The sequence below is a fragment of the Acomys minous genome (genome assembly GCF_964271855.1).
Source record: "Acomys minous genome assembly, chromosome: 11".
Taxonomy (NCBI): domain Eukaryota; kingdom Metazoa; phylum Chordata; class Mammalia; order Rodentia; family Muridae; genus Acomys; species Acomys minous.
This window is the reverse complement of record NC_140492.1, coordinates 70,691,490-70,834,279: the sequence shown is the minus strand read 5'-3', so window position 1 is coordinate 70,834,279 and position 142,790 is coordinate 70,691,490. Positions and strand designations below refer to the sequence as shown.

Below are 142,790 nucleotides of genomic sequence, written 5' to 3'. Positions count from 1 at the left end.
ATCCCACTCTGGGGATGGGTTTACCCACCCCTCCATCTTCTCATCTGAGGAGCTGCCAACTGACTCCAATCCAGCAAGTCCAGTTAGTGGCAAACACGATGTCTACAGCAGCCGAAGCACTGACCTCAGGTCTGACAAGGAGGAGGCAGGACAGGGTCACCTGGTGACCTCACACAGTGGCTAAGTGATAGGGACTCAAGAGGGAACCAGGGAAATTCTTCTTCCACCCCACAACTGAGATGGAGAAGAGGTGTTAAATTAAGATGAGAAAATAAAAAATATTAGGGGACAAATTCACAATAAGGAGGCCAAGCCAGGCACCGGCTTACTTCCTCCAGCAAGGCTCTCCTCCAGGTTCTACGATCTCCCTGAGCGACAGCCCTACTGCTGGCGAACACACACACACACACACACACACACACACACACACACACACACACACGCACGCGCACACACACACACGCCCACAAGTGATACTGCACACTCACACCACAACAGCTGGAAAAGCCTGCCAGGCATCCTGAAAGCCAGACAGCTTCCTGGGATTGTGTAGGGACCATCCCCTCCCCGCAAGACAGGCTGAAAACTCTGAGCAGAATGACAAAGCAGCCAAAAGGAAACAGCACCAGGGTCAAGTCTAATCGAAGAATGCTACTGTAGGCTTCTCCATTACCTCACAAACGCCAAAAAGAGTACATAAACCCTTTTTCCTGGGCTGAGGAGATGGCTCGGTCGGTAAAGTATTTGCTGGGCAAGTATAGACTTGAGTCAAATCCTTAGTAGGTATTTAAAAAAAAAAAAAAAACCACCACCAGCAGCAGCATAAAAAAATGTGGTGCACACCTGTAACCAGACATGGACAGATGGAGACTGGAGGATGCCGAGGTTTGCCAGCCAGTCAGTGAGCTCCAGTGAGAGGGACCCTCTCTTCAGGTGGAAAGCAGCTGAGGAAGAGGCTGATGTCACACACACACACACACATCTTTTTCCCCCAAGCAACTTTTAGTCTACAGGTATTTCTGATTAAGACCAACAAAACTGCTGGGTGTGGTGGCACAGGCCTTTAATCCCAGCACTCAGGAGGCAAAGGCAGTGGATTGAATCCCTGTGACTCTACAAAGGGAGTCAGGACAGCCAAGGCTACACAGAGAAACCCTGTCCTGAAAAACCAAGGGGGGCGGGGAAAACCCAGACCAGGTATGGTATTTCACACCTTAATCCAACACTTGGAAGTCAGAGGCAGGACAACCGCTCAAGTCCCAGACTGGGTTCCATCCTAAGACCCTACATAAAATAATAACAATAACAGCAACAACAACAACAATAAATTCTGAAAATAACAAAACAAAAAACTAAAAGGTGCTTTCATTTCTACCCTGCCTTTAAAAAGTGACTTTCAAGAACAGCCTGAGACAGAACAGCCCCACAGGGATACCAAGCCAAGCAGGAGCTACAAGTTCTTCCCCAACACAGACTCTGCCTTTAAAGAAGGAATGCAGTGCAGGGTGCTCATAATCTGCTCCTAGCGCTAAAAAAGCAAACTTCTCTGAGCCCAGAGAGCAAATACACTGCAGACAATCCACTGTCTAGACTTGTTTTATCTGGCATCCTGCCATGTGAGCTCAGGACATCAACAGGATCAGACATGAAGGAATCGTACACACAGAGCCTGACTTCACAGGAAGAAAACTTTAGCCTACTAGGACTTTATGCCTCTGCCCCCTATGTGTGCATAATACAAAGCAAAGGCTCAACAGCTTAGAAACCTCTAGGTCAGAATTTGTCAAAGTCTTTAAAAACACAAAAATAAAACTAAATAAACACACACACACACACACACACACACACACACCCCGCCCTCAACACCAATAATCCCTGGAAGTAAGGCTATAAGCTCTGCATTTGGCTCCTGGCACTCACACAGTGGTTCATAACCACCTGTTGCTGCCCTCTTCTGACATTCAAGAACTCATGCACACGCATGGTGCTCACACAGATAGTTTTTTAAAACAAAGTTAACTAATTAACATCCCAGATATTGTACAGCTAGAAACCCTACTAAATAAGTCTCGGGTGACAGACAGCTCAAAGACCCCTTCCTCAGTTTTCCCGAAACCTTCTGGATAATGCATTATCTGGTGACCATCCCACTGGCATTATTCAAAGCGCTTCACACTCGGGCTGTACCAGCTTTGCTATCATTGCTTTCTCTCTGGGTGTAACTTCATAACAAGCGACCTGCTTCAAGGGGTAGAGGAGACTGCCGATACTAAACTGCTTGTACAGCAGAAAACTGAGTTTAGATCACCAACATCCACATAAAACCCAGATGTGATAGCCGAGCATGGTGGCACATGCCTGTAACCACAGCACTCCAGGAGGCAGAGGCAGGTGGATTGCTGTGAGTTGTAGCCTGGTCTACAAAGCAAGTCCAGGTCAGCCAAGGCTACACAGAGAAACTCTGTCTCAAAAAACCAAAATGGGGGGTGGGGCGGGGGGGGGGGGGGTTGGGGGGTGGGGCTGGGGGGGGTGGAGGTTGGGGGGTGGGGCTGGGGGGGTGGAGGTTGGGGGGTGGGGCTGGGGGGGTGGAGGTTGGGGGGTGGGGCTGGGGGGTCGAGGTTGGGGGGTGGGGCTGGGGGGTCGAGGTTGGGGGGTGGGGGAGGAGATGTAGCAGTACGTGTCTGTAATTCCCATGCTGGGGGTAAAAACGTAAAAAGGTAGAAGGGCCCTATCGCAGAATTCAGACTTTCAATTAGCACTTATATTTACACTCAAGGCAACTGGTGTTATGAGAAAAAGGTAATGAATTCAGAAAAACAAAAGCACTTTCTAAAGAAAGCAATGCCAATGGTAGGCTTGAAGGCCACATCATGTTCCAATAAGGTGAGGAAAAAGTAAGCCTTAATATAGAAGAAATATAAATATATAAACACCTCTCCTACCAAGGAAGCTATGACAGCAAAGAACCAATAATCCCAACCATATCTGAGAGTAAGTAGTACCTGGCTATTCTAGAAATCACGATCACTATTTATTTAACTGTACAGAAGTTATACATCCATTTTTTGACTTTTTAAATCCATAAAATATTATGAAACTATTACTTTGAAAGAAATATGTGATCTGTCTTTCCATAAAAATGTAGAGGCCGGGCATGGTAGCGCACACCTTTAATCCCAGCATTCAGGAGACAGAGGCAGGCAGATGACTGTGAGTTCAAGGCCAGCCTGGTCTACAAAGTGAGTCCAGGACAGCCAAGGCTACACAGAGAGACCTGGTCTGTGTGTGTGTGGCGGGGGGTAGTGTAGAGAAGCAGCAATGGTGTAGTGGCACACACCTTTAATCTCAGCCCTCAGGAGGCAGAGGCAAGCAGATCTCTGATTTCCAGGCCAGCCTGATCTACAGATTTTGTCTCCTCGCCCCTCAAATTGGAGGAAAAAAGAAAAAGAACAAAATAAACCACCATGGTGGCATGGACTGCATGACTCACACTCACTAGGGGAAGCTTTATGGATGACGGGACGCACACTTATGCTAAGGGAGGCTTCTGAACATGGTTTACCAGGCAGGAAGATGGGCTTGGGTTAAACTCACCTCTATTTTACTAGCAGTGTGACTTCAAAAGGTTCTTTTTCACACATTATTTGTATGAATAAAATTTTCACACAATAAAAAGGGAGAAAAGTTCTTTCTCTGGATGCCAGTCTTATCTACAAACCTGCAGCCAGCCTAGAAAGCACAGAGACCCCAGTGCACTGAGGCACTGAGCAAAGTCGCCTTTGGCTTGTGTTTCATTTTCTGTATTCCAGGCCAGCTTCAAACTTGTTACGTACCCTCAAACTTCTGATGCTCCTGCCTCCATCTCCCAAGTGCTAGGATTACAGGTACGTGCCACTCTGCTGGGTCTAAGCAGTGCTGCAGCCAACCCAGGGCCTTGCTAGGCAAGCAGTCTATCAACTAAACTATATCGCAGCATCCCTTCCTGTTCTTAAGTAAAGTACTATTTGTCTGGTCAATAGCATGTTTTATCCAAACTAGAAAACTGATCCAGCACATCTTGAAAATACTCATGCCACACTGCTTTCTGTTGGTCATATCAAGACCTTCTGATAATGCTTGGCTATGGAACAGACTGGCCTTGCACTCTTTGTATCACAGGTGGGCCATGACACCCACACTATTATAGACTATTACATAGGCACGTAGGTACAGAGACTCCCTGTCCTCTAAGCCACCAGTGAGCACGGTATGAAAGCCATTGCCTGTGACATACTGTACCTTTTGGTTTGATTTCTCCTCCCTTGAATGGCTAAAACGTGTAAGCTAACACAAACCTGTCACAGTCCGCTGGCCATCACTTAGGCTATTCCACCACTTGTTAATCTAAAACAGAAGGAAAATTGCATATGACTCTATGTGAAATACTTCAGACTCAGGGGAATGATGTGCCCTTTTTTTATTTTTATTATTTTAAGGACTGAAACTATTTAGTTAAAAGAATTCTCTGTCAAACAAAAAACATTTTTCTTGTATTACATAAACTTCAGAATTCTTCACGTAATTGCACTGGGATTAAAGCCTGGTGCCATCACACCCTGCGCTTAGAATTTGAAACCCAAATTTATCAACACCATGATGCCTTTTGTCACGACTCTTGTTTCTCAATTTTTTCTTTTTTTCTTTCTTTCTTTCTTTTTTTTTTTTTCCTTTTGTTTTTTTGAGACAGGGTTTTCTAGCCTTGGCTGTCTTGGATTCGCTTTGCAGACTAGGCTGGCCTCGAACTCACAGTGATCCACCTGCCTCTGCCTCCCAAGTGCTAGGATTACAGGCGTGCGCCACCACAGCCCAACAGCTTGTTTCTCAATTTTTATCTGAAGAACTGGAAACTTCTTTAACAATATTAATTTGATGTCCCCTAAGCACCACTATCCTTTATTACTTTTAGAAAAAGATTACTGTCCTTGATAAGTAACAAATTTCATCCAATTGTCAGTATCTCCCACACAATTTTCAACTTAATAGTATTCCTACTGAAAAGCCTTTTAATAATGTCCTCGTTATAAATATGAATATAAATGAATAACTACAGGGAAAAAAACTAAGTACTGAAAAAGGCCCAAATCATGTATATAACAGAGGGAACATCCTGTTAAACACAAAACTGAGAATTGAATGATTGATTAAGAATGTGCTGACTATAAGAAATTAGCGGGCTGGAGAGATGGCTCAGAGGTTAAGGGCACTGACTGCTCCTCCAGAGGTCCTAAGTTCAATTCCCAGCAACCACATGGTGGCTCACAACCATCTATAATGAGATCTGATGCCCTCTTCTGGCCTGCAGGTGTACATGCAGGCAGAATACTGTATACATGATAATAAATAAATAATTTTAAAAATCTTAAAAAAAAAAAAAAAGAAATTAGCAACTGGAATCAAGCATATACAGTCAGCTGTGCGCCTGTAAGTCTGCAGTGGCGTCTGTCCCTGGAAAGCTGGTTTATACTTACCCTCCCCAAAGAACTGCTGCTCGGACATTTCTTTCTAAAATCAGACTCTGCGAGAATAAGATAACAAAGGCTAGCTAGCCATATTGTCATGAGACCTACCAACAGAGTGAAGCACAGAGCCAAACTACCAGGTGCAGCAGGTACCAAGTAGCATTCACTAAGGTCTTACCAAGTTTCAAATTCTAAGAGCAGGGTGTGATGGCACAAGGCTTTAATCCCAGCACTTGGAAACAGAGGCAGGCAGATCTGTGAGAGTTTCAGGTCAACTTGTCTACACAGTGAGTTCCATGACAGCCCAACTAAACAGACTCTATCTAAAATAAAACAAAATATAATTAAATAATTTAAAATTCTAACAACAGTGCTAGAGAGATGGCTCAGTGGCTAAGAGCACTTGCGTCCAATTATGAACACTGGAGTTCAGATCCCAGCACCAAGCTCCAAGGGCTCCAACATGCATTTCTGGCCTCTGCCACACAGCATACACTCACGTACTGTGTGTGCTCATACACACACACACATACACACACACACACACACACACACACACACACACACACATATCTTAACAAAAAACATAAGGAAAAAATTGCAACTAGAGTGCTAGGCGTGCTGGCATGTGCCTAAGATCCTCATTACTTAGGAGAAATGCCTGAGCCAGGAGTCGGCGGGAAGACTGAGCAGCAGGGCAAAACCATGTCGAGACAGGAAGAAAGGGCTGGAGAGCTGATGTGGCCGACAGTACCCGCTGCCCAGAGCACACACATATCACAACCATGTGTTCAGGTCCTGGGGACTCCACTGCCCTCTTCTGACTCCTGTGGGTATCGGGCATGCACATGGTACACACACACATACAGGCAGGTAAGGCATTCATACGTATAAAATAAATCTTCAAAAATGAAATTCAAACTATACTTTTCACTAAAATTGCCCCCCCCCTTTTTTTTTTTTTAAAAAAGACAGTCTCAGTGTAGAGGCATAGCTGTCCTAAAATTCAGAGATTGTCTGCCTCTGCCACCGCACCTGGAGCCATGTTTTTAGTACAAATGACATTACTCAGACCAGAAGAATATTACACTTCAGAACACACTTTGAAATATTTAGGGACTAAGCTATGGCTTGCTCTGCAATACTCTAGTACAGGAAGGGAAGGGGTATGAAAAATAAGCTGGCCGTGTGCTGGGACTGCTGGGACTGGACAGTAAGGAGTCTCATTACACTCACTGGTCTCTCTACTTCTCAATCTACAGCTTTCCCATGTTTAAAATGTTTAGAAAGTACAATAAGGCTGTTGATGTGCCTGACATGCAGTCCCAGGTTCCATCCCCAACACAAAAAAAACAGCATGGTAGTTCACAGCTGTAAGCCCAGCAGGTGGAGGCAGGAGGATTACAAGTTTAAAGTCCACACTACAAATTCATGGTCAGTCTGAGCTTATATTTGAGATCCTGCCTCAAAAACAATCCCAACTATGAAGCTGAACCAGACTTTCATATAGAAAGGAATTCAGGACTAAAAAGGAAGGACGTATTAGTATGCGTGTGAGCCCACTGTGTAAAGGTAACCGTGTAAGTCCCCAGAGCTGCAAGTACAGTGGTGAGAATAGGTTTCTAAGAATCTGCTTTCTAACTGTTGTTGAGGGTCTCCCCAAATTCCAGGCCTCCAGAACTCCAGGCTAGGACAGCCTCTTCCATACTGTACTCAAAATTCTTTCCATTTTCTTTAATGGATATCCATTTTATATACCATAACCTACCATTTGCTTAACTATTTTTTTAAAGGTTTTTTTGAGACAGGGTTTCTCTGTGTAGCCTTGGCTGTCCTGGAACTCACTTTGTAGACCAAGCTGGCCTCGAACTCACAGAGATCCACCTGCCTCTGCCTTCCATATCCTGGGATTAAAGGAGTGTGCCACCATGTCAGGTGTAGTTCACCACGACCTGCAGCTCCAGCCAGAGGATGCAACGCCCTTCACTAGCATATGAGGGCACTGCAAATATGTGGCACAAACTCAGAAATATGAATAAACTTGAGGGGTTGGAGAGATGACTCAGTAGTTAGAAGCCATCTTTCAGAGACCCTGGAGTCAATTCCAAGCACCTACATGGTAGGTCACAACCATATGCAACTCAGGTTCCAGGGGACCTTATGCCTTTTGATGGCCTCTGAAGGCACCGCATGCACACGGTGTACAGATACATGTGCAGGCAAAACAACTATACACATTTAAAAAAAATTTTTAAAGAGACCACAAAAATCAAATGCTTTGTTGAGCTTATACAAGGCCCTGAATTCAAGCCCTAGCACTAAGGTAAGTGCAGAAAAGAAATGGAATCAAGTATGTTAACCCAATGGCCTCAGTACTCAATATGTATTGACAAGGAAAACTACTGTGTGTCTAGAATGATCTTAAAAACTGCTGGGATGAAAGAAGGCCACCAGTTTCCACACAGAGCACATGCGACTCTACAAGCTCTGAACTTGTATCTCTTTTCGGCATCTCACTCCTGAACAGTGGAACATAAAGCAATGGGAATTTACAACTTCATAAAGCCCATGTCATTGAGCAGTCTTTTAAAATCCGCTAGATTAAAAAAAAAAAAAACCCACAAGCCTGCAGGCACACCCTTATGTATCTTTTATATATCCCTGTGATCCTGTTATGAACTAAGTCAGCAAGGGGGAGAAAGTGAACACTGCTCCTACAGCAGAGCTAGAAAGGGGTCCTCCATCCTTTTTTACAACTCTGTGGTGACTATGACACACTAGGGTAAAAGGACTAACTTCTAGTGGTGCCGATTACAGCACTCGCAGAAATGCATCTATTGTGCTTAAAGGACACAAAAGAAGAGTAATACATGACCAACTCACATCTAGGGGTGGAATGCTGCCACTAAGAAAGGACACTTTCAGCCAGGCGTGGTGGCACACAACTTTAAACCCAGCACCTGAGAGGCAGAGGTAGGCAGATTGCTGTGAGTTCGAGGCCAGCCTGGTCTACAAAGTGAGTCCAGGACAGCCAAGGTACACAGAGAAACCCTGTCTCAAACAAAAACAAAACAGAAGGACACTTTCTGTAGCCATGCTTCAATACGACACCTGCTGTGTGAGCCAGGCAACTCCCAGAACACACTATAAAAGTCTGTCCCCTTCAGCCAGGTATGGTGGTGCACACCTTTATTGACAGCACTTGGGAGGCAGAGGTAGGTGGATCTCTGTAGACCAGGCTGGCCAGGTCTACAGAGTGAAGGCATTCACCCCATCACCTTCTCCAACACACATAATAATAAAAGTTAAAAAATAAATAAAAAGTACTTTCTAAATGATCAGATTCTAAAGATCTGGTGACAGGAGAAAGGAAGCAGTTTATTCTCACCTCCTTTCTGAGGTTTCCTTCCTTCTGTGGCCGTATGCTGTCCAACCAGTCAGCTTTTATACCATCAAAATAACTCTGCACCCTGGATTTCAATGATTCATATTGCCAAATGGCAGCTGATCCAAACGCACAGCCTGTGAACTAGAGAAAACACTTAAATAATCTAAAAGGGAAATACATTTCTCAGAAAATATTTCACCTAGCACAGTTAAACCTACTGTGTTGCTTTATTAATGTCAAGCATTCAGAGGTCTGTCTCCAGCAACAACTCCCCAGATAAAATAAAGATACCACCCTAGAGCCACTCGAAATGCTGTATGAAATAGGAAAGCATACATAGATGTGGTCCAGGACAAATTCTGAAAGCACTGTTCAATTCTTTCTTCAGCTCACGCAGCCGGCTTCCCCAGCCCCGCCCACCCTGTCCTTATGCCACAGGAGCCCCGCTCAGGGCAGCACATGACTGCAGAGCTAGCAGCAAAGCAGGAAAAGAGCAGGGGCGCGAGCTCTTACCCCAACAGTGAAGAAGAAGGGCTTCACGAGAGTTCGAATGGGGTAGGGGGAGGGATAAAAGACGGTCTCCTCCAGAGGCGGGATCAGGGCACTCCTCTTGTACGCCTCCCCACTGGACCCTGTGTCTGATCTTCGAGGTTCAACTTTCCTCGGTGCTTTTCTAAATCCACATTTTTGCTGAAGAAGTAAGTTAAACCTGTGAAGAGTTAAGTATATGGGATCTGATTAGAAATAGCGCATCTTACGAACAACAGTTCCTTAGACCCCCCACTTGGCCGCTGCCGTCATCCTCATCTCACTTTGTGTTCATAACAATCCAACAAGAGACAAGACTCCTAATCTCAAGAAGGTGTCCTTAATCCTGCAGGGAAAATGAGACAAAGGGCAGATAGTACACCACTGGGCAATTACTTTGTATCAATCAGAAAATGCCTCTCTTCTCCACATAGGTCTGTTAGAAAAAACCTACACAAGTTATAAACCATTTTTTTTTTTTGCTTCTATTTACTTACTGTGTGTGCACTCAAGCCAACATTCCAGGCTGAGGAGGTCTCACCTTCTACCTAAGTGGAACCATGAACTGTCAGCTTCAATAAGCATAAAATAACCTTGTTTTGTTTTCATTTGGGTCAGTTTCCAAAAGAAACATTAAAATGCACTATCCTTACAACCTAACTATTTCCTTTGAATAGGATTAATCGTTATTAAGTGACAGCATCCTCCCCCACCCCCCTTATTTCACTGTTGTAGGGACACTGACCAAACATAATCAAAAGGGACTTGCTGTCTGAGTCCTTATAGTTAGTCTGACCGTCTCAAAACACCCGACCCTACTGATCACAGCCTTCCCCAGATTCTGAGAGTCCGTGCATTCCACTCTTCAACCTGCTCTCTCACTCTGATGGTTCTGCTCCTCAACTCCTGAACAGTAGACACACAGTTCCAGGCTCTACCTACATTCCTTTACCTATGCAAACTCAATCCACACAAGTTCTTTTCTTTTCTTTTAATTATTTATTTATTTATTTTTGGTTTTTTGAGACAGGGTTTCTCTGTGTAGCCTTCGCTGTCCTGGACTCACTTTGTAGACCAGGCTGGCCTTGAACTCACAACGATCCGCCTGCCTCTGTCTCCCGAGTGCTGGGATTACAGGTGTGTGCCACCACACCCAGCTCTAAACAGGAGGCAAAGGCAGAATAGTGAGTCCCTGTCTAGACCAGGCCACACAAGAATGTCCTGATTGAAAAAGGAGAAAAATAATGTGGAGGACTGAGATGCATGTCAGTAGACCACTTGACTGCCATGCATGCAGGCCTGGGCTCAACCGCAGCACAGCACAAACCAGATATAGCAGCACACAACTATAATCCCAGCACGAGAGAGAGAGAGAGAGAGAGAGAGAGAGAGAGGGGGGGGGGGGGGGGGGGGGAGAAGAGAGGGGGAGGGAGCAGGGGGAGAGAGACACACACAGAGATAGCGAGACAGAGAAAGACAGAGAGAGAGACACAGAGAGGGAGGGAGGGGCAGGGCTGCCATATTACCAAGTTTGAGGTTAGACTGGGCTATATTGAAACCCTGTCTTAAAAGAAACAATTTCCTTTCTAGTCTAGTCCCCGCCTTCATGCCTGGATTACCCACTTATTCGGTCAATGCTAAGGCTGTCCTAAATGGCTCTGAACCTCCTTCAAAGATGTCATCAGCCTAACAAGCACACGCCATTGAACAGCCAACCTCAAATGTTTCTAATCCTTTCCCTTTGCACACTTTTTCTGTAATGGCTAAGAAAGAAATACTTGCAATTTCCATCCTCCTGTATGGCAATGTCCCGTATCACTGGCCGGCCTGCCTGTCCCTCCCTCCTTCTCACATCACTGGCCCCTACACACACACACACACACACACACACACACACACACACACACACTCCCCCCTCCCTCTCTGGCTTGAATAAGGACAAACTACCTAAATCTAGAGCAGTTATCTTTAAAACCAAGAGAGAGGCAAAGAGATTTACACTTAAACCTTGACATTTTGGAACTACCAAGTCAGAGCTATTTCCTTCCCTCAAAACAGCTTAGAAAAATAATTCCCATTTATTTAAACAATCATTAGTTTCTCTGTGTAGCAGCCCTGGCTGTCCTGGACTAGCTCTGTAGACCAGGCTGGCCTGGAACTCAGTCATCTGCCTGCCTCTGCCTCTGAGTGGTGGGATTAAAGGTGTGTGCCACCACACCCAGCTAGTGGGTGTTTTATTTTGTTTTAAGGCTTTATTCTTGTTTAAAAATCAGTGAATTATGAGTGTTTTGCCTGTATGTATGTCTGTGCACCACATGTGTGCCTGGTGCCAGCAGAGACCTGAAGAGGGTGTTGCATCCGCTGGAACTGGAGTTCCAGACAGTGGTAAGCAACCATGTGGTGCTGGGAAGGAAGCCCAGGTCCTCGCAACGAGGGCTCTTCACTGCTATCCACCCAGCCCCCACGAGCTTAAAGGAGCAAAAGCAGGTCGACTAAACAAAGTGATAATAATCAAAGCAAGGAATATCACTTTGGACCAAACCAAAGGCTCATTAGCAGAAAGCATTCATTATTCGCGCCTAAAGTTGTAGCCCAGTACTACTGATATCTCTAAACAAGAATTATGAAGGATATAAATCCAAAAGCTTAAACTTATCAACCATTACTTCTCCTTGTAAGATAGGGTCTCACTGTAGCTTAGGATGGCTTGCCTTTATCTCCTGAGCCTTGAGTCTCAGACTCCTGTGTATCACCATACACAGAAAAACCACCACCATTCCTAATAAAAGATTATTTCTGCATCTCATCAATCAAGTGGTGAAGTAAGCTTGAAAATTACACTGAAAGCCTAGAGTTAAAGCAAAGGCATTTAGTTTTGCCTGACTGAATGAGTACATAAAGGTGGAAAACGATCTGCCTGAAATATGAGGGAAATTGAAAGCAAAGACATTTAAGGGAAAAGGCTTTATGTGTATGAATATTTTACCTACATGTATATCTGTGCACCATGGGCATGTCTGGTAACTGAGAAACCCAAAAAAGTGTCAGATCTCCCTGGAACTGAGTCACAGACAGCTATGAGCTGCCCTGTGGATGTTGGGAATTGAACCATGGTCCTCTAGAAGAGCTCCAGTGCTCTTAACAACTAAGCCAAACACTAACTTTACAGAGAAAACGCACATCTATATCTGTTGGCTAAATGATGAAGTTACAGGTAATTTTAACGTAAATTTAGTGTATGTTGTAAATACAACTTAAACACACATACAGGTTGGTATTGTTAACAAAGTTGAGTAGAAATAGTCTACTGCTGGACCAGGCATGGTGGCGCACGCCTTTAACCCCAGCACTCGGGAGGTAGAGGCCGGTGGATCCCTGTGAGTTTGAGGCCAGCCAGGTCTACAGAGTGAGCCCAGGGCAGCCAAGGCTACACAGAGAAACTCTGTTTGGGCAGGGGAGGGGGGAGGAAGGAAGGAAGGAAGGAAGGAAGGAAGGAAGGAAGGAAGGAAGGAAGGAAGGAAGGAAGGGAGAAAGAGCGAGCCTTGTGCTCAAATAGAGAGTTATTTCTAGGTATGAATAAGATTCATTCCACTTAAAAACAAAATATGCTTTGGGGCTGGAAGGGAATCCTACACGCCCTCCAGACTTTGCGGTTTGAGAGTCTTGCTATGTAGTCCTGGCTAACCAGGAACTTGCTATGTAGACATAGTTGGCCTTGAATCTACAGGGATCCTCTTCCCCTAAGGGCTGGGATCATTGTCATGAGCCACCAAGCCTGGCTCTACAGCAACTCTTCAAGGCCAAGATTGCATTCTTAACATACATCTTTAGTTAACAGTGAAAAGAACAGGCTCATTTACTAGCTTGTTCGGTGTCTTACCTAACACAACTAACCTCCTTAGAGGCGCCAAAATCAACTATTTGCCCCACTTGGGTTTCATTCAGCTGGAAAAGTACGCAGGTTTCTACTTTCAAACTTGTTAAGTGCCTAAATGATCTCTTGTTTACTGTCAAACACCAAATAAGTGTTTTAGTACTTGTGGACTACTGAAATCTGTCACATAGTATCATAAAATCTTACAACTCTTATAAGTGTAGAAATGATTTTTGGCAGGCAGGTGCCTTGGAACTCTGTATTTATTTAGGCCTTTATATCCCTACATAAAGAGTTTGTAAAATGCAAATGCTGGGCCCTCTTTAGAGCCACTCGGCCTGGCTCGTTCTGCATGCTAATTTTAGAACCACAGCAACTCAAAGCAGAAGGAAAGCAACTCCCAGGCCCTGTTCAGTCTGTACTGAGGGGACGAGGAGCAAAGCCAGTTCTTCAGGCTCACCCACACTCTTACCTAACGCTCACTCCATGCCACCTCAACGTCTCTTTCAAAGTGTCCATGTAAATATTTAATACCACATGCGTTTGGGGGGTACAGGGAGAGCTGAGACAGAATCTCAAGTAATCCATGTTGGCCTCACAGTCCAGATCCTACACTCCACCTCCAAGTGCTGGGATTGCAGGCCTGAGCCACCATGGTGTACTAGACTGTTTTGAGAAGCTGTGTGTGTGAGGCCTCTCTAGAGATTGTACGTGCTACCCAAGCACTCTACCGGGGAACGCTGGTCCCAGGCCTCTGCTAGAAGCTCCTCACAAATGAACTGAGCTTTCTTTTGCAGGCTTTTCCCAAAACCATTACAGCAACTTTAAATAGGATAAATGAACTCTTTAGTTCCCTCCAGTTAACCTCCTCAGCTCCACCAGTTTTAAGATTTTTTTATTTAAAAAAAACAGCACACCTTTAATCCCAGCACTTGGGAGGCAGAGGCAGGCGGACCGCTGTGACTTCGAGGCCAGCCTGGTCTACAGAGCGAGTCCAGGACAGCCAAGGCTACACAGAGAAACCCTGTCTTGAAAAACCAAAACCAAACAAACAAACAAAAAACCCACAGTCTTATGCTGCCCAGGCTAATGTTGAACTCTTTGTTGACTGCCAATACAAGCATGTCCGACCACATCGATGTCTTAAGAGCCACACGTTACCATGTGTCATATCTAGAGCTACACTGTTTGCAACCTTTCATAAATGCTTGATAAACTCCACTTGCAGAGCATACAAAAAAAAAAAATCCAGGTTCTTCCACTTTTACCATCTTCCCGATTCTGATTAACAGCTCAGGTGCTTTTTACTTACTTATTTTTAACGCAGGGTCTTCCCCAGGGATGACTCCAACGCACCATTCTCCTGCTTCAGACTCCCGAGAGCAGAGATTACAGACCTGTGCCCACCTCAGGAGACCAGCTAGTAACCTCACCTTGCTGAATCTTGTTTACCACTGGGGTTAGCCCACACGTGTATCATTACCACCAATTAGGTAAAAAAAAAAAAAATTGCAAAATCGAAATCTTTGGATGAAGTTTCAAAGTCAAAATTAATTCAACTGCTGAGAAATTTCTCTTCTACTACACTTAGTGTAAAACTGGCCGACCTGGAAGGCCATGTGCGTCCTACAGCAGCATAAAAAAAAATGACTTTCTTTCCAAAGCATCAAGCAAATAGCGGAGTCTCAACTCTTCAAAGAAACGGCCTCTAACGGGCAAGGGTTGTAGTCCCCTAACCCGGTGCTTTCTTTAGCTTTCTGGACGCTGAGAAGGCAACGCAGTGGCGGGGCACCGGCTTTGCCAACGACCAGCCACCCACGCCACCAGCTCTGCAACCGCTTCTCTAAAAACCGGCTCCGTCGTTTCCTCTCAAGAATATGAACCGGACACGCAACTGACCCTCAGAAGTTAGTTCCCCCTTTCCAACACGTCCCTCCCGGTTACTAGGAAAGGCACCGCCGCGGGCTTGGAGAACCGGGCTGGGCTCCGCCAGCCACCGCGAGCCGCCCGGGCCGGGGCGACACCATCAGAAGCGACAAGGAAAAGCGCGGCGGGGAGGAGGCAGCTTGAGGGGAGATCTCGTTGAACAATGGAGAGCGGGAGCCCCAGGAGGCAGCCGCCGCCGCCGCCTCCCGAGGATGTGCGCGACCCAAGGGAAAAGCGGGAGGCCGGAAGCGGCAGCCATTACCTGCGTCCGAGCAGCCGCCGGGCCGGGGTCGCAGGCAGCTCCCAGCAGCCGCCGCCCACGGGAGGCGCCCACGCCTGACCACAGCCCCAGCCTCGCTGTACCCAACCTCGCAACGCCATCTTCCCAACCTCTGCCCCACCATGGCCCGACCTTACCAACCCCAGCCCCGGAACCACTTCCGGGGCGAAGGAGGGTACGTAGAGCGCGCCTAGAGCGCCACCTGGAGGCGGAGCCATTCCAGCCGGCCTCTTCTCCGCCTGCGACGAGCCACCAGCCTGGAAAAGCTCCCGCGATTGAGTAAAACGCTGTGTGTGAGACAGCCTCGGTTTATCACATTTAATCACAACACACCGTTTCACTGTGCTTCATAGTCTCAGAGAAGTAAAATGGCCCTGTACACTGGCAATCCTAACAAGGTAGGCTTGGCCACCTGTCTTCAATACATCGATCAAGCAATCAAACTGATAAAGGCAGAAAAAGATTTATTCTATGGGGCCACATTGGGAAGAATAAAAAGATTCAGTGATTCTCATGTTCACTGTCCAGGTCTAAAGTGAGGATAAGGTGTAAATAGAAAGCGAGAACATGGTCGGCTCAGCCCCAGTCTCCTTGACAAGCTGCAAATCCTTCTATAGGAAACAAGTTCCTCCTCTGGCTGTCCCCAGGAGCCTCAAGACTCGTTTTCTACCAATATGAGACTTCTGGGGTGGTTCCGTTCTCTTAGGGTGCATTACTTCAATAGTCTGATAGCCAAAGAGAGGGCTACACGTGTCTCTGTCCTCGCGTCTGCTGGTTACATGAAGCCGGGATAGAAAGGAGGCAAGGGAAGGGCGTCTCCCACGTTGAGTCTGGCTGGTCTCTAGCCAACTGAGAGTCAGGCACCACAGCAGTTAAGTGTTGCTGTGGAGACAGTGTTCCCTTTCTGGAGCGATGTTTCAAACAAGGATGGTACAATAGCAAAGTATTATGTTTAATGCCTAAGCATGGCCCTTTTTCCTTTCCAAACTGTTAATCGGCAGTTTTCTAGGACTCTCACAAGAAACCTCGTTTATAGTAAAAGTCGTTTTTAGCTTCCTCTGCAGCCATATGACCCGTGGCTTCTATTGTGAGATTATAATCTATGAGAAGCACACCCAGGACTACTCTATGGTCTCATTTATTTACTCAAAGAGGCAAAAGCATGATGGAGGAGGAGCCTCTCAGAAACTCTTTTGTTACTGGTGGTGAAGGTCTGGGCTTGGTGTTCCCAGGCTTCAAGAATAAATAAAAGCCTATTCAAAACCATGGTGAAAACGACCCTGAGTCAAAGGAAACCGAGAGAACAAGTCAGGACACACTGCAGAAGAACTGCAAGTCAGGGCACGAGTGAAGATTCTCGAGAGACTTCTGTAGGTTCTGTAGCTTCTGGGATGGGACTCGAGTTTGGTTGCTAAGGGCTGGGTGTACGGTCCTCTGTTTTCTTTCTTTCTTTTGTTTGTTTGGTTTGGTTTGTGGTTTGGTTTTGTTTTTTCAAGACAGGGTTTCTCTGCGTAGCCTTGGCTGTCCTGGACTCCCTTTGTAGACCAGGCTGGCCTCGAACTCACAGAGATCCACCTGCCTCTGCCTCCCCGAGTGCTGGGATTAAAGGCGTGCGTCACCATTGCCCCACCTTGCTTACTGCTCCTTTATTTGCTGCCCAGTGTCATTTTAGCAGGCCAGCTGTGACCTGTTCTGTCTGCTCTGTTCTTGCCTCTTCTCTACCTCTTCTTTTTTTGTTTTCCCCCTCCCCATTCTTTTCCTTTTCCTTTTGTTCTCATGGGTTTTCCAGACACCACAGGCTGTCTTGATTTGCAGGATCTGTGCCTTAGTCTCCAGAGAGTCTGGCTTGTTTTAGGTTGCTTGGCTGCATTGCTTGACCTCTCTTCCCTCATTGTACCTTTAGCCAAACTGTCTCGTCACCACCCAACATGTCCCTACTGTACCCTTCTGTTTACTTTTCCCTCCTCTACTTTTTCTGTATCAACCCAAACCAGTCACTTGTTGGGGATTTGTCTGGTGTGCTTTATATTCAGATGCTGATTTCTGTGCCCCCGAGATCTGGCTGCAGTCCAAAAGTGGGCATTGTCATGATCATTGATCAATGTGTATAAACACATTGCTCCCCAATTATCTCTGATTGGTTAATAAAGAAGCTGAGCAGCAGCCGAGCAGTGGTGGCGCACGCCTTTAATCCCAGCGTTTGGAAGGCAGAGGCAGGTGAGTCTCTGTGAGTTCGAGGCCAGCCTGGGCTACAGAATGAGTTCCAGGACATCCAGAGCTGTTACACAGAGAAACCCTGTCTTTGGCAGGGTGGAGGCGGGGGAGGAAGGAGTTGAACTTCCATTTCCAGTCTTGGTGTCTCAGATAGGGATCACAAAGTAGGGAAAGAACAAAGAAGAAAAGGTGGCGCACATCTTTAATCCCAGCACTCGGGAGGCAGAGGCAGGTAGATTTCTGTGACTTTGAGGCCAGCCTGGTCTACAAAGTGAGTCTAGGACAGCCAAGGCTACACAGAGAAACCCTGCCTCAAAAAGGAAAAGAAGAAGAACAAGAAGAGGAGGAGGAGGAGGAAGAGGAGAAGGAGGGAAGGACAAGGCCATGAGGACTGACCTGATGGAACAGAAGCAAGTAATTTGGGGCATGTGGCTGGGAAGTAGCCAAACTAGCATAGGGGTTAGAACAGATCGATATCTGCCCACTTATGGAGCCTAAAGAGTATTAATACATATACTAGGTCTCTGTCACATTATTTGGGAGCTAGAGTGGGTAAACAGAAAAGTCGTCCCCCTCCCACACACACACACAAAACCTATCTTTTCAAACAGATTTACTTTGCTTATTTTCTTCTCATTCACATGGTGCTATCAGTGTTTCCTTTTTTTCTTTTAGCTTTTTTGTTGTTGTTGTTGTTGGCTCTGATATCTTAACGATTCTACTTTATTAGGGATTCATTAAAGTCATGTACCTACCTTACAACCCGACTACCCTAATTAGGAGGGAAAGGAGATTAAGGGGAACAAAAATGAAACCTCCTGGGTATCAGTTCCGTGGGGCAGTTCCCCTGGCGTATTTCTCAGGAGTCCAATAGGTGATCTCACCTATTCCACAGACGAAGCCGCACTGTCCATTGACCAAACTTGGAGGTCTCCACCAAGATCGCTGCCTCCAATCTTGAAACTCCAGGCACCGAACCTCGGATCTCCCTCTCCCATTCCTTACTTCCCACCTCCTTCCCCCTCCCTATTCCCCCCACACACACACACACACACTGCTTTTTGCAATACAATACCCTGGCAATTCGCAGGCTCCTGTCTTTTGGGCTAATACTTCCTTCCTCTCAGTCTATTCTAAGATCTTTATCAGTTTGTAGAGACGAAGTCTCAGTTTGGTCAAGCATCCCAAGACTGTTTTCACCTTGGGCCAGACTAAGGCAAGATTACATTCTCTTCACAATTTTTGGTTGGTTGGGTTTTGGTTTTGGTTGTGGTTGATGTTATGTTGTTGTTGTTGTTGTTGTTGACAAAGTTTTGTTGTATAGTCCTAGCTGTCCTGGAACTCACTTTGTAGACCATACTGGCCTCCAACTCACAAAGATCTGCCTGCCTCTGTCTCCTGAGTGCTGCGATTAAAAGTGTTTGCCACCACTGCCTGGTTTCTTTTAGCTTTTCTTATTATGTTGTTGTTGTTGTTTGTTTGTTGTTTGTTTATATGGAGGCTGGAGAAATGGCTCATGGGTTAGGAACACTAGCAGCTTTTCTAGAGGACTCCAGTTCAGTTCCCAGCACTCATTCTGGGTAACTCACAATGTAATTCCGAGATCACCCAGATCTCAAGACCCCCAAAATGACCACCAGGACTTGATACCAATGCAACATACACAGGGTCCTGTATTACGGGTTTGAGCCTTGGATCACAATCCTTCCTGACACAGCAGGATAGGAGACTGACCCCGAGCTTCAAGGGCAATGGCTTCATAAAGGGAAGTGGGGGTTGTGGGTCACAAGAAGGTCAACCTTTAGGCAGATTGAGGGGGAGGCTGGATCTTCAGGGAAGTTGTTTTATCTCAGAGGCTCATTGGGAGTTAATTGTATCTAATCGCTCTGGTGGAGTTTCTGGAGACGGCTGGCAGGTCTAGTGTATGGCAGTGCATGGTCATTTCCAGAACACAGGAAGAAGTGAAGTCACCTGGAGAACAAGTTCTCACAGAACATTCACAGATCACGGCATTAGATGCAGACTATACATTACATGTATAATATGGCATTAATTTTGCCCTTACAACAACTGCCTGAAACTCTGGCTCCATGTGATACATGCACACATACACACACATTCAGAGAGAGAGAGAGAGAGAGAGAGAGAGAGAGAGAGAGAGAGAGAGGCAGAGAGGGGGGTGTTGAGACAGGTTTTCTCTCTATAACATCCATGGCTGTCCTGGAACTCACTTTGTAGACCAGACTGGCCTCAAAATCATAGAGATCCACCTGACTCTGCCTCCCAAGTGCTGGGATTAAAGGTGTGTGTCACCCCAGCCTTTTAAAGAATATATATATTCTACCCCCAGCTCCTCCCTTAACCCCCCCCCAACATGATCTGAGAAAAGTGGGATCTTTGAGCATAAGAGGCTTCCTCCCATGCCTCAGGCGAGCACAGCGTGGGGTCTAGGGTCTTTGACAAACTAGTGGCCACAAAAGCAACCCCTGGAGAGTGGCTTACAGACTCCCAGAATGTCTCTTTCGTCTCACAGACTGACAGAATGTCTCTTTTATGGTCAACAGGAGGTGAGTTTAGAAGGTGTTTCCCTTAGGTGAGGATAAGACTGGTATGTATAGGGTCATGTGTAAGGCTAGGACAGGTGTATGTATGTATGTATAGGGTCATGTGTAAGGATAGGACAGGTGTATGTATGTATGTATAGGGTCATGTGTAAGGCTAGGACAGGTGTATATATGTATGTATAGGGTCATGTGTAAGGCTAGGACAGGTGTATGTATGTATGTATAGGGTCATGTGTAAGGCTAGGACAGGTGTATGTATGTATGTATAGGGTCATGTGTAAGGATAGGACACGTGTATGTATGTATGTATAGGGTCATGTGTAAGGATAGGACAGGTGTATGTATGTATGTATAGGGTCATGAGTAAGGCTAGGACAGGTGTATGTATGTATGTATAGGGTCATGTGTAAGGATAGGACAGGTGTATGTATGTATAGGATCATGTGTAAGGATAGGACAGGTGTATGTATGTATGTATAGGGTCATGTGTAAGGATAGGACAGGTGTATGTATGTATGTATAGGGTCATGTGTAAGGATAGGACAGGTGTATGTATGTATAGGATCATGTGTAAGGATAGGACAGGTGTATGTATGTATAGGGTCATCTGTAAGGATAGGACAGGTATATGTATGTATAGGATCATGTGTAAGGATAGGACAGGTGTATGTATGTATGTGTAGGGTCATGTGTAAGGATAGGACACGTGTATGTATGTATGTATAGGGTCATGTGTAAGGATAGGACAGGTGTATGTATGTATGTATGTATAGGGTCATGTGTAAGGATAGGACAGGTATATGTATGTATGTATAGGATCATGTGTAAGGATAGGACAGGTGTATGTATGTATGTGTAGGGTCATGTGTAAGGATAGGACACGTGTATGTATGTATGTATAGGGTCATGTGTAAGGATAGGACAGGTGTATGTATGTATGTATGTATAGGGTCATGTGTAAGGCTAGGACAGGTGTATGTATGTATGTGTAGGGTCATGTGTAAGGATAGGACAGGTGTATGTATGTATGTATAGGGTCATGTGTAAGGATAGGACAGGTGTATGTATGTATGTATAGGGTCATGTGTAAGGATAGGACAGGTGTATGTATGTATGTATAGGGTCATGTGTAAGGATAGGACAGGTGTATGTATGTATAGGGTCATCTGTAAGGATAGGACAGGTATATATATGTATAGGATCATGTGTAAGGATAGGACAGGTGTATGTATGTATGTGTAGGATCATGTGTAAGGATAGGACAGGTGTATGTATGTATGTATAGGATCATGTGTAAGGATAGAACAGGTGTATGTATGTATAGGGTCATGTGTAAGGCTAGGACAGGTGTATGTATGTATAGGGTCATGTGTAAGGCTAGGACAGGTGTATGTATGTATAGGGTCATGTGTAAGGCTAGGACAGGTGTATGTATGTATAGGGTCATGTGTAAGGCTAGGACAGGTGTATGTATGTATAGGGTCATGTGTAAGGATAGGACAGGTGTATGTATGTATAGGGTCATGTGTAAGGCTAGGACAGGTGTATGTATGTATAGGATCATGTGTAAGGATAGGATGGGTGTATGTATGTATGTGTAGGATCATGTGTAAGGATAGGACAGGTGTATGTATGTATAGGATCATGTGTAAGGATAGGACAGGTGTATGTATGTATGTGTAGGGTCATGTGTAAGGATAGGACAGGTGTATGTATGTATGTACAGGGTCATATGCAAGGATAGGACAGGTGTATGTATGTATGTATGTATAGGGTCATGTGTAATGATAGGACAGGTGTATGTATGTATGTATGTATAGGGTCATGTGTAAGGATAGGACAGGTGTATGTATGTATAGGGTCATGTGTAAGGCTAGGACAGGTGTATGTATGTATAGGATCATGTGTAAGGATAGGATGGGTGTATGTATGTATGTGTAGGATCATGTGTAAGGCTAGGACAGGTGTATGTATGTATAGGATCATGTGTAAGGGTAGGACAGGTGTATGTATGTATGTGTAGGGTCATGTGTAAGGATAGGACAGGTGTATGTATGTATGTACAGGGTCATATGCAAGGATAGGACAGGTGTATGTATGTATGTATGTATAGGGTCATGTGTAATGATAGGACAGGTGTATGTATGTATGTATGTATAGGGTCATGTGTAAGGATAGGACAGGTGTATGTTTGTATGTATAGGGTCATGTGTAAGGATAGGACAGGTGTATGTATTTATAGGATCATGTGTAAGGATAGGACAGGTGTATGTATGTATGTATAGGATCATGTGTAAAGATAGGACAGGTGTATGTATGTGTAGGATCATGTGTAAGGATAGGACAGGGGTAGTATGTATGTATAAGATTATATGTACGGATGGCTTAGGTGTGTGTATATATAGGATCATATGTACGGATGGGTTAGGTGTATGTATGTATGTATGTATGTATGTATGTATGTATAGGATCATATGTAAGAGCTTAAGAGAAAAGAAGAAGGCAGAGCAGCTGCTTGCAGGTCCCAGAAAATGACATGCTACCACACTGTAAGCGCAGAGTTGTTTCCTACGACTGTGGCAGAAGTGAGTAAGTGATGATGAGGCGCCTGAGCTTCTGGTCTGAGCAACTAGTTTGTGAATTCTGGATCCCAATTCTACCACATCTAAGTCCCATATAAAGATTGCAAATACTTCAACAGAAAGAATATAACTGATTTCACGCACGCACACGCACTTGCGCACACACACACATACATATGCACACACACACAGGTGGGGGAGGGTAGGGAGGAGCAGCACAAGCCAGGCAGAGCAGTGCATGCCTTTAATCCCAATACATGGGAAGTACAGGCAAGCGGATTTCCGAGACTTTGAGGCTGTCCTGGTCTACATAGTAAGACTCGGTCACGAAAGCAAACAGACCACCATGAACTAGCAACAACAAAACCTTATGGAAATCCACTATTTTGGAAGCTAATTTCAAAATATACTTTTAAAAAGTTTGAGCTGGGGAGGAGGGGGAGAGCTGGAGAGATGGCTCGGTGGTTAAGAGCCCTGTCTGCTCTTCTAAAGGTCCTGAGTTCAATTCCCAGCAACCACATGGTGGCTCACAACCACCTATACTGAAATTTGGTGCCCTCTTTTGACATGCAAGCTCACATGCAGGCTGAACATTGTATAAATAATAGATAATTTTTTTTTTTAAGTTTGAGCTGGGCAGTGATGGCCCACACCTTTAATCCCAGTACTCAGGAGGCAGAAGCAGGCAAATCTCTGTGAGTGTGAGGCCAGGCTGGTCTTCAGAGTAGAGTTCGAGGACAGCCATGGCTACAGAGAGAAACCCTGTCTCAAAAACAAAACAAAACAAACAAAACAAAACAAAACAAACAAACAAACAAACGAAAGAGGGAGCTTGAACACAAGTAATCCCAAAAGACATGTTATTAAATGAAAATCTCAAGGCTATGTGTGGTATACCCCTTTGAGTTATTGGTTAGGGAGCCCTGCCCCATAAAACAATATAATCTATTACCATTGTTCTTGGTCCCACCATAACTATATGGTAAGATTCTATTGTGGTAGGTCAGAGAAACCAAGCTGAAAGTGACCTGGAAACTTCCTTCCTGAAGGCTAGCTTTCATAGCAGCAGGAAATGCTATGCAGGCCACTAGGGGAGGAGAGTCGTCAGTGGTGTCACTCAGGATGAATGATGTAATGCTGACCTACCCACTGCGGTGAGCGTGAGATGAAGCTTGTGAGGGAAGCCAACGGCTTTCAGGTTGGATTTGAGGCCTGCTCCACTGGAGGAAATTCATGCTTTGTGCCGTGAACATGATCAAATGCCATGGCTGCGAGGCATAGGCCCTAACAGGCACCCACCGCTGCCATTTTACTAAATGGACATGTTGTCAGACTGCCTTCTAAATATTAAGTTGATAGCCCCAGATTGGTGCAGTTCTCAGCCTTGGCTAGAGAAGTTCTTACTGCAGTGGGCTAGTGGAGACTCAGACAGTCAAAGCCCTGAGGACAGTGACTGCTGAGCGCTCAGCCCTAAGCTGGACAGCTACCCCAGTACCCAGAGAACACTGCAGAAGATGAGAGCGGGCGAGAATATAAGAGCCAGAAGTAGGAGAAGAAAACCATGACTGCTGCCCTCTGGACATGTCGTGGCTGCGACAGCTATTCACCTCAGCTGTGATTACTGCCACCAGTCATAGCAACAAGATTGGCATCCCAGCAGTCAGCACTAATTGGACCCAGTGAGTGGGTTACAAAAAATGAAAAAGGAAAAGACAGGTAGGAAGGAAGGCTGTTTTTTAGGAGGTTTCTGGGGAGAGTGGGAGGGAGGAGTTAGGGTAGAATTAAGATACACTGTCTACATGTATGAACTTGTCAATGAATAAATAAAGGATTTTTTGGTTGAGACAGGGTTTCTCTGTGTAGCCCTGGCTGTCCTGGACTCATTCTGTACACTAGCCTGGCCTTGAACTCACAGCGATCCACCTGCCTCAGCTTCACGAGTGCTGGGATTAAAGGCGTGCACCACCACTGCTAGCAATAAAGGATTTTCTTAGAGAAGGGATACTGAAGAAAAACCAGACTGAAATATTGCAAATGAAAATTTCAATATTAGCTGGGCGTGGTGATGGATACCTGTAATCCCAACACTGGGGAGGCAGAGGCAGGTGGATCACTGTGAATTTGAGGCTACCCTGGTCTACAAAGTGAGTCCAGGGCAGCTGAGGCTACACAAAAAAACCCTGTCTCAAGCCCACCTCCCCCAAAAGAAGATATGTACCTTCTGGTCAGAAAAGAGCAGAAGAGAACAGGAAATAGTATATGAGGAGGACAGAGAGAGAGAGAGAGAGAGAGAGAGAGAGAGAGAGAGACGGATCTTTGAGGTGCAGTTGTATGAGTCTCCCTAAATACATACAGCTATGCATCCACCACCACAGAAAGTTCTCTAAAAAATTTTTTTTCTTTTTTCTTAATTTTATGTATATGTTTTGCCTGCATGTGTGTCTGTGTACCATGTTCATGCCTGATGTCTGAGGAGATCGGAGAAGGATATCGTGTTCCTTGTAACTGGAGTTACAGATGGTTATGAGCCACCATGTGGGTGCTGGGAATCAAAACCTGGGTCCTCTGGGAAGAGCAATGGTTATGGGGAGTCCACCAGAGATTACCACTCAGACATAGTTAATAGACAATTAAAAAGCTTTATTGCTGATGGCTGGGATCACACTCAGGTATTCAGGGATCCACTGTAGACCCAAGTGTTCAGAGCATGGTGTGTTTGAAGGGGAATTTGAAGAAGCAAGCAGTTTTACAGAAGCTAAAATAAGCAGTGAGCTGTAGGGGATTCTGCACGAGCAGGCAGTTTACCAGAAGGTAAGATAAGCTCTCTGAGGCATCTCTACCTCCAGGTTCCTAGAACAGAGTTTAGTAATTTTCCATGGGACTGATGCATCAGAGGTCAAATTCTAGTTAAACCAGAAATAGCCTCAGCAAGAATACATGATGGCCGGGCGGTGGTGGCGCACGCCTTTAATCCCAGCACTTGGGAGGCAGAGGCAGAGGGCAGGCAGATCGCTGTGAGTTCGAGACCAGCCTGGTCTACAGAGTGAGTCCAGGACAGCCAAGGCTACACAGAGAGACCCTGTCTCTGAAAAAAAAAACAACAACAACAACAACAACAACAAGAAAAAAAAAAAAAGAACACATGATGGAGGAACTCCTATACTTTTTTTCCTTGACACACAGTAAGTACTCTTAAACACTAATTTATCTCTCCAGCCTCCATTTATCTTTTTAAAAAGTACTCATCTGTTTTACTCCTTTAAAAAGTAGCACAGAAGTGGAATCAAACAATGAGCATTCATCCAGGCATACATTCTGCTTCTCTGGTTGAAGATGCTGAGGACCGAGACGGCTGGAGTTGTGGTGCAATGCTTAGTTTTACAAAGAGCAGCCAAATTCTTTTCCACCATGATTTTACCATTTGACAGTCACCAGTCGTGTGTGAACACTCTTGGCTCTTTGCGTTCTATTTCCTAGGAGTGTCAGAGTTCTGTTTTTAGCAGCTCTAGCAGGTTTTTATTTCCATTTCCATTTAACACAAGTTTTCTTTTAATAAGATTTGTTTGGAGAGCCAGGCATCGTGGTGCACACCTTTAATCCCAGTACTCGGGAGGCAGAGGCAGGCAGACCGCTGTGAGTTCGAGGCCAGCCTGGTCTACAAAGCAAGTCCAGGACAGCCAAGGCTACACAGAGAGACCCTGTCTCGAAAAACCAAAAGGAAAAAAAAAAGATTTGTTTGGAGATATGCTACTTCAAAGCATTGGGACTATTTTAGGGAAAGTATAGCTGCAGTCCTTGATGGAAAATTTGATGAGAACATTTATCTGGAGCACAAATGTAGGGACTTCTCCCCTCTGGTCCGAAGAGGGCAGGGAGGGGACAGAAAATGGTGTGTGTCCACTGCCACCAGCTACCAGTCCCTAGAATTTGCTTGCACTACTGGGTTTGAGTCTACTTGTCTACAACATTGTGACACTTGATTTCCCCCAGATGAACCATGTGAACGGATTAAATGTCAAGCCTTACCAAATGTTATAAAAATCCTCCTCTGCCAAAGCATAAATATCCTACTTTAAGAACGGAACCACCCAAACCCAGTTATTTACAGTTGCAGGATTTTAGCCACATCCATGTTCTGGGATTACACATCAGAGCTAGTATGAGGACCTGTGAGCAGCTGAGCTAGGAAAAGTCCACGGCTTCCTAGTTCCTGATTTTGCAGGGCTGATAGAAGTTTTGTGTGTTTGGGGGTGGGGGCTGCAGTGGCAGACAGACGCTTTGTGTGTTTGGGGGTGGGGGGCTGCTGCGGCAGACAGACAGAAGCTTTGTGTGTTGGGGCGCTGCCACGGCAGGTCTGCTTACTCCTCCTCAGGTCTGAGGCTGGCCAGCCGAGGCACTGCACAAATCTTCTGGGGTTGAGGCTGCAGTGTCCCCCCAAAGACATATTCCAGTCTGAGGTCCTGGCTCCCTTCTGGAAGTTGAAACCGAAAGGTCCTGAGGAGGGTGGCAAACATCAGGAAGAGCTCCATTCGAGCAAGCTGTTCTCCAGGGCACATCCTATGCCCTGAAAGCAGAGGGAAAGATTGGAGGGTAACAACAGGTCTGTGTCCATCCCAATTATCTCCCCACGCCAAGACCTCCCAACATTGTGCCTGGATACCTGCAGAGAAGGGCAGGAAGGCCTCGTTGGCTACAAAGTTTCCATCCTTGTCTAGGAAGTGGCCAGGGTTGAACTGATGAGGGGTCTCCCAGCACTCAGGGTCATACAGCACAGAGGCCAGATTGGGTAAGATGATGGTACCCTGCAGAGAAGGGCTGCTGTAGCTCACGCAGTCTCAGGCTTCCCAGGACCCAGCCTGCCCTGGGGCTAGAGCAACTCTACTACGTGGGCGGGAGTGACCAGGGTGCCCCAGACCCAGGGAGATTGAACCGGCAGATTTAGCTCTAGGTTCACACGCATTAAGGAGCTGAGCCTCGTACCTCTGGCTCCATAGCAGCCAGAAGAGAGAAGGAAAAAATGAAGAGAAAGAAAAGGGGGAGGAGATCAAGTTTTGGAAAGACAGAAAACGTAGGGCCAGAGATGGCAACTTGACTGGCTGACCATGAACTGTGTCCTAACATTTCCCTATCTTGTAGTTCTAACCCCAGTCAGCGCCCACTGGCTCATACATGAAGTGAATTGAGGGACCGAAAAGACAATCACACTGAGTAAGTGGGAGCAGGAAGGGCCAAAGGCTCCTTCCCATGTGGGCCCAGGGCTAAAGAGAAACACCATTAGCAGCTAGGGATACAGCTCAGAGGTTGCGCACTTGCTAGTATACAAGGGCTTGAGTTTAACCCTCAGTCTTGGCACAGGAAGGAAGGATGGTGGGAGGGTGAGAAGGGAAGCAACACAAAGGTACAAGCAGAGAAGAACGGGGCTTAGTTATGGTCCTAGGTCTTAGCGCATCCAGCCTCAGGGTTCAGGAGTCCTACCCCGTGGATATTTATCAAGTCCATAGAATCAGGCCAACTATCCCATGGGGACCAGAAGACTGACTGCAGGGTTCTTGCTTTCAACAAAGAGAGCTTTATGTTTCAAAACAAAACAAAACAAACCCTTCTGAAGAGTGCCCAGTAGGTGTATGCTAGTATTTTGGTTTGGTTTGGTTCTTTGGTTTTTTGAGACTGGGTTTCTCTGCATAGTCTTGGCTGTCCTGGACTTGCTTTGTAGATGGGCTGGCCTCGAACTCACAGCGATCTGTCTGCCTCTGCCTCCCAAGTGCTGGGATTAAAGGCGTGTGCCACCACCGCTCAGCAAGTGTGTGAAGGGACAGGCCAGGCTCTAGCCACTTGGACCAGTAAGAAACCCAGATCTGCTCACTCTGCGGCTTTCCATAGAGGTTTTGGGAGACACGTGTTTTCGACTAGTGCCCCAGTAAGCTACACGTTTTCCCATTACAGTGGGGGAATTCCCCCTGGGTATCTGCCTGAGATTAAATAGCCAGATGTACCGTGCCAGCCACACCCTCCACGTTTGTGTGGTGTTGGGCAATAAAGCCAGGGCTTCACTCACATGTACTAAGCCTGTGCTCTACCACTAAGCCACACCTCAGCCACATCATCAATTCTTGTTCTTTTGGTCGTGAGCTTTGGCCTTTAACAGCTGAGTCATCTATCTAACCAGCTCAACAATCCCTCATGATCAAATTCAGGCGAAGGGACATCAGCAAAGAGGCCAGAGTTGCTTATGTAACCCACTCCAAATGCATCTGGTGCCTTGCAAAGCATGCACTGACCTTAGTTCGTGGAGCAGACTCAGAATGCCCCACATCCACACATAAAAGGCAAACATGCCTTCCTCCCACCCCCACCCCTTCCGCCCCAGTTGCTGAGTCATCTGCCTCCTGGGCACTCTATTCTGGCCTGGGCTCTGTGATGGACCACGTATAGGAGTGCCCAGTGCAGTGCGGTGGCCGTGGTGTCGGTGCCTCCCAGAAACAGGTCAATCACCACTTGGATCATGTTCTCCTCGTTGAATGTGGAGACAGGGTCATCCATGGTCTGGTGGCGTGGGGAAGGAACAGCTGTGGGTCTAAGGGTCCCTTGCGGCACAGCCCTGGTGTCTTCCTAAAGTCAGCCTTGTCCCAAGACTTGTAGGATCAGAGCTTTCCAGAGGATGCGATGCCCTGGGAGGGCCTGAGCCCCAGGACTGGGTTGACTTCAACAGGAGTTCAACAGGGAAATGGCAGTTGGAGGTTCACTATCATGTAGAATGTCTGAGCAGAGACAGCTTGAAGAGTGTCCACTGATGTGGTCCGCTGCTGTGACTGTCCCTCGGCTGCTGAAGCCGTGTGATGAGTAATCTTAACTGTCAACTCAACAAAATCTGGAATCGCCTGAGCTCAGCTGTCGGGGGTTGTTTTGATTATGTTAAATGAGGTGGTGAGACCTACCCACGTGGGTAAGGAGAGCAGCATTTCCTGGGCAAAGGACCCTGGCCTGTGTAAGGGTAGAGAAAGCAGACCGGGCACTACCGGGCATTAGCCATTGCTCTCCATTCCTGACTGTGAATATAGCATACCAGTTCTATGAGGCTCCTGCTGCTCAGTGATGACCAGGGTCCTCTGCAAGATCAAGTGCTCTTAAGCACCGAGCCATCTCTCCAGCTCCTAGTTTTTGTTTTTTGTTTTGTTTTGTTTTTTTGACTTGGTAATTATATTTATTTACTCTATTTTATTTTTATTTCTTTTTTTAATATATTTGATTAATTTATTCATATTACATCTCAATTGTTATCCCATCCCTTGTATCCTCCCATTCCTCCCTCCCTCCCATTTTCCCCTTACTCCCCTCCCCTATGACTGTGACTGAGGGGGACCTTCTCCCCCTGTATATGCTCTTCTTGGTAGCCCTAGTTTTGGTTTTTGATACAAAATCTCATGTAATCTAGCCTGGCCTTGACTATGGAGCTGGAAATTACCTTGAACTCCTGATGTTCCTGCCTCTACTTCCTGAGTTCTGGGAATACAGGTTTGTACTACTAACCTAACTTTTTTGTTTTGTCTTGTTTTTCGAGACAGGGTTTCTCTGTGGAGCCTTGGCTGTCCTAGACTCACTTTGTAAGCCAGGCTAGCCTCGAACTCACAGCAATCTGCGGGCCTCTGCCTCCCGAGTGCTGGGATTAAAGGCGTGTGCCACCAGAACCTGGCTCTAGCCTAACTTTTATTTTGTTGGTATATTTTTGTATCATTGGGTATTAAACCTAGGACCTTGCACACAGTAGAACATATGTGTGGACAACAAACATTGGAAAAGGGGGTGTCTTAAAATACCTCTGAACCAAAGGCAGCTTTAAGGTTATCAATCAGTGACTGCCGCAAATGCCACGGGCGACTGACTGACTGAATCCTAAGTGTCAGGCTGACAGAAGCTGTAGTAAGTGGCTGCCCCAGGCAGGAGTGCTTCCTGCGAGTGCTGGGTCTGGCACGGGGCCTGTTCCAGGCTACGTACCTTAGGCACGTAGAACCCGCGTATCCAGGTGGAAGTCACGCACTGCCGCACAGCGCCCACAGCCACCACACTGCTCAGGCGCTGCACCTCATGGAGGATGGCTCGGGTGTAGGGCAGGCGCTCTCGATCCTCGTAGCAGATGGTCTGCGCGGTGCCCAGCACCTCGTCTAGCTCCTGCTGCACTCTCTCTGCAGATGGCTCAGTGAGGGTCTTGGGAAGATGCCCGTGGGCCCAGCCTCCCCTCCCCTCCCCTCCCCTCCTCTCCCCAACCTACCCCACCCCACCCCACCGCAGACCTCTACCTGGTTTTCCACCCAGAGACAGCTGCTGAAGTTCACAGCACTAGGTCATTCGTACCCACACACGCCCCGCCCCCCCGCCCCCCCGCCCCCCCCCCCCCCCCCCCCCGTCATCAACTGTTCCGTGGGAGGGAGAATGTGCTTCCTTGTGAGTTTGCTCTTGGAGGGAGAAGTTGTGAGAAGGGAAAGGACCCAGATGGGAGTCTCGTAGCCTACAGGGAAGGTCCTCCGCCCCCACAGAACAGGAACTGGTTGTAGCCAGTTTGTTCCTTGGAGAACCCCCCAGACGCCTTTGTCCCTCACAACTGTGATCTGACCATTAACCCAGAGCCTGGAACTGAGTGGGTGCTGAAGCATTACTGAATGGGCGAAGCAACGCCTCCCCAGTTACCAGTCCTAAGGGGTGCGATGACTCCCCAAGGTCCTGTAGCAAGTCACAGGCTGGGGACTGAAATGACCCCTGCCTCGCACAGATGAGAACAGGACCCTCCCCTTGCCCATAGAACAGAGCAATGGGCGCACCGTGCCTGACGCCAGAAGCCCCCTTGGAACTAACTGGAGAAGTTAGGCATGGTATAACCGAGGGTGCCCTACCCTGAATGGCTCTGTGATGGACCATGTATAGGAGTGCCCAGTGCAGTGTGGTGGCCGTGGTGTCGGTGCCTCCCAGAAACAGGTCAATCACCACTTGGATCATGTTCTCCTCGTTGAATGTGGAGACAGGGTCATCCATGGTCTGGTGGCGTGGGGAAGGAACAGCTGTGGGTCTAAGGGTCCCTTGCAGCACAGCCCTGGTGTCTTCCTAAGGTCAGACTCGTCCCAAGACTTGTAGGATCAGAGCTTTCCTGAGGATGCTCTGCCCCCTGCTGCCACGCCACGCCCCCCATCCCCCCACCCCTCCCCCCCTGCGCTTCCCAGCCCTGCCCCTGCTGCCACGCCCTCCGCTTCCCAGCCTACCATATGTAGAGAACCAGCTCGGGCCTGGAGGGACCCTTTCTTAACCCAAATTTCAAGGTGCCCAAAAGTTTGCAGAATGAGTCAAAACATGAGAAACAGGACTCATGTCTGAGAAATGGGGTACAACCCAGGAGCACAGCCCCTCGATTCCTGTGCTGCTGGCTAACCTTGGTGATTTGTGACAGGTAGCAGTTGATGAAATCCTTAGGGGTCTCAGGTGTTCTGAGCTTGTGCCTGATAATTTCATGGCGGATGAAGCTTCGCACAGCCTCGTGGTACTTAAATATCTTCTGGTGTGGTCCGGAGATGTAGCGAAGGGCCCATGGAAACATGTCGTACAGCTACGGAAAGAATAGCCCGCTGAGGGCTTATCCAGGCAACCATCCTGTGGCAGGACAGCTGAGCTCCAAAATAGGTGGGGGTCTCTGACTTAAGAAGCTCAGGTCTGGGGGCTGGAGAGATGGCTCAGTGGTTAAGAGCACTGCCTGCTCTTCCAACAGGTCCTGAGTTCAATTCCCAGCAACCACATGGTGGCTCATAACTATCTGTAATGTGATATTGCGCCCTCTTCTGGCTTGCAGGAGTACATGCAAGCAGAGTACTGTATACATAATAAATAAATAGATAAATAAATAAATAAATAAATAAATCTTTAATAAAAAAAAAAAGAAGAAGAAGCTCAGGTCTGGCTTTTGTGTGGAGAGCCCAAAATTGTGTACAAAGAAGCGAGAGCCCAAGAAAGCCAGAATCAGACCCAGTCACACCTCCTGCCCACTTTTTACCATCCCAGCCAAACCCTGGCTGAGGCTCCTGCCTAAACTGCATTCAGACCACATTCCCACAGCCTGCACACCAGCCTCCCCAAAAGCCAAGTAATTACCCGGCGCCAAGCAGTGCTGACAAAGGCTAGGCCAAGGTTGATGGCTTGAATTACTTCCAGGAAGATGGGCTCCTCGGAGAGGAAGTGATGGCCACACACCAGGGCCCCGATAACTCTTGTCATGGATCTGACTATAGGAACCTGAGGGTCGAAGGGTCTCCCTGTGAGGAGAAGGGAGGACTGAGTGTGAGGTGGCACTCAGAGCTCTGTCTCAGCACTCACCCAGCCTCAGACACTGCCAACTGTCTTCTTAACCCATCCCCCCCCCCCCCCCCCCCCGCCTCACTCAAGCCCGTGAGGTGCTCCCAACACCGGCATACTCTGAAAGACGTCGTAAGAGGCTGAACAGACACAGAACACGGGGCGGATGTGTTGCTGCTGGCAAAGACTAGCTATGCTAGGATCCGGGGCGACCTCAAGACAGGGATTTCAGGCCTTTTGAGGCCTGAAAGGGTGAGTATTAGTTTCCCATAGGGAAGGAAGGGTTGGGGCCTATAAAAGTCAGTGGGGAGGGGCTGGAGAGATGGCTCAGAGGTTAAGAGCACTGGCTGTTCTTCCAAAGGTCCTGAGTTCGATTCCCAGCAACCACATGGTGCCTCACAAGCATCTATAGTGAAATCTGATGCCCTCTTCTGGCCTGCAGGAGTTACATGCAGGTAGAACATTGTATATGTAATAAATAAATTAAATTAAAAAAAAAACAGTGGGGAAATCAAGGTGTGAACAGGCTGGAAATTTAAAAGGCCCTAAGTGTTAACTGAGACCACATCCACATCTACAGAGCAGGCTTTTGGGCTTTCTACTTATTTAGGCATTTTTAGGGCCATGCCCACTAGCCTTGGGGAAACTCCCAAGTGGAACCACTAGTAACATTCCTAGGCTTCAGGGACATCACACACACACACAGACACACACACACAGACACACAGACACACACAGACACACACACACACACGCACACACACACACACACACACACATAGATACACACACACACACAGAGACATACACACACACAGACACACACACACAGACACACACACACGCACACACATAGATACACACACACACACAGAGACATACACACACACAGACACACACACACACACGCACACACACACACACACACACACACACACACACACAGGTCGGTATACCTCTATAGGGATGATGTGCTTGAGTATGAAGGGGCACAGGGATAGGCAGGCTTGCCCTGCCCCACTTCCTCTCACCCTGCTCCTGGCGGAACACCTTAGCCAGCTCTGCTGCCTCACGCTGCAGCTGTATCTCTAGCGTCTGCTTGCCAAGGCCCAGCTCTCGAAGAGTCGTCAGGCAGAAGCGTCTCTGCTGACGCCACGTGTGTCCATTGCTGCAGATAACACCTGAATCCAAGGAGAGAGAAGATGATCCCCTGAGACAACTCCACCAGGCTGGCCTAGAGGGCAGACCCCCAAAGAACCTTCTCCACTTGCTCTGGGCTGCTGCTCTGACCAAGAAGGGCATTGTGGGGTGGTGGGCAGTGAGTGCAGATATTCCTGTCCTGGCTCTCCAGTCTGATTCCGTCCCAAGTCCCCACAGAAATGGAGCAGAAAAATAGAGGAGGAGAGAGACAAAAGGGCCCAAGAAAAGGACAGGAGGGACAAGGCAGTTTCTGAGCTGGCCCAGACGTGGCCCTCTCGGGGATTCTGGACAGCTTATTCTCCATGTGTGGGGTGGGGGTGGGAGGGTGGGGGGATGGAAGAGTGGGGGGCTGGGAGAGGCCTGGGGGCGTTGAACACAGTTTCCCATCTAAAGATGAGTACACTGAAAGTCAGAACATGAAGCTGATTCGCTCGAGACCGTGAAGCCCGGAAGGGGCTGAGCTGGGCTTTTATGCACATCTCTTTAACACCTCCCCTCATGTGGAGGGGTTTGAGAACATCTTCCTGAAACTGTTCACAGTCCCTGCTCACAGGTCTCAACAATCCTTGCCATCTTGAGTGCGGTAAAGTACAGCCAGTTTCCCTCCCTCATACGACAGGTGGGCTCACCTTTTTCTCCAAACAGGTCCCGGAAGAACGGGGTGAGGGGTCTCCCAGAGAACTGTTCTGAGTTGGAGACCAGCGCCTCCTTCACTGCCTGGAAGCCGCTCAGCACCACAATGGGGGTAGAGCCCAACCACACGGTAAACACATTGCCATGAGTCTGAGCCAGCTATGGAGAGACCAGGTATCCCACGGCTGCACTTGAAGCCCCGTGGCCCCACTGGCTGAGACCGCCCTCTTGGTGTGGACCCCTACCTTCCTGCACCCCGACACTCAACATCCAGTGCATCTCCTCAGGGCACTTACTGGCTCCTCAGGAACCTGGCCCAGGGTCACAGACTCAAGCCCCATCCATCCTGGGTGTGTCCTAATACACACTATGTAAACGGTCACAATTTCTTGGGGGGTTCTTGGGTGGGCTTCTTATGGGTAGGCCTGAACACCCACTCTTCCCCCCACTTCCTGCTCAGTCTGTACGCTCCATAGTTTATGACCCCTGTGTGCCCCTGCATATGGAAGTGAGGAAACTGAGCCTCAAAGCTTCAGAGCTGGCAGGTGACAAGACCTGGCCCTGATTCTTGCCTCTACTTCCAAAGACCCTAAGCTAAGAGGACAAAGTCCATGCCTTTAGGGCCTCACGTGTGAGGGCCCACTGCTTACCTGGATCAGCATACTTGGGTGCAGCTGAAAGTTTAGTTGCCATAAATTCCCAAGGAGGGGGAAAGGGAATGGGCCAGGAGGAAGGCGGCTCCTTGCCCAGTAGAAGGCGATGAGCCTCAGGAGCAGGAAAGAGGCAGCCAGGAAAGCCATCCCACCAAACAGGGAGAACATTTCTGTGGTCCTGTGCCGCCTCCTCTCTCCCTTTGCTCCCTACTCAAGAATCGGGCCACCTTACTGCCATCTACTCTGGCTTTTATGCTCTCAGGCTCCAAGCAGAGTAAATCCACTCAGTCACGCTCCTCACACAGGAGCCGTAGGGCTCTAGCAGAGGACGAGTTGCAACGCATCCTCCAACATGAACTCCAGCCTTGCTGCTGGCCCACGGCTCCATGCTGGGGAGGCTCTACTCAGCCTCTGCTCAAGCGGTCTGTTAACTGACTACCCTAGCAAGTCTAGGACAGCCAAGGCTGCACAGAGAGACCCTGTCTTGAAAAGGCAAAAAAGAAAGAAAAAAAAAGCTAAATGTTATGGTATGCATAGTGTTTTATGACATTTCTAGTAATATTCTTTAATTTTTCTTGAGACTGTCCTAGATGCATACTTTTAAAAGCATATCTACCCCAACTCTCAACTTCCAACTCCTTCTGGTACACCTAAGAACATCCTCCAAACAACTTCATGTCCTCTTTGTTTGTTTATTTATTTGCTTGGCTGGTTGATTTTTTGAGACAGGGTTTCTCTGTGTAGCCTTGGCTGTCCTGGACTCACTTTGTAGACCAGAATGGCCTCAAACTCACAGCAATCCTCCTGCTTTTGCCTCCTGAGTGCTGAGATTAAAGGCATGTGCCACCACACCCGGCTTCATGATTTTTTTTTAATTAACCTACTACATCCAATTAGTGTCACTCATCTGTGCATGGACGTGGGACAGTCGCTGGAGCGTAGGCAACCTGCCAGTGGTCCTACTCCCATAGGAATGACTCTCCTCCCCCAGTGGTCATCAACTGCCAACAATTCCTCGTCCAGAGGAGAGGCTCCGTGAGGCTGCACCCTCTCTGCTGCCATGGCTCTGATGTGTGCAGGTAACCACAGCTGTGGGGAGTTCGTGTGTGCAGCAGCTACGAGGTGTCTAGAGCATTTCACAGCTCTCTGGCTCTTAAACTCTTTCCGCCCTCTCTTCCACAATGCTCCCTGAGCCTTGACGGGTGAGGGACTGATGCAGGTGTCCCATTTAGGGCTGGGCACCAGCAGTCATTTGTTCTTAGCACTCTGGCCAGTGATGAGCTTTTGCATTAACTGCTGCCCACTGCGGGATGGGAGAAGCTTCTCTGACTAATGCGTTTTATTTGTTTTGAAGCAGGATCTCAGATAGCCCACCTTCTCCTCAGGTTTGCTGCATAGTGGAAGATGACTGTCCCCTACGCAAGTGCTGGAATTGCAAGTGTACACCACCCTGTTCAGTTTCTACTACTAATGTTTTTTATTTCATTTTGAGACAAAGTATGTAGCCAAGACTGGTCTCAAACTCTAAATAGTTAAAGCTGACCTTGAACTTCTTGGTCTGCTTGCCTCTACCTCCCAAGCGCTGGGATTACAGGTGATGCTACCATGATGGGCTTTGTACCACAATTTTTAAAAGGTCAGGAGGCCAAACTGAGAGGAAGCTGGAGCTCCTTAGATGAGTAGACTTGAAGACAAACTCAGGCAGGCTCCTGCCCCAGGCCCTCCCCACCGTCTCCACCTCTGGGGGTTCTGTCTCTGGGTTCTCGATTGGATGTTCAACTTGCTGGTCTCCTGGGAAGAGAGCTCAGCTGAGCCGGCGAGGTGTGGACACACTGCGTGCAAACAGTTAACACTGCGGCTTCCGTGGACTAAGCTGCCTTCCCTCCAGCAAGTTCTGCCTCTCCTCTCTAAAAACATCTCTTGATAGACTACAGGTGTTAGCCGGCCGGCCAGCCGTGGTGGCACACTTCGGAGGCTACGGCAGGAAGGTTGTGAACTGAAGGCTATCCTGGCCTATACTGAACCCCTTTCCAAAAATAAAACAAGGCAGCGACTTTGGGCCTCTGAGGCTTTCCCTACCAGACTTCACCCTTACCCAATGCTTCTACACACTGTGCGGCTCCCACAGCACCCCGATGTTGGCTCTGTTTATTAACAATTAAGCTTTATTACACAACCCAACTAACACACACAAGAAGGAAAAAAAGGTTAAAGGGACAGAAGAGTGAACCTCCGGTATCCGTTCCACAGGACGGGTCCTTAGGTGTTTCTCAGTCCAGAGTGCTGGTCCGGCCGCTCGCTCCTCTCCGCGCTCTCCTCCTCCCAACCTGTGTTTTGTCTTCTCACTACCTTCCCAGGCACATGTAAAGGGCGGTCTCTTTCTCCCTTTGAGGGTCAATTAGGAAAACAATAGCCACGGTGGGGTTCCCAGGTAGGCTTCCTGAATTCCAAGCCCAGGAAGGCTCTAAACAGTTTCTCACAAGGTATTTATGGTGTGCCCCAAGGGTAAAGCCCGCCAAGACTGCTTCCACCTGTGACAATGCTTAATCTTTCCCACACCCCCGGTCTCGTCTGGGATTGAACTCATGGCTCTGTCACCCTTACTGGTTTTTCACAACATGGCCAGCTCAATGAATGACATCAGGCCTCCCTTTCTCTGGCTTTCTGTGTCAGGTTCCTCAGCTTTGATCTGAGTGGCACACTTACTGAGGAAGGACCTGGCAGCACACTGTCCTACATGTGTCATGACAAGCCTTTTTGTATAAGAATTTCCTCCTGAGCCCAGGCACAGTGGCACTCACCTTTAATCCCAGCATGTGGGAGGCAGAGGCAGGCAGATGCTGTGAGTTCGAGGCCAGCCTGGTCTACAAAGTGAGTCAGGACAGCCAAGGCTGTGAGCACTGGACAAGGGCTAGCTTCCCTGAGCAGAAGCCCCCTCCCTGCTCTGTGCTCAATCAGCTTGAAGTCAACTTCCCTGGGAGCTAGAGGAGGGGCTCACTTCCCTGAGATCCAAACACAAGCTCGCCTTGTCAGATTAGGGCCAGCTTCCCCTTCCCCAATTGTGTGGGAGACCCCGGAAGTGTAACAGCTACAGCAGATGAAAAATTTAGATAAGAGTCTCCCTGCAGCATGACTCAAAGCTCCTCTGCCCTGTACCTTATCAATTAAGGCCAAATTCCCCTAAGCCCCTTACCCAGTTATGTGATGCCAAGGCTGGGAAAGTCCCGCTTGTGGTTTCTGCCTTTAAAAACCTTGTATTCTAAGGAATCAAGGCCACCCACCTTCCTCAGCCTCTGGGGAACAGACAGTCTTTGCTCTGGAGCAAGATCAATAAAAAAAGACCCTATGTACACTGCATCTGGCTGGTCTCTGGTGGTCTGTGGAGATTTGTGACTTGGGCATTTCAAGGCTACACAGAGAAACCCTGTCTTGAAAACCTGGAGGAAAAAAGAAAAAAGAAATAAAATGAAAAAGGTAATGCCTCTGTCATATGCCTGTGTGTTCCGCCTCGGCACCATCTATCCAGCTATATGGAGAGCCTTCTCAAATCAGATGCAACATTAAAGGCTTTTTTTTTTTCAAAGATGGGAAACCTGTCACCCTACTGGGAAACATGTCTGCTCAACCTTCCCAAGAGTGTTAACCTTTGGCAGGCTTCCTCCCTCCTTTGCCCAAGGGTTACAGCATTCTGTCTGCTGGGAAACAGGGCTGCCCAACTCTCCCAAGTGTGCTGACCTTTGACAGGCTTGCTCCCTCCTACCCCCAAGGATTACACTATTCTGCATGCTTAGGACAGCACTCAGTTTCTAAAACAGAGACACTCCCAGCACATTGGGTCACCATATTTCAAAGACCGCAAGTGACAGAAGCATGAAAACCACCACCCCACCCCACCCTCGCCCCATCCCACCCCCGGGAACAAAAGCCTTTATTTCTCACCCTCAGTGACTGAGCAATGGTCACAAGGTTCTCTCTTAAAGGACTTCCCATGCAGCACATGGCTGACCTTGGTATAGCAGGCCAGCAAGTTGTTCTAGGTCCTTGGCAGCCTTCTTAGAGAGCTACCATTGCTACCCAGGCCATGGGGCCATTTCCTTTTAGAATTCTAGAGCAAAAATGGAGAAAACGCAGACTGCGTCCCATGCCATGACTCTTAAAAACTGTAGTAAGCCAGCACGCCCTTTCTGAGGCCTCCACATGAACTTCTAAAGTACTGGGAAAGATGTTTCTCTTCTATTCACACTCTATAAAATGAAGCCAGAGGTTATAATTCAAGCCCAGGTCTCCTGTCTCCAATTCAGTGTTCTCTTTTCATGGACGCCTCCAGCTGGGGCAGGGGAGGCTCTGAACTAGTAAAGGAAACTCCTGACGGTGAGGAGAAGACATGGAGGACCCCAAGACCTTGCCGTGCTTGTGGGTTCCAAGCCAGCCACAGGAGATTAGCCTCCACTAGGCTGCTGCCTGCCTCCTTGAGTAACTACATCCATAATCTCTCTCCCAGTGCAGGGAAGGGAGAGGGCCCTGGGGGTTCTGGGAGTGGCCACTCGGTCCTCTCTGCCTCCAGACTCAGGCAACCGAGAGCCCTTCCCACGGCTCTACGCCAACAGTGATATGGAGGATTCCAGCCCCAGCCACGGCAGTAGTGCTCCACTTCTTGCTGTATTTTGTCCCTCACTGTAGAGCCTGTGCTCGCCCCCCCCCCTCCAGCCCCCAGCTTAGTGCCCCACTAAGAGGGAAGACACAGTGAAGGTCTTGGTTTCTTTAAAACCCAGTTATGTTTTTGTTTTAACGCCAATGTGTGGGATATGGGGCTGTTTTTAGTTTGTCCACAGCTGCTAATTGCCTGGTGCAGCTCAGAGAGGGGGTATGGTCTTTGCTGGCCGGAGATAGCTTAATTCTGAGGACTCGGAGAGGGTATAAATAACAGAGTACAGAGAGAGAAAAGGAACGTTCCGAGGAGACGGTCGAAGGGGGAAGAAGGCTACTGGTTCACTGGACTGAGATTGGTACTGCCCCAAAGAACCCGACCCTAAACAGGCAGAAGCAGCCGAAGAGCACTCCTCCACCATCTCTCCCCACTAACCTCCCTTTTCTTCTACCTAGTGTTGGGGTGTTGGAAGGGATTAGGAGGATTAAGAGCAGCGGAGAAGGGAGGTAAAGGCATTAGAAACCCTTAGTACAAAGTACTGGTTGCAGGACCAAAGGCAGAGACATAGGCAAAGATCCCTAAACTGACCTCCATGCACACAAAGAGGAGTTCTTTCTTGTGTTTCACTTGTCTAATGTGCCCAGTGCTGCTTCTTTTCTTTCCTTTTTTTTGTTTTTTGTTTGTTTGTTTGGTTGGTTGGTTTGGTTTGGTTTTTTCGAGACAGGATTTCTCTGTGTAGCCTTGATTGTCCTGGACTTGCTTTGTAGACTAGGCTGGCCTAGAACTCACAGCAATCCGTCTGCCTCTGCCTCCCAAGTGATGGGATTAAAGGCATGCACCAACACTATCCGACTTTTTTTTTCCTCAGTGTTTCTTATGAGTCACGAGAACAAATGGAAGCCTGGCCTGATTCCTCTGGTGACCATGTGAAGTCTCCAGAAGAGAGAAGCCAATTCTGGAGAAGGTTTGGAAACCCAAGGATTTCTGACTTAAGAAAGGGCAAACCGGTCAACTTCACAGAACCAGAAGTCACACGTAGACCTCTTTCCTTTTGCGGCCATCGCTGGATTGCAGCCGCTGAAGTGATGCTCAATCCCTTTGTGACTTCTGATTGAAGCAAGAACCGCAAACGCTATTTCAATGCACCTTCTCACATTTGGAGGAAGAGCGTGTCTTTCCCTCTTTCCCATGAGCTGAGCAGGACAATGGCCAGTCCACGCCCACTCAAAAGGACGATGGAGTGCAGGTTGTCCAAGGACACTACAAAGGCCAGCAGATTGGCAAGGAGGTCCAGGTGTACAGGAAGAAATGTGCTAGTCTACACTGAATAAGTGCAGTGAAAAAAGGCTAACGGCACAACTGTCCACGTGGGCATCCACCCCAGCAAGGTGGGTGTCACCAGGGTAAAGCTGGACAAAGACCAGAAGAAGATCCTGGAAAGGAAAGCCAAGTCCCGACAAGTAGGAAAGGAGAAGAGCAAATACAAGGAGGAAATGCTTGAGAGGATGCAGGAGTCGGGGCCTCTCATACACAGCTCTCATTTAAAGACTGTTTAAGTAAAAACAAACAAACAAACAAACAAACAAACCCAGGCCACAGCCGTTTTGTGGACTTTATTGTCAGTTCTTTTTCTCCCTCTCAAACACACTCATAAACACTATAACACTAACATCAAGTATCTAGTTGTGTAGTCTGGGGACATGCCATGAAGCCTGCCAGCCTGCCATGACTTCAGTGCTGAGAATCTACAGTGCACTGTGTAACCCAGGCGGCACAGGCTGTCGGCTAAACCAGCACTTGATATCTGACAATGAGGCAGATAGTGATGGCACTCAAGGGGCAGAGGCAGGGGGTGCTCTGTGAGTTTCCTGCCTGGTCTACAGAGCAAATTCTAGGAAGTCAGGGCTACACAGAGAAACCCTGTCTCAAAAAAACCCAAAAAATATTTATTTTTTAAAAAATCAAGTGGCAATACATATGTAGACTTATGTCTGGGACTTCAATTAGATTCTATTGTTCAACATGTGTGTGTGTGTGTGTGTGTGTGTGTGTGTGTGTGTGTGTGTTTATACCAATACTATGCTGTTTGTACTATTACAGCTCTGTAGTACAACTTGAGACTGAGGGTGGTGATACCTCTAGCAGTGATTTTATTGTTTAAGATAATTTAGTTTGTGTGTGTGTGTGTGTGTGTGTGTGTGTGTGTGTGTGTGTGTTGTGGTGGTGGTGGTGGTGGATATAAACATGTTTTTGTTTTGATCCCAAGTGTGGGATGGAGAACAGACTTGTGAGAGATCAGGTGATGTTTATCCACTAGAAGACAAACCATCTCGCGCAGGGGCTTGGCTTATCGCCAGCTGAAACACATCTTACTACTGACTCTGAGAGGACTCTGAGAGCCCAAAACAGGAGGCGGGCTTTTGGGGGTCTTGGTATTGTTTGGCTGTTCATTGCTCCACTTTGAGATGCTCCAAGAGAGAACCGTTCCAGCGAAGGCTTCCAGGCCCTGGGCTTTGGCTGCTGCTCCAGGTTCCAGCAGCAACTTTGGTGAATTGCTGGTCTGCTGAACTCCTGTCAGCTATGCCAGGGGAACTGAGTCCAAAAAGGTCTACTTCTCCTCTTCTCATTCTTTTCTCTCCTATCTAGGGTAGGTGGGTTGGAAGGGAGGTATAAGCATTAAAGAACCTCAAATAAAGTAGGTTTGGAAAAGGTTGATGTCTACTGTGTGTGTGGGGGTGTGTGTGTCTGTGTGTGTGTGTGTGTGTGTGTGTGTGTGTGTGTGTGTTTATACCAATACTATGCTGTTTGTACTATTACAGCTCTGTAGTACAACTTGAGACTGAGGGTGGTGATACCTCTAGCAGTGATTTTATTGTTCAAGATAGTTTAGTGTGTGTGTGTGTGTGTGTGTGTGTGTGTGTGTGTGTGTATCTATTTCAATATGAGGGTGAAAATGTCCTTTCAACTTCTGTAAAGAATTGTGTTGGAATTTTGAAGGGAATGACACTCAATGTGTAGATCGCTTTTGGTAGGTTGGTCATTTTAATGATCTGATTCATGAGCATGGGAGATCTTTCTATCTTCTGGTATCTTCTTCAATATCTTAAGGATTTTATTATACATTTTTCACTTGCTTGGTTAGAGTTAGACACAAACACACACTGAGGCTATTGTGAAAGGCACTATTTCTCTGATTTCATTGTCTATTTGTCATTTGTATATAGGAGGGTTACTGATTTTGTGTGTTAGTTTTGTAGCCTTCTACTTTGCTGAAAGTGTTTATCAACTGTAGAAGTTTCCTGGTGGAATGTTTAGGGTTATGTACGTGTAAAATCGTTTCAGTGCAAAGACACTTAGACTCCCTCCCTTCCTATTTGTATTTCCTTGATCTGCTTCAGTTGTCTTACTGCTCTAACTAAGACTTCAAGAATTGTACCGAATGGATGTTGGAAGAGTGGACATCCTTGTCTTGTTCCGGAGTTTAGTGAGAATTCTTTTGAGTTTCTCTTTGTTAACATTGATGTTGCCCATGAAAAGGTGTTAGATTTTTGCCAAAGGCTTTTTCTCCATCTAATAAGATGATCATGTGGTTTGTCTTTCAGGCTACTTATGTGGTAGATTACACTTATCAATTTATTATGTATGTTGAACCATCCTTGCATGTCTAGAATGAAGTGCTTTTGTTTCTATTTTGCAAATTATTTTGAGGAGTGTTGATGTTAATTATTCTTTTAATGTCTGGTAGAATTCTGTGCTCAATCAATGTGGCCCTGGGCTGCCTCTTCCCCCCCCCCCCCTGTTTAAATTGCTTGTCTGATATTGACTTAACATTGGTACGTGGGATGTATCAAAAATTTATGTTTCTTTCAGGTTTCCAATTTTGTGGAGTACAGATTTTTAAAGTATGTCCTTATGGATATCTGGATTTCCTCATTGCCTGTTGTAATGTCTCCCCTTTCATCTCTAATTCTGTCAATTTGGATCTTCTCTCCATTTTTTGTCAATGTAGGTAAGGATTTATCAACCTTATTTTCTCAAGGGACCAACTCTCCATTTCATTGATTTTTTGCAGTGTTTTTGCTTGTTTTATAGATTTCAGCCAAGTTTGATTATTTGTTGCTATCTGCTCCTTTTGGGTGTTATTTCTTTTTGTTCCAAGGCCTTCCGGTGTGCTATAGGTTGCTGATATAAAGTCTCCCCTTTTTTAAACATAGGCATTCAGTGCTATATGAACTTGCCTTTTAGAACAGGTTTGTGTATGCCGTGTTTTCATTTTCATTCAGTTCTAAACTAATTTCTTAGTGTCTGTCTGGACTAATTTTTCACTCAGTAGTGCATTGTTCAGTTCCCATGAGTGTGAGCTTTCTGTCTCCTGTTGTTGCTGGTATCCAGCTTTGATCGAGGAAGTCAGACAGGCTGCACAGTGATGTTTGAATTTTCTTACATCTGTTGAGTCTTGCTTTGTGTCTGAGTATGTGGTCAGTTTGGGAGAGAGCTCTATAAACTGCTAAGAAGAAGGTCTATTATTTTATATTTGGGTGCAGGGTCCTGTAAGTACCTGCTAGCTCCGTGTGATTTATGTCGTCATTTAACTAAAGCATTTCTGTTTAGTTTCTTTCTGGAGGACCTGCCTGGTTTGAGAGTGGGATATTGAAACTGCCCACTGTCACTGTATGATGGTCAATATGTGATTTTAGCTGTAGTCGTGTTTCTTTTTCTTTTATTTATTTATTGCATATGAGTGCTTTATCTGCAGAGGAAGGTATCAGATTACATTATAGATGGTTGTGAGCCACCATGTGGTTGCTGGGAACTGAACTCAGGACCTCTGGAAGAGCAGGCGGAGCTCTTATCCACTGAGCCATCTCTCCAGCCCCTGTAGTTGTTTAGAATTGCAATATCCTAGTGGTTGTTTTTTCCTTTGATGAGAGAGCAGTGTCCTTCCCTATCTCTTCCTAGTTTGGGTTGAAGCCTATTTTGACATTTATTAAGGCAGCCACACCTGCTTGCTTCTTAGTTCCATTTACTTTGAATATCTTTTTCCATTCTTTTTCCCTAAGGTGTTATCTAGCCTTAATGGGAAGAAACGTTTCTTGGATGCAGCAGAAAAAATGGATTCTGTTTTCGACCCTGTAACAGGTCCTGTTAGTCTGGTTTTTTTTTTAATTTGTTTGTTTGGTTGGTTGGTTGGTTTTGTTGTTGTTTTGTTTTGTAGATTTGCTTATTTATTATACAGTATTCTGCCTGCAGGCCAGAAGAGGGCGCCAGATCTCATTATAGGATGGTTGTGAACCACCACATGGTTGCTGGGTATTGACCTCAGGACCCTTGTTAGGATAGACAGTGCTCTTAAGCTCTGAGCCAGCTCTCCAGCCCCCTAATCTGTGCCTTTTTATTGGGGTTGACAACAATCACTGAGCAGTTTCCTCATTGTTGATTCCTGCTGTTTTGCTGTGGTGCTGTGTCTCCTCTTCAAGCCCTTTATTTGCTGGTCTGGGATTTATTGCTTGCGTTTCCTTAGGTGTAGTTAATTAACTTCTTCAGGTTGAAGTTTTCCTTCTAGCACCTTATATAGAGCTGGACTGGTAGATACAGTCTTACCATGGAATGTTTTTCACTATCCATCTACTGTGATTGAAAGCTTTGCTGGGGAGAGTAGCCTGGGCCAGCATCTTAGTCTCCATTTAGAGTTTGTGGAATATCTGTCCAGGTCCCTCTGGCTCTTAGCCTCCATGGAGAAGTCAGGTGTTATTCTAATAGGTGTTCTTTTCTTTTCTTTTTTCTTTTTTAACAGAATTAATTCACTTTAATTTTCTTGTAAAAAACTCTTTTATTTTTTATTTTTTGGTTTTTTGAGACAAGGTTTCTCTGTATAGCCCTGGCTGTCCTGGACTCACTTTGTAGACCAGGCTGGCCTCGAACTGACAGTGATCCGCCTGCCTCTGCCTCCCGAGTGCTGGGATTAAAGGCGTGCGCCACCACGCCCGGCTGTAAAAACTCTTATGTGGTAGCCATAGCTGGAGCTTGGGTCCTCTGAACAGACTCTCTGGTGTGGGCTTTCACAAGATGATCAGTGAATTCCTGATAAAGAGGCTTGGTGAACATAGTTTCTGTCCAGAGATCAGGTGTCAGGTAGCTGTAGGTCTTGGAAATGGCATCAAAAGTGGCCTTGGCAAAGTTGCCCAGGGTGGCAGTACAGCGTCTGGCTGATGTGTAGCAGTCATCAATACTGGCCATCATCAGTAGCTTCTTGGGCACAGGAGCAGAGACAATGCCAGTGCCTCTGGGGGCAGGGATCAGACTCACCAAAACAGAAGCACAGCGGCCTGTCACCTTAAACGAACAGTGTGTGACTTGCCAGTCTTGTTTTCCCCGTGGCCTCTCCGCACAGGGACAATGGAAAGCTTAGCCAAGATGATGACCACTCGGATAGCAGTGGCTGCCTCCGTAGAGCACTTAACACCAAGACCACCGAGACCATTGTAGTCCCCAATAGCAACAAAAGCCTTGAACCTGGTCCGCTGGCCAGCCCATGTCTGCTTCTGCACTGGCATGATCTTGAGAACCTCATCCCTTAGGGAGGCGCCCAGGAAAAAGCCAATAGTCTCGGACTCCTTAATGGGCGGGGAGAACAGATAAATCCCCTTCAAGGACTTGATCTTCATGTCCTTAACCAGGCGGCCCAGCTTGGTGACAGGGATCCACCCCTTGTCCTCGGCTTTACCTCCATGAACCCGGCAGCCTGGACCACGGCCATGGCTTCGGGCATGGTCACAATGGCGGGCCCCTAAGACTGCTGCCGGATCCTCCGCAAAAGCTGCCATGCCCTCCTAATCCAGGCACCTGCGTCAACTGCCATTTGGTGTTTTCCCGAGGAAGAAGTAGGTGTGCTTTTCTTATGTTGTTTTTTTCTCCTTTTGCAGCTTTTAATATTTTCTTTGTTCTGTGTATTCAGTGTTTGATTATTACGTGTTGTGGAGATTTTCTTGTCTTGTTCTGTTTGGTGTTCTGTATGCTTTTTGTACTGTGATAGGCACTTCTTTAGGTTAGGCAAAATTTCCCCTATGGTTTGGTTGAAAATATTTTCTATTCCTGAATTTTCCTCTATTACTATTACTCATAGATTTGGCCTTTCGCGGTGTTCCTGATTTTCTTAGGTTGAACATCTTCTCGGCTGCCACATCCACGTCTCTGCCTGTCTTTAACATCTGAGATTCTTGGTTAGCTTGTAGGGCGTTGCTGAGGCTTACCTCAGAGGTTTTTGTTTAACACTGCAAAGTTTTCATTTATAGTTTCATCTCAGTTGGTGATTATCTTAAGTTTACTCAGTTTTCCTTCATGTCTTAAGCTCTTTTCATCATTTCAATCCACTGTTCCTGTTTTCACGAACTTTGGATTTATTCATATGTTTTTTGAAGTCCTTAAAACACAATAGCTATTTTAAAGTCTTCATCTTGTGCTTTAGATATAATGCATTTCTCACAGGCTACTGTAGTAGGTTTCTAGGTTCTGGTGGATATGATCACATTTCTGCCGGTATCCAGGCATCTGGGTTTGTGAAAACTGTGATTCTAAGTGTTGACATCTTGCCTTTGTTATGTGGGTGTTCCATTCCTGCAGTTCTTGCTGCCCTCTCTGGCTCTTAGGAAAGTACGGTGGCCATGGGTTGTTTCTCAGTCCTGCAGATCTGGCTACCTGGGGTCCCGGGGAAGGGTGTGTTTCTAGGTACTGGGGGCTGACCCAAAGGAAAAAGCATGGGGAGGGGGGAACTGAGAGCATCCTCAGGGAAGAGGCAAGCTGGGTCCATTGCAAGGTTTGGTGGAATATTCAGGAAGTCAAGTCAGGGAGGGAGGACAGGCCCCTTCTCGGTGCTCTGCTAGGGACGAGAGTGGGGGATCTACAGTGGGGGGCAGGAAAGGGTATGGGTCACCGCATCAGTGTCTGCCCAGTGGGGTCTCAGACAGGCAGTGCTTCCAGCTTTGCCAGCCGACTCAAAGGCTCCCAAATAGGCCAGACGGGGGCACTGACAGGGTCCACGGAAAGAAAGAAACGTGGCCCCGCTGGGAGGTATGGTGACGTCTCCAGGGCATGGAGGCAGGGAGGGCAGATAAGACCCTGGACTTGGTCCGTCACAGGGCTGGAGCTGAGATGGGAATCTGCAGTGGAGGACAGGAAGGGGAGTGGAGATGGTCTACCTGATTTCTAGGCTGGTGCGGCCAGCCAGGTTCCCGGATAAGGTGTGTCTCTGACATGGTAGCTGGCACAAGGAAATAGATGCGGGCTATAAGGAGTGGTGCTGGTGAGAGTCCACGGGGAGGCGCAGAGCTGGGGGGGTGGGGCTGGGAGGTTCAGCAGAGTCCTCAGGGAATGTTTATTTTTTAAAGACAGGGTCTCACTATAGAGCCTTGGCTAGCCTGGACTTGAACATGTATATCATGCACTCACAGAGCTCCACCTGCCTCTGCCTCCAAGTGCTGAGATCAAAGGTGTATGCCCCTGCACCTTGCTAATAGTAACTTATTCTAAAAAGTGATGGGGCTAGGTATAAGCGATAATTTCTATTGGTTGGTGGCAGAATCAATATTAAATAACAATTTAGGCAGACTTTGCATTGCATTCAGTACACTATAAAAGCTTGAAGATGTGTATCCTTCTGAAAGAACACTAACTCTCGGTTGGTTAATCTGAATCAAGTGCACGAAAAGGCAGTTACATTGTTTCACTTGCTACAAGCTCTCAATGGTTACGTGATTTTAAACAGACACACAACTCCCATGGCTCACTCTTCATACTCTGACCTTACTGCAGCGTGGGTGCTTTATTTGGAGGAACGCAGGCTGTGGAGACTAAGGCCCATCACACACAATTGGGGTATTAGGGCCCCATGGCCCTTGCAGACATAATATCACCATCAGATATTAGGATATCTAAGTCTCCAGCACTACAAGGGGACTCCTAAACATCTCACTCCCTTCCCAGAGAACTATGTTATACAACCAGAGTTTTAAAAATCCAAAATAATTTTATTCACTTGTTCAGATTTTTTTGCTTTCATAAGGTATTTAGCAAACATGCTAAGGCGACAGGATGTCTTAGTTGGTCACGACATGCAACGCTGACCACTCGACTGATGACAGTGGCAACCACACCCACCCAAGCTATGGGCCCCGGAGCACAAAGGGGGGGGGGCTGAGGGAACACGCCAAACCACACAGCAATCAGCAACCTGAGGTAGGTCTCTTTACAGTACAAAAAACTACACCAGTGTGAGACACTGATTAGCAAGAGCTGCTGAGGGGTGCAGACTTTGCAGAGGAGGCTGAAGTGAGGAAGAACAGACCCCCAAATCCTGAGCCCTGTCACTGAACTCTGGAGGTGTGGGGTCAGGCAAATTAAAATGCCACCTACAACAGCAGCAGTGGACCCCAGGGCTGGGAACCAACTGGCCGAGGAGCTCGAGAGCCCTGTGGTGGCCAGCGTCGGGAGCCTGAAGCACGGGGCACTGGGAGCACACTGGATCTTGCTTAGAAACGACAGCAGAAGGGAAAAGGCAGAAAGAAACTCTCCCCTCCAAGGAACGCTGGGGCTCTCATTCCTGAGGGGGAAAGGGGTGGGGCTTTGCCTCACTGTGCTAACACAGACGGTAAGTGACACCAGGACAGGAAAGCAGGAGCCCCGCTACACTGGGATCCCGCTGGGGAGCCCGAGCAGCAGGCAGTGGAGGGCCCACCGCTGCCCTGCTGCGTGTGTCCCTCTGGGCACCTGGAGAGCCCAGCTCCGTGAAACGACCAGGGAAGGAAACGCTGCCTTTCCTACAGCTAAGAGTGAAATGAGATCTCTAGTGCAGTCAGCGTACAAAAACAATGTAAATGAATGTGCACTGCTATTAGCACAGTGCTCGCTTTAATAGAAAATAAACCGCTTACATTTTTACTGTAAATATAGGCTATATACAGAATTACATATAGACATAGCTACACGTATAAAGCTTCATTATAGGCCACTGATACATTTATAGTAATGGTTCCCTGAACCTCTTAAGAGTGCAATGAAGAACAAAACTAAATTTCATTTAAGTGAATAGGGAATAAATACAATAATCAAAATATGACTTTCCCTAAAAGTGAAACACACAGCTAATCCCGAACTGTTGTGTGAGAGATAAAACTGGGAAAGGCAGGGGTTCAGCAGGACACGATGAGGGGCCCAAACCAGGAAGAGAATGGCGACGCGCTGAGGGAGAGACTCCACGGATGGGAGGAGTCAGCCCTTGACAGCCACCTTGTTCTCCGCAGCAGCAAACATGGCATAGAACCTCGAACTGTCATTGGACAGAAGGACCGAGGGGGTGTCAAACTCCACCACCTGCAAAGGAGGAGACACGTCAGGGTGTGATTGCGCGGTGGTCTTATGTACTCAGAGGGTCGGCTGCTGAGCAGTAGTGCCCTGGGGACAGAACACAGGACAGCCGAACTGGCCCATGGTACCCCAGGAACAAGGGAAAGGCTGGGGAGAAGGAAAGTATGCTTCCTTCACAAACATCCTAGTTCTCTCATCTTGGGAATAAAGAAATCCAGCACTGCGGTTCTACAATGAAACTATGGCCCAGGTTGAAGGTAAGCTGATCTGAGCTCTGGTCAGAAGAGTAAGATCTCAGGATGCCTAGCTGGCAGAGAGAAACAGGAAGCAAGGCATCATCTGTCACTGCTCTGCTGGGCTTTACGCAGCCGAGTTCAACTACATGCGAGTGAATGAATCACCGCAGCAGCTGCAAACCTGTGTTAGCTTCTCCTAGAACAGTGGTTCTCAACTTTCCTAATGCCTTGGCACTTTAACACAGTTCTTCATGTTGTGGTGATCCCAACCATGAAATTATTTTATTGCTACTTCATAACTATCATTTTGATACTGTTATTTTTGTTGTTGGTTTGGTTTGGTTTTTTCGAGACAGGGTTTCTCTGTGTTAGCCTTCGCTGTCCTAGACTCGCTTTGTAGCCCAGGCTGGCCTTGAACTAACAGTCATCCGCCTGCCTCAGCCTCCCGAGTGCTGGAATTAAAGTCCTGTGCCACCACGCTAGGCTTGATACTGTTATGAATTAAAGTGTAAATATCTCATATGTCAGATATCTGATGTGGGTCATGGCCCACAGGTTGAGAACTGTTGGTCTAGAACAAATGCATGGGACACAACCACGGCTAGAGATGGCAGGGGATCCCGCTAATGGAGAGGAGCATAAGGAGAAAAGGGTGTGTGCCATAGACAAGGTGCCGGGGTGATGGTGGGTCCCAGGGAGGAAAGGCCAACACTGCCCGTGGACCCGGCCATGTGCCCACTACCCTTGAGACCGACAAAGCTCCTTCCTGGGTTTGTCTAGAGCAAAAGCACCTCACCTAAGGAAGTCTGTGTGAATGATGTGGGGAAACTGCTGGGCTAGGACAGTGTGTAACAACGCTGGTCTCATTTCAGGGGTGCTGCTGGTGATTGTGGCAACGGTGTGTTGGATGACTTCGGTTTTGCACTTATACTTGTGTGCTCTTAAAAGTAGTAATTTGGCAGAAGCCACATATGTTAGTAACGGTGACATTCAGGACCTACTTTCTCTCATGGTAACAGCAGCACACAGTACCTACTTTTGCTGAGTGTCTCTGCTGAGTGCTGTGCTTAGTGCTCACGTCTCACCACTCAGCTTGCGCTTGACCCATAAGACTAAGAGGGACAAAGAATGTCCAACTTTCAAGCAAGGAGGCCAAGGCTCAGGGACTTGACTTTCACACGATCACAGGAGTGACTTATTTATCAAGGGAAGGGGAAGGGAGAGTTTCTCTCGATTTTTTGAGACAGAGTCTCAATGCTCCAGGCTGGATTGGGCTATGACTCAATGAGCAGCCAGCCCTATGCTTCCGCCTCGTTTCTTGGGTTGCAGGCCTGTGGCAACATGCCTACTTTATGCAACAGACCCAGGGCCTTGTGCACGGAGGCAGCAGGCACCCTGCCGACCGCCCTACCTCACTGCCCTAGGGCTCCTCTTAAAACACCAATCACTCTAGGGCCAGGCCTGGTGACATTCACCTTAATCCCAGCAGGAGAATCCCTGAGTTTAAAACTAGCCTGGTCTACATAGTAAAACCCTGCTTTAAAAACAAAATAAAGCCTCTAAAATAATAAGTGTGCCCTGGAGAAAAAACGGTCTGAGTCTTTTTAAAAAAGAATATCCCACGTTTTCTTGGTTCCTTCAACCTTTCTACTCTATTTAATATCTACATACACAGTAATAGCTCTGAAAATCAATGGTATGGCAGAATCTCAGGATTGAATTATGCAAACTAGGACAGTGTCCTGGCTAGTTTTCTGTGACCTTGACACAAGCTGGTGATCTGAGAAGAACTTCCATGGAGGAAAGCCCTCCGTAAGAGGGGGCTGGAGACAGGCCTGTAGGGCATTTTCTTGATTAGAGATTGATGGGGAGTTCACTGTGGGTGATCCCCCCTGGGCTGGTGGTCCTGGGGTCCCTTAGAAAGCAGGTTGAGGAAGCCACTGGGATCAAGCCAGGAAGCAGCACCCTCCATGGCCCTGCATCAGCTCCTGCCTCCAGGTTCCTGCCCTGCTTGAGTTCCTGTGCTGACTTCATTCAGTGATGAACAGTGCTGTGGGAGTGTAAGCCAGACAAACCCTTTCTTCCTCAGCTCGCTTTTGGTCATGGGGTTTCATCACAGCAATAGTGAGTTTAAGTCACGGAATATTAATGTTAAAATTATCAATGTAAGGAAAAATAGTTTAACTTTAAACTTTCTCAACTCAGCTTTCAAGATTAGACAGGACCCACCCTCTATCAATGCTCCTCTCAATATGTCCCACAAAGCATGAGACAGGGTGGCATCAGGGGAGTCACTGGTCTGAGTTCAGGGCCAACGCTGCTACTTGTGGCCCCGAGGGAGCTCAGACTCCCGAGCCTCAGACTCCTCCCCTGTGACACACACGCACGGAATGCTCTCTGCTCCTTCTCAGTAGTGAGGAATTACTGAACACTGTGAGATACGGGCTACTGAGCACTGAACATGTACAGACCACACCTCAGCAGCAGCAGAGACTGTGGTGCCGTTAGTATTGTGTTTTATAATATATATATTGTTGTTGTTGTTATTGTTGTTGTTGTTATTATTATTATTATTATTATTGTTATTATTATTATATAAGAAGCCAAGGGGCTGGAGAGATGGCTTGGAGGCTAGGAGCACTGGCTGCTCTTCCAGAGGACTCAGGTTCAATTCCCAGCACCCACATGGCAGCTCACAGCTGTCTGTCACTCCACTTCTAGGAGATCCAATACTCTCACACAGGTATACATGCAGGCAAAACACCAATGCACATGAAGTAAAAATAAGTAAGTTTAAAAAAAAAAGCCAACTAACCCATCTTACATGGCATATTACACACACACAGAAAGAGGTACCTGTCCACATACGTACCCTTAACAACTAGCTAGTGTGCAAAGAACTGTAGTGGTGAGCACTAATAGAGACCTGGGGATGGCGGAGACGGAGAAACAGCCCAGGGTGGCCACTGTTTTGGGTGGCTTTGGGGCACTCTTATGTATGTGAGTAAGTCGCTGAAGTGCATGTGCTCTCTGCCTATGTTACTGCTTACAAGCCACAGAAGGCCCGAAAGCATCACCTGAGGTGTAGGCAGGAGCCAGAGCTAAGTCGCTATGGCTGCTCTGTGAATGCCGGGGAAGATGAAGGTGGCAGGCAGCCCCTCTTTTCTTCCCACACAAAGGCCCGTGCCAAGCGGAAGCTCCTGAAAGAGCTTAATACCTGTCCCTGGGCCAGCACCATAATCCTATCCGAGCCCAGAACTGTGTGCAGGCGATGGGCAATGGTCAGCATGGTGCAGTCCGCAAAGGCCTCCCGGATGGTCTCCTGAATCAGCAGGTCTGTCTCCGTGTCCATAGCAGCTGTGGCTTCATCCAAAATCAGAATCTGCCAGAGAAGCAGAGTGCAAACAGAGCTCCAATTACTTCCTTCGGCATGCTTGTTGACCTCAGTTTACTAAAACGCATTTCAGCCCTATCCCGTGTACTACTTTTATTAGGTTCACAAATGTATGTGAAAATGCCCTTTGCTCAGAAGTCACACAGCTCAGGCAGCAGTGATGTAATCAAACGCTGCTCTCTCTGTGACCTTCATGTGGGGACTCGCTCTTCTGGACCTCCCCTTTCCTGTAGAATGAGGGGCTCATGGGGGTTCCACCTTCAATCTCAGCTCAACAGCAACCCCTTCGCCAGAAACAAAGTCTTCCTTGAATTCCAAAGGCTTAGGGGAAGTTAAAGAATAAAACAGAGGGGGCACAGCACGATGGGGCATGCGCTCCAAATGTAACACACACACACACACACACACACACACACACACACACACACACACACACACACACGAGAAGCTTGAAGAAGGGAAAAAGTTGAGCAGAGGTGTCACTGGGCGCAGCGGCAAGAGCCCAACCTCGGAGTCGAGTCCCTTTGGGCAGGGCTGCACCTCTCCACGCCCTGCACGCACCCCCTATGCATGCATGCGTGCACCTCACCTTGCAGTGGCGCAGCAGGGCCCTTGCTATGCAGAGCAGCTGCCGTTCCCCAACTGAGAAGTTGTCCCCATTCTCCATCACCTCAGACTCAAGTTTCAGAGGTAGCTGGGCAATCTAGAAAGAGATCAGGGCTCAGAGGTACAGATAAAAAGACTTGCTCTGGAACATGCGAAGAACCCAGCTGGTCACACACGTCCTGGGACCTGTATTTTCTAAGGCAGCTCATGTTTTAATGTGTGATTCTGTTAGTTTCACACCATGAAAATATCCAAACGTAAGATCCCAATCGATAGTGGATGGGTAGGTTTGGTTCTGAAACTATAGTTTTACAGGAGATGGGGTCCCACTCCCACACTGACAGCCTTTTCTTTTTCTAAGAAGCATGGAACCTCTTCTTCATATGACACTGAGGCTACTTTATAAGATGAAAGCCAGGCTCATGTAACTGGTTGGGACAGTGGATACTGAACTTGGGCTACAGTGCTCCCTCCACGCAGGCCCAGTGGTACCCATCTGCAGACTGGCAGCTGGCAAGGGTCTGCTGGGTTCTCCATGACATCTGTGATCTATGGTATATTGCATGTTACTGAGTCAGCAGTAAATTCTAGATCTTCTGTGAATATGTGGAGTTACACTATTCTAACTGATAGAAGTTACTAAGTTCTGACTAGTTATCATTAGTATATTCTCAATCAATGCAGAGTATGGGGCCAATATGGCCCTGAGCAGTGTGAAAAGTAGGACTGAGAGACCAAATGTAAAACTGTGTTTATGACATTTATCTGTGTGTGTCTGTGTCTATATGTATGTGTCTCTGTATATGTATGCATGTGTGTATGTGATGCATGTGTATGTATGTGTTTCTGTGTCTACATGTATGTGTGTGTGAGATGTATGTATGTATGAGTCTGTGTGTGTCCGTGTGTATATGTGTATGTGTCTGTGATGTGTGTGTGATACTGTGAGAACCCTAGACACTTGTGGGAACTGGTCCTCCTTTCTCCATGTGATCCTGGACTTGACTCAGGTGGTTAGAGACTTGGTGGCAAGCACCTTTACCAGCTGAGCATCTCACTGGCTGAGGCACTGACTCTGGTATGTACGTGAAACTCCTGCATAGAAGGGTACTTCCACAGGCATCCTGGTCAGGGAGGGGAGGATGGCCGCCAGCGAGGAGGAGCCAGATCAGAACGAGCAACACGCAGGATTCCCGCACAGTCTCCCCAGGCCGACTTACACATTCCTTCATGTGTGTTCTTTCCAGAGCGTCCCAGATCTGCTCTTCTGTGTACTGGTTGAAAGGGTCCAGATTGGACCTAGAGAGAGGTAATTAAAAACTGTTCAGAAGTCAATGCTTAAGAAACCTTTTTTCTTTGAGACAAGGTTTCTCTGTGTAGCCCTGGCTGTCCTAGAACTCCTCTGTCAACCTCTGCCTGCCTGGGCATCCGCAGTGCTGGGATTAAAGGTGTGTGCGCCGCCACCACCTGGCAGCAAAGCCCCTTTCAATGGCTGTCTGTGGTTAAACACGCTCACACTGAAAGCTGGGTGTCAACAATGAAGGTCGGTCACGGGCTCCGCATGGAGTCGCAGGACAACTGAGACTGGGCTCCCTGTTCCGTAAAACATAAGGTTTATTATTTTTATTACCCAAATAACACAAGTCGGCTGTAAAAAAGAAATTATAAATACAGATATGTCGGGAGGCAGAGGCAGGTGGATTACTGTGAGTTCGAGACCAGCCTGGTCTACAAAGTGGGTCCAGGACAGCCAAGACTACACAGAGAGACCCTGTCTCAAAAAACCAAAGAAAAAAAAAAAGAAAACACAAAAGACACACGACCATATTTTAATCACCCCTTTATGTACAAATGGGAGAAAATGCCTTCTATTTTCCTCACTTGTTAGTTCTTTGAGAATATCATGTAATGTATTTTGATTATACTCGCCCTGTTTACTGATTCCTCCCAGGTCTGACCCCTTTCGCAACTCAGCTGTGTCCTTTTTTTTTTTTTTTTAAACCCATCAGGTACAATTTGGGTTGCCATATCATCTTGGATGCACAGCCTTCACTGGAGAGTGGTCTCCCAACAGCTCCTCAGCTAACAGTGGGACTCTGTGCCCACCTCCCGTCTCTGCACGGGAATTTTGTTTGTTTTGAGCTTGCTCGGGTCTTGTGCATATTCTGTTAGTTGCTGTGAATTCATGTGTGTAACTACCCTACTGTGTCCAGAAAATGTTGTTTCTTAGAGTCATCTTCTGGCTCTTAGGATCTTTCTGCCCCTCGGAGTCCCTGAGCCTTGGGAGGAGGGGCTGTGACATACATGTCTCATTTAGAGCTGAGCCTTCCATAGTCTGACTCTCTGCCCAGTTGTGGCTCTCTGTGTTAATTACCATCTACTGCAAATAGAAACTTCTCTGATGAGGGTTGAAAAATGGATCGCTCTCTGGGTATAAAAATGAGTCATTAGAAGTCAGTTTAATATGATATCCATTTAGGGCAGTAATAGTAGCAGATTCCTCTCCAGGGCCTATGACCTGTCTAGTCACAGGTTCTTGGAACCAATAAACATGCCATGTTAGGTACAATCAGAAACTAGTCAGTTACTCCGTGATATTAGCGCCACTACTGTGCCAGTGGCTATGTCTTGCCAAAGCAGTCACTGTTGTAGTTCACAGGGTTCATTCACATGAGGGTAACACTGGTGATTCCTTTTCTCCTCCAGTAGCATGTTCTATGACTCGAGTGTGCTGTGTCCTCAGCAATGGGGTCTTACAGCCAGGGAGAGGGGCTTATGGGATTGCACCTGCCAGCACCTCCGAAAGACACACTCCATTCCTGCATTGGGCTTTTTACCTGTGAGCCTCTGGTGTCCAGCATAGGCATTTTGTCGTGTTACAGGGTAATTCCACTTAGACTGTTTTATGTACATGTATGTATATATTTTAGGAAGTTTCTCTACCAGCTTCCATATATATATATATATATATATTTTTTTTTTTTTTTCTTCTGAACTCCTGGTCATCTCTCTCCTAGGTTAAGTAAGCTTCCTGGCTTCAGTATTTCCCTTTAATCCGTTATACCGCTGGTTCTTTATCTCCCCTCTCTTGACATATCCCCACTTAATTTCCCGATTTCTATGGTTATGTCTAATGGAACACACATAGCTGGAGACTCAAAGCTAGCATCTACAAGTGAGAAAAATACCTATGACATTTATCTTTCTAAGTCTAGGTTACCTCGTGAGCATATGCCAAAAGATCCTACATTCTACTACACAGACACTTGCTCAACCATGTTCACTGCTGCTCTATTCATAATAGCCAGAAATTGGAAACAGATGAATAGTGAAAATATGGTACATTTACACAATGGAATATTATTCAGCTGTTTAAAAAATGAAACTGAAATGTACTGGCTGGTAAATAGATGGAACTATTTTTTAAAAATCATCCTGAGTGAAGTAACCCAGACCCAAAAAGACAAATACAGTATGTGTTTTCTTATAATAGATGATAGCTGTTAAACTTTCAGTAAGTTTCAATAAACTTTCTACTATCTATAGAAGCACAGAGTAAGGGACTAGGGGGTAGGGATGGCTTTTCCAAGGAACAGGAAATAGAATATATAGTCAGAGAGACACAACAGGAAGGCTGGAGCCTGGAGGTTAAGTGAAGGTGGCGAGGGGAGAGGCAGGTATGGAAGGGAACATGAGGATGGCAGCGAACACTGAGCACCATTTGGGGGTTCACAGAGAAACCTACTGCCATAGACAGAAGCAATAAACAATCGGGGACACAAAGCCCCAATTCCAACGCCAAGAATGTGTTACATCTAAGTGAGTTGTCGGTCAAAGGGGCCCCGTGGAAATCCCCCAACAACTCAGGCTATTGCCAAGGATATTGGCTGTCTCACAAACTGGTGAGTCCCTGTTGCTGAAGACAACACTTATATATCTCGATGACACAGCGAAGCTGAGCTGTCGACCCAGCTATGAATCCTTTGATCTACAATGGTGACCTGACTGCACGATACGCTGGTGCATTACTGGAGCAAACACTGGGAGCAACCAACCACTATCTGATTGAGTTTATGCCCCAAGCCACAAGACAGGGTCCATGCCTGACACTGCTCAGGTGACCAAGAATTGAAAGCCCATGGACCCAAGGAGAATCCAAATACTATTTTTCTGCTAAAAGAACCCTGCAATAAAAGGACTCCTAAAGACATTCTGCTATACCCCTAGATCTGTGTCTCTCTCAGCCACCATCAGAGACGCTTTCTCCTGCAGTAGATGGGAAATAACACAGAGACCCGCAACTGAAAAATGTGCAGATTCACTTTGGAACGTTCAGCCCTAAATCTGCAAGAGGAGGCAGAGAGACACAACTGGACCGATGCACATGTGAACTCACAGGAACTGTGGGAGCAAGCATACAGCCTATGGAGGTTCAAGCCAAATTGGGGTCCCAGTGCTGAGATGGGAAACTAGACATAAGCTCCCAGCCCCAACCAAGAAACTATCTCCAATTGACACCTGCTGGAAAAGGAAAAATAGTTTCTCTAAGGGAGTCTCACTGGATATACGAACCACACTTAAAGGCAGGCCCCATGCCCAGCAGTAGATGGCCAACACAAAATGTATTCAAAGGTATTTTTGGAGAATGTTTCTTTTATCCCACATTGCTTTGTTTGTTTGTTTTAATTTTACAAGTCTTTTGCTAATTATGGGTTTTTATGCACATGTCTGGGTATGTGTATCTGTCTGCATGAGTATGCTTTTTTTTTCTCCTTTATTCTGTTTTATTCTTGTCTTTTTATTTTCCCATTTGCTTGGAAGAAAGAGAAGTTGCAGAGTTGGGAAGTTAAAAAGGTGGCGAGGATCTGGGAGATGAGGGAGGGAAGGCCATGATCAAATATATTGTATTAAAACACACACACACACACATCACAGAACACATGCTCACAGACTATTCAGAATGATACAGGCTGATTTCACAGAGCATCTTCACCTGCTGCAGGGCACCAGTACCAGCAGAGACCAGTGTCAGAGCCACACTCATTGCTGATTCTAGCATCCTTAGAACCCCACTGTGGAATATGCAGAAAGGCTAAGGACATTTGAATAGCACAGCTCTTGCTCACTCTGATCTCCAGGAGGCCTCTCAGGCCAGGAGCATCTTGTTTATGAGACGTCTCAAGTCTGCGGCCATTCCATCGGCCCTGACAGTACTGTTCAGACCCTTTCCGGTGGCAGGAGAGCCACCTCTGGATTCCCAAAAGATGCTTTCAATTCTGTGCTAGGCTCAGAGTCACCTTTCTGGCACAAAGGAAGGACACTCCACACTAGGGTCTAGGGTCAAGTTGCAATGGTCCTTTACTAACATTTTAGCTGAAAACCCACGAATCTTCAGGGAAATTTTCTTCAAGGGACATCTGCAAAGCCTATAGCTGACGGCTAAACTAAAAGTTTACGGTGACTTTAGGGTGATGAGCAGAAGGCTCAAACACTAGCTCCAAATGAAATGCCTAGTCCTGAAAGAGACTTGACCTCCAACGATGGCAGGGAAAGAAGCCAACCTTCACTATCTTTTTGTGTCACATGAACTTGTTCCCTAAGTACCCAAGGTCATGGGTTAAGTATGATCCAGAGCACCAGCACACAACACCCGAATCCAGTGCTAAGCACCCTCAGTAGTGCTGGCGATTGAGCATGGGGAGATTCTCTAGTTACTGCCATGTGCCAAGCACCTGTGCCTACAGATTTTTAATCTGCCACACCTTCAGTGAGACCTGCAGGAAGGGATTAGGACCCTCATGAAGCATGAGGCACGGTGGCACACACCTTCGATCCCAGCACTCAAGGAGAGGAGGCAGACATGTCTCTGAGTCTGAGGATAGTTTGCCTTACATGATGAGTTCCAGGCCAGCCAAGGCTACAAAGTAAGTCTTTTTTTTTTTTCTTCCCCTAGACAGGGTTTCTCTGTGTAGCCTTGGCTGTCCTGGACTCACTTTGTAGACCAGGCTGGGTTCGAATGCCTGCCTCTGCCTCCTGAGTGCTGGGATTAAAGGGGTGCGCCACCACACCTGGCAAGATGTGTCTTTTTAAATGGACAAGAAAATGAAGGAGAAGAGAAAGATTAGGTCATGAGGATGAGGCCTTCATGACAGGATTATCGTCCTTTTAAGAGGAAGAGACATGAAAACTCACACTGCTTTCCTGCATTTACATAAAGTCCAGGGGAGGCATGACAAGACAAAAAGGAAGGTGGTGACTTTAATCCCAGCACTTGGGAGGCAGAGGCAGGTGGATCACTGTCAGTTCGAGGCCAGCCTGGTCTACAAAGCAAGTCCAGGACAGCCAGGACTGTTACACAGAGAAACTCTGTCTCAAAAAACCTAAAAAACCAAAAACAACAAAAAAGGAGGAAGATGGCCCCTTATTACACATCAATCTCAGACTTCTCAGACTGTAGAACTGCGAGACATTTCTGTTATTTAAGCTTCCTAGGACATGGTATTTTATGACAGCAGCCTCATCAGGTGAAGTTATCTATAAAGCCTACCTTGAAGAAATGAGTCCAAATACTATTCTGATACCCAGGTTTAAAGGCAAGTCTGAAGTTAAAAAAAAATTTTTAACTGCTAAAAATTAAACACTAATTTTGGATGGTTGTAAAATAAGAAGCACAATCTAGTTCTATATAATTTCTACTTTCAAAGAGAGGCAACTTGACTGGAAGTAGAAATTTCTAGAAAATTTCCACAAATCATAGAAACCTCTACATTTTAGGAGGCAGTTTAAGGATAAAGACAGAGCAGATGATTTTCTTCCTAATTACTATTCAGAAGCAAATATGTATCTTTGGGTATATTAACAAATTTCAGAATTTGGGGCTAAATATCAAGGACAGAAAAATGTAAAATATATCAAACTATGCGCTTGCCAAAGAAATGACCAGAAAGAGCCGCGCTGCTCACTGGCAGAGGGGCAGCCTCACAGAATCCTGGCTTGACACAGAATAAGTCAGCAAGACCAGCTCTTCGATGCGGCTTCCCTGGTTTACTCGTTTGAAGCACTGCTTGTGCCGCCCACTGCCAAGCATGACTTCACGTGCTACCTGGAGCAGAGTGACCCGGAGAAACAGCTAAAGCAACAGGTCCCAGCCCTCAGCAACCTGACCACAAGAGCTTACGATTGTCAACTGTACGCCCTGGGAAGCCCAAAGGCCTCAAGCTAAGTGCCGTGCACGCTGCTGTTTGCTGGGCTTGCTGGCCTCACCTTGAGGTTATGGAATATAAAATAAGAACGCTAAGTGGCCTCGGACCGACACCTTCAGGAGCTGCCCTGGCCCCGCGGTGGCATCTCCTCTGTCTCACCCTCACTGGTGTCGGGGTGCTTATTCTATGGACTCCTCAAAGAGGCTCAGTGCTCCAGCAGGGAAAAGAAGGGGGTGGGGGGTGGGGAGCAGAGTTAGCAGGAAATGAGTAACGGATGGGTGATGAGTGGTGGCCATGCAGGCAGCTGGCACCGCTGGAGCGGAAGAGAACACAGAGGATGACGGGAGCAGCTGCCATTTGTGCTCTTATCACTGGCCAGGCTGGCAACTTAGTGTGGTTATGAATTTATTCAATCTACACCACAACAGGCCTTAAAAGAATTTCCATTTTAGTGGTGAGAAAACAGGCTCAAGAGTGGTAATCAGTTAAAGAGCTCATAGGAGGGGGCTGCAGAGATGGCTCAGAGGTTAAGAGCACTGTCTGCTCTTCCAGAGGTCCTGAGTTCAATTCCCAGCAACCAAATGCTGGCTCACAACCATCTGTAATGAGATCTGGTGCCCTCCTCTGTCATACATGCAAATAGAAAACTCATATAAATAAATATTTTTTAAAAGAGTTCATAGGACAGAAATAGAGCCAGTTCTCCCGGGCCTCTGGTCGCCTTGTGGCAGAGCCTTGCTGAGACACTTGGTTCATTGATCAGCATGCACAGCAGAGGCTGCCTCATCACACCAATAGGAATCACAGAAACGCCGGAAACTCTGGACCCAAGGACACGTGACTCCACCCCAGGTGATGGCTCTGGCATCATCCAGTCCTGGAGGCCAGGGTCTCACCTGACAGTGCCACTGAACAGCACTGGCTCCTGAGGGATGATGGACAGCTTGCTCCGGAGGTCAGCCAGGCCGATGTCACTGATCCTCACTCCATCAATCTTGATACAGCCTCCAGATAGCTCCACCAGGCGGAAGAGGGCCATCCCCAGCGAGGACTTCCCTGGGGAGTCAGAACGGACAGAATAGCACTCTGTGAGTAACTGCTGGAAAGGCAGAACCAGCTTATTGTGTGTCAACTAAAACCTAAGCAGCCGGGCGCCTGGGGGAGGGGTTTTCTTGACTGGGACTCCCTAAATCTGGGCCGCACACACCTTCCGCTGGCGGCCCACACGAAAGGACATAGGAGAAGGAAGCTTCTGTTTTTTGCACCATTGCCTTCCCTCTCCATGGCAAGTTCATCTGTCCTGCCACTAGGACATCCCTTTCCTGTGTTAGAGCCTGCTCCCTAGGGAAGTCCACGCTCCCCAGTTATCTCTGATTAGTTAATAAAAAAGGATGGGCAGCCGGTTACTGGGCAGAAGAGGCTTGGCCAGGCTTCGGATCCCAGACCACAAAGCTGGAGAGGAGAGGAGGAGGAAGGAGGAAGCTGGAGAGAAAGAACTTGGCCTGATGGAGCAGATCCAGCCCAGACAGGACCAACATTTGGTAAGTAACTTGGGGAGTGCAGCTGTGAGGTGGCCAGATTAGCTTAGAAATTAATTTTTTAAATTATTTATTTATTCTTATTTTATGTCCAATGGTGTTTTGCCCGCATGTGGGTGTGTCAGATCTTAGAGTTACACACAGTGGTGAGCTGCCATGTCAGTGCTAGGAATTGAACCTGGATCCTCTGGAAGAGCAGTCAGTGCTCTTAACCTCTGAGCCACCTCTCCAGCCCCCTTAGAAATTAATTTAAATCCTACCTGCCCAGTTATTGTGTTTAATGCTTGTTTAAATAAATCAACAGGTCTCTGTCTCAATTACTTGAGAGCTGGCTGGGTCATAGGAAAGCCCTCTAGAATAAGTATTCAACAACACAGTATCAACTAGAAGTGGGATATATGTGATCAGACCTGACCAGGTGGCCTGTAACCCCAGCACTCGGGAGGCAGAGGCAGGTGGATCTCCATAAGTTCAAGGCCAGCCTGCTCTACAGATTGAGTTCCAGGACAGCCAGGGCTACACAGAGACACCAGTCTCAAAAACAACAAAAACCAAAGTTGCCTAAATGCTGATGGTTTCTATTCCCATTATAATACCTTCTGCTCTCACGCAGGCACCAGGAGCCTCATGGTGTGTGCCCTATGATTGCTTGACTGAAGAGGAGAAGGCGTGGGCCTGGATTACTGATGGGTCTGCACGGATGCAGGCACCGGCAGAGGTGGGCAGCTGCCTTTCTGGGACAACGCTGAAAGGCACTATGGTATTATGGAGAATGGCCCTCCGCTAATACTTCAGCACCACGTCTGCCTGCAAGCACCGTGCTCCAGCCATCGTGATCAGGCGCTAACCCTGAAAGAGTAAGCAAGCCCCCAGTTGGCTGTTTCTTTTGTAAGTTGCCTTGGTCACTGTCTCTCCTCATGGCAAGAGAACTGTTAACTAAGACAGTTAGCAAGGAAGGGAAATCTTTACAGTGGGCGGAACTCCGGTTAGTACACGGTCGTGCCCTTTGCTTGGAAGGAGAAACGGCCAGAAGCATGATTCACAGGCTGTGGCCAAGAGACTCGACAGAGAGTCAGGCACTTAGAAAGAGTAGGGCTGGAAATCCTGGTGAGAAAGACACCTGGGGGGAAGTGTGTGGCCAGAGCTCTCCAAATGGGTGAAGGACTGAAGATACTTGTGTTCCATGTAAATGCTCATCAAGAGGTGACTTCAGCAGGGGAGTTCAATGATCAAGCAAATAGCAAGACCCATATTGCTGGACTGTCGATCACTGATTCACAGCCTTTCCATCTGTGACAGCTGCTGTTGAATTAGCCATACACTGCCTTTAAGCCACTTCAATAAATCTTTATACAGTTATACACATACACACACAGTTCCTTCAGAGAACCTTAATACATTTATCCTGGGGGGCAGGGGAAAATCTTTTTTCTTTTTGCAGTCAATCACTCTTTTAACCATTTGACTGGGACAATGAATTTTAAAAAAATCAGTCAGAAACAGAAGTAGGCTATAGTGTTGGTGGTGTGCCTGCCTAGGACATGAAACCTCGGTGTCTACCTGAGCATCACAGAAAATGAGCGTGGTGGCACACGCCTGTTCCTGCCAGCATTTCAAAGGTGGAGGCAGGGGGATCAGAAGTTCAAGGTCAGCTACACAGCGAGGTTGCGGTCAGTCTAAACTAAAGGTCTTGTCCTCAAATACAAGTGAAAGGAACAGAAGAAAGTTCTTGGCCTTCCCGACCATTCCACACAGCTGCAGCAGGGGCTGGGATCAGACCTGTTTTTAGGACTGGCCGCTACTTAAGTGTTTACCAGAAACCCTAGGAACTCTAGAAGCCGGACGCAGCAATCGTCACAGTCATCTGCCTGAAACAAGCTGGGAAGCCAACGTAGCAGGCCAGCTCTCCTAGAACTGAATGGCTGTTACAACCAGAGGACCTGTTTACCTTCTCCTTGCCTAGATAAAGGAGGCACAGGAAATGCTCCCACAACACAGAAACGCATTTCTAAGAGTAAGAGTGATGTGAAACGTTAGCAAGAATGCCAATCGTGTTTGTTTCTGTTGAGATAGAGTCTATATACCCCAAGCCTGTTTGAACTTGTAGTGATCCTCCTGCCTCAGTTCCTTAGTGCTGAGCAAAGCGTAATTCTTTACTTCTTCACAACTAATACCAGATCAATAACACAAATTCTGCCTTCAAAGGGACACAAGTTCCTTATCTACAGTTGTCTAAACTTTTGGCAAATAGGAGGCAGTGGTCACATTCTAACAAAAGGAGAGCCCAAGGATATTTTGGTTGTAGCACTAGTTAAGAAAAACTGGAAGGCCAGGCGTGGTGGTACACACCTTTCATCCCAGCACTCAGGAGGCAGGGGCAGGTGGATATCTGTGAGTTCGAAGCCAGCCTGGTCTACAAAGCGAGTCTAGGAAAGCAAGGGATATACAGAGAAACCCTATCTCAAAAGACCAAAAAAAGAAAAAGAAAAATTGGCCAGGTGGTGGTGGCGCATGCCTTTAATCCCAGCACTCTGAGTTTGAGGCCAACCTGGTCTACAAAGCGGTCCAGGACAGCCAGGGCTGTTACACAGAGAAACCCTGTCTCGGAAAAAATTTTTAAAAATTAAAAAAAAGAAAGAAGAAAAAGAAAAATTGGTAATGGTTCAATTCTCTACAGACTTGGCATGGTTAAATGTGAATTATGGTACATCCAATAAATAGAATAGTATATTACAGTTATGTAACAACTGTTAAGTTGCATTGGGAAGCCACACAACTGGTATACAAAATGACCACACTCTTAAAAATGTGTTAATAGAAAAACACTAACAAAAGATCCATCAAATGTCATCTGTGGTCACAGGTTCTGGTGCTTTCTTCTACTGGACTTTGCCATGTGCTCCAAGTATTCCGTTCTGAAAATGTGGCTGAGAAAGAACGGCCTGTCCAAGGAGCAAGGCTAAAAAGCCAGCTGAGAGCTGGGCGTGGTGGCGCACACCTTTAATCCCAGCACTTGGGAGGCAGAGGCAGGAGAATACTGTGAGTTCAGAGGCCAGCCTGGTCTACAAAGTGAGTCCAGGACAGCCAAGGCTACACAGAGAAACCCTGTCTCAAAAAAAAAACAAAAACAAAAACAAAAAATAAAACAACAACAACAAAAAAGCCAACAGGTGCTTTCCGAGGGGCCTGAGATAGTGACTCTTGTATCATGGATTCGGTTTGTAAAGGTGAAAGTGATCACTGATAAGCTGCTGTGTGCTGAGCAAAGACCCAACCCTTCTCCAGAGACCAGTGCCACCTCACCTGACCCTGTGCGCCCCACGATGCCGATCTTCTCCTTGGGTTTGATGGTGAAGGACACTTTCTTAAGGACCAGAGGGAGATTTTCCCGGTACCTCATCTCTGCATTCTCAAAGGTTACCTCTCCCTCCTGGGGCCAGTCAGGGGGAGGCGCCTTGTTCTTGATTCTGGCAGGTGCTTCCAAAGACAGAGTCTGAGGAGAGAGCGAGCGCTTCAGATTCTTGTGGCGCAGCAGGGCTTATCAGAGAGGGCAAGCACAGCAGCCAAGGCAGCTGCCTCCATGACCCCTGCATCAACCCAGACAGAGACACAGCACATGGCTACTGCCATGGTCTGCAAGCGTCTGTTCACACAACACTGCCATGGGCTGAGGGAAGTGAAGGCTAAGGGTAGAACACGAGGCCTTCCCTCCCTCAGTGAGTTTTCACTGGAATCCTTTGACAATATTCCACCTGAAAGAGAATTCAGCAAACTGAATGCCACTGGCCTGATTAAAACTGAGGTAAGGTATTCAACATTTAACAGAGCTCTGTCTGCATGTACACCTGCATGCCGGAAGAGAGCACCAAATCTAATTACAGATGGTTATGAGACACCACGTGTTTGCTGGGAATTGAACTCAGGACCTCTGGAAGAGCATCCAGTGCTCTTAACCTCTGAGCCATCTCCTGCCCCATTCAACATTTATTGAGCATCTAAATACGATGGCTAATCCAAGAAATACAGACTGCGGTTCCAGCTATGCCACCCACAGCAGTGTGACCTATCCACCCACGGCAGTGTGACCTATCCACCCACGGCAGTGTGACCTATCCACCCACGGCAGTGTGACCTATCCACCCATGGCAGTGTGACCTATCCACCCACGGCAGTGTGACCTATCCACCCATGGCAGTACTGACCTCATACCATTAACGTAAAGCACACCTAACTAGTATTTGGGGAGTGTGAGTTGTGTGTGTAAGTGTACAAGTGTGCGTGAGCAGGCATGTGTGCGCACTCATGAGTGTGTGTGTATGTGTGACTTTGACACTCAAGCCACCCTGAAAATCCTCACTCCCCCCCACCCCCCGCAACGCTTCTTTCTACACAAAATCACTTTACAGTTTCTGGAAGGACACAAGCGAGACACAACCTCAAGGCAAAACTGAGAGGCTCGTGAGGGAGGGTGGAAGAGCCAATATTCTCAGTAGTGGCCAAACCTACTTGTTTCTAAGCTATATGGGATAACAGTTGGAATTCACTGAGCAGCTTTAACACTGCAGAGCCTGGCTCCTACCCCAGACCAATGACGTCAGCCTCCAGAGAGGAGATCCATGCTCATCTCTGCCGAAGGCTCAGTAAGGGGCCCTGGTGGCCATCCTCGGCAAAGGACAACTAGGCCAGACTAAGAATAAAGTCATGTATTGTCTGTACTTCAGACACAGGGCCCAGAGGCAACCTTCCTGAGGATCCAGCTACAGATATAACTCAAGGCCATATTGGGAATATATGTATATACAAGTACTTATATGTACGCGATCACAAGTGATGAAAAAGAGACTGTGAACTTGAAGGAGATTGGGGAGAGGCATATGGGGGGCAGGGGTTGGAGGGAAAAAGGGGGGAAATGTTGCCATTAAAACACAATCACAAAAATAAACAAGTAAAAAATTAAATGTAAAAAAATGGCTCATGGTTTTAAACAGTATACGGTAAATGTGTCATTCATTATTAGCTTAACTGAAAGACACGCTTTCTGAATCTGTCACTGTTAACCCCAGAGAGCAGCAGTGAACCTGGGTTCTCCACTGGACAGAATTCATCAGACAACTCAGGAACTCTGATGGTGTTCCCACTGATCCTCTTACAGGGGATGAAGAGGCGGAGGCCGCACGGCTCCTCCTCACCCACCACCCGTGACAGAAGGAACCCAAGCACTCCAGAAAGGCCTGCCCTGCCCTGACCTTTATGTAGTGGTCGATCCTCTCCACGGAGGTGAACCGTGCTTCCGTCTCAGAGGCCAGCCGAACCGTAAACTGGAATAATCCCGTTAGCTGAAAATCAGAAGCAAAACGAGAGAGAACGGGCATCAGTGCAGGGCAGGCAGCGAGGGAGGAGCCATGGGAGCTCACGCACACAGCAGCGTGAGGTTTCAGGGCCTGGCGCTTTTCCTGCACTTACTGCCATACCCGCTGCCCTCATCAAACACAGTACTTAGCACACACGTGAGCACCTGGCTCTTGAGTCTCTGCACTCTTGGACCCCAAGGGCTTCTAGCCGGCTATTGTATTCCCAGTAACGCGCATCTGAGGCTGGGTGGCTTCTGAACCACCTACTTTACCTCCGAGTCCAACCTGTAAGCAACTTCTGAAAGCAGGAAGGTGACATGAGACAACAGGGCCCCATGCACCGCAGACTACTACATGACATACAGGCAGCTAGCAGGTCTACACAGACACCTGGACATCCATAAAGACACAGCTCTCTGGAGTTCATCTGCCTTATTTTTATCTTTGCAATATAGAAAAATCCAAAAAGCACACAATACAGTCGTATAAAAACCTCCCATATCTCAATATGGTCAGCACTGCTTCCTGTACGTTTCCTCTGCTCCACTTCCTGTGTTCTGTGGAAGCTTCATGTGTGTTTCGTCTGCTCCACTTCCTGTGTTCTGTGGAAGCAGGGCCCCAGTGCTCCAGCATGATATCATTAAGTGTTTCTGCATGTATCTGTCTAAATTATAACAACTCCAATACCACTTTTTTTGTTTTGTTTTGGTTTGGTTTTTGGTTTTCAAGATGAGGCCACCACGGCTGGCTCTCCAATACCACTTTTAAAATGTGATAGAAATTACTTTTTTGGACTGATGTCAAAACATCTTTAAGTAACCTCACAAATATGTTTGTCAGATATACTGGGCCAGAAGGCTGAAGACGATGCTACAACATTACGGAGAGTTCTGGGTGACTGTCTAGGCAGCAAACTGTCTCTGTCATTTTTCCATTTTGGAAGCTGCTAACCTGCACTTCTGGTTTACTCAAGTATTTAATTTTTATTCCTTCTCAAGTCTCTGATGGGGTTGAAGACCTGATAATTTAGTCTTACAATTGAACTTAGTTGTTTAGTGCCAAGAGCCACCCTGTTAAGGGAGCTCACTAGGCATGTGGGCTGTCTAGGAGGTGATCTGGTTTCTCCAAGGTCTTGTACCATGATGCACCCCCAAACTACTTCCAGCCTCTGACATGCTGTCAGGAGCCATTGATTTGGGGAAGTCCAGTAGACATGAGAGACCTCTGGAGGTGATCCAGTATTTGCAAGGTCTGTATCGTGATGTACCCCAGAATTGCTTCCAACCTCTGACTACCCTGTCAATTGTGCTTTGCTGCATCTCTCTAAAATTTGGCATTAGAGCCGGGCATGGTGGTGCATGCCTTTAATCCCAGCACCCAGGGAGGCAGAGGCAGGTGGATCACTTTGAGTCTAAGGCCAGCTTGCTCTACAAAGTGAGTCTAGGACAGCCAGGACTACATTCATGGCCAGCCCAGTCTACAAAGCAAGTACAGGACAGTCAAAGTTACACAGAGAAACGCTGTCTTGGAAAACCAAAAGTAAACATGTCTGGCATTGGTGTGAACTGGTATTTTCTGGGTACTGACCAGCTCTGATTGAGCAAACTTCCTACAGGATCTTGTTGAAGATGCACTGTTTGTTATTCAGATGAATTAATCCCTGATTTGATTCAAATAGTTTTAAAAGATAAAGTTAATTTATGGCTGCAATAAATACCTTTGTGGACCTCCAGATGCCTCTCAGCAAGGATAGCCTTGTAGCAGATTTGTGGCTTCAGATAAGCCTCTACTGCAGAAGGCTCCACGAATCCTGGTATTTCACCATAAATATAGGCAAGTTTGTTTAAACTTGCTATGAACCTAAGTGGAATGAAGCTACCTAGATATGTCTGAATTTACTCTGTTTCTTAGAATGAAAGACAGATAAAATTATTGTCCTGAGCTCATAATGAACTAAGAGATAGCTGGATAATGTATAGCTAGGTCTGTCTTAACTGAAACTTACTCTTGTAAGTTTCAGACCCTATTAACCTTAGGCCCTGTCAACCTTTGTCATTCTGAACTGAACTCACTATGAACTTATGTAATGGATACATAGATAAGAAATGCTTAGCTCTAAAACACGTAACCTGTTATATTTTAGAATTCATCTGTTTTGTGATTAATTGTATTCTTGACTATGAGGTAATTCCCTTTTCTCAGAAGTATAAGTATGGTCTTATACAATAATCAGGGCTGAAAATTGGGAAGCTTAACTTCAGTTAAAGTTAAGATGCCTGACTTCACCCGCCTCTTCTCTTGAATGCATGTGTGTGAGTGGTTTATTTTCTATCTCTTTCTTATTTCTTATTTCTCTGTAGATTCGCAAATAAGTTAGCAGACTCAGGGCCATCAGCCTTCTACAGCTTATAAGCCTAAGTTTACACCAACTTACTGGAGATCTCTGCAAAGAGGCCTGTCTACAGATCAAAGAGCCTCCTTTTATGACCCCCATGCAGTCTCCAGCCAGAAGCCGCTTTTACAGCCTCAGCCATAGGAAACTTGTGGACCTCTGCAGAGCCGCTGCTGGGCATTAACTGTTTAGTGGTTAAGATGTTTTTAGGTCTAGATAGATGAGCTATGATAGATATTGATTTACATTCAGAATTTTGGACTCACCAAGATAGTTGAGATGTTTTCTTCAAGGTAGCCAAATAGCCAAAACATTATGAATGTAATATTTTTATAATTCCTGATTGTTTTTGTGGTTCTTCTTGCTATATGTAGTTTATTATATTTATGTATAAAAATATAAATATATATGTAAAAAAGAGAAAAATAATAAAACACTTTTAAAATCTAATTATTTAAAAACAAAAAACATCTTGAGCGAGGCGCAGTGGCACATGCCTTTAATCCCAGCACTTGGGAGGCAGAGGCTAGCAGATCACTGTGAGTTCGAGGCCAGCCTGGTCTACAAAGTGAGTCCAGGACAAGCAAAGCTGTCTCAAAAAACCAGAAACAAAAAGAACTTATTTAAAACATTAGCAACAAAAACCAAAACTTTTAAGAAGTCAGTAGTCAGATTCTCAAATTCATTTTGAGCTATTTGAGGCCTTTAATCATCCCCAGGAAAAAAGAGAAGGCGTTGGCTTAGAAGACTGGGAAGGACAGAATTCTAAACAGGAAGTGCATGCAAGCAGTCAACGGGGTGGTGTAACACTTAGAACACTAGAACCATACCAGAGGTGAGATGGCGGCAAACATATCTATCGTTATGAGGTCACTTGTCAGTGTTTCCTTATGAAGATAACATGTATTTCTTTTTTTTTCTTTTGAGACTGGGTCCTACTTACCTGTCCCGGAACTTGCTATGTAGACAAGGCTGGCCTCAAATCACAGAGATCCAGTTGTCTCTGCCTCCAAACTGCAATTATTTCTGTGCCAGACAGGCAATGTGGCAAAGACTTTTAACACTCAGAAGGCTGAGGCAGGCAGATTTCTGAGTTCGAGGCTAGCCTGGTCTAGATAAGGAGTTCCAGGTCAGCCAGGGCTACAAAGTGAGATCCTTTGTCAGAACAAGCGCGTGAGTTTACCACACTCAGCAGACTGTTTTCATTCCGGATTCCACTCCCCAGCACTGGTTCCTAGTCAAATACCTGCGACCCCGATACTGACCTGCACAGCGTAAGAGATGGCAAGACCCGCATAGGCTGAGGGGATCTGTCCATGCATGAGAACAATCATCAGCCCAGTGGTGGTGATCAACGCAACGCTGATGAGGTCCAGCCGCACTGCCAGCCACCTCATCGCACAGGTGAACAAGAAAAAAGGAGCCTGGTTGTCATCCAATAGCTCCTGATACCTGTGAGGAAGATGGCAAAGGGACAGATAAAATACCGCATAACCCCACTCAGGGGCTGAAGCCAAACCTTCCGTGGACCACAGAGAGCACGGAAAGCACGCACTTCCTGGTCTTCAACCAAGAGAGTGATGGGGAGGCTTCAGAAGCGCAGGCCTCGCATGAGGATACAGGCTGTTCTGACACCAGTTAGCCTAGAGAAACACTAAAACCTACATAAAGATGTCAGGAAGGGTGGTGGCGCACGCCTTTAGTCCCAGCACTTAGGAAGCCGAGGCAGGTGGATCTCTGTGAGTTCGAGGCCAGCCTGGTCCACATAGGGAATTACTTTTTCTTCCAGACAGGTTTCTCTGTGTGGCCCTGGCTATTAGAACTTGCTCTGTAGACCAGGCTGGCCTCAAACTCACAAAGATCCCCGTCTCTGCCTCCAAGGTATTGGAACTAAAGGTGTGTGTCACCACCACATGGCTGAGACCATGTCATTAAAAAAATGAAAAGCCTAAGGATTAGAGAGATGGCTTAGCATACTGTCCTTGCAGGGGAACTGGGTTTGGTTCTCAGTACCCACAAGGCAGCTCACAACCATACATAGCTACATATAGTTCTAGAGGACCTAACGCCCTCTTCTGGCCTTCTAGGGTTCCTGCATACATGTAGGCTACATATATTCATTAAAGCATGCACACACACACACACAGAGGGAGGAGGAGGGGGAGGGGGTAAATAACATTTTGTAAAAGCTAAAGACATGAGGGAGAAACATCTACACATAAGAAGCAAGGAGGCCAAATCCACAGGCTGTAGTCAACTTTAGAAAAATATTTTAGGTCAGAGGTCATTTCCTCAAAACAAGAGAGTTCAAAGGCAGGCAGCAGAGGCAGCCCACGGCCAAGAATGCTAAACCCTCAGAGCAACTGTAGCTGCTGCGTGTGTGGACAAGTTACTGCAGAGCAAAACTGTTTCCCAGGGCTACAGAGCCAAGAAGCCTGTGACCAAAGCACAGCAGCGGGAGACAGGCAGCACCCTCCGCCATGGAGCAGGCATCACCAGCACCAGGAGGCTTAGCACCTCGGACAGGCGGAGCTCAAGGGAGCACTGCACCTCATCAAACAAGCAGAGCTCGAGCAAGGAAGTTTTGCTAGGCACATGTGCTTTGCTACTTTTTTAAAAAATTTACTCTTCTTTCTTACAGTAAAATATAAAATCTTTAGGAAAAAATGCAACTTAAAAAGAAGAAGAAGGGCTGGAGAGATGGCTCAGTGGTTAAGAGCGCCGCCTGCTCTTCCAAAGGTCCTGAGTTCAATTCCCAGCAACCACATGGTGGCTCACAACCATCTGTAATGTGATATGGTGCCCTCTTCTGGCTTGCAGGAGTACATGCAAGCAGAGCACTGTATAATAAATAAATAAATAAATAAATAAATAAATCTTTAAAAAAAGAAGAAGAAAATGTAAAGAGTGCCAGACAGTACCACTGCACACTCCTCCCATGAAAACACTGCACAGGTCATTATCTTACACTAAGAAGGCTTTCTCTGAGTCATTGTATTTTTCCTAACTTTTTTTCTCTACTTTTTTCATGTAAAAATGACTTAATTTTTACTTTACCAGGCAGCACACACATGGGGGTGGGGTGGAGTTAGCAGGGGGGGCATTTAGTATTTTTTTATGTGTCTATGTGCATGTGTGTACATGTGTGCCTGTGAAGGCTCGGGGAATCTTTCTTGATCATTTTCTCACCTTATTTACTGAGGAAGGGTCTTTCAATCAAACCTAGAGCTTGCCAGCTCACTCTGGGGATCTTTTGTCTTGGCGCCTTAAAGCTGAAATTATAGGCGGGCAGCCCCACCATGCCCATCTGGTGATTACGTGAGTTCTCGGCCCATCCTCTCACTTACATAGCAAGTGCTATACAAAGTTGTAAAACACACTACAAAAAGTCAGTCTTTTTCTTACCAATTTCTGGGTACCTGATTCTTTTTTCCACAGACAGCTACCATTTCTTACATATCCTTTCAGAGATAGCTAAGTGCACAGGCGTGCGCGCGTGCACTGTCAGTGTGGGCAGTGTATATCCATACTCGTCTCCTGGTCTGTGTTTCTGTCTTGTAATCCTCTCAGAAACAGTCTTAGCAAGTACCTAAGACTCATCAGAGACAGTCTGGCATATCTTTTGGGGTGAGCTTTCCAATCCCAGGCTCTGGCCTTGAACGGCCTCTTCTGGTGACTGTAGCTGTCGAGATGCCAGCTCCCGTCAAAGCCTTCGGCCCCCATCAGCACTAACCTGTGTAGAAACTCCTGCCCTCTGTTATAGGCGTGGATGGTAGCAAGGCCCTGGATGCTGGACGTGATGTGGGAGAGGAAAGGAGACTGCGTGATGTTGTCCAGACGCTTTAGCTCACGAATCAGGACCCTGCGGGAGAACGCGGTCCATGTCACAGCGGGGTACCAGCTATCATGGCCTCGTGGGGCCTGCATGCATCCTGTTTACCTGGAGACAATGTGTAGCACTGTGAAGAGGATGAGGAGGGGCCCCACGGCCACAAGGAACCACGGGAAGACTCCTGCGATCATTCCAACACAGAAAAACACCAGGATCACATTCTGGATAAACATCTCAGCCTGGAATGGCAGGCGCACGTCCACTGCAGAGACCAGGAGAGAACACGTGTCAGACCGGTGGAACACGCAAGCAAGGAAAATGGAACTAAATAGTTTTTTTTTAAGGCTCCATGAAATTTCTGGGGTCTGAGATACTAACTTTAGCAGTTTTGTCAAAGAAAAATAAACCCGCTGCTGTCACTGTCTTATCTGAGGCGGCCTTCCTCCCCCATCCTTACTCTCTTTCTTTCCTCCTCCATCTTTTCTCTTTCCTCCTCCATCCTTTCCCTCTTTCCTCCTCCATCCTTTCTCTTTCCTCCTCCATCCTTTCCCTCTTTCCCCCTCCATCCTTTCTCTTTCCTCCTCCATCCTTTCCCTCTTTCCTCCTCCATCCTTTCTCTTTCCTCCTCCATCCTTTCCCTCTTTCCTCCTCCATCCTTTCTCTTTCCTCCTCCATCCTTTCTCTTTCCTCCTCCATCCTTTCCAGCTTTCCTCCTCCATCCTTTCTCTTTCCTCCTCCATCCTTTCTCTTTCCTCCTCCATCCTTTCTCTCTTTCCTCCTCCATCCTTTCTCTTTCCTCCTCCATCTTTTCTCTTTCCTCCTCCATCCTTTCCCTCTTTCCTCCTCCATCTTTTCTCTTTCCTCCTCCATCCTTTCTCTTTCCTCCTCCATCCTTTCCCTCTTTCCTCCTCCATCCTTTCTCTCTTTCCTCCTCCATCCTTTCCCTCTTTCCTCCTCCATCTTTTCTCTTTCCTCCTCCATCCTTTCCCTCTTTCCTCCTCCATCCTTTCTCTCTTTCCTCCTCCATCCTTTCTCTTTCCTCCTCCATCCTTTCCCTCTTTCCTCCTCCATCCTTTCTCTTTCCTCCTCCATCCTTTCCCGCTTTCCTCCTCCATCCTTTCTCTCTTTCCTCCTCCATCTTTTCTCTTTCCTCCTCCATCCTTTCCCTCTTTCCTCCTCCATCCTTTCCCTCTTTCCTCCTCCATCTTTTCTCTTTCCTCCTCCATCCTTTCCCTCTTTCCTCCTCCATCCTTTCCCTCTTTCCTCCTCCATCTTTTCTCTTTCCTCCTCCATCCTTTCCCTCTTTCCTCCTCCATCCTTTCCCTCTTTCCTCCTCCATCCTTTCCCTCTTTCCTCCTCCATCTTTTCTCTTTCCTCCTCCATCCTTTCTCTTTCCTCCTCCATCTTTTCTCTTTCCTCCTCCATCCTTTCTCTTTCCTCCTCCATCCTTTCTCTCTTTCCTCCTCCATCCTTTCCCTCTTTCCTCCTCCATCTTTTCTCTTTCCTCCTCCATCCTTTCTCTTTCCTCCTCCATCTTTTCTCTTTCCTCCTCCATCCTTTCCCTCTTTCCTCCTCCATCTTTTCTCTTTCCTCCTCCATCCTTTCCCTCTTTCCTCCTCCATCCTTTCTCTTTCCTCCTCCATCCTTTCTCTTTCCTCCTCCATCCTTTCTCTTTCCTCCTCCATCCTTTCTCTCTTTCCTCCTCCATCTTTTCTCTTTCCTCCTCCATCCTTTCCCTCTTTCCTCCTCCATCCTTTCTCTCTTTCCTCCTCCATCCTTTCCCTCTTTCCTCCTCCATCCTTTCTCTTTCCTCCTCCATCTTTTCTCTTTCCTCCTCCATCTTTTCTCTTTCCTCCTCCATCCTTTCTCTTTCCTCCTCCATCCTTTCTCTTTCCTCCTCCATCCTTTCTCTTTCCTCCTCCATCCTTTCCCTCTTTCCTCCTCCATCCTTTCTCTTTCCTCCTCCATCCTTTCTCTTTCCTCCTCCATCCTTTCCCTCTTTCCTCCTCCATCTTTTCTCTTTCCTCCTCCATCCTTTCTCTCTTTCCTCCTCCATCCTTTCCCTCTTTCCTCCTCCATCTTTTCTCTTTCCTCCTCCATCCTTTCTCTTTCCTCCTCCATCTTTTCTCTTTCCTCCTCCATCCTTTCCCTCTTTCCTCCTCCATCTTTTCTCTTTCCTCCTCCATCCTTTCCCTCTTTCCTCCTCCATCCTTTCTCTTTCCTCCTCCATCCTTTCTCTTTCCTCCTCCATCCTTTCTCTTTCCTCCTCCATCCTTTCTCTCTTTCCTCCTCCATCTTTTCTCTTTCCTCCTCCATCCTTTCCCTCTTTCCTCCTCCATCCTTTCTCTCTTTCCTCCTCCATCCTTTCCCTCTTTCCTCCTCCATCCTTTCTCTTTCCTCCTCCATCTTTTCTCTTTCCTCCTCCATCCTTTCTCTTTCCTCCTCCATCCTTTCTCTTTCCTCCTCCATCCTTTCTCTTTCCTCCTCCATCCTTTCCCTCTTTCCTCCTCCATCTTTTCTCTTTCCCCTCCATCCTTTCCCTCTTTCCTCCTCCATCCTTTCCCTCTTTCCTCCTCCATCTTTTCTCTTTCCTCCTCCATCCTTTCTCTTTCCTCCTCCATCTTTTCTCTTTCCTCCTCCATCCTTTCCCTCTTTCCTCCTCCATCTTTTCTCTTTCCTCCTCCATCCTTTCTCTTTCCTCCTCCATCTTTTCTCTTTCCTCCTCCATCCTTTCTCTTTCCTCCTCCATCCTTTCCCTCTTTCCTCCTCCATCCTTTCTCTTTCCTCCTCCATCTTTTCTCTTTCCTCCTCCATCCTTTCCCTCTTTCCTCCTCCATCTTTTCTCTTTCCTCCTCCATCCTTTCTCTCTTTCCTCCTCCATCTTTTCTCTTTCCTCCTCCATCCTTTCTCTTTCCTCCTCCATCCTTTCCCTCTTTCCTCCTCCATCTTTTCTCTTTCCTCCTCCATCCTTTCCCTCTTTCCTCCTCCATCTTTTCTCTTTCCTCCTCCATCCTTTCTCTTTCCTCCTCCATCTTTTCTCTTTCCTCCTCCATCCTTCCCCACTCGTTCAGTTTTTCCTACTGCTTCTAAATACCTTATTTAATGCATACATAAAATACTTGGAAAATAAACACACAAAAAGCAAAACAAAGATCTCCTATGCTCTTACCAACACAAGAAAAATCTAAACATACGTGAACATCAAAGAAGTGTACAGAACCTTCAATGTCTCCACCTCCTTTTAGCTACTTTCCCTACCCCCTGCCTTTGGGCAGAGGCATCCTCATGAAAACCACAGCTGTGTCACAAGCGCTGCTGTTTTTCTTTCCTTCCTTGTGAGACAGAGTCTAAGTATAAAGCTCAAGATGGCCTCAAACCCACAATCCTTCCACCTCAGACTCCAGTGCAAGGACTGAACCAACAAGTCTAGATCTTGTCTTTCTGCTTGTGTGTGCGTGTGCGCGCACATGCATCTGTATGTGCATGCATGTACCTGTATGTGTTCCTGTAGGGGGAATGTATGTCTGAGTGTGCATGTGTCTGTACACCTGTGTGTGCATGCATGTACATGTGTGTGCTCCTGTGTGTGTGTATGGTGGTATGCATGTCTGAGTGTGCATGTGTCTGTGCATCTGTGTATATCTGTATATGCATGCATGTATATGTGTGTGCTCCTGTGTATATGTGGGTATGCATGTCTGAGTGTGCATGTGTCTGTACATTTGTATATACATGTGTGTGCTCCTGTGTATGTGTGGGTATGCATGTCTGAGTGTACATGTGCCTGTACGTCTGTATATACATGTGTGTGCGCACGTGTGTGTATGGGTATGCATATCTGAGTGTGCATATGTCTGTACATCTGTGTACATGTGTATTGCATGCATGTACATGTGTGTTCTATGTGTGTGTTTGTATATGCATGTCTGAGTGTGCATGTGTCTGTGTAAATGTGCACGGTGTGCCTGCATGTATGCAGGTGTAGAAACATGTTATGCACAGGTTCTGGTACTGAGTCTGTCCCGGCTCCTTTACTTCTGGCCGTCCCCTCACACTGCCTTGTGACCCATGAACCAAGCTCCTCCTATGAAGCTGACCACCACACAGCAGCTAAAAGCTAACTTTGAGGTGAAAAAATCTGAGCCCAATTCCCAACCTGGTCACCTGATAGACCTTGGGCAAGTTACTTAACCTCTCTGGACATAACCTTCGTAGGCTGAAGGAGAACTCAGACAAAATATTCCTGATGCAAACACCAGACCCTGGAGACAAAGCTGCACACTCTCTTTTTATGGGGGCAGCGGGCACCCAGGAAGGCGAGGGGCAGTGACCACTGGCTGTACTTCAGAGCATAAAAGCAAAGAGAGGTTGTACCAATGAGTGATACCTTCATCCATGTCTTTGGAAAAACGGTTGAGAATCCTCCCCGTTGGGGTAGTGTCAAAAAACTTCATAGGGCTCCGCAGGATCCTGCGGAAAAGGTCGTCATGGAGCCGGGAGGAGGCTCTCAGCGTGCCCTGGGGAGCAGACACAGGATGGTCAGGCCCAGAGACTTGGGTACCCAGGGAAGGAAGGCTCAGCTTCCTCCTCCTGCAGTGACCACTGTGCAGACAGCCATGCAGCGCCGGAGAAGGAGGCACAGTGAGTCTGCAGGGCCACCCGCGCACGCACGCACACACACACACACACACACACACACACACACACACACGTCACAGCCCATCCACTGTGCTCTACCTTGACAAAGACAACTCCTCGGATGGCTTTCAAGAGCAGCATGACCACCATGGAGAGGGCGTAGACGCTGGCGTAGTACTGCATGAACGGGTTGTCCTTCATACTGTCGCTCACGGAGCTTCTGTTCCCTTGGTACACTGTGGTGTTCTGTTTGGAGGCAAAGTCCCACAGGTGAGTTTCCTGAGAGAGCCAGGTCATGTTCAGTCACGGGGAGAGCCACACACAGAGAATGACCAGGGGCCTGGGCACGGCAAACACAAGGCAGTCTCGCTATGCACTTCTCCTTGTTCTAGTGGGTGAACACAAAGGGCCTACAACTGTCCTACTCAGTGACTAGCTCTACAGCCCCTGAGCTGGTCAGGGCCTTACTTCCTGTTCTCTGAGACTACACTGAGCATCCTTGATCTGGGAACGTTCCTGTTCACTGCTTTCTCTCTAAAATTTTCTTTCAGCTGACACATGAAACAAAGTTATGCACATTACGCACATCCCATAATGTTTCTAGTGCTTCTTCTTAATGAAAAGTACAGGAGCTTCCCTAAGAACAGTCTAGGACTGGGGAGACAGGGAAGGCCACGCTGTCACACACATGCTGCTCACCCCACTCCCTTGCTTGATCCAGTAGCTCAGCCACCAGGTGCTGAAGGCAGTGCTGCCCACATTTAGCATAAAAAGGACCATGATGACCAGGAAGGCCACGGGCCCCCCTGCGGCCTGGATGTAGACACCGTAGACGGACCAGGGCACGGAGCCTTGCCCTTTCTCCTCCACCTGCACGAGCTGCCCTGGGAAAGAGGAACATAGACACAGGACCTGAGAAGGGGGCAGTATGGAGTAAGACTCTGTCGGGATCACACTCCACCCAAAGACTGAGTTTAGTCCAGGAAAGCAGCTTTGGTGGGCAGCGGGAGACAGGGTTGGCCTGTACATAAGCTAACTAGCTAAGCTATAAGCAAACAATGAGGTCATTGGGTAGGTTGGGCTGATTACACTGTTTTCCGCTCTGAACTTCCTTCTGTAAAGGCTGGAGCACAGTGTGGGCAGGAGTTCCCAGAATGTGGGGTTTGGAACTGTCTGACTGGTGGATGCTATTTTCCCCAAATGAACCCTATTTGTGTGGGGGATTTCCCCTTCAACAGACCTGCTCCCTTCAAACTCACTCACGCTTGCGGAAGCGGAGCCACGGAACCTACAGCCTCAGGAGAGGCCAGATCAGAATCGCCTCCTTCTAGAACATTTTTACAGCACCATCTACAGGATTAGGCCACACAGTCCCCCATCCCCCACACTCCACCCCCTACCCCCACCTTTCAGAGCCTCACAAAGGACAGGGACCAGCCAGGGAAACACAGGAACATGCACTAAATGCAATAGCAGAGCCTATTTCATTCCCCTTCGAGGTTGGAGGTGCAAACATTAGACCATTTGCCTAAACCTTCATGGCATGGCTAACATGTTTTCAGTTTAAATTACTGTGCTTAAGAAGTCTATACAGCCAGGTGGTGGTGGCGCACACCTTTAATCCCAGCACTTGGGAGGCAGAGGCAGGTGGATCACTGCGAGTTCGAGGCCAGCCTGGTCTACAAAGCGAGTCCAGGACAGCCAAGGCTAACACAGAGAGACCCTGACTCGAAAAACCAAAAAAAAAAAAAAAAAAAAAAAAAAAAAAAGTCTAAACAACAACCCCAGGACAGCAGCTGAGGTGCCTAGTTAACATATCAAAGTGGCCCTGGCCTCCAGGTTCCAGCACAGAGGCTGGGCTGCTCCTCCCCAGAGGCTCTGCCCTGTCTAACCCAGACAGTTGGTTACCCACCCCTCTTCTGTACTCTGGCCTCTTAGCTGCTGCACTAGGTTTCTCTCTCCCTTTACCCTTCTTCTCCCCATAAGGTTCAAGGTCATGACCACTCTGGACTCTCCAGATGTGTCTGCCTCTGGCTATGTCTTTTATCTACAATAAGCTTCCCCCTCTCCCATGAGCAGTCACGTCCCTTCCTTTCCTTTTTATTTCTTTGTTTTCACTCACCTCTAACCTAAGCCTCACTGGGCCAAGGACAGATGGAATGTTAAGGACCATCTTGCCTTGTCCAACTTTAACAGGACTCTTTTTACACATAATGTTAGCATCTGCTTCTGCTCCTATACCCTGAGCCTGCCTGTTCAAGAAAACCCTAACAAAAAATTAAAATTAAAATTAAAAAAAGAAAGAAAACCGTAATATCTGCAACACATGTTTGCTGAGAGCTCCTCATTGTGTGGAGCCCCAGCCATTGTGACTCCATCTTGTTGCTAGACTTTATCTTATGGCCTGTCCTTGAGGTCACCTCAGTTACTGTAAGAATCACAATCTGTTCTGGGGAAAAGATCCACCCTAGGCCTGAGCGAATCAGGAGACAGCAGGAAAGCACCTAACCGCCCGATGTTAAGCATTTCGTGGTCAGGTTTGACCAATCCCCTAGCACCAACCCAACCTTGCTAAATGTCCACCAATCCTCTAACTGCCAAACTGGAAACTCCTGTTCTTTGTCATAACTATGATAAAAAACCCTGGCTAACTGTGGTTCAGGGCTCGCCTACTGAGCTGCTGCTTAGGTGAGGTGCAAGAGCCCTCGGGGCTTGAGTTTAAATAAAGACACCTTGCTGTTGCATACCGCTTGGACTCCTGGTGGTCTTTGGGGATCTATGATCTGGGCATAGCAGTTGCCCTTAGGTGAAGATAACGTGCTCATAGTTAACAGAACCAGAGCATGACCTTCAGCTTGCAGGACACACGCCTGCACATAAACAGAATGTAGCCTCGTGTTTCTTTGCCTTTACAAGCACCTAACTACAACTTGGGATCCCAGAGTCCTGAGGGTAGCCCTAGGAGACTAATATCTAAATAAAAAAGCCTCTTCTTTGTTAAAATTATTCTTGATCAGGCTGGTTAATCCCTGACCAACCCCAGACCCATATATAACATCAGTCGCTTTGGATTCCAGGAAGAACAAAACCTCACAAGACAGACAGTTTGCACCCAGGAGGGTGCTGTTTTCTAAACAAGCAGGGCTGTACCTTAGAACAGAAGTGACCATCTTATAAGCCAGACAGATCCCCTCAGAACCAAGACAAGGAAGGGCAGGAACCACTCTGACTAGGATTGCTCTATAGTGCATGCCACTTGTCCCACCTCCTCCTCCATTTAATCCTACAGCTCACGTCAGGATCCTGGAGATGAACTTGGGGCCACTGGACCCCTATGTCTGTACCTCTTCCCAAGGCAGCCACACTAAATAAATGTCCTTTCTTTGTTTTCGCCATTACTTGGTATATTTGGAACTGATGACTGAACCATTTATTGGTGCTACCAGAACCCATACTTTTGTCCTAAAAATTCTAGTTACAAGTTAGGACGGTGACTCAACAAAAAGACCAGTAAGCAAACTGCATTTCCTTCTGATTTCAAAGGTGATATGTGCTTCAAATTCAGACATGAAAGGCTCTCGAGATCTGGGCAAGGAAGTCTAAGCAGTAAAACTGCTGCCTGTAACTTTTCTAGAGTTCTCTGCAAATTTCACCAGAACCAGGCAATGAGCCTACTGGTCTAGCACAGACTCTGAGGATGAGGTGTGCTGGACACCTCAGCTTTAACTGGGATTCTAAATGTAAAAAAAAAAAAAAAAACTTAGTCAGGAGCCCCACTACGCCCAAGGCTGCTCCTGATAACCGGACCCAGTGACATCACTCACTCAAGATAAGCACACATAGTCCTAGACGCCCATGATGCCCCATGAACAGCACATAGCAGAGACCAAGAGTTCCATGCATCTGGAGAGATGCCAACCTGATCTGCCCTGCGGCTGGAGAGTCACCCCAGGATCCTGACCCTCGAAGCAGAGGCTGGATCTGACCTTCAGCTGGGATACACACAACTACCTTCAAGTACAGAGGTGACCCGAAGGGAGGAAGGGAGGCCCACTCAGGATGACTCAGCTGGGACTACCCACAACTGACTGCACCCTTTGAAGAAAAGGCCAAGGATCAAAGGTCATCTTACTTCCTTGTTGGCACACCCTGGGTCCCTCACCTAATACTGTCTTGGGACTTTGTTATTCTAGAAATGCAACACACATGCATGACATCATCTCCTGATAAATGACAGACAAAACTCTCAAACCTGTGCTTACCTTCCTCTGACTTCACCGCCTTCTCCTTCTTCACCGACCCTGGCTTAGGGCCCTTGTCTTGTGATTTCTTCTGCGAACCACTAGCTTCCTTTTTTGAATTAATCTAATAACATTAAAAAAAAAAAAAAAAAGGATGTCCAGTCATAAGATGTTCATTCAGACGGATGTCTACAGGACACATGTTGAGAAGCACTCTCTGAACTAGTAACGTAAATAAAAGACATAGCAAGTTCTTACTCATTTTTTATTCCAGGTTTCTGTGTCATGCCCACACGAATACTGACCTGCTCAGCCTCCCGCGTGTGGGATCACGGGGCAGACACCATGCCTGCAGGCACACCTGTTTTCTTTAGAAAGCCACCTGCAATTATCTACACTAGTTTCTTGTACTAACTTAACCTGCCCTGTTAGTCCACTGATATTTACTCTCCACTAAGCCGTTCAAGACCTAAGCCCCCAAAACGTTCACCATTTTGCTCTCCCATTCGTCCCAGTGCCCATTCCTACCTCTGACCTGCCACTTGCTAACTCAGATCCGGAGACGCCACCATTTGCCTCTCCTACCACAAGGTCCCCAAGCCTCTCTGCATCCTGGCCGTAAGCCAGGCCTGGGGTCCTCTCCCGGTTCACTACTCCCCACGGCTCCCGTTCTCCAGCCACACTTGACATCACCATTCCTCACGCACAGCCCCAGTTCCCACTACTGTGCACTTGTCCCCTCCTTGTTCCAGTCTTAGTCATGGCTGTCCCTAGTCAGACGGGTTTTGTTTTCGTTTGGTTTTTTTGTTTTTCGAGACAAGATTTATCTGCGTAGCCCTGGATGTCCTAGACTCACTTTGTAGACCAGGCTGGCCTCGAACTCAGAGCTCCGCCTCTGCCTCCCAGAGTGCTGGGATTAAAGGCATGCGCCACCATGCCTGCTTCAGATAGGTTTTTGTAAGACAACTTACACACCTCTGCAATAAAGCTAGAATGCCCTCTAAGAACTCAGGACACTGCCATACCTGGTTAGTTACCTGTGAGAGCAGGAAAGCACCACGCTACCCTACATGACCTAACATCCTTCCAAGACAAAGGTGAGTTCTCACAGAGGGCTACCCACTACCCAGTGCCTACTGCTAGAACTACCCAGAACAGGGCACAGTGGTAACCAAAAAGCATTCATCAAACTGAAAACCCACAAATCTATTTAATGTTCTCCTTCCCAAGTGTAGCTACATCCTTAGAAAATCTCCTCCGTGCAGATCACTGAATTCAATCTTACATGATATGAAAGTCTAGTCGACCAACTAGACTTTCTAAACACACAACGGGGGTTTAAAAATATGAAATCTAGATAGAGCTGTATCTGGGGCAGAAGATAGGGCTCTGAATATATTTACTGCAGTGCATGAGCAAACGCACTGCCTAAAGATATTCCGTCTGTGGACCATTCTCTGGGGGAAGCATATTACATATTAATGCAACAACTATAAGTAGCCAATATGGTGTGTGTGTCAGGGTGCACATGTGGAGGTCAGAGAACAACTTTGTGGGTTCTGGTAATTGAACTCAGGTGGCTAGGCTTGCAAAGCCAGAGTCATTATCCGCCGAGCCATCCCGCTGGCCCCATAAGTGACATTGGGAAAGCATGCTCCCCAGCTACAGTCTGTCACCTGTCTATCAGCTGCACAGTATCTATCTTCTGCTCCTTGGACAATTCTGTATTTCAGCTTCTCTCCCTCTGACTTTCCCCTCAAAGTCTGCAAAGATGAGGCCACAAACTGAGGACTCCGAAGCTTTCCAGAAGTCATAGCAGATCACAGAACTTAAGTCTGGATCTGAGCGTCTCTGTGGATGTCACTGGTGATCCCAGGAAGGCTGTAAGTCTATCAGAAGGCCCTACAGACGAGGTATGCACAGTTGGCTGCGCTGCAGTGAAACCACAAAAGTGAACGGCTGACCTAAGACACGAGAGCCAGGTCCCAGTAACACCCTGCTTTCATTCCACGCCAATCTCAAAAGGACCTGCAAGCAACAAGGAAGCTCAACCCCCAGCCTAAGTCACCCTCAGGACCCCAAGAGAAAGGGACGCTGCCAGGATAGAAGCACAGTCCCAGGGTCTGATGTACACATGCTGTACTCAGCCTAGCTTGAGGCCTGTGTGGAGGCATGGAAAACTGGCACCTCTGAGCGCTGCACTGGAGAAGGGCGCTGCACTGGAGGGGGGTGCTGCACTGGAGGTTGGTGCTGCACTGGAGGGGGTGCTACACTAGAGGGGGTGCTGCACTGGAGGGGATGCTGCACTAGAGGGGGTGCTGCACTGGAGGTGGATGCTGCACTGGAGGGGGTGCTGCACTAGAGGGGGTGCTGCACTGGAGGGGGTGCTGCACTAGAGGGGGTGCTGCACTGGAGGTGGATACTGCACTGGAGGGGGTGCTGCACTAGAGGGGGTGCTACACTGGAGGGGGTGCTGCACTAGAGGGGGTGCTGCACTGGAGGTGGATGCTGCACTGGAGGTGGGTGCTGCACTGGCGGGGGTGCTGCACTGGAGGGGGTGCTGCACTGGAGGGGGTGCTGCACTGGGAGAGGGTGCTGTACTGGAGGGGGGTGCTGCACTGGAAGAAAGTGCTGCACTGGAGGGGGGTACTGCACTGGAAGAGGGTGCTGCACTGGAGGGGGGTGCTGCACTGGAGGGGGGTGCTGCACTGGAGGGGGGTGCAAATACAAAGAAATGGGGAACCAAGCTATCTGCTCCAGCAAGCTGCTTCGCTCACCTTAGCCTCTAAATGTGAGAAAGGATCATATTTGGCCACATAACTCCAATAAAATGTCTAATGAAATGGTATCTTACTTATTGCAGGGTATTTGGTCCCACTGTGATCCCTGAGATTATGAACTGTAAAGACCTGCTTATTGTTTGGTGTGGCTCAGCTGTATCACACCTTTAACCCAAGAGCTTTCTGTTTACTGTAAGCAGGTGATTTGGGTGTGCCTCAGCCCTAGCACACACCTTTAATCCAGGAGCTTTCTGTACACAGGATTAAATAAAGTCAACCCTAGGTCTAGAGGTGGAACAAGTAACCAGTTGGCAGGGAGTGAACAGAAAGGAGGGACACTAAGAGAAGGGTGTTTGTCAGGCGTGGTAGCTAGTGCCTGTAATTCCAGCACTCGGGAGGCAGAGGCAGGCGGACCGCTGTGAGTTCGAGGCCAGCCTAGTCTACAAAGTGAGTCCAGGACAGTCAAGGGTACACAAGGGTGGGGGGGGGGGGGAGAGAGAGAGAGAGAGAGAGAGAGAGAGAGAGAGAAAGAGAGAGAGAGAGAAGCGTATCTAAGATACTGTAGAGGAGAAGATAGGGCTTTGGCTTTTTTCTTCTGGTTCATGAGCTGAGTAGGAAGGTCAGCTAAGTGCTTTCTCTGCCTCTCTCAGCTAGCAGGTTTTCATCCCAGCATCTGGCTCCTGAGTCTTTACTGATAAAGGCAGTAACCAGAGCACCTAAGTGCCGAATCAGGATCCAGGGCACTATGGGTCATTCCCAAATGTACACAGTATTTAACTCCCTTCCCCTGATGCTTTGCTCACTTGTTTGTCCCAAGAGCCTCACACAGTTTTAGTGAGCGCTTACAGAGTGAAGCTGTGAGCAGACCCAGGACACGGTCTCTAGCTCTTAGCTCCTCATCCTGCATTCCCACAGGATGCTGACCAGGTGAATCCAGCACAGAAGTGTGGCCATGTGGAAACCACTGGCAAACACAGAGTTAAACTTCGCTCTTCCTACCCTGGTGGAATCACACTTCCCTGTGTAGAAATGACTTGTACAAACCCAGCAAACCTTACCTCAAACGGGGGCGTCTCTCCCAGCAACAGGTTATTGAAAATAGTAGCGTAATCCCCATTTAAGTTCATCAGTTCCTCGTGGGTGCCTCTTTCTGTGATACAGCCCTCTCTCATGAAGATCACTTCATCACAATCAACCAGGTACTGGGGACAGCAACAAGGAAGCGCAGAATTGCTGACGTTTATGCAAATCAATTCAAATACCCAGTCTTATTTTGGTAAGTCTCAACCAGAGATGGTTTGGCTGCCCGTTTGACAATAGAATATTCTAGGGTGTTAAAATAAATCAAGACCCGAATGCACAGAGCAGACCGCTTCCCACCAAACAAAGAACCTTCAGTCTAGAATGTTAACAATCTCAAGACCTTTGCTTTAGTTTACTGATCCCTAAGACAGTTCAAACACTATTCCTCACATGTTCTGATGGCGTAGCTACGCAGACTTCACATTAATTTTAAATCCTGGCTGAGTGTGGCAGCACCCAGGAGGAAGAGGTGGGTGAGGCCAGCTTGGACTACAACGACTACAAGAGCCAGGCCAGGGATATACAGTGAGACTCTGTCTCAAATAAATTAACTAATTCAAACCCTTTCACAGCATGCAGAATTTACAGGTTTTCTGGAGCAGAAAGGGACACTGAGACCCCAAACATAACCTGACAACTCAGACAGCAACAGTCTTGAACAGATCTCCAAAATGACTGCCTGTCATGGACTGATGGAGAGAAAGTGCAAATTCTGCTTACTGTTCTCATCACAGATGCTACCACAATGCTCTCTGCCAGACAACTCATTCCCAGACTCTACTTCTAGATACTAGAAGGTACATTGACCATCTGCTAAGGAAATGAAAACAGTTAACTCTGGGAATATAGTTTCTCAGAGATCCCTGGCCGGAACCCACCTCTTCCAAAGCCTACGTGAGCAGCTTGGGAGAGGATGCCCCATACCTGTAACTGGTGTGTAACAAACAGAACCGTCTTAGACTTGAGGCGCTTCCGGATAGCACTGTTGAAGATGTGGTTGCCTACGTGGGCATCTAAGGCACTGAGGGGGTCATCCAGGATGTAAATGCTTCTGTCACTATACAAGGCCCGAGCAAGGCTGATCCTCTGGCGCTGTCCACCACTCAGGTTGGCTCCTCGCTCTCCAATCTATGAGCCCAAAAGAAAGCAAAGGGAAGCCTCTATCTTAAACACAGAACAGGGCTTAGCGGGCACACCAGTCATCTTTCCCAAACTGACTCTTGCAGTCCCCACCTATATAGATTCCAGGGTGGACCTTCTAGGGACTGGGGAGACATTCTACAACTGTCTAAGAGCCAATCAGACACACACATGTGGCTCTGACACTGCCCCACAACACCTTCCACAGAAAGAGCATCCTAAAACAAAAATGCTGACCAGTCTTCACCTTTGCCAAAAACTCTTTAAGAATCCTGTGAGAGATGGGTACAGTGGTGCAGGCCTTTAATACCAGCACTCGGGAGGCAGAGCCAGGAGGATCACTGTGAGTTCGAGGCCAGCCTGGTCTACAAATTGTGTCCAGGACAGCCAGAGCTACACACAGAGAAACTCTGTCTTGAAAAAACAAAACAACAACAACAACAAAAAAAAAAGGGGCATGCATTACCATGGCCTGCTAAAATATATTTAAGCAGAGTAAAATCAAAACAATTTGGAATCCAAATGGGATATGCTTAAGATCCACAGGGACGACACCTTGTGCTGATCGACAAATGCTTTGCTACATATGGTCCCACGAGAGCAAAGCCCCCTGTGTGGGTCTGTCCCAGGAGATGCTCTCCTAGAAGGGGATGCTGGTGTGTCCCTGCAAAGCCCTCCAAAGCCTTTCCTGCTAACTGTGCTGTGGAGACCTGTCAGGGGCAGAAGGCTTGTACCTCAGTCAGGTCACTGTTGGGAAGAATGGCCAAGTCAGGGCGCAGGCAGCAGCTATTCAACACTGAGTTGTATCTGAAGGACACAAAGGTGGCAGAAAATCAGGGACTCGGTAACAAAACAAAACAAAACAAAAAAGCCTACTGATGGGCTGCCTTCCTTCACACATGGCCAAAGGAAAGACGACAGAAACCAAACGTATCTTACCTTTCTTCATCAAACTCCTTCCCAAAGAGAATGTTGTCTCTCAGAGTGGCATTGAGAATCCAGGCCTGCTGGGCCACATAAGCAAAGGTCCCACTGACTGCAATGCTGCCCTCTAGCAGTGTCATCTAGGGAGACAGACATCATGCAGGGTTTTGAATCCAAAAGGAAGCACCCACACAATCAATGTTGACTAAAGAATTCTACAGCTTTGGCTGCTTCTGGGAATTTTTTGGGCTTAACTCCAGAGCACACATTTGTTCAGCAACAAAGAACACCAGTTACCCTCCCTTCTATGATCTGGGAGCGCAGCATCATTCACAAGGCTGCGCACACACCCTGCCGCCCACGGCTGTTTCATGTTCTCTAATTTCACTATAAAAGTACAACTGTGGGGGCTGGAGAGATGGCTCAGTGGTTAAGAGCTCCACCTGCTCTTCCAGAGGTCCTGAGTTCAATTCCCAGCAACCACATGGTGGCTCACAACCATCTATAATGTGATCTGATGCCCTCTTCTGTAGATAAAGCACTCATATACAATAAATAAATAAATCTTAAAAAAAAAAAGTACAACTGTGATGGCTGATCTTGGTTGTCAACTTGACTACATCTGGAATAGGTAACACCCAAGCACCTGGGCATACCCGTGAGGAATTTTGTTGATAAGGACAAGTTACAGCAGTGGCTTATACAATGCTTAGTGAGTGTGATGTTTTGAATGAGAATGCCCCCATAGGCTCACATGTTTGAATTTTCGGTCCCCTGTTAGTGGAACTATTTCAGAAAGATTAGGCGCTGTGGACTTGCTGCGGCGGGGGGGGGGGGGGGGGGGGGAGTCACTGGAGGTAGGCTTTGGGGGTTCAAAAGCCCACAACATTCCCAGTTACCTCTCACTGCCTTGTGTTTGTAGATCAGGAACTAGAGCTCTCACTACTGCTCCACCACCATGCCTGCCCATCTGGGCCGTGCTTCCACTATGATGGTCCTGGACTCACCCTCTGAAACCGTAAGCCCCAATAAACTGTTTCTTCTATAAGTTGCCTTTGTCATGGGGTCTCTTCACAGCAATAGAAAAGTAACGAGGACAGTGGGCCTATTTGGATTCTGGAGACACTACTTTCCTCATTCTGCCCCTTATAACAAGGGACTCAGGACCTAGAACAGGAGAAGGCTCTTCAACAGGTCCAGGCTACTGTGCTGGCTGCTCTACCACTGGGACTATATGACCTAGCAGACCTGATGGTACTTGAGGTGTCAGTGGCAGACAGGGATGCTGTTGGAGCCTTTGGCACTCCCCTGCAGGAGAATCAGAAAGGACCCTTGGTATTTTGGAGCAAGGCTCTACCTTGCTCTTCCCTTTTGGAAACAGTCCTTGGCCATACTAGAAAATGAACATGTGACAATGGGCCACCATGTTACCATGCAACTGAGCTGTCCATCATGAGCTGGGAGTTATCTGACCCACTAAGCCATGAAGCAGGACGTGCACAGCAGGATGTGCACAGCAGGATGTGCACAGCAGCCATCCATTATCAGCTGGAATTGGTTACATGTGACTGGGCCTAAGCAGGTCCTGAGAGCACACCAAGATACACGAGGAAGTTGACCGACTACCAATCCTTTCTACTCCTCTTACAAGGTCTTCTGTTCCTAAGCATGCACCTATAGCCTCATGGTGAGGGTGATCGGCTGACTGAGGAAGAAAAGACTATAGCCTGGTTTACTGATGGTTTTGCACATTATGCAGGCACCACCAGAAGTGGACAGCTGCAGCAGCATCTTTCTGAAACAACCCTGAAAGATACTGCTGAAGGGAAATCTTCACAGTGGGCACAACTGTAGGCAGGTACACACGGTTGTACATTTTGCACTGAAGGAGACATGGCCGGAAGTATAATTGATTACTCATGAGCAATATCCAATAAACTGGCTGGATGATCAAGGACTTGCAAAGAGCACAATTAAAAAGCATTAAGATGGGCTAGAGAGCCGGGTGTGGTGGCTCTCTAGCACTTGGGAGGCAGAGGCAGGTGGATCGCTCCCAGCACTTAGGAGGCAGAAGCAGGTGGATTGCTGTGAGTTCAAGGTCAGCCTGGTCTACAAAGTGAGTCTAGGACAGCCAAGGCTATACAGAGAGACCCTGTTATAAAAAAACCAAAAGAAGAAGAAGGAGGAGGAGGAGGAGGAGGAGGGCTAGAGAGAGGGCTCGGTGGCCAAGAGCACTGGGTATTCTTCTAGACTTCTAGAGGTCCTGAGTTCAATTCCCAGCAACCACATGGTGGCGCATAACCATAGGATCTGATGCCCTCTTCTGTCATGCAGACGTACAGGAGTGTATAGAACACTCATATACATAAACTTTTTTTAAAAAATTAAGAAAATCATTCGGGGAAGAAGTAAGTGGACAGACTTCCCCAATGAGCAAAGGACATGAAGATTTTGTGTCTTATGTAAATGCTAACCAAACCACCTCAGCGTAGGAGTGAAATAATCAAGAAATAGGATGGTGTGTCCTGTCAGAAGTCAGCCTTCCCAGCCATACCTGGTGCTGCCTAATGGGTCCCTTAACAAAGTGGCCATAGTATCAGTGATGGAGGCGGCTCTGTGTGGTGGTTTAAGTAAGAACGGCCCCCACAGGCTAAAATGTTTGAATACGTGGTCCCCAGGTAATGGGACTGTCTGGGAAGGATTCAGAGGTGGAACCTTCTTAAAGGAGGTGTGTCATTGGGAGTGGGCTTTGAGGATTCAAAAGCCCACAAGAGGCCTAGTGTCTCTCTGCCTGTGGAGCAGGATGTAAGCTCTCAGCCCCATGCCTGCCTGCCCGTTCTTCCTGCCATGATTGATATGGGCTTACCCTCTGAAACTGTAAGCAGGCCCCCAAGTAAGTGTTTTCTTTCGTAAGAGGTGCCTTCATCATGGTGTCTCTTCACAGCAATAAAACAATGATTTAGACAGAAGTTGGTACCAGACAGTGGGTATTGCTATGACAAGCCTAACCAGGCCATTTGTTGAAGACATATGGTGGACTTTGGCTTAGGAAAGTAGTTCAGCGCAGGGAATATTAGAGACCATTCTTGTGATATTTTCGAATGTGGCTGTTTGGTTTTTGTTTTTGTTTTTTTCCTGTTATTTTTATTTTTTCTCTTTTTTGTCATTGTTGTAAAAATCTGCCAGAGGCAAAACTGAAGAGTTTTGGACTATTATCACTGGCAGAAGAAATTTTCAACACAGCCTAGTATTGACTGAGTCACATCGTTATTAGTGATCATGTATGTGGATCTACAATAAAAGCAGAGTAAGCAGGGCAAAGAGAAAATACAAAACATACACCGAGAGGAGAAAAAGAGCAGCAAGAAACAAAATACTGAAGCCAAGTCCTACGCTCAAGGAGGTAAGTTTAATAAAGAGCCACCAGCTTGACGGAACGAAAGGAGTGTCAACCACAGAACAATCCCTGCAACTTATAAAAAGGAAAGCCGAACCAGCCAGAGAGCCACCAACCATGGAAAGCCTGTGCAAACATCCAACTGTGAGTGAGCAAAGCAGGTTGTGGATTTACAGTCAAGGAAGATACATGTGTACAGGGGTTCTAGAATCATCTTCCAAGGTTAAGGAAAGCTGCTGAGGCCAGGTATGTGTCAGAGAAGTCCCTGAATGGAGGCCCAGAAAGGCCACTATATGAAGCTGCAGAGGTTAACCACGGATTATATTAGAGACCCAAAGATGTTGTGATGCCAGAGCTATGGGACATCTGCCAACACTGAGCACCCCCAATAGAGCACCACCCCTGGGTGGCCAGCCAGTGACCTGGTGGTAGTAGGTTGCCTACACTGTGGGCCCCTTCCTGTGACAGGGGACACACTTTGGACACACAAAGGACAACACTTTGCCATTACCAGAACAGAAACTTACTCTGGTTATAGATTTGCCTTTCTTGCACATAATGCTCTGCCAAACCGCTGTCCATGGAGAACACGTGCCTATCTACTGTCACAGAGCTCCATACAACACTGCTCTGACCAAGGAACTCAGTTCGCACCCAGAGAAGAACTGTGTCCCAGGTTCAGAGGCTCCACTGGTTTTACCACGTTCACCACCATCCTGAAGCAGCTGGCCTGACACAACAACTGAATGACCTTCTGAAGACACATGGTCAATAGGCTGCAATCGGCTGGAGACCTGGTCAGGGCTCTCCAAAAGTAGCTTATGCTTTAGATCAGCACCCAGTACATGGCACGGTGCTCCTCCACCGGGACTCACAGGACCAGGAAAAGGCAACGCCTCCTCCACTCATTACCATCCCCAGTGACCCACTGGGGAGATTTCTGATTCTGTTGCCGAGACCTTGGCTCTGGTGGCCTGGACGTTTTGGTTCCAGATGGAGCAGCACTACTGCCTAGAGACGCAACAAACATCCCACTGAACTAGAAGCTCAGACTCCTTCCTGGTCACGCCAGGCTTCTGACGCCCTGATGCTAATAGGCTAAGAAAGGAATAATAGTGTTACTAGGGTGGCTGATCCAGATCACCAGGAGGGAATTGGGTTGCTTTTCCACAACGCAAAAAAGATTATGTCTGGAATGAAGAGCACCTTTTTTCTTTTCTTTCCTTCCTTCCTTTCTTTCTTTTTCTTTAATTTTTTTAGGTTTGGTTTTGTTTGTTTGTTTGTTTTTTGGGTTTTTTTGAGACAGAGTTTCTCTGTATAACAGTTCTGGCTGTCCTACAACTCACTCTGTAGACCAGGCTAGTCTTGAACTCATAAAGATCTACCTGACCCTGCCTCCCTCTACTGGGATTAAAGGCGTGCGCCATCACTGTCCAGCTGCAGGGCATCTTTTAGGGCATCTCCTGTTAGGTCCTGCTGCAGGCCGTGGCTGGCATGGCCTGCCCTCTACCTAGGGGTGGGGCTTCCCCTCTCCAGACATTCACTGTAATAACCAGACATTTTGGTTCCGGGGTCTCTCTTGCTCACTCTCTCTACCCCCTTTCCCCCACACCTCCCTACCCTCTGTCCTCCACCCCTCACCTCAGCACTTGCTGCTCCTTCCCTTGCCTCTCTCGTGCCACTTTCACTAAACCTGCATTTGTGTATTATAGCTTGGCTGCTAATTAGCTCATTCTGTTTATTTAATCAATCATCTTTTTGTTACCATGTCCCATGTTTAAAGTCAGTGGGAAAGTGCAAACCAGTCCAAGCAGGATGAGAAAGGGCCCAGACCCTTCAGGAAGGAAGGTATGGGTAACTCCTCCAGGAAGAGCCAATACCTGCTGAGATGCTTGCTGAGAGTGGGGGACATGCAGAATGGGTGGTAGAGAAAGGTACTTATAAATGCTAGTTCAGTCGGTGTGTCTCAACTTTCCTAATGCTGTGAGCCTTTAATACAGTTCCCCTGTTGTGGTGACCCCTAGCCATAAAATTATTTTCATTGCTACTTCATAACTATAAATTGTGCTAATGTTATGAATTGTAATGTAAATATTTGATATGCAGCAGGGCACATGTGGCATGTGCCTTTAACCCCAGCACTCGGGAGGCAGAGGCAGGCGGATCTCTGTGAGTTCCAGGCCAGCCTGGTCTACAAAGCGAGTCCAGGACAGCCAAGGCTACACAGAGAGACCCTGTCTCGGGGGAAAAAAATATATGACGTGATATGCAGGATGGTCTTGGGTGATCCCTGTGAAGGGTGCATATAAACATCTACATTACATGATATTTGTACTCTATTTCCTCATCATGTACCGTAACACTGCCTTTTATCAGCAGTTACCACTCTGTCATCAGACAGTAAAAGATCAAGCATTCCTCAAAGATACGAGCACCTGCTGTAAGACATATAAGGAGTTTGAGGTTGTACATGAGCAGTTACACCACATTATGCAAAACTATGACCTAGTTACTGTTTTCCTGTGGAAAGGAAGCATGACAAGCTAACAGGAGGTGTGCGTGGCTTCTGGCTTGACCACAGCTGGAATCAGCTAAACCCCCAGCAGCTGGGCACACCTGTGGAGGGTTTTCTTGATGGCATCATCTGATATAGACAGACTCACTCACTCACATCTGGGTCATTTGAGGACCAGAGCCCCACCCTAGATCTGGCCACAGCTTCTGTGGTAGCCCACTTAAAAGGACATGGAGTAAGGAAACTGGCTTCTTGCCTGCTCACCCTCACTTTCTTTGGCAAGTTCTTTGATCATCCCCCTGCGGAAGCATTACTCGGCTATTAGCGGACTGAAGAGCACTGAGGCCTCCCGCCGGGCGGACTGAGCAACTGTTGGACTCTTGCCCTTCTCCTGGGAGACAGCCTTTGTTGGACTAGCCAGAGGAACACAACCTGTAAGCCATTCTAATAAATTCTAATAAATAATATCAGCTCTGTTCCTCTAGAGAACCCTAACTAATACAGCAAGCAAGAAGGCCCTCTTCTCAAGTTCCCTGGGGAGGCTGCTATGAATGTTTACAGCCAGAGCCTGCCTCAAGGCAAGAGTGGCCAACCCATCTATAAGATTTATCCAGGACACCAAGACCAGCTGCTTCTCTGGAGTGAGGACCAGAGAGGAAAACAGAATTCCAGGTTAGATGACATCACCTCACGTGAACAGCAACCACGGGCTGACTGTAGATCCTCCAACATGAGAGGCCGCAGGATGAGGCATGGCGTTGACGTGCTTTCCATCATACCTTCATATCGATTGATTCACCATTTTTTGTTTGTTTTTGAGACAGGGTTTCTCTGGCTGTCCTGGACTCGCTTTGAACTCACAGCGATCCGCCTGCCTCTGCCTCCCAAGTGCTGGGATTAAAGGTGTGTACCTTTGACTCATCATTTTTATCATGGTTCTTTTTGGTACGAACAGTAGACACCTGTTTGAGTTACGGATGCTAAGGCTGCGAAGCAAACTCTCACTAATCAGCGCATGGAATGCTGACAAAAAGCTTGCCCTTGTGAACACCACCGCATGTAATGTGTGTGCAAAAGCTTATTTTCCTACAAAGTAGCAATCGATCTGCTATGCACATCAAAGTGTTTGGAAACACACCTCTTCTGGCTGCTCTCAGTAAGAGTTAAACTCTAAAGACAGGGCACGGCCCAGGGGTTGCCTGCAGTACCAGCCTCCAAAAGCCAAAACCCACTTGGTTTAGGCTGAGCAGCTGCGTCACTGGTGAAGAGACTCTGTGCTCACCCTCCCCTTACTCGAGGTGCTGAAAGCATGTGCTAGAGCCCCCTACATTTTCCCTCGCTGTCTCAGGATGTACTTGTGTGTCTAAGATGACTGAGCCGCTCTCTGGACATGAACTCCCTGAAGGAATAACAGTGTCAGAGCGTAGGCTAAGGACCAAGTAAGACTGTGCAGCTGAATCCAATTCTGGCTGCTCTGCTGTTTGGTCATCTCTCATCTCGGCTACTTCCACTCCGAGCACACCCACAGCATCCAGGAACGACCTCCTGAATAAGAGAAGGCACCAGGGACAAATGGCGCCCAGCGAGGCATCTGCTGCACCCCGTCCAGACACCAGGCTGGTAGACGTGGATAAATCAGGAAGCACCGCATAGGCCACGGTCCCTTTGTTTCTACCTCTTCAGCACCTGAGTTTGTTTTTCCTGAAATGTTTGCTAAGTCGAGCCTGAGAAAGAAGCAGAAAATGTCAAGAAAATAAACAAATCTTACCTGTCCTAAAATGGCTGAAATGAGAGAGGTTTTTCCACTTCCCACACTGCCACAGATTCCAACCAGTTTACCCTGGACAAAGCACACAGAGAGAGGAAGGACGTTAATCAACTACCAGCCATTCATCCTAAAAAAAAAAAACCCTTGCCATTAGTCCATCAGTACAGGGACAGGGAAGGGCTTTGGAAAAATTGTCACGCATAGTATATACACCACAGTCACTTTTAGAAAGTCTTAGCCTCTTGCCAACTTTGCAAGGAGCCTAAGTTTGTTTGTTTGTTTGTTTGTTTATTTGTTTGTTTTGCAAAGCAGGATTCTCTTTTGGCAGTGGAAGTGTTTTTTGGTTTGTTTGGGTTTTTTTCCCTCAAGATGGGGTTTCTTTGTGTAGCCTTCGCTGTCCTAGACTCACTTTGTAGACCAGGCTGGCCTCAAACCCACAGTGATTACCTGCCTTAGCCTCCCAAGTGTTGGGATTAAAGACATGTGCCAACACGCCCAACTTGTTGTTTTTGGTTGGTTGGTTGGTTTTTGAAACAGGGTTTCTCTGTAGCCTTGGCTGTCCTAAACTTGATTTGTAGACCAGGCTGGCCTGAAACTCACAGAGATCCCACTGCCTCTGCCTTCCCAAGTGTTGGGACTACAAGTGTGCGCCACCTTGCCCAGTTGGGAGGATTCTTTAAAATTATTTTATTATACTTTTTATTTATTTTATTTTTAGTAACAACTACATGTAATATTAAATCCATTAAAATATTTTTATTTATTGTTTTATTTATCATTTTGTTTGGTTGGCTTTTCAAGACAGGGTTTTTCTGTGCATCCCCTGGCTTTCCTGGAACTCACTGTGCAGACCAGGCTGTCCTGGAACTCAGATATCCACCTGCCTAATATATGTATGGGTGTTTTGCCGTCACGCTTGTCTATATACCACCTGTGTGCTTAGTGTCTGCGGAGGGCAGGAAAGGATGCCAGTTCCCTTGCAATTGGAGCTATAGTCAGCTGTGAGCCACCTGTGGGGGTTGGGCACTAAACCCAGGACCTGGACTCACTTTGTAGACCAGGCTGGCCTCGAACTCACAGAGATCCACCTGCCTCTGCCTCCCAAGTGCTGGGATTAAAGGCTTGCGCCACTACCGCCAGGCCCAACATTTTTAAAGACAGCCACTTGTCTGGCAGTCCTGATGGCGATAAAATCCCCTAAAGAAAAAAGGGGTGGGGGAGGGCAGTGGTGCAGAAGGAGCCAGGCTCTGCAGGCAGGCAGTGTATCACTAGAATTCCAACTCTACCCACACCTGCCAACCGTGTGTCTGTCCGGTATTCCAAGCCAACACTGCCTGTTTCCCTCTGGACTCTGAGAAGGGCGAGTTCCACACTGAATCAAGTATTACATTACAAAATGGAAAGGTAAATTTTCAGTTGGCTATGAGCAGTCATTATCTACAAGAGCCGACCAGGGATACAGTGGAACTGCTGCAGTCATCAGTAACAGTTATCACGTAAGAAGCTCGCTGCTAAGGCTGAAATGACGGCCTCTAAGTAATAAACTGCACTGACGTTTCAGGTGACCAAGGACTGCCTTGCTCATGGCTGCTAGGAGCAGGAAGCTTTCGGTTGTCTCCTCAGTCCGCTGTGGACCTGTCTGTACTGATGCTGCTACTGGCTGCATTAGAGCCTCCTCCCAGCATTGCAAACGGGCATGTCTCACACACACACACCCCTTCTCCACCACCTCTGGTTGGAGACTCTCCCGTCTTTTTTGTGCACTAGAAAGCCCCTTGGGGGCTCTCCTCTTTTCCTCCGTTGTCTCTCTGCACACTTTTCTGAATCCTGCAGGTCATATGTAATCACAGCTACTTCTTTTCTTTTTTAATTTTATTATGTATACAATGCTGTCTGCATATACACTTGCATGCCGCAAAAGGGCATCATACCACACTATAGATGGTTGCGAGCCACCATGTGGTTGCTGGGAATTGAACTCAGGACCTCTGGAAGAGCGGTCAGTGCTTTTAACCTCTGAGCCGTCTCTCCATCACAGCTACTTCTGCAAATCCTCCATCACCTTTCCTCCTCCCAGGGTGACATCGGAGTGTCAAGGAGGCTCCAGCACCCCTGCTCTGCATCTTCATGGCTTGCTGTCTTCTCCCACACTCCCCTGCACGCTCCAGCTGTGAGCTTCTGCTCTGTGTTCCTGCGCCTTAGCTACGATCCTCTGCCCCTCGACAGCCGCACGGCTCACTCTCTCAGCTCCCCTCCTCCTCCGCCTCTCTCTTTGGTATTACTGTTTATCTGCCATGCCTACTCCCACCACCGCTTAGCTACATCGTCAGTATATATTCAGGCTGGTCTCAAACTCACGCACCCTCCCAGAGCCAGGACTATGGACATGCAAGCCTGGCTAAAACATTCTTCAAATGGGGTCTTTCCTTGGGAAACGTGTTGAAACTACAAACACAGCAGCCCCCGTCCCCGCTCTCCCTTACCATCCTTTGCATAGTCCTCATCACACCCCGATCCTGTGTGCTTCGCTCGCTTGTTGTTTATGTCTGTCCACTAGGAATACAAACGCCAGAGAGGAAGCCTGGACTGCGTGCACTCTGCTGCTGTTTGTTCTCAAGCCCTCAACTGTAAGGGGTGCAAAGCCGGCACTCTGAATGCATGTGTGAATGTCGGTGGGGGCGTGGGGCGCAGATGATATGGTCCTCGAAGCATAGGGCTAGTCCCCGGCATAGTCGGAATGTTTGCGGTTTTTTTGTTTGTTTGTTTGTTTTTTCGAGACAGGGTTTCTCTGTGTAGTCCTGGCTGTCCTGGACTCGCTTTGTAGACCAGGCTGCCCTCGAATTCAGAGATCCGCCTGCCTCTGCCTCCCAAGTGCTGGGATTACAGGCAAGCACCACCACTCCCGGCCAATAGTCTGAACCTTAATTAAGCCTTCAACCTGCAATCTGTGTTCTAGCCACTGTCTGAGAGTCCAGGACTGTGCTAGCTAAGCTATTACATAATATATTCAAATCATCCTTCACTTATGTTTTTAAAAAATGAACACAATATAGTTGTTAAGAGCAACACTGAGGGCACTGGAGAGATGGCTTAGTGGTTAAGAGCACTGGCTGCTTTTTCAAAGGTCCTGAGTTCAGCCCCTAGCACCCACATCAGGCACCTCACAACCATTGTAACTCCAGCTGCAGGGCATCTGACACTGTCTTTGGGCATGTACTGGCTCCTGCTTGTATGGGCATACACCTACAAACAGATGTGTAAAACTAAAAATAAACAAATACGGCCAAACTGTCCGTGGTAACAAGGAGCCCCCTCGGTTCCAGCAGTGATTGGGATAGGGATGGCTCGGATACAGAGCCGGATCTTGGGTCTCCCTTTGGAACCGGAGCCTAATCTGCTCTTGATTCTGATCCGCTCACAGCCAGAATGCTCTGTTTAAAGAAAGGGTCCTCCTGCCAGAGTCAGGTGGGGCGATGCAGGAGCCAGTGCAGGGGTGGGGCTCGGCGGGGCAGGGCTCACCTCTTCAATTTCTAAGTCGATGTTGTACAGTGTCCTCTGCAGGCGCAGGCTCCCCGTGTGGATCTGCTTGCCTTCTTCCTCTTCCGGACTGGGCCTCTCTTCACTGTCCACGAGGAGGTGTCCTTTCTGCTCTGCCAGCACCGCCTGGTGCTCAGTGTGTTGCAGCTGCCTCGACTTCTCTTTCTTGGCCCTGGTAGCCCTCTTGTCTTTTTTCATTTTGGGGGTCAGCTTGGGCGAGTTCTGTATACTGGAATGGGAGGAGTCCCACGCCAAGGTGGCATTTCTCATCTCTATCTTGATGTGAGGACTGGCCGGTTTGTTCTTTATCATGTGAACCTCTTCCATTAGAAACAAACTCTGATAGGAGTTGTGAGAGAGGTGCAAAGATGAGACACTGGATCAAGACCAGGGAGACAAGCTTATGGCGTACACTCACGCAGCAAAACACATCAGGCTAATCAGTGGAAGGAAGCTGAAGAGCAAAAGGTAGCTCATTAGTGTAGCCTCACCTCAAGACTGACAAGGGGTCTCAGGGCCTCACTCACTGACCCAACCCGCTATGCTGAGTTAACACACTAAGGTAGCCCTGCTTTCCCCGCTAGCCTGCTGTGGGGAGGTCAAAGGTCAAAAGTCATTTGATAACTGCTAGGGAGACGGTGCCCCTCGTACAGTCACTCGAAGGGGATGCTGAGCCTTTATATAGACATCACCAGAGCCACTAACCTTCCAGACCACTTCTGTAGAGCTAACTAATGCCTGCACACTGCCCTCACCCACGGCCTGGACCAAGTGACACGGAGACTGGCGCAGCCTAATTGCTGAGTTTGGGACAGGCCTATGCTAAGGGCCTGTGTGGAAGAGAAGGCATCTCTCTAAGAATCGCTCCACAGGAGGAGAATTAGAGGCCTCTCTCCACTCACTTCCAGAGTCCGACTGAGTTATTTCAAAGGACAGGAAAAGGCAACATGAAACAGGGAAGCATCTCTCAAGTGAGATCTGAAATTCTCATTTTCTAGTTTTACTAAGACCCCTCTTACACCAGCAAAGCTTTACAGAGCACTATATCACAGAGGAATTTCAAAATGCTTTTTTATTATTAATAATTTAAATTGGGCATGGTGGCGCATGCCTTTAATCCCAGCACTCGGGAGGCAGAGGCAGGCAGATTACTGTGAGTTCAAGGTCAGTCTGGTCTACAAAGCAAGTCCAGGACAGCCAAGGCTACACAGAGAAACCTGTCTCGAAAATAAACAAACAAACAAACAAACAAACAAACTGAAACATTAGAAACTTAAGAGAAAGATGAGGTGCAGGGTGACGGCTGCCTAACTGCCTCACTGGCTTCCGGTCTGCAAGAACTAGGAAACAGGACACACAGCTCCCCCTTCCTCCTGGATGCCGGTGTCTGCTTTCACAAAGAGTTAAGAAAGGGTCCCTCAGGCTGGAGAGATGGCTCAAGAGGTCCTGAGTTCAAGTCCCAGCAACCATATGGTGGCTCACAGCCATCTATAATGTAATCTAAAGTCTTCTGGCCTGCAGGTATACACACAGGCAGAGCACTGTATACATAAATAAATAAATCTTAAAAAAACAAAAAACCCAACAAAAAAAGAAAGGGTCTCTCTGAACTGAATAAGAAGAGCAACAGACAAGCTAACACGGAAGGAGATGGGGAGCCCACCAGGCCTCAACCCTAAACAGGAACTACAGGCATCTAAGGAATGCTGAGAGCAGGAGAAACAGTCTTCCTCAGGGAAGGGCACACAGACTGATTACTCAATACCAAATGCTCAGCTCTGAAAACATACGCATAACTAACATTATACAGACTGAGCAGGCTGTTTGTATATATTAAGGAATATGCATATGTATGTGTGTGTATAACAACAATTAATGAAAAAAGAGGCCATAAATTTGAAAGAGAGCAACAAAAGGTCTATGTGAGGGTTTAGAGGGAGGAGGAAATTTATGTAATTATAATCTCAAAAATAAAATAATTAAATAAATCCTAAAAGAAAAAAAGAAAGGGTCTCATGTAGCCCGAGCTAGCCTTCAGCTCCCCTAGGTACCCGAGGATGGCCCTGAGCCCTGACCTCCTGCCACCCATCACCTTCAAGAGGTGTCTCTTCCCATGTGCCCATCCCATCCCGCCACCCATGTGTCCTAAGGCTCAGGTGAAGTCCCTCTGTCTGTGAACGGTTGTGGGATCTGTAGATCCAGAGTTTTCCTAGGAACTGGGCTGAGAATAACATCAACTTTTCTGATCGCCTTCACAGAGCAAATCCACATGTGTACAGAAGAGCCACTCTTTCTTTCCCTAGAGGTCCGTTAAAAGGATGAAGACTGTTTAGGCTCCGATGAACTACTTAGCTAGTGAACACAGCTTTCCTGCTTCCCACAGCCCGGCCATGGAGACAGACTAGGGCCTATGACACCTGAAAGTGCACCAACTGAGGTGTGTGCTGCACAAACAGTGGGGTCTCAGAGGCACAGAAGCCACCAGGATGCTGCCCACTGACAGCACTTGCCAGCCCCACAGTAAGGGGTACACCAGTAACCTCAGCACCTAGGAGGCCGAGGCCAGAGAACTGTGAGTTAGCCTGTCTCAAAAAGAAACCCCTCTACAAGGCAAGGAGGATGCTAACTCGCTTCCACACAGCAGAGGACTCAAGCCATCCGTATCACTGCTGAGGAGAGGGAGTGCTCACAGAGCTGCTAGCTTCAACAGCTACACCAGGATTCCAGTGCAATCTTTAAAAAACCATTTCTCAGTATAAACATGCCTATGTGGCCCGCTAACGCACATTTTCACTTACGAGGAGAAACTTCAAAACCCAGGAGGTCATGAGACTACTTTTTGTCCTTATTCCTTTATCCAAAACTGAACAAAATCCATCCACCACCAAGGCTACAGAAACACACAGGGAGAACCTTGGTCAGAATGTTCACTTTCTTCCATGACTGGCTACAGTGGCTTGAGTGAGAAGACAGCCCTGAGAGCATCCTTCCATCACTTGCCGTGGTGCTGGCCCTTGTCCTTTAAGCAGCCAGGAGGGAAAGAAAGGGGAGCACCCTGAAGGAAGAGGTTTCTTGGCCCAATGCAAGTCCCCTGACTAACTATACAAGGAACCAGCTGGCATGAATCCCAGCAACTCTGTCCCTCCCAGGGCTGTGTCTCCCGAGCCTCTGAGCTAGTGTCAGTCACCCCTCAGGACTCTCCCCATCACAGGAACTGCTCTGGTCCTCACCCCCACGGGCCACGGAAGCCCCCCAGGAGTGAAGCCCTGCAATCAGGTGTTAACCTCCTCCAGGGAGCACTTGCCTCCCTCCCCCACCCCAGTGGCTCCCCCTCACGTTACAGGCTGCATTGTTCCAAAGCACAGAGAGCACAAACGGTCTGACCAGCTGACCACTCGAGGAACAAGATACTTACTTAACTGAACTTCTCAACATGATCTAGTTTTATGACTATTTCCGTGTCACTGCGTTCCCTGCCCCATGTAGTGGCAATCACTGGGTAGGAAAAAGAAATATCAAAAGGGCTCAGCAGAACAACCAATCAAAGTGGCAGGAGGACTGAGGGCAGGGCAGGGTGGGGAGGAGCCCGACAGCCACCTGGCTGTGCTGGCCATCTCCACTGAGGCCACTTAAAGGCTGTAATGACAACATATATGCCTGTGGGGAAAGGGAACACAGCCCAGAACAAGGCCAATCAGGAGAGAGAAATGAACACTCACTTTAAAAGGCATTTCTCTCACCCCTTAAATGAGTTGCCTCTACCATCTCCTTAAAGCAAGCAAAGCCAAGTGCAGCTGGCCTACATGGACTACCGGAACACAGGCAGCAGTGAGCTCCTGATGTGGGAGACGGGCAGGGAACCACTTACCTTAAATCTGTCAACAGCAACTGAAGCTTCAGAGAGGGACTTCACTGAGAATGGTGTTACTTTTAAAGCAAAAGTCATGGAATTGAAGACAGTCACCACTGTGAAGGCCTTAAAATACAAAAAGAGGTGAGAGCGAGCCTCGTGAGGTCACGCACTAGACAAGGCGGCGCCGTCTCCTTTCGGGTGGGAGGAAGGCTGTAACTAGCAAATGTTAGTAGTGCAATCAGTTTCAGGAAAATAAAGTGCTGTGTGTGCAGGTGCCTCTGTGTGCATCACAGTGCAAGCGTGGAGGTCAGAGAACAACTTAAAGAAGTCGGTTCTCTCCTTCGCCCACGTGAGTTCCAACGACTGGACTGAGGGCATTACGGGCGGCAAGTGCCTACGCCCACTGAGCCATCCAGTCAGCCTCAATTCCATTATTTTTAATTTTTAAAAAAGATTTATTTATTAAGAATACAGTGCTTTGCCTGCATGTATGCCTGCAGGCCAGAAGAGGACACCAGATCTCATTATAGATGGTTGTGAGCCACCATGTGGTTACTGGGAATTGAACTCAGGACCTTTGGAAGAACAGCCAGTGAGTGCTCTTAACCTCTGAGCCATCTCTCCAACACCAAATTTTTATTTTTTTAAATTATGTATATGTGTATGTGCACATGAATTGGAGTCCTTGGAGCCCAGGGGTATCAGATCCGGAACCAAGTTTACCGATGGCAGTAAGCAGCACAGGGTGGGTGTTGGGAACAGACAGCAGTCCTCTGTAGGAACAGTGTGTGCTCTTAATCTCTGGACCATTTTTCCAGGCCACATTTTTATTTTTATTTTTTAAGATTTATTTATTTATTATGTATACAGTGTTTTGCCTGCATGTACACCTGCACAGCAGAAGAGGGCACCAGATCTCACTGTTGTGAGCCACCATGTGGTTGCTGGGACTTGAACTCACAATCTCTAGAAGAGTAGCCAGTGCTCTTAACCTCCGAGCCATCTCTCCAGCCCCCCATATTTTTATTTTAAAGGTAGCGTTGGTTTTGGCTTCAATGAGACTTTCATATAAAATTCTTAATAAACATGAAACACAGTCCTTCTGTAGTTACAAAATTAAACCCAAACCCAGGCTGACCGAAAATAAGCCACACTGCTCCTGCAGAAGGGACAGCTCTCTTCCCGATCTTCCACTTCTCATCTTAAAGCCATGAGTGAAAATATACCTAATTCTTGGTAGCAGTTCCAAACGAGTAACGAGAGGAGCAGACTAGGATGGTGCCCGTCCGAGTGTTAGCTCACCTGTGCTGCTGTCAGGTCGAAGCCTAGGGTCATGTGAACAGAGAAAGTCACCACACTGGCGATCACCACAACAATGGGCGCCACCCCAACGGTGATGCTCTGAAAGTACCCCGCTTTTTCCAATATCCGACGCTCCTCCTCCCGGATTTCTATGAAAAAGCAATCCATCTTCAAGGCAAGTCAAGACACACTGTGGGACACTGTTACGCCTCCACCACATAAGGATCAGGTCTCAACTACAAATAGATTTTTTTTGGTGTTGTTTTGTGTTGTTGTTTGTTTGCTTGAGACAGAGTCTTGCTATGTAGCCTAGGCTTATCCTGAAACAAAGGTTCTCCTTCAGCCTCCCAAGTACCGTGATGCTAGGGTACAGACAGGTGTTTAAATGACCCTTCAATACCAAAGCTGTAAAAATAAAACTATCAGTTCTGGCTTTGTCAGTTCTGTAGGTTGGACCGAGGGCCTCTTTTGTGTGTAGGCAAGCACAGCACAGCCTCAACCCTAGGACAACCAGTTCTGTTACAATTCATTAATCAATTCATTACAATCAGGTGTCAATAGATGAGTCACAAGAATAAATCTAAAAGAAAGTCTGTACTGGGTTTCCATGAAACGAACATTTGACTTGCATCTGCACCTGGCAGCTTCCCCTGCTTATCCAGTTACTGATAATCATTTACTCTGGGAATGCTTTACCACCTTGTGAGACCAAGAGTCCTGATAAGCTCCTGGAGGATTTATCAATGGCCAAACCAGCTGCCTTTCTGTTGTTGTTGTTGTTGTTTTGTGCTTTTGTTTTGTTTTTTGTTTTTTCGAGACAGGGTTTCTCTGTGTAGCCTTGGCTGTCCTGGACTCGAATTGTAGACCAGACTGGCCTCAAACTCACAGGGATCCACCTGCCTCTGCCTCCCAAGTGCTGGGATTAAAGGCGAGTGCCACCACGCCCAGCTTCTCCCCCCCCCCCTTTTTTTAAAGATTTATTTAGTTATTTATTTATTATGTACACAGTGCTCTGCCTGCATGTACTCCTGCACGCCAGAAGAGGGTATCAGATCACATTGTAGATGGCTGTGAGCCATCATGTGGTTGCTAGGAATTGAACTCAGGACCTCTGGAAGAGTAATTAGTGCCCTTAACCTCTGAGCCATCTCTCCAGCCCAAATCTCCCCTTCTTAGATGGCACTGTTTCTGTTTCTGTTTTGTTTTTTCGAGACAGGGTTTCTCTGTGTGGCCTTGGCTGTCTGTGTAGACCAGGCTGGCCTCGAACTCATAAAAGATCCACCTGCTTCTGCCTCCCAAGTGCTGGGATTAAAGGGGTGCATCATGGCGCCTGGCTAAATGGCACCGTTTTTAAGGCCTAGCCTTCCTATTCTTGTTCAGACCTGTTTGAATGCCAGTGTCATGCCCGTTACCCTGACAGGCCTGCCCTGCGGATGTACTTCACATGCCAGCACTGAGAACCTTGTAACTACATCAACCAATCATCTTAAGAGATAACAAAACAAGCCCCTGGTGACTAACAGAGGTAGGCGCCAAGCCCAGGCCTCCTGAAGCACAGCTCATCCTTCTGCATTACACACCTACCTCTGGCACCTATGCACCGACAGAATAAAAAGGTTTAAGAGCAAAGTCTTGGAAACTAATACTGTTTTCTGCAATAGCTTCTTAGCCAGGCCAAAAAATTGGGTAAGAAGAGGATTTGCACATATTATTATAGCTAAATTTGTACATACTACTCCAACCAGCCATGGCATCTTGGGCAAAATCAGTTTCCCAGGTTCAAATCCCTTTTAAACATAAAAGATTGTATGTGAAGTTACTAGAAATCAGAAGTCGCAGGAAGCAGGAAGCACAGATGGTTGAATGAATGAACAAACGAACAAGCAGACCCAAAGAATCCAAAATCCGCCAGGCGTGGTGGCGCACACCTTTAATCCCAGCACTTGGGAGGCAGAGGCAGGCAGATCTCTGTGAGTTCGAGGCCAGCCTGGTCTACAAAGCGAGTCCAGGACAGCCAAGGCTACACAGAGAAACCCTGTCTTGAGGGGGAAAAAAATCCATTATCCCTCTACCATATGCACAAGGGAAATCTTTAAACTCACTTTGAACACTCTGAGAAAACGCTTTGACCCAGGCATACATCTTAATAAATTTGATGTAGGTGAGAACTTCATTCATCTTCTGGACACGGCCATCGGTGGCAGCTACACACTTCCTCCGGAAGTACGCAGTAAGTCGTGACACAAACATCTGGAAGGGAAAGCAGCGCCCTGTCAGATGGAAGCACCCCTGGATCTGCCTCACAACAGTCTACCTTAAACGAGCACATAACCAACCCTATTCCTGGGGACAAGCTGGCTTTCATGCTGTGGAAGGGACCTCCAAGTTACAAAATACTTCATTCTCACTCCTTGTAGGACAATGAAGACAATTAGCAGTCAATTAACATAAGCCCCACCAGGTGGAATCCCAGATGGAAAGACTCCATTCAATCACACCCTTGTTACCTCAGACACAGCGTTCACCTGGAGCCTTCTGCTCCACCCAGACTCACTCTGCAAAGGTCCCTTTCTAAGCCCTGGGAACTGAGCACTCACTATCTAGCACCAGACTTTCCCTACAAGGTACCTTCTTTGAGGAAATTTACGAGGATGTGCTCTCTACAAGCCAGCGGAAGTACTTTGTCCCCAGTGAAGAAGTTCCCAAGACGCAGCCAAGAGGCTCACTCACCATTGCTGGGTAAAAGAGGATAAACACAGCCGACCCTAGGAAGCCCGTCGGTCCTAGAATGATTACATTATAAATCATGCCTAAGATGGCAACCACGGGTCCTCCGGCCAGCAAGCTGCCCACAGCGGCTGCCTCAAACATCCTTTGCCCATCATTGGAGCAGATATTGATGAGCTGTAAGATATGACAAACAGTGAGGGACCCTGTAGGACACCGATCACTGTATTCAGGAGAAAGGTCAAGGACAGAGCAGAGCTGGAGAGGAGGAACTCAGGCTGAGAGTCAGGGCCCTGAACTGACCTCCCCCAGGGACTTTTCTTTAATGTTCTTTAACTTCAGGATCTTCTTGAATGCCATGGTCACGACAGCCCCCCGCAACCGCACGCCGGTTCGATAATTCAATGCCCAAGTCAGTGCCAGTGACCAGGAGCGTACGACTTCCGTCAGGAGGAGGCCTACTACTAACAGCAGGCTGTACTGAAGGTTAGACTCTGATGCCTGAGTGTACTCCAAGAGCTGTTTCACCACGAAGGCCTACAGGAAGAAACACACACCGCCGTCAACAACCCCCTTGGTAACCCCACACGATGCCACGGTGTTATGTTAAGTTAGAAAGAGCAGGCTGCTCCAAGGCACGGCGATCAGCGTGTAAGCACAGAAACATTGTGTTGTTGGACCAAATGTTGCCGGCAACCTGCCTGCAGATGCAGGACTGGGGGTCGTTTGCTTTTCTCCTGAGGGGCGCCGCCATCAGGACCGTTACTCTTTCTAATGTAACATAAACCTGTCCATGAGCTGAAATTAATTCTAAACACACGGTCATCCAAAGGTTTATATTGACCTCTTATCCCAGCATCTTCACACATGGCTACGGTTCTTTAATGAACTCAAGACCTTTCTCTGTATCCTTTTCACACGTGCGTATTTGATAAAAAGGAACAGTGTACCTACAGTTGTACGGGGAAGAGTGAGAAGTGCAAAACATCCCTGGAAACAAACAGGGGCAGTTTAATAGGACAGAAGAGTACAAACAAAGCAGGCCATCAAACTCCAGAGACCCTCCCTCCCGCCCTCCCCACGCCCACTCCCTCGCAAAAACAAAAACGTGTTACCTCAGGGAGCATATGTCTAACACCACCTGCAGGGAGGGAAGACAGCCAGCCCCCAAGAGCCACGAGTGGCACCTCCAGCTCTGAGGTCCTGCAACGCCGGAGCACACACTCACACAGGCACATTCGGCAACAGCATTGAATACCAGAAAGTGGGAAGCAATGTACTTTTATTGAAATCGAAATATTATAGAGATATAAAGATACCATCTTCAAAGAGCATCTCACAAACACTGTTCAGCAATGGGGGCATTAGGGACATACAGCGGGAACATACAGAGTCGTACAGGGACAGCCGTCACACAGACCGTCTGGCCTCCGGCTTGTAACTATACACAGTGGGATACAGCAGAGCCACATCTGCTTCCAAAGTCTGAAGTAGTATGTACAGCAGGCTGGCAGCCGGCATCGGGCAGGAATCCTGAAGCTGCAATGAAGTGGATTCTCTAGCAATAAAGACCTTGCTGTTAGAAGAAAGAAGATTAAGAAAAAAACAAAACTAAAAATTCCCTAAAGAGGTACCCTGCTTAAGACTGCAGGTGCTGCTGGCCGGCTAAGCTGCGAGGCAACGCTCTGCTCCAGACAGAGTGCAAACTTCTAGGCCTGCCGGGGCAGGCTGTTGGCATCCTTCGGAGTCTTTTCAAGTGCTTGCTGGCAGCTAAAATTGATGTTGGCAAAAATCAAACCAAACTATGACAAAAGAAAGCCAAACCCAGTGCCCACCTTAAAGGAGAAAAGAAATTAAACCCATGCACCCATCTACCCTGGTTCCTAGAGCAAGGAGTCCTGGCTGGGGCTGAAGTGACACGCAACAGAAGCCAGACGTGTCATCCTCAAGTGCCAAACACTGAACCCAGGAATCCAGATTCTGGGGTAATTTGTCTCTTTCAGTTTTCCTGAAAGAAACTTAACACAAAGTTGTCTACTAGGTCCCAGGAGGTCCCCACAATTAGGTTCATGTCAAGCCCCAGTATATAGCCTCATCAAGCAGGGGGGTCTCAGGTTCTGAGAACTGCTGTAACCCACCCCCTCCCTCCCTCAGAGTGTTTAGACCCATGTCTGGTCCTCACTGAACAGATTTACTAGCAAGAAGATTGGCTTCTTTTCCAGTACGCATCCAAAATGTGGCTGAAGCCCTCCTCCTCCTCCTCGGGTAAAGCTCTTTCCCACACAGCAGCATGTGGAGCAGTCTCCCAGGAAGGCGGCAGGGAAGGCCAGCAGGTGTGGGGCTCCTTCCTTCCTACACCTTTAGGGTGCCCCTTTCCAGCGCTGGATAAGCAATCAAGCCCTCCCAGAAAGGAGGAGAAGGGACAGTGAAAGACAGAGCACATTTACACTATGCAAAACTTTCAAAGGGGGGAAAGAGGAAAGTGGTAAAAAAAATGTCCAACACAGGAGTTTAAAAACAACAACATTTCAAATGAGCTTGTATGGGAGAAAGAAAAGCAGGTTTTCATGAAAATTCCAAACAAATTCAGTTCTTTTTTTTTTTAAAGCCCTAAGTTTATCATTTAAGTCTAAACTAACTGGGAGGTAACTGGAGACGGAGGCTCAGCAGAGCTGCCTCGCTGTGGGACGCGGTCCCAGCGAACAAGCGTTACCTTACCTGAGCTCTCGGCGGCGGCGAGAGATTCTGCCCAGCTGCACTCTCATTCTGACCGCAGAAAACAGCCATCCTGAAAATTCTAAAGAACAGCTTCTGTCACTGGTCCCACTACAGAGACACTCCCCCCACATCCAGATCCTGACAGCATCAAGCAAGCTGTGGCTGGAGAGAGGTTGGAGGGTGGGAACTTACCTCTCTCAAGGCTTCTCTCACTGGCCTTTCCCCCACAAGCCTGAGGCTGTTAGCACTCACAAAGAGATGCAAGAGATGCGCTGCAGAAGGCAGCCTTCTCTGCAGGCCTAAGGCAGGTGCTAACACTTCAGATACAAATCGTAGGTCAGGCCTGGGCTGCTAAAACTAACTTAGCCTGAGGAGGCCCCCAAAGCATCTCTGTGCGTGTAGTGATTTGGCCCTGCATTTCACGTAGGCCCATCACCTTGTATAAATGCTGGCACTGTGCTAGCACTTCCTCAGCCCTGAGGCACCCTACATAGAGGGCTGGTTGCCGGCACTAGAAGCTGGGACTACTCTGAGGTCAGCATCAACTGACCATAACAACCATGCACACAAACACGACTTGGTTGTGTTCCATTTGCTCTGTGTATGAGACCTAAGGGGATGATCTATATATGGAGCCTACAATTTAGGGTAAGATTTTGGTAAGAACAGAACAAGCCAATCAAAAAATCATGCCCAATTAGAAAATGCAAAAATGTAACACTGGATTTTCCTCAAAAGGACCCATGTCCACTCACTGGAGGTTTGTTCGCTCCTAACATTAATTTCTCCCCCCCCCCCAAAAAAAAAAGCCCGATTTTCCAATTTCCAGTCGAAATTGGGATTAGAGTTCCCAAAAAAAAAGAAGTCTACATTGTTTACACTTTCACAATGGACAAGCCTGCAGCTCTCTCAGGCCTAGTGACTTTCAGGGGCTCTTCAGATGCACCACATGTCCCTGTCCGGGAAGGCCCAGCTTCCGTGGCGGCTAGAAGCATGCTCTAGAGGCTAGCATCCCACCATGCTGCACCGGAAGCATTAAGAAATTAACAGATGCTCAACAGAGTGGCCTTCATGACACCAAAGCTGAGCATATGTTTTATAATTACTTTTTGGGGAGAAAAAATTTCATAATCCCTGTAATCCGTGACATTCTTTTTTTTTTTTAAAGAAATAGGGAATTAACAACGCTCATTGTGATTTTATTGAGAAATGCTGTATATTGTACTACCCAGATAAAATAACTCCATGAGGGGTCAGAGCGGCCACCAGCCCTGTAGTGAAACAATGACAGAAGCTCTTCTTGGGGGACGCTGGCTCTAGGAAACATTTGCCATTTCGGCTAATAACATTCAGTTACATGGTCCCTTTTTATTTAAAAGGTATATAAAAGTGTTAGTTGGTCAATTAAAAACATAATACCAAAACTTTTTTTTAAAGGATCACACATTTAAAAAGAAGAAGAAGAAGAAAAACCTCCAAAGTATACATTAGTTTTACGTAGTCACCATGCATCTTAAGACACAGACTTACCCCACCACCACACGGAAAACGCACAGTCTACACAGTACTACTGCTCCGATGCCTCAAGGCAAATAATGTAGAGAATGAATGCAGTACAGTCAGGCAGCCCAGCAGATGCAGAGACGATGCCTGAAAACTCCTGCCCAAAGCTCCCTCAGCTCTACGCTGTCTCCACACGGCTGCTGCTCCAGGGCTGGCCAGGGTAACACTCTATACAAAACCCTGGTAGGCTCCTAGCTTCTTCAGGGATCATTCGTCACAGTCGGTAGACATGGCAACTATGCCTCCAGGCATCTGGTGTGTTACCCGCACAGGCTTGCCAGCCCCTGCCGCACAACACTCAGTCACTCACTCACAGCACTGCCAACACATGGCTGCCCTGACTGTTGCTTCACGTCAGCACACAACCAGCAAGCAGATCCTGTGCAGCACCGGGACCAGTCCAGCTTCACTGGCCCCAGGAAAACAAGCCAGTGGTCTCCCCTGTGACTCTTGTGTCCTCATCAATCTAGCTGACAAGCCACCATTCACTCTCAAGTGCACTGACCCTCCTCAATAGCCCTAGACGCGTCTCTAAGGCTGCTACTGGTCCCAAAAACGATCATAACCTCGGCAACAGAGCAACTGGGTTAGAGCTGGCCACGGCCTGGCCCCTGCACATGTTCAGAAAGGATAGACAGGACTTACTGGTCCACTGAAGGCGGCCAACTGCGTGATCATCAGGCACACGATGGACAGGGCGAGCCTGGTGCGACAAAAGATCCACACAACCCTCCGCAGGGAGGCGGCGGCGGGCCCGGCTTCACTCAGCTCCTCTTGCCACAGTCTCTCTAGTCTTAACAAGGGCACATGTCCTACGTTACACATCTCCTCAGGGAAAGGACACACCCTAGCCCTCTTCCGGCCATGCAGGCTCTGCCATTGCATTACACAAATCTCTCCTTTAAAATTATGCACATAGCCTTCATGTTGTAGACAAAAACTCCCTTCCTGGCCTATATGCATTTACTCCCAAAAGGGAGCTTTTGAAACAGAAAAAAACAAGGAGAGCAGGAGCCTCTCCTTCTTCCTCAAAGGTCTCTCCCTGAATAAACAATGTGGATAAAACTTCCTTTCCCGAGAGTCCCCTTTCTCAAGGATCCTGTGATAAAATGCAAAGCTACAAACTAGATTTTAATCAGACAATCAGCTACCATGTAGAGGCTCGGGAAGAGAGGCTGGGCTGGGAGGAGAGAAATCCTTTGGCTAAAACACAATTAGAGGGAAACAGAGATGAGCAAAGGGTAGAGAGTCCACAGCCACCCGCCCTGGGCTGAGGGTCCTAAAGGGCAAGACGCTCTAGACTGCACACTGTGGGCCCAACCGCCTAGCTCTGGCATCCAGCACACAGGGCAGAGCAGAGGCGCCTACCTTCTGCAGTTCACGTCAGATGACTCATGCTTGGACAGAGACCACACGTCCTCCATCAACAGCTCCCCTTTCTTGTGGACCACTCGGGCCAGGGGCGAGAGCCATGAGAAGGTCATGTAGGAGAAAAGCCCAGCATTGTCCACCGGGTGCTGGTGCCTGAGGAGAGGAAAATGCAACCACAGGTGTCAGCACATACTGAGAGCCTGAAGCCACGCCTCGGTAAACAGCTCCTGACAAACATTAGGTCTCCCCAACTGTCCTTGCCTTAACAATTTCAAAACTTCTTCTAGTGCCTTGTGGATGAATCATTAGCCAACAAAGCCTTACTTGGAGGTGGTCCGGAAGGGCTTCAGGGCACTCAGGCCATGATGGTATTTTCCCTTGGTATGCTCCTCATCCAGAATCCGGAGGTGAGAATGCACAGAGACATCCAGGGAAAGGCCCTCGACCCGGGCTGCTGTTTCCAGAGCATCTTGGCATTCTAACTGTGGTAGGAAGAACAGTTAATGGAGTGTGTAACATGTACAGGATGAGAGGCGAACCCAGCTGACTGGAACTCAAGATACACCAAGGGTAAATCACTCATCAGGATTGGAAACGTCCAGGACACGGGGTCAGACACTACTGCTGCATACTAAGAACACATTAAAGAACATTCAACCAGGACTGGAGAGGTGGCTCAGAGGTTAAGAGCACTGACTGCTCTTCCACAGGTCCTGAGTTCAATTCCCAGCAACCACGTGGTGGCTCACTGCCATCTATAATGAGATCTAGTGTCCTCTTCTGGTGGGCAGGCACACATGCAGGCAGAACATTGTATGCAAAATAAATAAATAAACATTAAAAAAAAAAAAGAACATTCAGCCAGGCACACCCACGCATGCACATACATACACACACATACACAAAATCAGTTGTTCCTTTACAGAAACTGACTGATACAGCCACACATACCAACTACACAGCTTATGTGTGCTAACTATACTAACACAAGCCTGCTTCGTTCACAGTGGCAGGGGAGGGTGGCCGCGGCTGGATCTGCCCACCCGGCTAGAGTTCTATCCTTTCCTTGTAGAAGCTTCACTCCCCTCCCTTTCTCTCTTTCCTTTTCTCTCTGAGCAGTGAAATTCACACGGTCACAAGTATTTCCAATAGCTATGGTGACGAATAACCGATCCCCAGTCAAGACAAGGTGGTATAGAGCGTGGCACACCATGCTTCACTCAAAACAGCCTCTATTTGTGTACGCCACCTCCTTTCCAAAACATACACAGGCAGCTCAAATATTAAGTCGAAAATGTTCTGTGCACAGAAGTAACTTGTAAGCCTGGGCTACTCAAATCTGATAGCTTTAATTCAAGAACTAATTCCTTATCTTCAGATAGTGAACCGTCCAGCATCAGGAAACTGTACACTTCTGCGGAGCACATTCACTTCCATTCCTGGATGCAAAGGTAGACTGGGCTTGAGGAAAATAATAGCACAAAATGCCAAATGCGTCAACAGGCTCTTACATGAAGTCGTCACCAACAATTTAGTGGCTAGAGTCTAAAAAAAAGTGGAACACTGGAAAGGAGTGCTAGACATGTGTGCGTGTGTGGTAAAGGACTGCTAGACGTGGGTGTGTGTGTGTGTGTGTGTGTGTGTGTGTGTGTGGTAAAGGAGAGCTAGACGTGGGTGTGTGTGGTAAAGGCTCTTCTTCTTTTTTCTAGACAGGGTTTCTCTGTGTACCCTTGGCTGTCCTTGAACTTGCTCTGTAGACCAGGCTGGCCTGGAACTCAGCGATCCGCCTGCCTCTGCCTCCCGAGTGCTGGGGCTACAGGCGTGCGTCATCACCACCCAGCTTCTACTGCAGCTTTTTGCCTTTGCCAGGGCCTTGGTTCCAGTGTCAGTACATTTTCTAAGCATCGCAAAGGGTAAATTTAGTGTGTGTGAATCAGTGTTTCTGATGCTCTGATAAAGCACTGCCCAAAAGCAGAGCGGGGAGAAAAGAGTTTCTAATTCAGCTTACAGCTTGTAGCGCCTCATCCAGGGAAACCGGGACAGCAGCTGAGCCAAGCCATGGAAGCGCACTGATGACTGGCTTGCTGAGCCTAGCCTGGCCACTATCCACAGTGGCAAGGGCCTCCCACATCAGCCACTAATCCAGAAAATGCCCCACAGGCCAATAGGATTAAAGGCATTTACTCAATTGAGGTTCCCTCTTCACAAATGACTCTAGCTTATGTCAAGTTTACATAAAAGTAGTCAGCACAGGGCTAGAGAGATGGCTCAGAGGCTAAGAACACAGGCTGTTCTCCCAAAGGTCCTGAGTTCAATTCCCAGCAACCACATGGTGGCTCACAACCATCTAAGATGATATCTGGCACCTTCTTCTGGTGTACAGGCATATATGCAGGCAGAATACTGTATAGATAGTAAATTAATAATTTTTTTTAAATTTAAAAATTAGCATAATTGACCCCGGTCACATACTATTAAACCATAACTGCTCAGCGATCACGCACGCCTATAATCCCAGCACTCGGGAGGCAGAGGCAGATGGATCTCTGTGAGTTCAAGGCCAGCCTCGTCTACAAAGGGAGTCCAGGACATCCAGGGCTACACAGAGAAACCCTGTCTTGAAAAAAAAATAGAGCTGGGCATGGTGGCGCACACCTTTAATCCTAGCACTTGGGAGGCAGAAACAGGCAAACTGCTGTGAGTTTGAGGCCAGCCTGGTCTACAAAGCAATTCTAGGACAGCCAAGGCTACACAGAGAGACCCTGTCTCAAAAAACCAAAAAAAGTCATACTTGCTCTTTTCTTGTTGTCCCTAAGATGCCATATTAATATCAATATCACAACATAACTATATTCCAGACTTTAAAGGTCCCACAATCTTTACAAATTCAACACTCTAAAATTCAGTCTTATTAAAATAGCCAAAGTCTAAAATTGCAAGTTTTACATATATATATATATATATATGTATGTATGTATATATGTGTGTATATACATATGTATATATACATATATATGTGTGCAATAATATAAATGAATATATAAAAATTTTAATATTCAGCAATTAAAATACTTTAAAATATCAAAAAAAATAAAATAAAATTGCAAGTTTCTCTAAAATAGCCAAGGTCTCATAACTGTGAGCTCCTGTAAAATAAAAAGGGACATATTTTCTTATTCCAAGAGGGAAGAGCTGGGCACAGTCACAATCAGATAAAAGCAAAACCAAACTCCAGCAGTGTGAAGCCCAGTATCAGGCCCCAAAGGGCAGCACACGTGTTCACCTCACGGGTTTAAGCGGGCTGCACTCCACAGCTGCTCCTGTCCTCGGCATCTCCAAGATGCAGCAGCCTGCTGATGTAACTGGGCTGCACCTTCACCAACTGTATCTCTGCTCGTCTTCTGGGACTCCTGACTCTGCCACATGGTACCAAGCATCAGTTACTCTCCATGAGCCTTCCCAGCCTGCACGGCCTAGGTGACATATTACCAAGCTCAGCTTGCAGCACAGGATGCAGCGTAGACAGCTCTGAACCACAGCTTCTGTGTGCTCGCTGACGTTTGAAGAAACACTCAGATTTTACCTCAGTGGTGCTGGGCTCTTCTTCATCACCACTGCCTTCTCAGCTCCAGCTGACCAGAACTCAGTGTCTCAGCAAAGCAGAAATTTCATTTTAACGGTTTTGCTCACAGCAGAATCTTTAGCCCAAGCTGACAAGAACCACACACTCTTTTTTGTTTGTTTGTTTGTTTGTTTGTTTATTTGTTTGTTTTTCAAGACAGGGTTTCTCTTGTAGTCCTGGCTGGCCTGGCCTGGCTTTGTAGACCAGGCTGACCTCCAGAACTCAGAGATCTGCCTGCCTCTACCTCACAAGTGCTGGAATTAAAGGCATGCGCCACCACGCCTGACTACAATCACAGTCTAAAAATTCAAAGTATCCTATGGCTTCCACAGAGAATTTGAGACTCTCAAACGTCCCTCTAATGCTCCACAAGTCAGGCCTCCAGCGCCTGCACTGCTCTCAACTTATCTTCCCAACTCCCACAGAACAGCCACTGAGCTCTGGGCACTCAACGGCTTTCCCAGCCCAAAGTTCCCAAGTTCTCCCACAACCTCCCAAAACTGTATGGTCAACGTGTCACAGTAATATCCCACTTTTGGGGGTTAGAGATATGGCTCAGTGGTTAAGAGCGCTGCCTGCTCTTCCAGAGGTCCTGAGTTCAATTCCCAGCAACCACATGGTGGCTCACAACCATCTATGTCCGCAGAACACTGTATACATAATAATAAAGAAATAAATCTTGCCGGGTGTGGTGGCGCATGCCTTTAATCCCAGCACTCAGGAGGAAGAGGCAGGCAGATCTCTGAAAATTCAAGGCCAGCCTGGTCTACAAAGTGGGTCCAGGATAGCCAAGGATACACAGAGAAACCCTGTTTTGAAAAAACAAAAACAAAACAAAAAGAAAAACCTAGAAGGAAGGAAGGAAGGAAGGAAGGAAGGAAGAAAGAAAGAAAGAAAGAGAAAGAAAGAAAGAAAATCTTTGAAATACCCCACTTCTGGCACCAATTTCTGTCTTAGGGTTTCTACTGCTGGGATATAACACTGGCCAAAAGAAGGTTGGGGAGGGCTGGAGAGATGGCTCAGCGGTTAAGAGCACTGACTGCTCTTCCAGAGGTCATGAGTTCAATTCCCAGCAACCAAATGGTGGCTCACAACCATCTATAATGTGATCTGATGTCCTTTTCTGACCTGCAGACGTACATGCAGGCAGAGCACTGTATACATAATAATAAATACATTTAAAAAAAAAAAAAAAAAGAAGGTTGGGGAGGAAACTGGTTTATTTCAACTTACAGCTTGCCTTAGTTTCTGTTCTATTGCCATGAAGAGACATCATGACCAAAGCAACGTATAAAACAAAGCATTTAATTGGGGGGTTGCTTCAAGTTTCAGAGAGTGAGTCTATGACCATCATGGTGGGGAGCAAAGTGAGCAGCAGGCAGAAACTGGGCCTGGCTTGCTGTTTTAAGAGGTCTGGTCCATCACTGTAAGGGCAGGAAACATGGTGGCACACAGGCCGACATGGAGGAGGAGGCAACAGGAAGAGAGCGCCTTGGCCTGGCTTGAGCATTTGACACCTCCAAGGCCACCCGAAGTGACATACTATCTCCAGCAAGGCCACACTTATTCCAACAAGACCACACATTGTCATAATGCCACTCCCTATGAGCCTATTGGGGTCACTTTCAATCAAACCACACCACCTCTTCTAATAAGGCCATAATTTCTAAGCCGTCCTACAGAACCCACCAACTGGAAACCAATCATCAAACATATGAGCCTATGGGCCATGCTGACTGAGTCCACCATGGAGCTGGGAATGCATCATCCAGGGAAGTCAGGACAGCAACGCAAGGCAGGAAGCTGGAGGCAGGAGCTGATGCAGGTGCTGACTACTAGCTTGCTCCTCCATGGCTTGCTCAGCCTGGTTTCTTACAGTACCCAGGACCGCCACCCCAGCATGGAGTGCCCACAGCGAACTGGGCCCTCTCACGTCCATCGTTAGTCAAGAAAATGCCCCACAGCCTTTCCCGTAATACAGTCTGCTGAAGGGCATTTTCTCAGTTGAGGCCTCTCTTCCCAAATGTCTCCAGCTTGTGGAAATAAACCCGGCAGCACAGTACGTCATCCACTAGTATACTTATGTGAGGCACGCATACTAAGAAAACCCTCCAACAGTCACAGCCTTGTAACAGTAAGTTCCTGAGCACCTCTGATGTTTAAGACTGGTCCAGATGATGGGAAGAAAGCAATACAATTCTGAGTGTACAACACATTAATTTCATTTTCTTCCTCTCAAAAATAAAAATTACTTCTCAGCCTTTTGGCTGAGATTACATGTAAAATGCCTACTAACAGGGTGAGTTATTGTTGTTTTTTTTTTAATCTATTAATTAAAAACAAAAAGGTGACTGCAGCATGGGTTGTTTCTTTGATCGCATTTAGTGATATGTTCCATTTCTTCCAGGGTTATATAATTTCCTGTACAGGCAGATACCAAAATCAAAGGAACTTTAAAAACTTAAAGTGAGAGTTGACAGGCAAGGCTGTTCCCTGAGGGTTTTCTAAATGCCACAGTGACATCAGTCGTGTGACAAGATGGCTGGGATTTTAGACCTTGCCTTCCCCACAATCTTCCCATCACAAGCCGGCTGATGACAAATCCTCCATACAAAAGATTCTTTACCTAAAAATTAAAGTCTGCCACTGCTGCCACATTTCTGTTACTCCTTCTTAGACAGTTTCCATAGGGCGGACCCTGTCATGTACTCTGCATCGCCTTTCTCAGGGAACTAGAAGGTGACAGAAGAGCTACTTTTGAACACACACACAGTCCTGCTGCACTCAGGAGCCTGGGAATTGCAGATGTACATCTCGTCCAGACAAGACGCACCAGATGCTGAGATTCTGTAGGAATTCCAAAATGCTAACATTCAAAAAATAAAGAAAAACAACAAAACTCTCAGAGAAAATAAAACCACTTTCTCTTATGGTCTTAAAGGACTGTTCCACACTGGGGGCCGCAGAGATTTTGAACACAGGTTTTGGAAGACAAATGCGGGCTGACTGTTGACTCTGCCATCAGCCGTCAGCCCGCAATTGGAAGTTCTCACCATCCGTAAAATAAAGGTAACATTTTAATACCTTTTACTTAGTGAAACATAAAAACTATCACATTTTTAACATATAAGCCCTATAACATTACTGGGATTCTTTTAAATGAGGTGTTTGTTTTCTGTGGTAAATGTCTGTGTTTTGTTCTTGGGGAATAGCTCAGTTTACACTGGGAATGTTTCAAATGTTCAGCGCCACCTGTGGCTAGTGGCTTCTATACCCAGCAATGTAAGCAGTTCTCAAGTGAGGGTGGTTTGTTTTGGTTTGCCAGAGGATACTTGGAGACAGGTGTAGCTGTCACCAGTACAGCTACAGGTGCTGCTGGCTGTACTGGGCAGAGGCAGGGAGGCCGATGGACACCCTGTACGGCACAGGGCAGCCTCACAGCCAGAACTCCTCCTGCCACAATGTCAGCAGCACTGAGGTGAGCGCGGACTGCCATACAGCTGAGCATAGTACACACTAATCCAAAGGAAGGTGTTTTGTGAGGCCATTCGTGTTTATGTTAGAATGCTTTACATCCTTTTCAGAAGTAATTTTTTTTAATTTACTTATTATTATGTATACAGTGCTCTGCCTGCATATACACCTGCAGGCCAGAGGATGGCATCAGATTACATTACAGATGGTTATGAGTCACCATGTGGTTGCTAGGAATTGAACTCAGGACGTCTGGAGGAGCAGACAGTGCTCTTAACCGCTGAGCCATCTCTCCAGCCCCAGAAGTAATTTTTTAGTGGGGTCTTAGATAGCCAAGACTGGCCTTGACTATAATGTACAGCTAGGTATGACCTTGAACTTCTGATCCTCATGTCTACTTTCAGTGCTTGGATTACAGGCATGAGCTCCACCTGGGTTTATGCAGCACTGAGAATGAGATCAGGGCTTCATGCGCACACCAGCAGCCTAGCAACTCAACAGCCTCGGCCACGGAAGTAACTTTTAAAAGTTTTTCTGAGATGAGACAAGACGAGATGAGGAGACTGAGGGGAGGAGGGGAGGGGAGGAGGGGAGGGGAGGGGAGGGGAGGGGAGGGGAGGGGAGGGGAGGGGAGGGGAGGGGAGGGGAGGGGAGGGGGATGAGATGAGAAGAGATGAGGAGTACAATGTGGTCAATGGTTCTCAGTGACCAGATGCCCAACCACATGGACAGGCCCTATAGCAGTAACTACTGCCGGTCGTGTCTGCTCAACAACTGTATGATTTGCATGTACTGAGCATCTTACTACTGAGCCGATGACGATGAGGGAATAAACTGAAGAGCTAAAAGGGGACAAGAATTAAAGCCCAGATTCCGCCAAAATGCAGCCAGAAGTCAGGGAGCTGCACTCCTGCGCCTAGCCAAACAAAGAACAAGAAGCAGCCGATCTACAGCGCACAGGGCTCACGCACAGGAATCCCCGCTCTGTGGGCACTGACGTCATCTTACATTTGTAGTCACTCGTGCACCTACTGCAAGCACAGCCGCTGCTTGTCTGGGCTGCCCATTTTGTTTTAGATTGCCCATCTGCTGACAGGGCAACAGTGTGCTCACCCTGCAATGGTTCGCCCTTAGAGCAATCCAAAGCTCTCCTGACAAGCACGCCACGCTGGGGAAGCGAATCTGTCAGCTCCCACTCCCATGCTATCCTATTTGTACACGTCATAAATAAGGGCAAATGCCTAAAGCAGAGGGACACACATCAGCATGGTAAAATAGGTATTTTTCTGCAGACTGTAATCTCATATTACCCCATAATGAGGGAGAACTGAAGTTGTTGCATAAGCTTGATTTGAGCAATTCATTCAAAGGTCCTACCACACTGGGGGGTCTGAGATTAAATTTGTTAATACCATGATTATGTTTCAAAGCTAAACTGAAAATGAATCACAGGACGGGAAGCTCAATGCTTATGGCAGCAGTTAGCTCTGAGCCTTCCTAACGCTGCGGCCCCCAATGTGCGGACCCCCAACCACAAAATCCTTTTTGTTGCTGCTTCAAATTGTGATTTTGCTACTATTATGAATCATAATGTAAATATTTGATATGCAGGGTACCTCGTGGCCCACAGGTTGAGAACCCCTGGTCCCAAGGGCAGCCACACCAGGAAGCTTTACACTGCCCCAGTACCTGTCTGCACTGCACTGCAGGGGCCAGCTGGTGTGTCTGAAACAGGGCCCTGGCACTTTAACTCTCTTCCTGTGACTTCAATGACTACTGATCTAGGCACTAAAACTTGTAAATGCAGGCCTTGATGAAAAGTCCTTCAAGATATTCAGGTTGTTTGTTTGTTTGTTTGTTTAGGGTTTTGTTTTGTTTTGTTTTGTTTGAGACAGGGTTTCTCTGTGTAGCCTTGGCTGTCCTGGACTCGCTTTGTAGACCAGGCTGGCCTCAAACTCAGAGTAAACCCCCTGCCTCTGCCTCCTGAGTACTGGGATTAAAGGAAGATATTCAGTGTTTAGCTTTGGAAAAGAACAACACTGAGATAAAACTTCCTTCATGTAGAAGCCAGATCAATCCCGGGAACCATCTATTTTATGTTTTGAGCTAGTGGGACCTGGGACAGGACACTCAGCCCCAGGGATTGCCCTGCCTGTCTCCCTTGCTGAGGCTGTGCCTGCTTTTTCATGGGCTCAGGTCTTCACACTCAGGAGCACAACTGCAGCCCCAGACCCTGGTTCATAGACTTCTAAAAGTCACATGACTTCAGCTTTTATTGGCACCCGGAATATGGGCCTATTTCTCAAAACCAAACAGCATACAAATCCTTTTGGCAATATTTGCTCTGAAAACAAATGAAACTTGAACCTGCCAATGGTACCACGCACGGGGCCAAAACCGTAGGCAGGTGAGATTAATGTTTCAAAGAGAAGGCACTGTTCTTTCCTCAGGTCTGCGGATAAGTTCTGCTAAGCCACTCCTTACAGGGAGGTGAGGCCACAAGGGCAGTCTGGCCTTCACACTGACTACCTCCTACAGGGCAACATTTGTAGGGTTTTTTGTTTATTTGTTTGTTTGTTTTTTCAAGACAGGGTTCCTCTGTGTGATAGCCCTGGATATCATGAAACTCTCTTTGTAAACCAGGCTAGCCTCGAACTCACAGATTCACAGCATTTCTCTTTCTACTTTCTTATCCCCTGTCCCCTAGAATACTATTGTAGATAGCAGTCCTTTTTGAAAAAAAGAACCGGGCTGGAGAGATGGCTCAGTGGTTAAGAGCACTATCTGTTCTTCCAGAGGTCCTGAGTTCAATTCACAGCAACCACATGGTGGCTCACGACCATCTATAATGTGATCTAATGTGCACTGTATACATAATAAATAAATATATCTTTTAAAAAAAAAAGAATCTACTGAATGACTAGATTAAAATACATTTTTCAGAAAAAGTTTGCTAATTTAAACATACTAGTTATCTACTTCCCTCTTTAACTTTATCCCTTTCCTTTGGTGAGTATTTTATTTTATTTTATTTGTGGGTTTCTCTGTGTCCTTGGCTGTCCTGGACTCACTTTTTAGACCTGGCTGGCCTTGAACTCACACAGATCTGCCTGCCTCTGCCTCCTGAGTGCTAGGATTACAGGCGTGGGCTACCTCGCCCAGCTAGGGGTTCTTACTTACACTCCAGAAAATGTACTAAGTTACTGGGGATCAACACAGAGAAAAATAATGTGGAGATGCAAAATACTGGTTTTTGTCTTGCTCTCCTTCCTAAACCAAGCTGACCCACAGGCAATGTTTTCCACTCTGAGAACATAAAAGCAGAAGCAAAATCCCATGCCTTTCATCTGTAGAAGCATTCCGGGTCACAGGAAAGCACTCTATGAAAAGGATTGTCTCTGCATAGAGAGGTGATCCGTGTTCCTGATGCAATCTTACAAACTTCACACATTTCTACAAGGAGCCCCTATTTCTTTCCTGACCATGTCTTAGACTAATTTCTTTAAAAGATTAGATTTACATCCTTAATCCCTAAAATACAGCTTGAACTCACCTAGGTATTTGGAACAGCCAACCATGAAGACTACAGCCGGAGCTTAGAGCCTGCCTAAGTGCTAAATGACAATCCTTGGGCTCTCTGTTATTTCCTAGATGCAGAACATTGCAACTTGAAGGAAAATTCCACCAATGAGGAAAAACAACGTGATCCTGGTGGCTCATGAGCTCTAGCTGACTTCTGGTTATTTTCCATTCTTCCTCTTCTTCTCGACTCAACAACTTGTGAAAGCCACATCACCCCAGACTTCAGCCTGAGTCACCAAGAAGTGCGACCACGCAACTGAAGCTTAACAAAGCACCTGACAGCTTTATCTCACTTAGGCCAAACACGCAGTGAAATCCAGGGCTTAGGTGTGGCTATCACAACTCCTCTGTCTCTACAACTGCTCACTTCTCAAACTCTCAGTTCTCCAGCTAAACATTTCCTTCTCTGAAGCCTTCCCTGAGGAGAAGGTTTCCTTGTTAACATCCATAGAACCTAAACGTCAGCAAACTGTTTATGTATCTGAGTTAAAATCCTACCGGAAGGCAGGCAACCAAGCAGCAATGAAGTCATCTCTACCTGCACCAGATAAGGGGTGCACAGCATCATACATGCATACATGTTAAAGAGGGCTCACATGCATGTATCGTACATGCATACATGTTAAAGAGGGCTCACATGCTTGCTGTCTTAGTCACTGTTCTGTTGCTGTGGGGAGACACCATGACCAAGGCAACTTGTAAAAGAAAGCATTCAAGCCGGGCATGGTGGCACACACCTTTAATCGCAGCACTCGGGAGGCAGAGGCAGGTGGATCAATGTGAGTTTGAGGCCAGCCTGGTCTACAAAGTGAGTCCAGGACAGCCAAGGCTACACAGAGAGACCCTGTCTCAAAAAACCAAAGAAAAAAAAAAGAAAGCATTTGGTTGGGGACCTGTTTACAGTTTCAGAGGGGGACAACTTGGCCATCATGTCAAGGAGTGTGGCAGCAGTAGCAAGGGCTTACATCTTGAGATAACAACCACAGGACAGAGAGAAAGGGCTAGCTGCGAATGGTGTGGGCTTTTGAAAACTCAAACCCAACCCCCAGTGACACACCTCCTCCAACAAAGCCACACCTCCAATCCTTCCCCAACAGTTCCACCAACTAGAGACCAAGCGTTCAAACACGTGAGCCTATGGGGGCCTTTCTCCTTCAAGCCAACATGGTTGCTAGATAAATGAAAACCTCACATGATTAAATAGAAAACTCAGGAGTAGGGAGAAGTAGCATGCTTGCCCAGTGTGTACAATGCCACAGGCCCACACACCAACACCACCAAAACCAAAACTCGCCAGTGCTCCTGGACTGAGGTGCTCTCCACGTGCACATACAACACACAGCAAAAGAGGCTGCGCTGGAAGACCCTGCTTCAGGCTGAGGCCAGTGCTCAGCAGCGGTCCAGAGAAAAGTCTACATACAAGCCAAAATAATACCAACCAACACTCAGTAGACTAAGGAATCAGCACTGGAGAGTGAAGCATGCCCGCTAAGCCTCAGGCCTTGTGTGGTCATGGCTAACTTTACAGTTCTAAAGGGTACGAGTGTGTTATTTTTACCCTGACTATCTCCAAGCATTTGTAGTAAATTATAGATATTTAAATGTAACCGGTTAATACGATTTTCTTCTCACAAGTGATCAAAATCATCCACTCTTCTAATTCTTTTTCTTCAACCTTAAGCTAATCTCAGACACCTCACTGGCTCCAGCTTTCAGAGAGATATACCCTCAATCTCTCCTTTACCTCCTTCCTCACCTGTGTTTAAAAGCAGAGGCCAAGCTTTGCCCACTCAGACCAGCACCTGATGCGCCCGTATTTATTCCCTCCTTTCCTCTGTCTAGAGTTTTCTGCATTATTTCAAGACTAATCCAAGATAAATATATCTATATTTTTAAATATATATATATATATATTTTAAACTTTTTTCTCAGCCGGGCATGGTGATACACACCTTTAATCTCAGTACTCAGGAGGCAGCAGGCAGTGAGTCCGAGGCCAGCCTGGTCTACAAAGTGAGTTCACATGCCTGAAATCCTAGCACTAAGGAAACAGAGGCAGGGGTATCAGGAGTAGAAGACCAGCCTCAGCTACACAATGGGTTCAAGGCTAGCCTTGGCTACATGAGACCCTCTTGTTCTTAGAGCAGGTGGTATCACACACCTGTAATTCAGAGGTTCAGAGGGCAAAGCCGGTCAGGGCTACAAAACATTGTCATCCGAGAGGGGCAGGTAAGACAGCAGGGCCGTCAGTACAAGCCAGATACTTAGGGAGTGGATGCAAGGTCTGCCTGGACTACAGAGCAAGTTCTGGGCTGTAAAAATAGCTCACTGGTAGAGTATTTGTCCAGCATGCAGCTAGGGTCAGGGGCTCGAGAGATGGCTCAGCGGTTAAGAGCATGACCTGCTCTTCCAGAGGACCCAGGTTCAATTCCCAGCATTCATGGCAGCTCACAACTGTTTGTTAACCCCAAAATCTGACACCCTCACACAGACATACATACTTGCTGGCAAAACACCAATGCACATAAAACAAAAATAAATGAATTTAGCTGGGTGTGGTGGAGCACGCCTTTAATCCCACCTTCCGAGTGCTGGGATTACAGGCGTGTGCCACCATGCCTGGCTACATTTATTCTTTTATTTACATGCAATTATGGAAAATAACACCAAAAGAATCCCTTACATGGTTTTGGGGGTTTTGCGTAACTATAGTACAATATCACAACAACATTGATAAACTGCTGAACTTTTAATAAAATCAGTGGACTGGATCAGTCAATCCCATGGTGACTTTCATTATTTTTTTATAACAGTACATAAATTTACTTATCTCAAAAATAGGGATTTTTTTTTTCAAGACAGTTTTTCTGTCTAGCTTTGGCTGTCCTGGACTCACCTTGTAGACCAGGCTGGCCTGGAACTCACAGAGATCACAGCCTGCCTCTGCCTCCCTAGTGTGGGATTACAGGCGTGCATCACCACAACTAGCAAAATTAAAATCTCATTAATTTCCACTGGTTTCCTAATGCCTATTTTTTTAAAAAAAGAGTTGGGCGTGGTGGCGCACGCCTGTAATCCTAGCACTCGGGAGGCAGAGGCAGACGAATCGATATGAGTTCAAGGCCAGCCTGGTCTACAAAGCTACCCCAGGACAGCCAAGGCTACACCGAGAAACCTTGTCTCAAAAAAAAAAAAAAAAGCAAGAAATTTCCCTGACACTCTCTTCACATATCCCACACTACAGGTAACTAATCCAAGAGCAAATTATTTATTGAGCCCTGGCCGTGCCAGGCACCACTCTAAAGTATTCTGTATGCATCGCCTCACTTAATCCTACGTACATAAGGCACAATGACACAAGTTAGACACAGGTCCACGCCATCTCCTTTTTCTACGCTTCCAGGTCTTCATCTTTGTTGTCTAAGGAGCTCTCCTCATCATCCTGCAAAGCCTTGCTCCAGAGTTAACCACCAGACAATGTCCTGACAACCACCAGACAGGCATTCAACAGGACAAGACGAGGGTAACAAGGACAGGTAGCTACAAACACTGGACACTGAATGATGAGGCATCCTGTACTACAGTGCAGACAAAGACGGCCCACTGACTGAGGAGCAAGCAACAGCTGTCATCTACCCAGGAACTAAAGCCACTTCAGGCTGAGACACCAGTGTCAGCTCCGAAGAGTTCACATGGCAAAGGCATGACAAGTGTTCACATGGCAGACACCTGAACATGAACCTGAGACTTCCTCAGCCCAGGTGCCCTCCAACTTTATTCGCTTCTTTTGCAATTGCAGAAAAGACGGGCTTTTTTTTTAAACCAGGGGTGAGGGTTGGGGGGAGTGAGGGGCTGGGAGAGGTGGGGGGGATGGACAGATGGACAGATGGACTACATGCACTAACTTAAAAATTAAAATATATCTTAGTTGGGTTTGTTTGTTTGTTTGTTTTTCATTTTTCGAGACAGAGTTTCAGTGTGTAGCCCTGGCTAGCCTGAACTCGATTTGTAGACCAGGCTGGCCTAGAACTCACAGCGATCCACCTGCCTCTGCCTCCCAAGTGCTGGGATTAAAGGCGTGCGCCACCAGGTCTGGCTGTATCTTAGTATTTCTACTGGAGAAAATCTGAATTAATTCCAAGAACAGCTTCATGCCCACAAGGCCACCTGCAAACGCACTGTCCTACTGATTATCCTACAACTATCTAGAACAATTCCAACCACTCTGAAACCTGAGTAAGTCTCCAAATAATTCCTTTTCTCCTTTTGTTCTGTTGAGACGGACTGTACTAGAGAGTTTTATGTTAACTTGACACAAGCTAAGGTCATCTGAGAGGAGGGATCTTTAATTAAGAAAATGCCTTCCCAGGGCGTGGTGGCGCATGCCTTTAATCCCAGCACTCAGGAGGTAGAGGCAGGTGGATTGCTGGGAGTTCTAGGACAAAGAGAGTTCTAGGACAGCAAAGACCACACACGAGAAACCCTGTCTAGAAAAACCAAAAAAAGAAGGAAGGAAGGAGAGAGAGGGAGGGAGGGGGAGAGAGAGAGAGAGAGAGAGAGAGAGAGAGAGAGAGAGAGAGAGAGAGAAAATATGCCTTCATAAGACAGAGCTGTATACGCAGATCTAGCCCATGGACAGGCCAGTCTCCACAGTTGAGTGGAGAGTGGGGACTGACTTTCACACGAACTCTGGTGCCTCCTATTTGATCACTTCCCCTGGATGGGGAGACCTGGTGGCACTCAGAGGAAGGACAGCAGGCTACCAAGAAGAGACTCGATACCCTATGAACATATACAGGGGGGAGGGGAGTAAGGGGAAAATGGGAGGGAGGGAGGAATGGGAGGATACAAGGGATGGAATAACCATTGAGATATAATAAGAACAAATTAATAAAATAAAATTTAAAAAAAAAAAAGATCGAGCTGTAAGGAAGCCTGTGGGTATTTTCTCAACTAGTGATCAATGAGGGAGTGCCCAGCCCGCTGTGGGTTGGTGGTCCTGGGTTCTACAAGAACGCAGCCTGAGCCAGGCAGTAAGCAACACTCCTCCATGGCCTCTGCATCAGCCCCTGTCCTGACTTCTTTCAATGACAAGAACTTGTAAGCCAAATAAACCCTTTGCTTCCCAAGCTGCTCTGGCCATGGGGTTTCGCCACAGCCATAGTGATCCTACCTAGGACACAGGGTCTCTCTGTGTAGCCCTGGCTGACCTGGAACTTGCTATGCAGACCAGGCCAGCCTCAAATTTATGAGACCCTCTTGCCTCTGCCTCCTGAGTGCTGGCATTAAAGTCATCCCACACCATGCCTGGCAAAATAATTCCTATTTTCAGCACAGAAAACAAAGACAGAAGAAGAAAAAAAATTGAAGTACATAAAAGAAACTGAATTGCACATATTCCCATTGTCCTCTGGGTTTCTCCCCCCCCCCACCGCCAAACTGTCTGTCTTTTTCTTTTTTCAACAATGCGTACTGAACCCAGCTTTACACACACCAGACAAGAGTGCCACCACTTAGCTACAACCCCGTTGCTCCTTTTAATCAAGGGATTTAACAGCTATGAAAATGGAATCAGTTGGGATGCCTGTAATCCCTGCAACCAGGAGGCAGAGGCAGGTGGATCTCAGTGAGTTCGAGGACAGCCTGGTCTACAGTTCAAGTCCAGGACAGCCAAGGCTACACAGAGAAACTCTATCTCAAACAAACCAAAAATAGAAAAAGGAAATGAAATCAATGAAAAAGAGGGAAACCAGGTATGGTGGCACACGCAGCTAATCTCAGCACTTGTGAGACAGAAACAGGCAGATGCTCAACAGAGATAGCTCCAGGCTAGCCAGGCTACATAATGTGACCCTGTCTGTCTGTCTCTCTCTCTCTCTCTGTCTGTCTCTCTGTCTATCTGTCTGTCTCCCCCCACGCCCTCTCTCTCTCTCTCTCTCTCTCTCTCACACACACACACACACACACACACACACACACGGTAACACTAAGGAAGAAACACACAGATGAGCATCACAAGACAAACTCTCAGTCCATTAACTGAACCAGCCCTTTCTTGCAGTGCTGGGGACCGAACCCAGGGCCTCATGAATGCTAAGCAAGCACTCTACTACTGAGCTACACTCCAGGTCTCAGGAATCATAAAATCTTAACATTGACCTAAAGCCAATAGGGAAAACTAAAATCCTACTGTGGAGACACGGTGTAGGCAGGGAGTCTGGGGAAGGAATCACTAACCGGTCTTGTCCTCTGGAATCTGGGCTCCTCGTGGTCTCTGTGTTGCCCAGACGCGCTGTTTCTCTCCCCAACACTTCTATACCCAGGGCTGGGGATGACGTACTCTGTTCCCATGGCAATGTCCTTCATCTTCACCAAGCAGAGGACCAGGGTGCAGGCTCTTCCTGTCACTTCAGAATTTCTGAAATTAAAAATTTACAAAAGCAGACATTTCCCAATCCTGCTTTAATAATATGCCGAAGTGCTTTACAACTGGAAGGGACAAAAGGATTAACATGTTCTTACCCACACAGCTACAAATATCGCTTCACTTTTTCAAAGAAAAGGTTAGTATTCTAGCATCAAGAAAAATTACCAAACCAGGCATAGTGGTGCATGACTTTAATCCCAGCACTTGGGAGGCAGAGGCAGGCAGATCTCTGAGTTTGAGGCCAGCCTGGTCTAACAGTGAGCTCCAGGACAGCCAGGGATACACAGAGGTGGAAAAAAAAAAAACAACAACTAAAAAAATAGCAAGCATGCTAGTAAATGCACACCCTCTTCAAGAACTGAGAACTGAGTGTGAACCTTGGGAAAGGGGCGTTAAGAAAGACACATCGAGGTGTCCTGAAACCTTTCCAGCTTTGAGCAAGCATTACAAACCCCAGACCTCTCTACCAAATCTGACTAGATGCAACATGCAAAATGCTCACCCTACATTAACAAATCCCTTTTCTGCATTTTCATAATTACCTAATGGGATTAACTGGTATTATTTTAAAGCTCTACAGCTAAAATAGAAACAAAAGGACAAGTTTAAATACGAATTCCTCCTTTAGTTCTAAAGTCAGACAGTTATAACACTACACAAGTCTATAAATACAGCAAACGAACCTACAACACGGGTGTGGTTTCAAAGGGCGGACTGTATGATACACAGATTCTACAATACACAAATTATATCTCAATAAAGCTGGCATTAAAAAACAGTAGCAAGCTGAACAGTGGTGGCACACACCTTTGACCCCAGCATTCACAAGGCAGAGGGGCAGCGGGATCTCTGAGTTCAAGGCCAGCCTGACTCTAGGACAGTCAGGGCTACGGAGAGAAACCCTGTCTCCAAAAACCAAGAAAAAAAAATCTGTTTTACCTTTTAAGCATCATTTAGTCTGTTCCTAAAACTCTGTCTGCTCTATAGCTGTAAACCTCCTGGCTAATTCCAGTCAAAGTTCTATCAACTCTGGTCACTTAAAAAAAAAAAGTTTGCATTTGTTCTACTAACATTGTGTGAGACAGAGACAGACAGAAAACAAAAGCCATCATGTGCATTGAGATCAAAGGACAACTTGCGAAAGACTCATTCCTCTGTTACTACTCTGGTTTGGGAATGGAATTCCCAACCTTGGGCTCGGCAGGGCAGCAGACCGGTCTCACTGGCTCTCTGGCCATCTTGTAAAAACACATACATGCCCCTGTAAAAAAAAAAAAAAATACCGCCTCACCTTTCTCAGAAGGCTCACAGGTCCCAGGGTACAAGATATGAAAACACCAACGACGCGTCAAGTATGGCTATGCTGCGCTGTAGTCCATAATCTGGCTAGGATGAGGATCACTAAGGAGTGTGTCTCTTGCCGCGCAGCATTTGACAACTGTGACTTATTTGTCGTTTTTGACACAGGGTCTTAAGTAGCCCAGGCTGGCCCTGAACTCTCTGTCTTCTGCTCTTTCTGTCTCTACACCCCAAAGTGTACTCATTACTATGCTTGGTTTAGCTGGTGCTGGGGACCAAAGTCAAGGCTTTACACAGGTTAGGCAAGCTACATCCTAAGCCCTGATCACTCATTTTTTAAAGTATCAGAAGAAATAAAATACTTATTCATCCTTGAAATTAAAAAAATAAATAAATAAATAAAGTTTTCAATCCCTTAAATCTCCAAAGAGGGGGCTAGATGTTTTGTTTTCCAGAATTCTGGTCCAAGCACCCTTGGCTGATGATACTGACAAGCTGTTTATTAAAAACAGCACGTAGTCCAATGGCTACGTACACTATCAACAAGAACCAGCTTACTAAGCAGAAACAGTGCTTGTGTCACGGAGGCCTTGCAAAGGCCAGGCTATAAACAGACCTGGCATCTGCCATTGTCATCTGCAAGAGGAAGACTATTGCGACTTTAAAAATAGGCAAGAGGGGGTTGGGGAGCTCGGAAGGGGAAGGCCAAGGGACCTCATTTACAATACCAAGCAGGCCAAAGAGCACAGGAAAAGTTATCTAAGAGCCTATGTGAGCAAAAAAATTTTTTTCTCAGCCGTGTGTCTTCAAATCATTAAGAAGCCGAATCTGTAGAGTGTATACAGGCAGACTGTGATACCGGCGACCCTGTTATGACAGAAACAACTGTCTTCCCGCATGCCGAGATAAGATAAGGACTTAAGTGGCCTATCCTAATGCCCCGATCCTTCCAGACAAAGCTAGTTTCTATGAGAAGGCATGGGGGACAATCCCTCCCTATTTTCAACACTCCCATCACTTAAAAACATTTTTTAATTTAATTTAAAAAGCTGGGCATGATGGCGCACGCCTGTAATCCCAGGACTCGGAGGCAGAGGCAGGCTGTTCTCTGTGAGTTCGAGGCCAGCCTGGTCTACAAAGCGAGTCCAGGGCAGCCAAGGCTACACAGAGAAACCCTGTGTGGGGCGAGGGGGTGGAGAGGCACAGCTCTGAGTATTTACCGTTTCTTCACAGCAAACATAGGGAGGACACCATCTTCTTCTGCCTGTGTGTGGTGTGACAATCACATCACACAGAAAGGTCATAAGTATAGGAAAGAAGCAAGGCCTGGGTGTGAAGCAACCAACTTAGGAAGGATTACTACACCAGGCCCCGTCTCCAACCAACACACAGTACTTCCCTATTTTCTGGACTTAAAAAAAAGCTAATGCTAAGCTAGGCATGGTGTCGCCGGCACTCAGGAGGCAGCGGCAGGCGGATCTCTGTGAGTTCAGGGCCAGCCTGATCTACAAAGACAGTTCCAGAACTGCACAGAGAAACCCTGTCTTAGAAAAAAAAAAAAAAAAAAAGAAGACCATCAACACTCTGGGAGACAGAAGCAAGTGGATTGCTGTGAGTTCGAGGCCAGCCTGGTCTACAAAGAGAGTTCCAGGATAAGCCAAGGCTACACAGAGAAACCCTGTCTGGTAAAACAAACAGACAAAACAAAACTAATGTTAACTTAGGTTCAGCGATTAAAGCTTGTAGCCAGAGGTTTATTCAGTCCCCAGAACTGCCAAAACCAAAGCTAAGGGCTCAAGTATCAGAAAACTAGGAAAACCGGCATTTTTCCGTCTAAGCAAGCGCTGTAAAGGGATAAGAATAACGAAGTACGGACTCTGACATTAGTGCCGCGACTGAAAACCGGCAAGGTTGAGGCCACTTGCTTTTGCTTCAAAATTCTCTTTCCGGTGATAAAAGGGTAGCTATCGGCCCTGCGTAAGGATGCGACGATTCTGCGGGGGGGGGGGGGGGGGGGGGGCGTTGCGTAGGACTGGAGAACTGTAACTAGCCAGGCTGGTGTTTCCAAGTGGTGTTATCACAACATCTCTCAGCAGGTTTCTAGCCTCTCAGAAAGCTCCCTCAGGCCCTGCAGCTACAGAAGCAAGAAAGCTAAAGGAAGTCCACCTACCACGCCCCCCAGAACCCACCTGTGCCTCCAACCAAGCTCCCTTCGCCTTCCACTTACTCCAGAGACCCCACTAAAACCTATCCATTTCTCCCTTCGGAACTCAGACTTCCCCATTCATTCCTGCGCCCATCTGCATGGAGACGGCCACATCTGTGCGGAAAAACACATGACCCAGGTGTGATAAACACAAAGCCACTAGCAGCTCTGCCAGCCGGGCAGCGAAAAGGGCACCGGTGACAAGAGATCTTGGGCTCCCGTCCCGGCTCTGCCACGGTTTGGCTGTGCGTGCTGATGTCACGTACATCCACAAACCAGATCGCAACAAGACGAAGATAATAACTTACGTCGTAGGTGGCTGCCAGTCCAGCTTCCAGTCCCGGGGGTCTAAGGCTTCTTCTCTCTGGCTAGCTCCGCGACCCCGGCCCTAAGGGCGTTCCCACGCCAGCCCGGGCCTGGCGAGCTCCAGGACCCACCCAGAGCGAACGCAGCTCCCCCTGGTGGCCGCGCCGAGAGTGGAACCGGCCGCGACCGCCCATCAAACCTACCCTCCTGCCTTCTAACACCCCGGCCCCGGGCACGGCCCGCGAGGTCGCCAACAAGCCGGGAGCAGGGGGCCGCGCGAGATCGAGGTGAGACAGGCCCCACTCTTCCCGCCCGTGCCTTCCCACCGCCCAGCACGCCTCGGAGAGCCTTAAAGGAGTGAGCCCGTGACAGCCGCGGACACTGCACGGGAAAGGCGAGGGGCGTCACCTACCTGCACCCCAGCCTCCCCCCAGGAGAGCTGACCGCCCGGGCTCGCACGCGAACATCGGACCCGGAGCAAAACAAGCCTTTATAGCGGCATCGTCCTCCACACCGCGCAAGCGCGCTGCACAAAGCTTGCGCAAGACCGAAGGGAATCGTAGTCCCTGATCCGGCAGCCGCTGGCGCCGCACACCGCAAAGGACTACGTTTCCCAGAAGCACCGCGGGTGCCCGGGATGGGGTGCGGGCTGTTCGTCGTTCCCACGCGCATCCCGTGCTGCCCAATCTCTCCCGGGCTCCTGAAACCGGGTCTGGAATCTTCTCTGTGGTCCTGAGTCCCAGGGACTGGGCGGGGGGCGTTCGGCTTTCCACGTGCCAAAAAAAAAAAAAAAAAAAAAAAAAACCATCGTGAATGTCACTGTAGCCTGCTTCTGTCCAGTCCTAACTCTTAGCTGTGGTGTCACGCAACGGTTCACTTTTGCTGGTGCATTTAGTCCTCCACGCTCCACATGGACAGAACCTTTGGATTTTTTCTCTCACACAGCAGCCTGGCTTCTAAGTAATAAAATGCCAGAATCGCGATTTCCAAAGTGACAAGGGATGTAAAAATGATATGCTAACTAACCAATATATTTTTATAAATGAAATTGGGGCTCCCGAGGCATTAGTCATTTTATTTTTTCTATTTTATCTATTTTAGTATCATAATATAAGGACTACTCTATTGAGTGCCTCCCTGCCTGGGTCTTGTTTCTGAGTACCCACTGAAGAGACTTAAAAAGACGACAAAATAGAATGTCCACCTTCATACAACCTCCTAGTTAGCTAGTGTGAACACTGACGTTAAAAAGCTGGATTAATTGACAGGGTGTGTACTTGACACACAGAAGGAATACTAGACCAATCCTATACGATCAATAGCCTAGGACCTGGGGACATGGTTCAGTGGTAAGAGCGTCTACAGATCAAGCATGAAGACGTGGGTTCAAATCCTCGGCACCTGTGGAAAAAGCCAGGTGTGGCTGGACTTTCATTGTAACAGCAGGACTGTGTGGAGCAGGGACAGAAGGATCACTTGGACTTGCTGGCTACCAGGCAAGCTACACGTTTAGTGAGAGATCCTAGCTTAAGAGGATAAGAAAGAGAATAGCTCGCCTTTAATCCCAGGTCTTGGGAGGCAGAGGCAGGTGGATCTCCGTGAGTTCGAGGCCAGCCTGGATTACCAAGCAAGTTCCAGGGCAGCCAGAGCTGTTACACAGAGAAACCCTGTCTCAAAACAAAAAAAGAAAAGAAAAAGTAAGAAACAAACAAACCAACAGGATGCCCAAAACCATCTTGTGACTCCCAGGTATTAAGAGGCACTCATGTTTGCACTTATACACATTTACACACAAATTTTTATAGTGTAGAAAGAGCATGGTATAGTGGCATACTTCTGTCATCCTAGCACTTAGGAGGCAGAAGAATTGTGGATTTGAGCCAGGCTGGGCTACACAAAACGTAAAAAGCCTGATGGGACTGTGAGGAGTATTCCTTTAATCCAGCACTGGGAAAGCAAAGGCAAGTAGCTCTCTGTGAGTGTCAGGGTAGCCAGAGTTACATGGTGAGACGCTGCCTGTCAGGGAATGGGGAAGACCTCTAGGAAGTAGATGTCTGTGTAAATGTAAATTTGATATGTGACAGAAACATTTACAAGTCAGCAAAGCAAGTAGATAATACTGGGACAATTGAGTATCCATATGCTCAAAGCCAGGTTTCAAGCAGTCGAACATCTAAATGTAAAGAAAACTTTAACATTTAAAACTTTTGGAGAGAGACCGGAGAGATGGCCCAAAGGTTAAGCGCTCTGGCTGCTCTTCCAGAGTGTTCAATTCCCAGCAACCCACATGGTGGCCCACAACCATCTATGATGAGATGTGGTGCCCTCTTCTGGCTTGCAGGTGTATGTGCAGGCAGGTCACTATGCAAAATAAATAAAAATAAATCTTTGAAAAAATAAACTTTTGGAGAAAGCATGAAATACCTTTACGAACTTGAGACTTGGGGAGAACTTCTTAAAATAGACAAAAGGACGCCTTTAATCCCAGCACTTGGGAGGCAGAGGCAGGTGGATCGCTGTGACTTCAAGGCCAGCCTGGTCTACAAAGGGAGTCCAGGACAGCCAAGGCTACAGAGAGAAACCCTGTCTCGAACCCCCCACCCCCCTGCAAAAAAAAAAAAAAAAAAAGCACACACACACACACACAAAAAAAAAAAAAAAAAAAAAAAAAAAGATAGACAAAGGGGGCTGGAGAGATGGCTCAGAGGTCCTGAGTTCAATTCCCAGCAACCATATGGTGGCTCACAACCATCTCTGATGAGATCTGGTGCCCTCTTCTGGCCTGCAGGTGTACATGCAGGCAGAGCACTGTATACATAATAAATAAATCTTTTTTTAAAAAAAACAATAGACAAAAGGGGAAGATGGAGGTGGGCATTGCGTGTGGATACAAAGTGCTCCCCCAGCAGGCTCGTGATGCTAGGCAGTGGCCAGAGGAATTCTGATTCTGGGGACTCTGACTTGATGAATGGTTTGATATTCATTGATTCACAATTCCATGGAGTGATTGGGAGCTGATGAAAGGTTAGGACTTGGAGAAGACAGATGGATTGAAAAAGTGTGTGGTACAAATGTCCTGGAGGGCTTCTGGGGGGAAAAAACCTGCTTTATTAGTGCCTGACCAATTCAGAACATACATACAACAGAAAAATTAGATTTAAAGAGGTGAGGACTCATCTGGCTGTAATTCCTGAATTCCTGGGTGTCTTACCAGCCAGTTGCAACCCCTGGATGTTTCAATCAGCAAACCATTTAAAGTCTTTCTGAGAGAAGAGTGGAGCAAATGGATGGCTGCTGGGAATCGTGATCTGACTCCAACAGCGTGAATGAGAAGAGGCCCACTGTCACTCGGGTTTGTGAATGGATTAAAACATCACAGCAGGGGCTGGAGAGATGGCTCAGCGGTTAAGAGCACCGTCTGTTCTTCCAGAGGTCCTGAGTTCAGTTCCCAGCAACCACATGGTGGCTCACAACCATCTATAGTGAGATCTGGTGCCCTCTTCTGGCCTGCAGGGGTACAAGCAGACATAATAAATAAATAAATCTTTTTTTTTTTTTAAAGCAAAACAAAACAAAACATCATGGCAGTCAGTGAATGAGGAAATTGTTGCACAATCATTCAAAAAATGTGGCATTAGCAATGCCTTAGATAGAACTGAAGATAATACCATATCTGAAGATAGTGAAGAAAATGATACAAGTGATTGTCAGCAACTGAACTTCCTAATTCTGACACTAGCGATGACGAGTGTTTGGGGTTTCCAGAGTCTCTAAGTCTTCCCACTTGTTGAGTTAACACTGTTTAATAGTACCATGTTTTGTTATATTTTAATAAATATTTGGTTCAGAATGTTTTTTCTTGTTTTACTACTCTGGGTGTGATTTATGGTCAGGTGAGTCTTATGGTCTGAAAAATATGGTCCATGCAGGCAAAGCACCCATACACATAAAAATACTTTAAAAAAAAAAAACAATTTCTTTATTTTTAGTGCATTGGTGTTTTGCCTGCATGTATGTCTGTGTGAAGGTGTCATATCTTGGAGTTACAGACAGTTGTGAGCTGCCATGTGGGTGCTGGGAATTGAACCTGGGTCCTCTGGAAGAGCAGTCAGTGCTCTTAACCACTGAGCCATCTCTCCAGCCCACATAAAAATACTTTTTTTTAAAAAAAATTTAAGTTACAAAAATAAAGCTTGATTAATGTTGAGGGCCAAGAAATAGAAATGTAAAAAACTTCTCTGTGTCTGCAGGCTAGAGTGAAGAGAAGAGCCCAGCTGGAGGATGAGGGTTGTGGGAAAGATGAAGCAAATGACTTGCCGATGGGTTAGAAAGAGAGAGGCAAGCTGGGCACGCCTTCCCGCTCCCCACGGTTCATGTAGCCCTTGTTCACCACCGGTAAAAGGCACAAGCTGATTTACTGAACACCGTCTAAAAGCTGCTGTTTCACAGGGAGAGCTAAGAGAGCCGGAGAAGGCTTTCTCCCGGAGGCAGTCCCAGCGGACTCGGACCCTGTAGACCCCACCAGGTCAGGCTCTGCTTCAGCCGTCCCAGCCAGGTGTACGGCTGTGCCTGGACGTCCCGAGGGAAGACGTGGAGCAGAACTACAGGACATGAAAACTGGTGTAGTATAAACAGATCAAGGAATAAAAAGGGAAACTAGAAATGCACTTTTCAACCTTGGCAAGGGCAGTCTTGATCGCAAATTTGATTCCATCTGGAAGCAACCAGGAGCGCTGCCTTCACCAGGAAGGCTTGGGTAAAGGGGAACCCCTTTTCCAGAGTGTCATATGAACCTTGGGGAGTGGGAAGGGGTTTTCAGGGTGGGTGCGTATCATCGGCAAGAGGCTGAGATGCTATGGATGCTTTGTTTACACGGAGAGGAATTCCAGGTGCTAGGATATGTGACTACCTTGAGAATTGCGGGGTAGTGGTCATGAGACTGGGTGTGCCAGGGCATACAGGTACAGAACAGGTAAAGAGCGACCCTTCCTCCTGCCTGTCTCAAGCCTGAGGTTTTGCCAGGCATGGTGGTGTACGCCTGTAATCCCAGCACTCGGGAGACAGAAGCAGGTGGATCTCTGTGAGTTCGAAGCCAGCCTGATCTACTGAGTGAGTCCAGGACAGCTAAGGCTAACACAGAGAGACCCTGTCTCGGGGGGCGGGGGGAGTTACTGTGGTGACGGTGTCTCTTCAGAGCAATAGAAACTGTAACAAAGACAGGTACATAATGATTTGAAATCCCCCAAAACACAAAATATCTGTCACAGTCCACTTTCCCTTCCCAATGTCTTGACTTTCTACCTGAAAAATCACTAGAGATTAGACCTTAAGAGGATAAGCAAAAGCCGGGCAGTGATGGCACACGCCTTTAATCCCAGCCCTCAGGAGGCAGAGGCAGGCGGAGCTCTGTGAGTTCGAGGCCAGCCTGGTCTACAGAGCAAGCTCCAGGACAGCCAAGGCTACACAGAGAAACCTTGTCTTGGAAGGAGAAGGAGGAGGAGGCAAAGGAGGAGGAGGAGGAGAAAAGAAAGCCGGCAGCTGACCTACTTCAGTTTGTAAGCAACATGGGTAAATCAAACCCTGTGGTCTGGATGTAGAAAGAGGACAGCGGGAGAGACATGATGCAGCTGCCTCGCCAGGCGGTCTATCTGGTTCCATCTAGACTTTTGCTCTTACTTGCTGGACACCTGTACCTGATCTTCCCGACCTCTTCAGTCATCACCATCATCGTCCTCTGAAGCACCAAGGCAGATGTCCACCTGAGAACCCCATGGTTGCAGAAACCCCCCAATCACTCACGCCCATCCAAATGTGAGCCCCACAAGCCTGGAAGCAGCCTCATTTTATTTATTTATTTATTTATTTATTTATTTTCAACTTTATTTCATGTGCATTGGTGTAAGACTGCCAGAGTCCCTGGAGCTGGAGTTACAGACAGTTGTGGACTGCCATGTGGGTGCTGGGAATTGAACCCGGGTCCTTTGGAAGAGCAGACAGTGCTCTTAACCACTGAGCCATCTCTCCAGCCCCTATTTATTTATTTATTATTTATTTTATTTTATTTTTTGGTTTTTCGAGACAGGATTTCTCTGTGTTATCTTGACTTTCTTGGACTCGCTTTGTAGAGCAGGCTGGCCTCAAACTTAACAACGATCCACCTGCCTCTGCCTCCCAAGTGCTGGGGTTAAAGGCGTGGACCACCACCCCCGGCCACAACCTCATTTTAAGTCCAGGCCTTCTGTGCACTTTCAGAGCAGACAAAGATAGTCTCTGTACCTCTAAGAAAAGTATTTGCTCCTGTCTGAGAGCATCTCCTTGGCCTAATGCCATGAGTCCTGTCTCCTTGACTCCCAAGACTCGGTTTCCAAAGTGCTTGATGGACAGACTCACCCTAACAAACCCCTTCGCACAGAGTCCCAGATCTTCCCACAGTTTGAGGGTCTCAGAGCCTCCCCATTCCAGAGACAGCTACATCTTCTCCTGCAGGTGGCAGGGAATGGATTCGGCTGTACTGGATGCCTGGTCACCACAGATACCTTCAGCTCCGGCAGAGTGGATCTTGTTACCACTCATGACCACTGGGGACAAGAGAAGAGTACAGAGACCCTCATCTGCCGCCATGGCTCTGGCCCAACTCAACCCTCAACACTGAGCATCTTCCCTCAGTTCCCATCCCAGACCCCAGAAGAAGGGGAGGGCCAGCCAGGCGTGAGGGCGCACGCCTTTAATCCCAGCACTCGGGAGGTAGAGGCAGGCGGATCGCTGTGAGTTCAAGGTCAGCCTGGTCTACAAAGTGAGCCCATGACAGCCAAGGGTACACAGAGAAACCCTGTCTCAAAGCCACCCCCCCCCCCAAAAAAAAGAAAAGAAGCGGAGGGCTTTAGCTAGCTCTACTCTTTTGAATACCATAAAGTTCACTGCACCCGGGGGTGGGAATGGGGGGCCAGGGACCCTGGGCCTGAGTGTCTTCTTGCAGAAACAAGTCCTTGTTATCTAATTTATCAGTCATGTGAAAGTGGGGGGGGGTGAGGGGAGGGGAGGGTGGTGACACACAGGGACACCAAAGCCTATTAGAAAGAATTGTAATACA

The 142,790-nt window shown here is 47.3% G+C and overlaps 3 protein-coding genes and 1 pseudogene across 12 annotated transcripts in view; 1 reads left to right on the top strand and 3 right to left on the bottom strand.

Annotated features, from left to right (window-relative positions):
* Nucleotides 1-15,663, bottom strand: part of PARL (presenilin associated rhomboid like) — a 25,921-nt gene extending 10,258 nt beyond the window's left edge. The window contains exons 1-4 of one of the 4 annotated variants that reach the window (XM_084802446.1): nt 15,477-15,663; nt 9,400-9,595; nt 8,887-9,027; nt 4,335-4,383 (exon numbers count right to left, since the gene is read on the bottom strand). In XM_084802446.1, coding sequence (XP_084658572.1) covers nt 4,335-4,383; nt 8,887-9,027; nt 9,400-9,595; nt 15,477-15,595 — 505 coding nt within the window. In that variant the 5' untranslated portion in view covers nt 15,596-15,663. Of the gene's footprint in view, nt 1-4,278; nt 4,302-4,334; nt 4,384-8,886; nt 9,028-9,399; nt 9,596-14,600; nt 14,740-15,476 lie in introns of those variants that run through there. The other 3 variants (XM_084802447.1, XM_084802448.1, XM_084802449.1) reach the window with 3 other exon arrangements.
* Nucleotides 15,664-25,473: 9,810 nt separating this feature from the next.
* Nucleotides 25,474-34,199, bottom strand: LOC311609503 (cytochrome P450 2J5-like). Its single transcript, XM_084802651.1, has 7 exons — nt 34,140-34,199; nt 32,983-33,143; nt 32,270-32,443; nt 31,740-31,881; nt 30,847-31,034; nt 27,515-27,656; nt 25,474-27,418 (listed from the first exon to the last, which is right to left on the bottom strand). Exons 2-7 carry the CDS (start codon nt 33,103-33,105, stop codon nt 27,213-27,215), a joined length of 975 nt encoding a protein of 324 aa, XP_084658777.1. The 5' UTR covers nt 33,106-33,143; nt 34,140-34,199; the 3' UTR covers nt 25,474-27,212.
* A 2,530-nt stretch (nt 34,200-36,729) lies between these two features.
* LOC311608057 (ribosomal protein uL24-like) lies at nt 36,730-41,873 on the top strand (annotated as a pseudogene). Its single transcript has 3 exons — nt 36,730-36,748; nt 40,171-40,328; nt 41,338-41,873. The product of its transcript is annotated as a ribosomal protein uL24-like (transcript).
* An 8,310-nt stretch (nt 41,874-50,183) lies between these two features.
* Nucleotides 50,184-136,270, bottom strand: ABCC5 (ATP binding cassette subfamily C member 5). 6 transcript variants are annotated; one of them, XM_084801595.1, is made up of 30 exons: nt 136,113-136,270; nt 131,700-131,880; nt 115,109-115,266; nt 114,782-114,937; nt 114,059-114,206; nt 109,436-109,669; nt 109,136-109,309; nt 108,508-108,655; nt 106,406-106,554; nt 105,119-105,226; nt 101,233-101,589; nt 97,714-97,785; nt 90,049-90,173; nt 89,844-89,916; nt 88,894-89,097; nt 87,945-88,088; nt 84,128-84,230; nt 80,565-80,749; nt 79,965-80,111; nt 79,615-79,744; nt 75,336-75,489; nt 75,129-75,257; nt 72,661-72,847; nt 68,899-68,988; nt 66,956-67,145; nt 63,011-63,170; nt 56,133-56,211; nt 54,896-55,009; nt 54,130-54,294; nt 50,184-50,682 (listed from the first exon to the last, which is right to left on the bottom strand). In XM_084801595.1, exons 2-30 carry the CDS (start codon nt 131,826-131,828, stop codon nt 50,581-50,583), a joined length of 4,314 nt encoding a protein of 1,437 aa, XP_084657721.1. In that variant the 5' UTR covers nt 131,829-131,880; nt 136,113-136,270; the 3' UTR covers nt 50,184-50,580. The 6 variants fall into 6 exon arrangements, with proteins under 6 accessions (XP_084657721.1, XP_084657722.1, XP_084657724.1 ...); XM_084801596.1 differs by lacking the exon at nt 136,113-136,270 and adding an exon at nt 135,703-136,083; XM_084801598.1 differs by lacking the exons at nt 50,184-50,682; nt 54,130-54,294; nt 54,896-55,009; ... (20 more) ...; nt 109,136-109,309; nt 109,436-109,669 and adding exons at nt 110,398-111,513; nt 111,851-111,929.
* Between the last annotated feature and the right edge of the window lie 6,520 nt (nt 136,271-142,790).

What these genes read in the sequence shown, in the direction of transcription:
- ABCC5 (XM_084801595.1), bottom strand. Translation starts at nt 131,828, where the DNA reads ATGAAGGACATTGCCATGGGAACAGAGTACGTCATCCCCAGCCCTGGG. An exon ending in GGATCAAGCAAGGGAGTGGG is followed by an intron (nt 80,112 to 80,564) that starts GTGAGCAGCATG and finishes GCCTCCAAACAG; the next exon opens with AACACCACAGTGTACCAAGG. An exon ending in GGATCGACCACTACATAAAG is followed by an intron (nt 67,146 to 68,898) that starts GTCAGGGCAGGG and finishes CTCTCTCCTCAG; the next exon opens with ACTCTGTCTTTGGAAGCACC.
- LOC311609503 (XM_084802651.1), bottom strand. Translation starts at nt 33,105, where the DNA reads ATGACAAGAGTTATCGGGGCCCTGGTGTGTGGCCATCACTTCCTCTCC. An exon ending in TCAGCACTGCTTGGCGCCGG is followed by an intron (nt 32,444 to 32,982) that starts GTAATTACTTGG and finishes TTCTTTCCGTAG; the next exon opens with CTGTACGACATGTTTCCATG. An exon ending in CCATCACAGAGCCATTCAGG is followed by an intron (nt 31,035 to 31,739) that starts GTAGGGCACCCT and finishes AGCCATCTGCAG; the next exon opens with AGAGAGTGCAGCAGGAGCTA.